Source organism: Melopsittacus undulatus, chromosome 2, assembly GCF_012275295.1.
Source record: "Melopsittacus undulatus isolate bMelUnd1 chromosome 2, bMelUnd1.mat.Z, whole genome shotgun sequence".
In the NCBI taxonomy this organism is placed as follows: Eukaryota; Metazoa; Chordata; class Aves; order Psittaciformes; family Psittaculidae; genus Melopsittacus; species Melopsittacus undulatus.
The window spans coordinates 85,560,666-85,704,844 of NC_047528.1; the positions used below are offsets into that span (position 1 = coordinate 85,560,666).

General features: G+C 43.6%; 1 protein-coding gene and 1 long non-coding RNA gene across 2 annotated transcripts; one reads left to right on the forward strand and one right to left on the reverse strand.

Annotated features, from left to right (window-relative positions):
- The first annotated feature begins 18,972 nt into the window (after positions 1-18,972).
- Positions 18,973-114,743, forward strand: TSPAN7 (tetraspanin 7). The gene is made up of 8 exons (XM_005144567.3): positions 18,973-19,101; positions 98,145-98,333; positions 100,487-100,561; positions 102,124-102,219; positions 103,773-103,928; positions 108,338-108,421; positions 113,206-113,278; positions 113,609-114,743. Exons 1-7 carry the CDS (start codon positions 19,021-19,023, stop codon positions 113,272-113,274), a joined length of 750 nt encoding a protein of 249 aa, XP_005144624.2. The 5' UTR covers positions 18,973-19,020; the 3' UTR covers positions 113,275-113,278; positions 113,609-114,743.
- A 19,442-nt stretch (positions 114,744-134,185) lies between these two features.
- On the reverse strand, positions 134,186-138,768 carry LOC117435891 (uncharacterized). Its single transcript, XR_004549423.1, has 3 exons — positions 138,543-138,768; positions 135,999-136,241; positions 134,186-135,012 (listed from the first exon to the last, which is right to left on the reverse strand). It is a non-coding gene; the product is annotated as an uncharacterized lncRNA (long non-coding RNA).
- Positions 138,769-144,179: the final 5,411 nt, after the last annotated feature.

Consider the following 144,179-nt stretch of genomic DNA (forward strand, 5'->3'; position numbering starts at 1 on the left):
GTTAGGATTGGAAAGAACCTGAAGATCATCTAGTTCCAACCCCCCTGCCATGGGCAGGGAAACCTCACACTAAACCATATCATCCAAGGCTTCATCCAACTAAATCATATCATCCAAGGCTTCATCCAACTAAACCATATCATCCAAGGCTTCATCCAACCTGGTCTTGAACACTGCCAGGGATGGAGCATTCACAACCTCCCTGGGCAACCCATTCCAGTACCTCACCACCCTAACAGTAAAGAATTTCTTCCTTATATCCAGTCTAAACCTCTGCTGTTTCAGTTTCAACCCGTTACCCCTTGTCCTATCACTACAGTCTCTAATGAATAGTCCCTCCTCAGCATCCCTGTAGGCCCCCTTCAGATACTGGAAGGCTGCTATGAGGTCTCCATGCAGTGGGGAGGGTACAGTAGAGCCCTGGGACCTGTTTTGTTAGACACTTCAACACACAAAGAATCTCCCTGCTTATCCTCACTCCTCTCTGGATGGAAGATGAGGGTGCTGGAGCCAGAAGCAGAAAAGGCTAGAGGAAAATGGCACCAGCTGGCCTTCAAGAAGGGGAAGTCAGTGTCTTGTCATAAAAAAGAAATGGATTCTATTCGGTGAGCACTTGTTTTATTACTGGCATATTGCAAGGAGCAGAGCTTCCTGCCACTTCCCAGATGAGACTTGCTCTCTTCCTGAGTACCACAAGGTTTAGAAGCTAAGCCTCATTAATGATTGCAAGTGGGGTACACTGTCAACAGGAGAGACTCCCTCCATGCTGAGGTTGGCATACTGTCATAACAGACAAAACTAGATCTTAGGCTGAGGAAAGCAGTGGGACAAGGCCACTCTCAAGGCACATTTCCCATGCTTTGGTTTTATTACATAGTGAGATGACAGGGAGAGGCAGATGAAAAAGATGTGCTCCTGCCACTGCCTTTTCTTTAAAAAGCTGCTGATCATCCTCAGAAAAGCAGTGCCTCCTGGTGGAATGAGTCATCCAGCATTTCCTACTCATTTCAATTATCGATGGAGAGAGAGATAGGCTCATAGACTCTGAATTTATATATGGAAGTTTCTAGGGATACCTCTTTACCCTGTCCTAATGATACACAGAATTTGATTTAGGATGTTGGGCATAAATGCTTCTACACCATGGGTTAGATACCTAAAAAACAGGCTTGTGCTGACCTAAACTAGATACTTCTGGGTGCTTGTTTACGCTTGAACAGCACTAACTCAGGAATCACTCCGTAGAACATCTATGGTGCTCCAGCCACTGACAGGACCTCAGCTCATGTGACAAGTCCAGAGCCAGATTCAAGTAAAAACCATGTAATTTGTGTAGTTAGGATGACAGATCTTTGGTGTCAGAAGACCACCCTTCAGCCAAGGTCTGCCTCTGCTGTTTCTCCTCAATGGCTGATGTGAACACAGCTTAAGCCAGCAGTGCTGCAGCTGCGGTGGCATTTACCAGGCAGCATGCTCCCTTCTGTTGTAGCTCATCCTGCAGCTTTCTCTCTCCTCTTTTATCAAGGTTTTCCTGCTCGCTCTTCTCTCTTGCTCCTTGACTTCCAAGGACACCTTTGCCCTCTAGGTCAGAACTGCTTTACTTATTAGTGTTTGAGGAGTTCCCTCCCTGCCTCCTAGGTCTGCCTGCAATGACTAGAATCACATATCTGTAAAATATCTGCATCTCCAATCTAATGACACAAACTAGATTTCAAGGGTATTATACTAACAGGGTATCTTAGCAACAAATATTTATTTTTACAACAGTATTCCCAGCCATGTTAAACAAGCACCTACTGCAACAGTCAGAATGCCCTAGATCATCTTATTTTGTCCCATGACACATTTTCTGTTGGCTCATCCCTACTTCAAAAAAGTTCCTGGAGTCAATGCCATTGTCCCAGAGAGGTTTCCTTCAGTGTCCTTCCAACGTTTTAGAACAATATCAGGAAAGAAGCCAGGCACCATGCTCCTGCAGCCACCTATACAGACATGATCTGCTCAGAGGAGTGATGTTGAGCTGCTTTTTTGCCTTGCTTTTTCCTGCATATCCAGAGACTGCAACACTCCAGCTACTTCCCTAACAGTGACAACCAAGATAATGCCTTCTCTCTTCAGAGCCAATGATACCCTCTCCCTGGTGCTGTCCAGAAGCACCAAGTGACATATCATCTATCTTCCCTGCTGCCTTTTGTTCATGCTGCTCACCCAACTCACCATGAGATTCACCATCCAATTCCTCTGGCCCTTATTAGAATTCTGGGAAGCATTTTTCTTGAAAGGAAACCTTCCTCTTGAAAATCATATAGTGGAAACATTCACACGTCAGGAATAATTGCTAACATAACCAGATTTGCTGTTTTATTGTCATTGTACATTTTGCAATTATCTTTTTCTCTCCTCTACTAGCCAAACCATGAGACAGCATGTGACATCAAAACATAATTTCTATGGTCGCCATCATAAATTTGTGAAAGCAAATAATAGTTTGCCTTATGGAAGAAAATAACACAGCATGAAATTATAATAGCTTATCTTCATATTCCTTGGGCAGCATATTGTTACTCTCTGATGGGTTAAAAACTCTTTTTTTTGATGAAGCCCACTACTATCTGCCTTTTAACTCTCCTAGTGAGATATTTTACTGAGAGAAATATCCAGAAACTTTTTCCCAGCATATCTCTATACAGGATAAATCCCTTCTTATCCCCAGCACTCAATAGGGTTCAGCTTTGTTTCAGGAAGGAATATTACAGCTACCAGAAAGCACAGCATCTCCTAGTGCATATTTTCCTGGTGTTTGCTGAGCAGTATATTCTCAATCTCTCCCTACTTTTCCCCATATTGACTCCTATTAATCTGTGTGTCACCTGCAATAATCAGGTGGTGCCTGAGCAGCTCTGCCCTAGAGACCCAGCACAGTTGAGCCCAGAACATGCTCCTGCACATGATTCAGCCCAGGCCAGCAGGCACCTGCCCAGCTCCCAAGCATAGCTTCTGGCTCCTCACTGAATTGCTCTTCTGGCAGCTTGACTCAGTCCAAACATTTTCTCTCTTCCTCCCTCCCACTACCCTCCTCACCCAGTTACAAATGAGCATTCATGTACAGCTCAGGGAGAAACACCTTTTGCAGCTTCATAAAAATAGATGTCAGCCTGCTGCTGAATTAGCAAGTTCTGATGAGGTTGAAAGCTGTTGAAAAGCTGCCATCATACAGTATTTATTAATCCTGCCTGTGTCAAGATCTGCTACCCTACAAACTGTGTGCACGGGCAGGGGAATTGGTAATGACACCCATCACCCTGAAACTGCCACAAGACTCTAAGAAATACTGTGGCAAGACATGCTGTTTAAATCTGTATAGCTGCACACAACTAATGCTAAAAGGAGAATATCACTCAGCTTTGTCATTCTTGCTTGGTAAGGGTCTAAGTCCAGATCAAACACATAGTGGGACCTGTGCTGCTCCCCAGCCAAATGAGTGTTTTGGGTAGGATGCCACATACTTTTGGTCTGAAAGCAAATAACTCTTCTTATTCACTCAGCACAACTTCATTAGTGATGAGGACTGAGAGTGCAAGTGACAACCTCATAATTTGATTTGATTGCTTATTGTGTTAATTTGGTATGGAAGCACTTTGAAGCCTATTAATCTATTGACTCATTCTTACTTGAGAACATAATTTAATTATTGTGGGTTTTTGCATTTTTATTAGTTTTGTAAATAAACTAAGCAGTACGCTTGCTCCAATTCATTTTTGCTCTATTATTCCTTTTGATAAAAGCTATTAAAATGGCCACTGAGCTAGTTAGGTTAGACCTCACCAAGGACCACATTTCTAATATGGCAAAGGCAAGCCTAGCCATGTGGGTCTTTTTCCACAACATCTATACACAGCATACACAGCTGTACTCCCTGTCCAGCAGCGCTACTCACTCCCCCAGTGTACCCTATTCATAAAGCACAGTTGACTTATCCAAATGCATCATAGTCTTTTTTTGATTTATGAGCCACATTGCTTGCAGCTGCATTAACCAATCTCAGCCACTCTCCCCCTAAGCCTGTAACAGCCCCAAAATACGCTGTGTTTTTTCTAGCTGGAGCTCTTCTTCCCATTCACACATACATATGTACACACACATTCAGCCATATAAACTAGGACAACCTGAATTCATACAAGCAGGCAAGCTGTTGGTGTTATTGTCTGTTTTTAGCACTGCTGCACAGCTAAAGAAGTCCTTAAATTGATACAGGCTAGCCATTTAATTTCCTGCTCTCCAAACACAAAGCAGTTTCACCATTGCCAAGATAATAATTTCCAAATTCTAAAAGAATCTGATACCAGTTGTAAGACAACATTTCTTGGTATAAATTTGGTCTTTATGAGTCTCAAAAGAGGAGCTGCTATGTAAGCTATAGAGTTCAGTGCTGCTTCATAAACTGGCCTAAATTTAAGTTTCTTTATTTACAGCTAGATCAGCAATGCGTTTCAAAGCACTGGTCAGGTTGTACCTAGGAAATGAATGATGAAAGATTTAACCTTTAATATGACCTCTTTGTATAACCAAAGTACAGCCACCTTTTCTTTCTCCCTGTTATGAAGGCCGACCTTCACCCATCTGGCTTTGCAGCATTGTCACCTTCAGTTTTGCCCAAGAGAATGAAGTATACTTTTCTCTGGAGCCCATTGGTATTTTTTGATCATAGACACTGAGAGTGAGTGATCAATTAGGTCAGCAGTTAAGTAAATAGCTGGAAATTAGCTCAGAAAACGGTGGAGAAAGGTCCCCTCAATATTCTGTCTCAGCAGACAGAGATCCTGCTCAGCCAGGCTTGCAGCCCTTTCCTTTGTTTTTCAGCAAACATTTGAATTGACACTGTTTAAGGGGTTATTTGGAGGGAGGCTGTAGTTCATCAGTATTTGTACACAGGCAAACACACACCGCAGGAACTAGTACCAGCCAGTTACTTACAACCCTTACTGTGAAGGTGGGGGTGTTTGGGACAACATGAGGAAGCACAGGGAGACCAATGAACAAAGCAACCAAGACTTTAGCTCAGACCCACATGACTGATGGCTGGTGGCAGTGTGGAAGAGGAGGAATCCTCAAGGTGTGCTGAAGTCCTTGATCACAGACGAGGTGTTTGTGGTCCATCCCAGGAGAACAGAATTAGGTGTCTGAGCAGCAGCTGGGCAGAAGGGTAAAGCTAAAGACTCCTTATGTGAGTGTATGGACATATGCAGCTAAAGACAAATCCTTATATGCACATACCCACTTCCAGCTCTGTCCTGAAAGAGAACTGAAATGGACTTGTTTGGGTGGAAGCGGAAGACACTGATAACTGTTTAGTATGTGGTTCAAAACCTGACTGTTCAGTGAACGAAATGGACAGCTACCAGCTTTGCTGTCCAGAGATAAGCATGGAAAGAGAATTGGGCATCTTGACAAGATTTCTGCTGGAGCTGAATTCAAACAGCAAACTAATACATAATTCACAAACTCTTCAATCCTTATTACCCTCTTTGCTCTGTTGAATCAAGGTCCTCTGTTCTCTGGAGTTCTGTTCTTTTAACTGAGACATTTTATCTGAAGAGCTGCTCTCCAATTTTGGAGGAGGCAACAAATTAATAAAAAGATTGGTATATATCATCACCCATGTTTGGAATAGCTCTGCAATCATTTGGGTCTGTAAAGCTTAGCTAATGTTTCTAATGTAATCTTCTGCCATGAGATTTAATTTACCTTGTACAAGCCATTTGGTAATCTAAACACAGATGTAGTACCAACAAATGTCTATTAAAACAGTATGTCCAGGTCTGATTATGTTGATTTGTCCAATGCTAGATATTATGGCAATAATATACAGATTATTTTGGATAGATAGCCTCAGCTCTAAACTCCACTTAATTACAAGTTTGCTGTTCTCTTACTGTATTTTTTTCCATTGAGCCATGTGTACTGTGAGCTCTCACATGAGCTTTCTGGTTACAAACAACTAATTTACATTAAGTGGTTTTGTTAGTCATCTGTCTATTATGCTGCTATCCAAACACAGTGCCACACCAAGGACTGGACCTTCTTCCGTGGATTTGGACTGGCTGTCATCAATCTGAGAGCTTATGACTGATGTATAAGAAAGAATACTACTGAGGTTACAAAAATAATAGTAACATGTAGCCACAATTACCATTCAGTTATTTTAATTAAATTGTCCACCACACTCCCAGCATCCCTCCATGTGCTGTCCTTTGTGTGTGTTAGAAATTATATTGGACTTTTCATAAGTTAATAGCAAATAACAGTGTCACACTTGTCAGTTACTTTCAGCAGGATTATCTCTTAGGTAAGCTTAGTTTTCTTCTCAAGACTTGAATTACTGTGATATCTCTCTTGGTCACATGGTCCTTGACTATAAAACTGATTAAAACTGGTTTCAGCCCAAAGTAACTTGCCATAAAAAATATTTTTCAGTGAAAAGCAATGGGAAAGCACCCAGTGGTTGAAGAGGAGAATGTAAATGGAATTGAAATGCAAAAGCTAAGACAGGAGGGTATTCAGCCAAGCCATGACATTTCTGTACCTGCTCTGTGATTTTCTTTCTTCTCCACCTTTCTCCAGATAGATAGGAAAAAATGATACACCTGCCTGTTACCCAGGGAGATGAAATTATTCAATATGAAAATGAAATGCAAGGCTTTATGCTTTCAGAACTAAGTATCATTATTTAAATTCAAACTCTCATCTTCAAGAAAAATATCATGCAGTATTTCATCTACAGATTTCTGATTCCCGTGTTTTGAATTAATATTAACTACGATCAACTTTACTTTTGGAAGAAAAGAGTGAATACTAGTGTTGCAGAGCCAACTCCTGGGTGTCTTCAGGTTCTGGAAGAGACCATGAGCGCTTCAATTCCTTGTTTTACTGTGCCTAACTAGAGGAAACTCCTAAATGCCCAAACAAGCCTGGCACTGTATGGCCCTAAACTCTTGTTATCATTTGCCCCTAAAATTTAATTTCTTTCTGCCCTCCCTTTACTGCACTTTAAAATAAAGCAGGTATAAATAACTTATTTTTAATAAGTGTTGGTTACAAAATGCCCTGGTCCCATCCTGCTTAGATTGTGTGAATAGCTTACTGCTAGACTGTTCTGAACTTGACCCTCATTCTGCATCCAAATTCAATGATACAGACATTCATCAGCTTGATTTTGGCACTGTTATACATGCCCTCTGAAACATTATTTTTGGCAGGCTCTCAAAGCACGAGTGACTTGCAGCATACAAATCTCACTGACTTGCTGTATAGTCTCCTTTGTGATCCTTGATCAGCATGAGCTCAAGACCTGGGCTGACTAGCATAAAACCAAAAATAGTGTGTTGACAAAGCAAGGCTGAATAACAATTAAAATGCAACCTCAGTGGTAACAGTTCTCATGTGCATCAGCTGTGACTGTTTTTCTCAGTCTCTGTTCAGGTGAACTGCTCAGTTGGAAGAAGGTGCACAAGAGGGACTTGCAGCTGGTCCCTCAGTGAAGCAAATATTGCTGTAAGTTGACTCCTCCCACCAAGAACTGTCTGGAGACGGTAACTGCAAAGAGCAAGTACCTGATTCAAGGCCTTTTTGGTTAGAGAGAAGTAGTAAGGACTCTGCATATTTTTTTGAGCTTTGGAAAATTTTAGAAGCATTTCTATTCTTTTCAACCGTCTATAGTTGAATGTTAGTTAGCCCTGGGCTACCAACAGGGAAATGGCAGCACAGGACAGGACAGCAGCTGACCCTGACACTCAAATTCAATACTTGAGAATCAGCTATCAGGCTTTTTCTAAGATTGCAGTATGTCACTTCTTTAAGTTCTTAAAGCCTCTAGAGAGAAGTGCAAGGTGCCCTGGGATCCTTGTATGCGATGCATGAGTGTCCCTGCAGCAGTTTCTTGCAAAAGTGGGAGGAAGTATTTGATTCTGCAGTGCTTCATATAATCCAGTAACTGAATATCCATATGCAAAGGCATCTAGTCCACCCACAACTACAGAAGTGTTGTGGGGATCCGCTCAACTCCACTAAGACGTAATTGACACCATGGCACCCCAACCACCCTGCTTTGGAAACCCCTGCAGGAAAAAAAAACAAACCTGGAGGAGCAACCTGCACCCTGGCCTCATCCCTCATTCCCTCAGAGGGAAACCTTGGGACCAGAAGTGATTCAGCAGAAGATGATGCAGTGCAGAATTTACTTCCTTGGCAGCAACCCCACTGCAGGTCCACTAACGTTGCTCTACAACACCTCTTTCATTGATAATGAATAAAGCCAAAACCTTTACTCTCATGGAAAGGAGATACTAAACATGATTTTCAGTCTAAACAGAAGGAGATACTAAACAAAAATCTTCAGTCAGTTTAGCATTCTTTTCTGAAGATAACATCCTAACATAGCAAGTAAGAATCATCCTTCATAAGAGGAACACACACCTTCATTCTTTCAGCCACGCTAACCAGTCTTCATATTTCTCATGGTCTGAGAGTTGAATCCAACCCTCACCAGGCCAGGTCTTTGTGCCCTTTTCATGAAGAAGAGACAAGCTCTCAGACTGCAAGTCTGATTCCTCAGTCAGTTGTACATATTTCATGCCACTAAATAACTGTAGTGAAATCTTTGTTGTAAGCCAGTAAAAGTTATTTTGTGATAATGAGACATCAGGCTTTGTAAAACATATCCAGAAATTAAACAAGTATAGCAGAGCAAATAGCTCTGGCCTATCAAGGTAATTTATATCCTGTTAACCAGGAAAAACAACCATACACAAGAGACATCTGGAAGTGAAAATTAACTAAAACCAGCCTAATGACATAAACAAGAGAAAAACACAGCCTCCAGATCTGTGTAGCTGAGCCTGATGGATATCACAAGCTAGACTGCTAAGAGGGTTTATTTATAAAAGAACATAACAAATCAGGGAGAACATTTTCCATTTAAAGCTGTAATTACTAGATTCAGAGATTTGTGAGGGCATAAAAGACACAAGTACAAAGGAAAAAAATGTCATCTGACAAAAGCTCTAGATGCACATTGGTCCCAGACCTAACTAAATAACAATAATTTGAGAATCGCTTTTGTTGTCAAGATTCACAACTACTATTATTTACTATCCGGTTTATCACCACCACCTGCAGATCTAACTGAATTTAAAAAATACATACTCACATAGACACACATACATAGTCTGGAACAACTACTTGGAAAAAAAAATGAGTGTAGAATAAGCATTTTAAAATGCCAATTAAACAAGTGAATTCTTCCCCTGTTGCAATATAGTCTTGCACCAAGGGCATTTGCTCCTGTGTAGTGAAGAAATTTCTGGGTTTGGTGCATTTCCTTTAAACGTGTGAGAAAGGCTGCGCATGCTCCTAAATGAAGAAAACCCGGCCACAGTTTTCACCTCATTGCTGACCTTGAAACCACTTTACTATTCTCTTGCATATCTAGCTATGAAATCTTCACCCAAACTGCACTGGGCTCTGCCATCTGTTTGATTCCCCTGCAGATCTGGCCAGAGCAGTTGTATGATCTGCCTTCATGTCTATATTAGAGAATATTTTTATAAAGGTGACAAATGCTACTGCCTAAAAAACTGGGGGGATGTTTGTTTATTTTTTATTTTCAATGCTGGCAAAAATATCTTTATAGAGCTTTTATTTGCTCATATCACCTCCAAAACCCACCAAAGCAAACATTTCCTAAAATAATGGTAAGCTAAGCAAAGCAGAAAGGATCAGGTTTTAGATTATATACCATTACCTCTTATGCATCAGCAATATTGCTTGCCAAATTCAGAATCCACAACATTTCTAAGCACAAATGTAATTTTCAAATCCGAGGCTCGGTTTGCAGTGCTGACAGATGGAAATGCTCTCTTTCTTTACTTAGAAGTTGACCAAATTTGACAGAAAAATCTTCAAGAGAAAATAAATGTAGAACTCTTGATTTTATTTGATACTATTTTACTGACTACAGCAGTGCTCTGAATGTCAGTAGTGTTGTTGAGGTGTTATCCATGTGGCTTAGTAGTTTCCAGGAGGATCTGCTGCTCCATGATCTCACTGGGCACTGTGGTGAGACTGACAGGTCTGTAGTTACCCAGATCTTCCTTTTTCCTCTTTTTAGAAATGGGGGTTGTTTTTCCCCTTTTCCAGTCAGTGGTAACTTCATCAGATTTCACAACTTCTCAAATATGATAGATAGTGGTTTAGCCACTTCATCTGCCAGTTCCCTTAGGACTGCAGGTCCCATGGACTTGTACACCTTCATGCTCCTAAGATGGTCTCAAACCTTTCTTCTTCACTGAGCAGGTCTTCATTCTCCAAGTCCCTGCCTTTGCTTTCTGCTACCTGTGTGTTGTGGCTGGAGCTCTTGCCAGTGAAGACAGAGGCAAAAATGTTCGGAATCTCAGCCCTCTCCATGTCCTGAGTAATCAGGTCTCCTAGAGAGGGCCCACATTTTCCCTTGTCTTCCTTTTATCACCAGCCTTCTTTAACATCTCTGGACAGATTTAATTCATCAGAGCTTTAGCTTTCCTAACTTGATTCCTCGGCTGCTCAGACAATTTCTCTGTATTCCTCACAGGCTACCTGTCCTTGCTTCCACCCTTTGTAGACTTCCTTTTTGTGTCTGAGTTTGTCCAGGAGTTCCTTTTTCATCCACTCAGGCCTTCATGACCCATCGTCAGCTACTCATACATCCCTAGGTAGAGCTCCATGTATTCCAGATGATCACTGACATAAAGGGCATCACCCCTTCCTTGTCTCCCCTGCCTATCCTTCCCAAAACACCTATATTCTTCTATTCCAACACTCCAGTAACAATAGCTATCTGTTGGTTTTGGCTGAGATAGAGTTCACCTTCTTCATAGTAGTTGGTATGGGGCTGTGTTTTGGATTTATGCTGAGAACACTACTGATAATAAAAAGATGCTTTCATTATTGCTGAGTAGCACTTAAAACAGAGCCAAGGCCTTTTCTGTTTCTCACCCCATTCCACCAGTGAGCAGGCTGGGGGGTGCACAAGATGTTGGGAGGTGACACAGCCAGGAGAGCTGACTCAACTCACACAAAGAATATCCTATCCCATACAGGGCCATGTTCAGAATATGAAGCTGGGGGGAGAAGAATAAAATGAGGGATGTTCAGAATGATGGTGTTTGTCTTCCCAAGTAGTCCTTATAGATGACGGAGCCCTGCTTTCCTGGCTGTTGAGTACTTAGCTGCTGACTGGATCTAATTGACAATACCATCCCACCACATCTATGTGATGCCAATAAGTTCATAGCCCTCTAACCCATCATTTTTATCCCTCATGTAACGTATATTTGCATAGAGGCATTTAAGTTGGGCCCCCAGTGAAGCTGACTCAGTGGCTGGAGTGGCTGAAATTTCTTTGTGCTGCTCTTCAGGTGCTCTCCTGCTGACCTGCAATCCCTCTCCAGGCTCCGGGTGCTGGCATCAAACTGGTAGGAGTGCGATGGATTGAGGTTTCCCTCAGCCGGCAACTTTAGTTTAAAGCCTTCTTCAACAGCTTGGCAAGCTTATGATTAACTGCTACAAAACATTATCAGCCTCGACTATAGATATTTTAAAAGGAAAGCCCTAGCACATCCTGTGTTAATTAAAAGGTCCTGTTGCAGCAGGCCCAGTGTGATGGGCCAGTGATGCAGGTAACCTCTATGCCTTATGCGTCAGTGACAGTGGCACTAGGGCTTGCCTGCCGTGTTCTGAGCTGGGGACAATGGCACACATGGAGTTCTTGCTTTCCTTGCCTAAATGCTTCTTATTGCTACTGCTGTTGGTTCCACCTGCAGAGTGGGCTGAGCAGGCAGCTAACACAGCAAGGCCACAGGAGAGACCATAAAGCAAAGACGAGTGGGGGTGACGATGTCCAAAAGTAAGAGAGAGGGGAAATTGCCTATAAGCAGTAGCCGCCTTGGGGGCAGGATAACAGAAGGTGAAGTGGAAGAGGAACTCTCTCGGACCTGACAGGAAAGGAAGTAGCTGTGCATTATCCAGCAGTGCCCCCTAAGGAGGAAGGGGGAGCATGAAGCAAGACATCTTTGTGTCTTCCCTGTACACCTCCTTGCTCTTCTGCTCTCAACTCCCTTTTCCTGGAGCTTGTCCCTTTGCTCCTGCTGCTTGAGCATATGGTGCTTTCTTTCCAGTGCCAGGGAGACTTTGTGAGCAAGCTGCGTATTCTTCTTGCATCTCTTGACCTGAGTCCATCTAGGTTGGATCATCTTGGAGCACAAGCATGGGCATGGCTGCAACATAGCTGTGGAGTAGCTTAGTCAGGGAGCATGGGTAGAGAGCCCAGCTTAAAAGCACCTTCTGACAGGAGGGCAGATATTCCCATCAAGGCTTCTCAAACACCTCTTTGACTCAAGACATGATGCCTGCACCCGTTACCTAAGGTGACCCTGAGCCCAAGCAGCCAAGGCCCTGGGAAGGGTAGAAAGGCTTGCTAGGGGCCTGGCAGGCAGTGCTTGTTATGGCTGGGAAGACTGACATGGATTGAGTCTCTGACTGTTTGCTGCTCCTTCATTTAGAGGAACAGACCTCCTCACACAATGGCTTAGGAAATTGCAAGAAGGCGTTCTTAAAAATCAAGACTTCTGCCTAGACTGGCAGTGAGGTAGGCACAAGATTCACTTTAAGTATCAGTCATGTTTCTTTCATTGTTTTAAGATTTGTTGTCATTATACTTTACCTGTAATTAATTATCTTTAAATGTCATTACTTTATACAGCTTAACTCTATTTGCCAAAATATGCTATTAAATTTTGTTAAAATGGTAAAATTGTTGTTAAAATATGTTGTTAAATTGTTGTTAAAATATGTTGTTAAATTGTTGTTAAATTGTAGTAAAATTGTAAAACTGTCATTAAAATAGGTATTAAATTTCTATCACCAGCATGCTGTTTTAAAATATGTGGCTACTTTAAAAATAAGTCCTCTTGTATTTTGAAAGCATGAAGAGGAATCATTATTTAAAGGAGGAGAAGGAAACATAGGCACTACAATCAAGAGAAAATACTGGCTCAAAATTTATGCAGTGTACCTCAAAGTTCCTTTCAATTGTATACATGATTTCACTTTGCTCCTTGAGCAATGCTACTGATGAAAGACCTCTTGGGCTGACCGTGGCCTCTCTGAGCTCCTCATATCATCTCTTGCGCTCCTCTGCACTGTATAAAGAAAGGGTTGTTCTGAGTTCTAAAGGTATCTTCTTTCATCCTCCCACTGGGAATTGGGTCCTGCCAGCTGCACCCTGCAGTTAGCGACAGAATTAGCAGCTCCCTGATGTGACCCTCTTCCTACAGTGCTTCACCTTCTCCTATGCTGTTGTGTTACAGTAATGCAGTATCACTTTCCATTGCAGTGAAAGCTCCCCATGTTGACTTCCCTCAGCAACAATTATGTTGGTCATAGTCCACCAAGTGTCTCACACTTGAGCTCTTCCCACACCTCTTTCCAGAAGATGAGGATATTCAGGATTCCCTTTCTGCTTAGATAGCTACACAAGGCATAGGTTAAGGTCTCTCTTCTTCTGGAAGTAGGCCTGAGATGAATGTAAGGAAAAGCAGTCCTCTGGGAAATTGAGGGTTTCCAAAACTGGGGGGAAAACTATTGCAAATCCAAGCAGTTATAACTGTTCGGAGTGGTATCTGCTCCAAACAAAGAATGTAAACACTGTTGCTCAAGGGCTCTTATAGCTGACACATATAATCCAGTGTCTGCAGCTGGGGCAACAGACTAGGAGCACCCCAGGCTACAGGTCTGGTTAGGGTCCTCCCCCAGGTACCTATTAGTACAAGGTACAGGGACATGCAGACCCTTGCAAGTGGCCAGGGTGACTGGTCTCTTACCCTGGTGTTTTGATGGGCAGAAAATAATGCAGGCACTTCCATGTCAGTCAGGAAACTGCATCTGTCACATAAGGGGATAGCTCTACCTGCTTAACAGAAAAACTGGAATTTGCTTGCTTGCCCCTACTTTTTATATGAACACTTAACAAACCTCTGATGACAACAGGTGTCTTCTGCCAGTGCTAAGGAATAGGCCAGGATCCCCACCTCTGCCTGCATTTGCTTCAGGGCAGACTTAGGAGAAATGTAATGGAAACAAATTGTGGCAAAATCAAGAAAGAAAAAGGTGGAAAAGGCAAACAGTATTGAGAGCTGTGGTGGTCAAATTTTAAGGTGCAGCTCCACCATGCTTCTTGGCAGAAGCTAAATAACAGAAAACCATGGACAAGGCTGACCTCACAGATGCTTCTTAACCCCTCACATTGATCTTTCCAGAAGAAGAAATTATCAAATTCCTCCCAAAGTAATTGTAAATTACCTACTGACCTTAAGAAAATATCCAGGTACTCCAGCAGCATCAGAACAGAATCTGGCACTGGTATTCAGGGCTACAAAGAAAGAAAACGAGAGGCAGCAATGCTTCTCCTGAAATAATATAGATATGTTCTTTGTGTATTTTTCTGCTTTCTGACCTCTTTTTCCACTCTTTTTCCACTTCCTCACCCCTTTCTCTTTAATTGCTGGTGATCTTAATTTGTCCTGTTCTGGTAGTTATACTTAGTCAGAAATGCATTTCTGTTCTAGTCCCTTCAGAGAGGACACATTGCATAGGTTTGGAGTAATCAGGAAAGTCATCACAAGCCATCAGAAATGTCTACCTACAAAACAGCTAGGAACTTCCCCTTTAAATCAAGGTATTTCCTGAGAAATAGAAAAAGTTATGAAAAGTATGTTTGTATTGATATTACTGATAAAAGACAGATATTAAATGCCTACTCTGAAAGGAAACAGGATGAAGAATATCACACACTCCCTCCTGCCTCCACGTGGTTGATTGGCTTTTGGGACAGAATGAATCTAGAACTTAATTGTCCCCATGGCAAGGAACAATCCAGGGGTAAAAGAGGATCACAGCATGGCAGAGCCCTTTCATTATAATCTAATGATTATTATAAAGTAGCACTAAAACAAATATGGCAAGTGGATATATCTAGTTGCCATCTGGCTTCTGGGAGGACTGAGTGTAACCTTTACCTCAGTTTTGCTAATCTATGGACCAGTTTTGATCTTGTATCTGGTTAGTTTGTGTTGTTAGAGGTGTAAAGCTCACTACTTTTACCACTTTTTTCTCCTAAACCTTCTTCTTCTGGTTCTTATTCCCTTGACATCTCTTTTTGGCCTAACAGAAGAACATACATATACTGAGCATAATTCATAAAGCATGCTGTGCTTTCCTATAAAGCATCCTAAGTCTTAAAAGGTCTAAGATATTTTCCCAGTATTACTACTTCTTCCTTTGTAAACACGTATTGCTTCCTTATCAGTTTAAGGTGGCATTATTCTCAATACTACAGAGTCATCCCACAAGCCCTTTTTCCTGAACTGCTGCTGAATATGTGTTTCATCCTAACTCATATCTGTTGCTGAACTACTGAAACTGGTGCCTATATTTGCTCCCTTATGTCTGTGCTGTAGGAGACTGCGTCTTCTTCATTGGTTGTTGTAAATGGTCATATCTCAGTTGACTTTATCAGCACTACATCTGTTTCCTTACAGGGTTCCTTCTGACAAATCACTATCTCCCATTGGCTGTGTACTCTCTGTGGCTCTCCTGTACAAAGCCTGACGCTTCCTTAGAAGACATACACTGGGAGACAGAAGTGGGTGTAGATTAATAAGCCTGAATGCCCAATAAAGGTCAGCAGAGGTTTCAGCCTTTTCCTTTAATAGGACCACAGGGAATCCGTGGAAGGACAGAGTGGGCATGAAGAGAAGAAAGCACCACATTTCATTACACCTGCTATATAGAAGGATATGAGGCCTTATCACATCTTTACACCCCTTTCCCCAGAAAGTTCCCATTTAACCATCAAATAACCAATGCCAGCTTCAGGTAAGGATGGAAGTCATCATTTTCACTCCCTGTAATATGATGATCTCCTGCTGTGGGATAAAGGAGCTCTTTCTAGACTAATGCTCTCCAAACAGACTTAATAAGGAAGAGGGTATTTCCTGTGCATTATGAAGAAAAAGGAGCTCGCTGGCACTGATTGTGAGAAGAATCCCCTGCAAACTGCTGGTGTTTTAAGGAAATATTTTTCAAATAACACAGCCAGGCAGAAATACCCTGTTTTGAGTAACTACAAGAATGTTCTCTCTGCAGGGAGATGTGAAGAGCAATTATGTTCCAAACTTTGCAAACATGGATTACAGAACTGAAAATGTATTTTGCTTCAGAGAGACTTGCTTTGATTCTGTTCAAGAAATACTTGAAAATCTGCACTCCTAAATCTGCAAAAATATGATGATTTCTAAAGGTAAATGTGTTTCCAATGCACACATGAAGGTTAGCAATTGCTCTGCATTTTAAGCCTAAAATGTTTGATGGCTTGGTGCTCTTGTCATATTTTAATGGTATTTGCTGTAACCAGGCAAGATTTATATCCAGCTCCCTTCAGATATTCACATTTTTAATCCAAACTTTACACCTACCTCCAATGGAGTATACATGCTTGACTGTATGTAAAAAAGCAACTCAGTGTTCCTCAGCAGGAGACTGTACGTTTGAGTGGAGATAACATCGAGTCTCTGTTTTCCAGTTCTCAAGACATCATCCCTTCTAGGCACTGACATTACTGGAGGAACTGTATTTCCTAATGTGAACTTCTTTTCTTGCACCTCTGTTTTCTCTTTGGTTCCCTGGTGCAAGTTCCCTGATGCAAAACCCTCTGAGATTTAACATTGTAAAGGGAGGCTTTGTAGGTGTATATACAGTTTAAATCCCCAGCACACCCTTGTGAGAAGACTCAGGGGCTGTATCTCAAATTGGGCACTACAAGATGGAGTTACCTCAAATCACATGCTAATGGCAAAAAAGTGAGTCTTTGGGAAAATCAGTATCTACCAGAATAGCCACACATGCTTCCTGTTGGTTAGATATTTAAATTCTGGTTGATACTACATTTTGTTTCATATTTTATTAAAAACACCTGAAGGGGAGGGGAAGTAAAACCATTGCTCCTGAAATAAATGGTTACTGGCCTGTTACTGGCCTGTGACAGCAGCATTTCTCTTTTCTACAGCTCTTACGTGAGGGGCAGGAACGGAAGGCTCTCCTGCTCTTGCCTAGCTATTTTCTGTCAAATTCCTACTGTAACTTTTGTACAGTAGATATTTATAACTGCTGTTATGCCAACATAATTTTTTGCAGTTACTGCACTTATTTACATTTTAATGGCCAAGTCAATAAAGATTTATGTACCTGCCATCTGAATTTTCCACAAAAGTGGTGAATGCTTAAAAAACCCAGTACCTCCTACAGAATACTCTTCCTCCAAGCATCCTTTAAATGTCTTTATCGTTTTGGGAAACAGTGGGCTATCCATTCAAATAACCAATTCTTACAGTTGTAAGTCAAACCCAGCAGAACCTTGCGGCAATCTTCATGACAAAACTTTTGCATATTACAAAAGCACTTGCTCAGGGGCCATTTTTTCTCTTTGTGTTATTAAATGCTGTCCCTTGAATGGAAAAGCCTGGTTTATCACTTTGATGTGCCTCAGCTGCACAAACTACATTGTTTCTGTAGCTTGAGGAGATAATTAATTGACCTTGTTTCAATTTTAATGCAGTAAAAGGTATAGTTGGGAGCACTATATTATATAGGAGTGGTGGTGCAGGGAGGGACGCGCTGTGCTCCAATGTTTGTTCCTATGCACACATACCTTCCTCCAAAACATGAGCTACAGAAAGGAAACCCTGATGGCACTCCCTCCATGCCTGCCCGTGGCCTTGGCACAGCAGTTCAGACTGCCAAAGTACATGCACACGCTCATTCTGGCCATGCTTTCCCTGAAGACGGCCACCCCACAAGCCTCTTACCCCACTGTGAGGAGGCTGGTGAGACCCACCGCTCTGCTGCCAGGGCTCCACGGGATCAGCTCCCTTTCTATTCCAAGACTAATACGGTTATTTCCCTGCTGTCCATCCCTCGATGGATTATGAGGTGGGCTGGTAGATGCAGTGGTAATAACAAGGAGCAGGCTGTCTCTGGAGCTCTGTGCTCTTGCGGAGGTGTGCTGCCATCAAGACCAATGAAGGCCTGACAGAGAACAGCCAGGTCTGTTCCAGATGAAGCTCAGGGATCTCAAAGTCATACAGAAGTACAAGGTTGCTGATAACTTTAGGCTGGAGTTCAGTGCCCAGATTAGTTTTAGGATGGAGCTCAGATCTGAGGCTGAGGTGAAGCCAAGGTTAGGAACCAGGCTCCAGCAGCATCCCAGCTTTGTGACCTGCTCCTCTAAGGTAACATCCATAAATCCTCGTGCCTCAACGCAATCAGTAGGGCTGCTGAAGGGAGGCATGGCAGAGATGTGAAAGGGGAGCCTGGGTCTCCCAAATGGATTCGGTGCAGAGCTGTGGCTCTTAGACACAGCCTGGCTCACACATATGATCTGGCTGCAATCAAAGCACTGTTAAACCTGCATTTCCTGCACTTGCCACAGTCTCCACAGCCTTGCAGCTTCAACACAAACACAGATTTTCACCATGACACTGAACGACGTTTCCCCCCATACTGGCAATTACCCATGCAGTTCCCACTCTCTGAGCAGGCCAAGGAACGCCTGCGAGCAGCTCCCCAAGGAAACGGGGCTGCTGGTGGGGGTGTATTTCAGTGCACCCCTCAGAACCTCAAGCTCCTCCCCACCCCTTGAACCACCCCAGCAAACCTCGGCCGCCCAACCTCCGCACCCCTCACAGCTCCCCCCCACATCCCCTCAGTGGCGCCCCGCGGGCAGCGCCCCCTGGCGGCGGGAGGCGCAGCGGGCCGAGGCGAGCCCAGCGCTGAGCTCACCGCCCTCCTCCCGCCTCCCCCCCGCCCCTCCTCCCTGTTCCCTCCCTCCTCCTCCTCCTCCCGCGCCCAGCCCGCAGCCGGGATCTCAGTATTATGGCATCGAGGAGAATGGAGACCAAACCCGTGATAACGTGTCTGAAAACCCTCCTCATCATCTACTCCTTCGTCTTCTGGGTGAGTGCGGCGCTGCGCGGCGCGGACACACATCCACCCACCGACCCACCGGCAGGGCCCGGCACCCCCGGGGCGGGCTGCGGGGGCTCCGCCGCTGTGTCACCGGTGTACTGTACGGGGACGTAGCTCTGATAAGGCCGGAATATGTATGTGTATACACACACATATATATACGCACATACACACATATGTATAGAAATCAATTTTTCTGCCTCTTCTGGGGACGAGCAAATACTCCCAGCGGGGGAAAGTTGCGGGGGTCTCCCCGGCTGCCGCCGTGATCGCCCTCCTCCCTGCCTCCTCCCAGGCCGGCTGGACCGGCAGCGCAGGTCCCCCGCATCCCCGTCCCGCCGCGGGGCCTCCCTCCCGGTCCCCCGAGGCTCGGCCCGCTCTCACCTGGGTGCTGCCTGCCGCCCGCTGTGTCCGCCGCGCTGCGTTTCGTAACCCGGCTCAGGCTCCCGTAACCCATGTTTATGACCCAGATGCATTAATTGAGTTGCAGCACTTGATGGAGGGGGAGCCGGGGGATTTCAGGAGACCCCCGAGTCTGGGGGGTTCCGCAAAGACACGGTTCCTCAGCAGATCCCGGGTATGAGCAGCGTCTGGTGGCGGCGGTCTGCAGCCTGGAGAGCTTGTCGTGTACATGGTGACAGCAGCCGATAATGGCCCCACCGTGTACTGATAGAGACCGTCATCTGCACATCATCGATAAAATGCGCTGGAGCGGATTTGGCACTTCCTAGCAAGCGATGCTGATTATGCGTTACTGTTTTGATAGCTTGCCGTGAAAAGTGTCTGTGAAAGGGAGTTAACTCACATTTTCATCACTCTGCTTAAAAATGCATTCTGAACACAGAATTGCTTATTCATGGCAATAATGTTTTGCATCTTAACAGCGAGCCCAGGACTTTAACTGTTTCAACTGTAACTTCCTAAGCTTTTTCTTTTTAAAGCAGCATAACCAAAAGTAATTTTGCTAATCCAGACTTACGGCAGTACCTCTGCATTATCAATCCTCCCAACATTGAACATATCCCCCCTTCTTTTTTAACAATTTTGGTGGTAACTGCAGCAGATGTGTCTGATGACTGAAATGAATACGAAGCTGGAATCATCTGCTGGGGTTTTTTGCTAGATCCTTTACGCTAGTCTCGAGGTAGGCTGCTAGGTTTGTACACTTACCACAATTCCAATATTTACCCTTTCCAGCCCTCTGTGCTCAACGGATCTATAAGAAACCCCTCTTCTTCCTGTGATTGATGAGCAACTGCAGGAGCTCTGGTGAATTCATGCAATCTTTTCAAATGGCGTCTTTTTAGAAAGTGACCGCTGTATCCTCTGCAGCCTGACTAAACAGAGGACTTAAATCAGCATGCTTGTGGAGCTAGCACATTGCACGAACACTAATCTCATTAAAAAAGAGAGAATTGTATATGGAGCCAAGCAGCTGGCTAAGGGCATCTGCGCTGTAGGTTGTCATGATGCCAGGCCAGGTTGACAGCTGGGACCTCGTAGGGTAAATAACACAGCTGAGCTCTAGTCTGGGCGACAGTGATACATCTGTGCTGCCTGGATGCTCAACTGCAAATTCTTTTCCTCTGAACTGTCTGTCAGGTTTCCCTGCGTCCCAGTCTTCTCCAAGGGCATGGCCCACTTAATGTGGCCCTTCTGGTTACTTAACACCCAACACCAGTTAGGGTGTTTGTGCTCTTCACTGAGCCTGGAAAAGGAGGAAGAAATAAATGTTTGGAGACAGAATCCTGTGACCATGAGCAAAAGAGAAAAATCTCTTTTAAATCATTCTTGCTGTTGCATTTGGCTTCCCAAGGCGCCAACCTAGGGAAACCTAGGCAGATCTCATTAGGAGAACACAAGAGAGAGCTTGGTAAAGGTCCAGAGTAGTGGAGAGCAGACCCTACATCTTCATCAGTGGGTCTTCCTTTCAGCACAGAAGAACAGAATCTCTTTTCCATTTTCAGTCCCTTTTGGGCTTTGAATCAACCCATTTCATATAAATTGGAGCAAGCTGCCCTGAGCAGAGTAGAAACACGGTGTGCCCTGGCCATATCCTCGTTTTCTTTATACAGGCAAGTTTGAGAGCTGAGGGATGCACAGAGCTGTCTCTTACTTCCTTACCCCCCCCTTCCTCTCATTATTTTCTGGGGTACTCTTTGTACTCTCACAAGCTGCTGGCTCTGGATTCACAGTAATTCAGATTGGGTCCCCATGAATCCTCAGAGCTGAAAATATGGGAAGGATTCAATAGGAGGAACTGTTTAAAAAATCTATTACATGCACCCATCTGAATGCCAGCAGGAAACCATGCCAGTGCCACAGCTGGCTGGTTTGTAGAATTTTATTCTGATGGCTTCCCCATGTGTTTTGGAGAGGATGTAAGCTAATTTCTGAAGGAGAAAACCCTGCATTGCTCAGCTGCAGTTTGTACGGGGTTTTTTTCTAGCTGAGGGGAAGGAGTTGCGGTATAACACATGGAGGAATGACATCCTGTGACAAGGAGGCATGTGGTAGAAACCCTTCAGATACATCTGGCCAGGTGGTTATGGATTGTGATGTGAAGGGACAGGGGGAGAAGATGCTACTTTGAATCCAGTGGGCTGTTTTGAAACGTCCAGAAGGACTTCTCTGTGTTTACACTGTTTATTAAAGAGACAAAAGAAGACAATACAGACTGATTCTGTAATCACTCTATAATGAGTGATTATTTGTCAGGGTTAAATATTGCATTTGTATCAATGAGTGAGATGTATGTAGATAAAGGCTTTTAGTAGAAGCATTAAATGAGGCTCCACTGACTACATGGGAGCTGCAGGGTGGTAATGAAGAGACATGGTTCATTCAAATTTCATACTGCGTAGCTTGTTCTTTCCAAATAGGTTTTATTTAACGGTATTTGTTATTTTGATAGCTTCCTCTCCTCCCCTTCACCATACTTCCTGACTTCTTTCCGTAAATGTATCAACATGGTAAAAAAATTCCATAAACTGAGATAACAAGCTTTTTATGTGCTCATATGTATTGTTATTAATAGTACACATTAAATGCCTAGGGTTACCACTTTTGGTCCTTAAGGGACATAGTAATAAAAATTCAACAGCCATTTTTTTCCAAATCAGAATTCTGTACTGAATGCATCTGGTTTGTAACTGCTAGATTAAAAAAGGCAATAAAAAGCACTGCTTGGCTGTTAGGTATTTTCATTTTTTTCCTTTTGGGCATCATAAATTGCTTGCATAGAAACTCAAGATATAATCTGTCTTGCTTTTAAGGGAAGATGAATTTTGGATTAGAATTCAAAGTGAATTTTTTTTGTAGAGGACTAAAACCTTTAAGCACCTCTCAGTATCTTACATTTACCTACTTAAGTGAACTTATGTCTTAAAATGTATGTATACTTAACATTTCATTGTAGGCTTTAGAATATATTTTGTTATCACATTAACAGCCTATCTCAATGTGTTTTGGAGGGGAGCTTTAAGGATGCATTCAGTGGTCCTTAGAGTTATAGGGTTGCAGAAAGTGTGTTTCAACTTCCATGTGAAGCTTGTTGCCCCAAATAGGCACTGTAGCAAAGTGAGTAGCTTCTGATTGTAGGCACTGTGAGACACTTGGCTCTCAAATAAATGCTTTGTGTGTGCTGTCCTGCTTTTATGGGGGTTTCTTGCTGTTAATTAATGTAATAAAAGCATATGAGTAGAGTTTCCATTCAGATGTATTTCAAAAGTGGGTTACTGATCTGAAGAATATCAATATTTTGGATACTGAATTAGGTTCTTGTAACTTGGCTTAGTTTTTTCTATGTGATATAAATAGAACTATGATACCTATTTGCAAGAGTAATAATTTAGTTTTCCAAGGTCTCATTGCTTGGAAAATGGACCTTTGCATCCTGGTATGACCCCATGGAGATGAGCAGGTGGCAGGAGAGCCATGGACTGTAGTGCAGTGGAAGCACCACTTGGTTGTGAGGCTTCAGCCAGCACAGTTTTAAAACAGATTGAAACTGCATGTTTCCGTAGCACTGTTCTTCTTTCAGCTGTTTTCTCTGGTGGCTCTATGAATGTGGCTGCATGGAGGGCCAGGTGGTCAGAAGATGGTCCCATGAAGCACGATGGGCTCAGGCCCCTCTCTGGTCAGTAGGCACGGGCCGAGCTGGCCTCTGTTTTGGAGGAGCATCTCCCCCACGTCCCTCTTCTCTCAGACTTCCTCAAGCAGGACATCACTGCTGGGGGGCAGGCAGCTGCATTGCTCAAGCTGCAGCCGTACAGCAGAGGTGGCATTCACCCACCATTTCAGGAGCTCACAAAGCCATTTTCTGGGGAATGCCTGAGACAAAGAGCAGCCGCAGTGGCCTGCTCTGTAACAGAAATTTATGGCTGAACTGCTGACCCATCTTCACATGCAGCCATTTGAGCCGTGCATTTTAATATGGGATTCAATTTGCTTGTCCCTTTGAGTTACTGGTGGCATTAGTCATCTTCATTATGGATGTCCAGCTGGGTTGCTGAAATTACTGTTTTTCTCCCGAGAACTTCTTTCCAGTGCTTCTGCACTGGTTTCAGCGTGTATCTGGTCTTTTTAATACCTTTTGCCATGCTTATGTTTTTTCTGTTATTTTTCTTAAATATCTGATAGCAGATGGTTTTAAAGGAAGTATTTTGGAAACGGTTTACATCTCCCGTGTGGCTTAGATTGCTTCATATTTTGGTAGTTCCATTGACTGCAAAGTCATCATTGCTATATTTTTAGAAATACGTTTCACCATTTGCACATAGTTACCTGGAATCCAGAAATATTACACTCTCAAAAATGCACAATATCCTCATTATGCTGGATTTGGAGTGCTCTGTTGTTTAGGCACAAACTTCATGCAGTTGCCTCCTTAAGTCGGTTGTTTTCTGTTCTGTTTTTCATAATGACATACAAGGAAGATTAAAGATAACTGTGTTTTCTTGTGAGTGTAGCCCCAGGTGAATTTTGTTGGGTAATAAATAACTGGATTAAAAGGGAAAAAAAACCCCCAAAAAACTAGATGGTGTTTAAAAACACAGCTCCAGATTAAACTTTCGCTGTTGGGGTAGTTTCCCAACTTGGCTTACTTTTGTGGGTTTTTTTATCTCAGCTGTGGTATAAACCCGTTTAGTGACAGTCCTGATAGCAGAGAGCCATGCCTAAGTGCAAGTAAAGGAAGAAGGTAAAGCTGTGGTTTTCCTATACTGTGAAAAATCTCCACTATGAGGGTGCTGGGGCACTGGCACAGGTTGCCCAGAGAAGCTGTGGCTACCCCATCCCTGGCAGTGTTCAAGGCCAGGTTGGATGGGGCTTTAAGCAACCTGGTCTAGTGGAAGATGTCCCCACCTATGGCAGGGGTTGGAACTAGGTGAGCTTGAAGGTCCCTTCCAAACCAAACCGTTCTATGATTTTGTGATATAAAGCAGTAATTGACTTTGCTGTTGCTCTTTCTTTTCTTGCTGTTCATGTAAGTATGCTTACATCTTGACAAGGTACCTGCTACACCTTGACCTTTGAATTTGTGTCTAGACAGTTCTCTAGTTTGAGGATGGAAACTTTTTGCTTTAACAGATCAATTTGGACTGGTGAAGAGGGATAGTAGATGACTTGAAGTTATGTTTGGGAAGATGTAGGATGCATTCGTAAACAAGCAGTGGCAGAAGTCCTTGCTTTTTCATGAGTGATGGGATAGGGCTGTGGAGTAGTACTGAGGTATGCACAGGAAACACTTTTGCTGTTCAGCATTCACTCCTGCTCTAAGACACCGGTTGTGCGGCCTAAACAGTGTAGCTACAAATTCTAGGGAAGGGTTAGTACTTTTTCCATGGAAAAGGCAGTAAAGCCCTTTTTCTTAGGTGCTGGTTCATGCCAGCCTTGCTTGTCAAGAAAATGGAGGCAATTATTGTTGGTAAACCAAGGGAATTCAAAGTGGCTCCAAGAATCTGATTTTATCTCTGATTATGTGACTATTTATCAATTCCCTTTGCTGTCAAGGTGGTAAATTAGGCTGGCTGGTACCAATAGTTGTCTCCATCCCTGGATTTTTCTCATAGTTTCTTTGGTTGTTGCAACTGTCCTACAAATTTATGTGCCAGTGAGTTAATAGATGAATATCCAGCAAAGTTCTTTGTGCATGTGAGCTTGCAGAAACATCTTCAATCTTTCTCATCCTTTTAAAGTGCAGTGATACTTGTTACAGAGATGCTAGCTTTAAACTGTAATACCGAGTCTGTTCTATATCCATCAACTTTGTGGATGAAAATCCTTTTGACCTCAGTGCCTTCCAAACCTAGGTGACTGAATCTTCAAAATAAAATACAAGACTCCAGAGGTGACTACAGGGAGGAGATGACAGTTACTCTAATGCCGGTTTTATTTGTGTGATGTTATTCCTTTAAGCTCATCGCTGTTAATTAGCATTTAATCATCTATCAGAGAATAGATCCTTCACATCAGTAGAGCAGGTCTCTTTCAATCTTAGATCTCTTTCACTGTGGTGGGCAGATGGCTTAGGTGTTCTGTCTTTATAACAGTTCTGGGTTATGAGAGGGAAGCATTTAAATTTCTCTTGTACTAAAGGGACTCTGAAGCATGGCATGCTCATGTCTTACAGGATTAACGTTATTTCATAGCTGAGCTGGTTCTTTGAGCTCTGGGAGTTAGCCACAGGATTTTTAAGAGTGTAATAAAAGAATGAAAGCGATGCTCTTAATTTTGCTGCAATTTCCATGTGGTGCTTTACAAGATGTTTTCCAGATGTTCCTTTTTCATCTATAAGATTCTGGGGACAGGGCTAAAATCCTTCAAAGAAGGAGACAGCTCCCCTCCTCCATTTCTCACTTTTCCCATCTCTGGGATATGCCATGCCAAGTTCAGGTGGTGGCTGGTTACTTTGCAGTGCTCAAGGAGACCCCTTTCTGGAGACCAGGCTGGATGCACCAGAAGGCAGCAGGACCCTGCAGAGCTTCCTGGGCCGGGCAGAAGGCTGAAATTGTGTCTTGTGAATGTTTATTTCTCAGAGTTTTTTGCTGTGAACTTTGAGAAAAGGTTGGGTTTGGTTTGGGCTGAATGAGGATTTGGATGGATCAGGTTGAAATATTCTTTTTAAGGTTTTTAGCAGTTTTTCAAAGAGTTTATTTGCTAGGATAACATGATGGTGTTAATAATGAGGTAGCAGACTTAATCTGCAAGTCTTGAGGCTAGGTCTTGAGGCTAGACCTAAGGAAAAGGTTGACATGCTTATATAGTGCAGCAGGAGAAGATGGAGAGAAGAGAAAATGATTAAACCCTGTAAATATCATAGGAACAAGAGCACTTACATATCCCCAAAACTGGGAAGTGATAGAAGCCCTGCTGTATGGTCATTACAACCACTGAGTGCCTTAATGCCTTCAGACAGAAATGAGTGGCTCAGGTCTGCAGATACCACAGAACTGAAATTATCAATGAAGCCAACAAGATCTTCAGAGTCTTGTTCCTGACCAGGTTACAGGTACTGCTTCAGAGAATACAGTATATGGGAACAAAAAATTACACTGACCACCACCAGCAAAGTACATTTACAACTCACCCACAAGAAATTTTTAGCCCACATGAAATTATTAGTATTGCAAGGGCCTAAGTACATTCCCTTCAACTGAAGTTTCAGCTAGACCAGCCTGGTTTAATCCTTTGGTAAGTTTTAAAAACATTTATCTTTAGAATGGAGTTTCCAATGGGTTGGCCTCCGTCTGGAAACAACTTTGAAGTGTTTAAAATAAATTACTTAGCATTTTTGGCAACAGAATGTGAAAAAGTGCTCATTTTGTATGTTTCTAAAAATAAATAGGAGCTATATCAAAATCTGAAGTTTTAGTAGTTTTCTTAGGGATGGAAACTGTCAGTGATTTGGGAAATCCTAAAAAAATGAAGTTTTTGAAGAAACAAGAATTTCCTGAATATGCCAGGTAACATCAACATTCTTTTTTGTAGGTAGACTTGAAACTTAGGCCAGTTTGTGGCATCACGGGTTGTGTCATGGCATATGTTGAATCAGTCTAATTAGGCAGAACCAAGGCTTGCCCTTCTGGAGATCTATGAAGTGTGTTGGCTTTAAAGTCATATCTTAGGCTTGTGGTCCAACCAGAGTTGGAAGCCTGTAACAGAGGTGGGGAACCTTGGGTCTGGGGCCCATGCAGTCTGCAAGGATGTATGCCTGGACTGGGCTTTTTATCCATGTTATAAGATAATGCAAAGGTGAGTGACTGCCTGGGGCTCTCCAAATGCTCTGCTCTGACCTCAGCAAAGAAAATGTGAAGGACATTGTATACAGTTTATAGAAATGCGTGCAGATTAATTCCAAAAGCTATCTGAGGTGGAGGGTTGCTGCAAATTTCCTCTGGTGAAGGGAATGGGGAAAGATAACATTATTTCTATTGTGCTCCCTAATAGTCTTCTGGCCAAAGAATTTTCATTACAGCTTGCAGTTGCCACCACTGTGTCAAAAGACAATCAAAACACCAGAAATCTATCAGGAAAGTTGTGGCTTTTGTTCATGTAAGAGTAGGTTAAGATAAAGGAGAAGACACTTCCCAGGTATGTATTAAGAGAAGAAAGGATGGAAACTCAATGCTCCACTATACGGTATACTTCAATAGTGCTTAACATCTGACTGGCTTTAATAAGGCTGGTAATGATAACATAATGAAGTGCATGTCACTTCTGTTTCCCCTTGAAAACAAAGAGGAAACAAAAATACACATAAGTTGGTTACCCACAGTGCTTCAATACTGATGGCTGCATCTCATCATTGGGATCATTTTTACTGCTGCAGCTCCCCTGTGCTGGATGTAGGATATGCACACTGATTGCAGGCAGAGCGTGATTCAAATTGCCTGCAAAATAATGTTTTATAGGAAACCAGCAGCTGATATTATTGCATGTTTAGTGATTTTATTTTTTTTAACTTCCTCTTGGTTTCCAGGTCATTGGTACTGTGTTAGAAAATATTTTTTGTACAGCTGCATCTTTGTGTCAGTTGAAGCAGGCCCAGATTGCAGTTGCTAGTTAATACTGAGATCAGTGTGTGCATTGTCTGGGACCCAGTTTCTCTTTCCAGTAGACTGCTGAGTTAAATTATACAGGTCAAATGACTTAAATTAATTTCTCTTGTCCTAGAGCAACTTGCAGGCCATCTATGCATCACCTGTGGACTTTAGGGGTCTTTTTGTATTCAAGCACAGTTTAAAAGGTCCTGAAGAAAGAACCAGGACCTCAAGATGTCAAGGAGGTGGCTGTCAGGAGTATTTCAGTGTTCCTTCCTGGAACACACGAGTCATGCCCTAGTGTATTCCTTGCCGTCTATTTTCATAAAACAGGGGATGGGGTTAGGACTTACTAATGGGAGGTCACACCTTTCAGACATCAAAGAAAAAGTAGTTCATGAGGATGAGGTTATGGGTTTATTTTTGTCATGGCAGTAGGATTGGAGAAACATACAGCCTTTCTAGGAGGCAGCAAGACCTTGCTGTATTTACTGTGTGCAGGATCTTTGTGCAGCTTTCAGAGTGCTGGTGCAGAACTGTCACTGTCAGGATGGGGCAACTTTTGTCTTTGTTCATAACCTTTTAGACAACTACTTTCTTTCTTAATTTATGGAAAATTACTCTTTTTTTTAGATTTTTCTGCTTTGGTCTCCCTGCTTCAAAAGAGTGTTTTTGCTGAGCATCGTTTCAGTATAGAGAAATTGGATGCGGCTTTGAGATACCTGGTCTAATGGAAGGTGTTCCTGCCCATGGCAGGGGGGTTTGAACTAGATGACCTTTAAGCTTCCTTACAACCCAACCCATTGTATGGTTCTATGAAAGAACCTTCTATGGACAGTGCCTTCTGTCCACTCACAGTCCTGAGCTCACCTACTCTTAGCCATGTTTACCAGCATACTCACTGGAAAGGCATGCCAGACAGGACCACTGGTTCTTGCTCCATCTGAGGTGGACCCTGCAATAGCCAGGGATCAGCCCTGGGGCAGCTGTGGGGTGAGTTGTCCCATGGAGCTCCCCAGCCCATGAAATTACAAGCTGCAGGAGATGTGCTGGGCCAAGCGGTGTGGTAAATAAACCACGTGCTTCATCCAGCAATTGCATTATTTTCAACTGAAACCAGAAACAAAAATAAAACCTCCCACTTCCAGGAGGGTTGTGTTTTGTAAGCAACACTTAGTTGCTTTCTGATGTGAAAGATGGTTGTACTTAAAATAGGTACCTCTGTGGGAGAGAGAATTTTCAGCTAGTGAAATTGTTCAGAACAATATGGAAAAGTTGCCTCAGTTTCTGTGAGCTGGCAAGACACACATGGGATACTTATACAGAGAAACACAAAACAAACCTGGTCCCTGTACGGAAACCTGAGCATGCTGCACCATGGCTATTTTTTAACAGAAGTATCAGATTTAAAGTGTTCCCTCCCCCCTCACTTGCTGGCCTCAGAGTGCCAGGGGACCAGACAGGATTAATCCCTGTACCCTGAAGAATATCCAGTATTGAAAGCAAGGAGCTGGGCTGTTTAGTACAGCAGAGCAATCTCTGCAAGATGAAGGATATAACTGAGCCCTAACAACTTAGTTGATTTATTCTTTTAATTTCGTGAGGTGCTTGGGTTTGCAGTTTCATGTTGGTATTAGACCAAAATGACTTCCTACTTTTTCCAGCACCATCAAATATGTAAAGTAAGATGGCAGACCTCTAAATCTGAAGGATATCAAGACGAATTTCATGGAGTCTTAGGCAATCAATCATGTATAATGTTATAAAAATGAGACCCACCTCATCAGTGAGAAACATTTAACCAGTTTTTCTTCTAGTAACATTCACCAGCTGATCAGTGGTGCACCCAAGTCCAAGTCTATGTGACAGTAATATTAGCCTTTGGAAAGCATATTTTCTTTATATCATATGTTAGTGCTATACTGGTAAGCAAAATGATATGATATAAAAAGACGTTTTAAGATTAATTACATCATCTGAGGTTGATGAGTACATATGGGTGGACTGAGTTTGCTCTGCTTAAAATCAGTGAGAATCATAGATGACCAGACTGTTTTATGCAGTCAGCTCATTGGTTTTTAAACTCACCTGTGCTTAATATTCAGGTTCAGTGAAACAGAAGGTTGATCTAGTTTGGCACCCACAGAATTCCCATAGAGTTGTGATTGAGAGGGTCTGTCACTCATTCTTGTGCTGGATGTCTTGGAAGGACAAAACTTTTTTCCCTTCCTCTGTCAAGACAGAGAACTTGTTAAGTTTCTGCCTCCTATCTCTGTACCTACTTTGGTTGTCCTGATTTTGCAGCACAACATCATTTCACAAGAAGACGGCTGCTCCTCCATGGTGGTGTTTCCACTACCCCAAAAGAGGTAGAATTACCTTTAAAACTTTGCAGCTTCTATGGACACAAAGCCTAAACTAAAGAACATGAGAGCAAAAGACCCGCTCTATAGATGTGTTTATGAGGTAGTGTGCTGTGGGATCACACGTGAGTCAGCTGGTGGATGAATGAATGCTGAGTATTATGGCCAGAATCAGAAGGCATGGCAGAGTGCACGTTGCTTGGATTAAATTCAGGAAAAAATGGGGCCTGGCTGTTCCCTGTATGTTAATATGGTGGGGTTTTACAACATCGAGAGTTGTGTGTTGTGTTTTCTCTGTTCTTTAAATGCTGTTGTCCTTATGAAGCATTGTGTAAATACTCATGGGAAAACAAAATGTTTGGATTTATTTAACAGTGATAGACCTTCAAAAGTAATAGTTGTCATGCCCATTTTATAGACAGACACCAGTGTAAGTCAAGCAATATGTCTAAGGAACAGCTGGGTCAAATTTGGCACAGTTGTCAATCAGTTATTTTAAGTCCCTGACTGTAATAATTACTACATCATAACACTCACATTGACATCTTACTTCAGTTGCAGAAAGAGCAAGCTGAAATAAAAATTGCATTTTACCTGCTGTTAAGGTGGCTTGTAGAGTATGGGAGTATTTCTGTGAAGTCTAATGAATACTGCTGTTGGAAGGAGCAGCTGGCTTTATCTGAACCATGAAATTAGTAGACCATCATGTTCTTTATTCTGGAGTTGCATGCACAATGCAGTGGGAAAAGCATTTCAGGTTGCCCAATATCTTGCAAGAAGGATCAGAGGTACCAGTGCATAACAGCAGGCCCCCAGGTGAGTGGGCTTCCACAGCTGGGAATGATCCAGGCAACTTTCCTGACTTCATAGATCAGGCAAGCCCTTTTGTGCAGGAAAACAAACCCCAAATCCCCTCATACAGAGTATAAGAGGGGATAGGTTTCCTTCAAGGAAGTAAATGCACATTTCTGTAGGTGGATATTCACCTCCGTTTTGAAAGATCATTTGGCTTGGGGGCAAGCATGTTAGCCCCAAAGGAAGGAAGCTTGATGTGCCTGCTTAAGGATGTCCTCCTCATCCTCTTCGTGCTGTCAGTGATTTGTTATCTCCATAGTATGCACCAAATGTGGCAGGCAAGATCGAGTTTAAATGCTGACCTCCGGAACAAGCTAGTTTTCTTACTTTTACTGTGCTTTGTCATATGGAGAAGGATTTTGCTAACATGGAGCTCTGTTTAAAGACTAGTATGCAGAATTTTGTGATTAGTGGATTCTGCCACATTTTCTAAGTGAGTTTGTCAAGTGATCCTAGCAATTAGACTGACCTCTTAGCTAAAGAAGGATTTATCTCTAATTTATTCGTGCAGTGGATGCTATGACAGCTGCAAAGAGTTATTAGCAGTTTCCTTTGCTAAATTTTAATTGGACAACTACAAAGTACAGTCTATGTAGGGATGGCAGCTCTCAGAAGTCTGCTTTAGCACAGGAAAAGTACACTAACATCTACCAGGGTGAGGTTAAGTTGTGCTGGAAAGAACAGAGTGGGCTTCCCAAGCTGCCATTTAAGGCTAGAACAAGTTGTGAGGGTTTCAAGTCACTTAATAGAGTTAGCATCTAGTTTGGGGACTTCTTCAAGAAGAAGGAGGTTTGTTCATGCTGAGAGCCTATACTGTGTAGGTCTTTGCTTTCTATACACACCCCAGTGAGGCCCTTCTGGAAGAAGTTAATGCTGGCTGCCCTTGGTTTCGTGGCAGTTAAATTAAGGGTTTTTACTAGCCGTAGATTAAGCTGGGGACATAGATTAAGGTGGGGACAGCTCATGGGGAAAGAAGTGACCATTCACCAGCATCTTGAGTCTGAGTGGCTTTAGGTGAATGGCAGACTGTTTTTTTTCTGATGCTCCCTGTGCAGTTTTATCCTAACATCTCTTGCAGTGGCTATTACTCAGCTGATCAGGCTGTGAGCAGAGCAGAGTAATTTAGAGCAGTTACTGTTTTGTTCTTATCCTCTTGTATGGTCTGATGAAAAAGAGGGGAAAGGGCTCATCATGGACTCAGCAAAATGTCATTAATTTCTCTGCCATTCCTGGACCTTGCTACCTCAAGAAAAGAGATTTTTCAGGTAAGCTACAGCATGATTTCTGTTTCCCACTTCTCCTTCTCCATATGTGGTACCATGCAGAGACAGAGACCTGCCTGTGGGGCCCAGCTCATGTTTTGGTATCTTTTATCAGCTTATGTGGCACCATTTAAATTACACTTTTGAAATGGTAAATTACAAGTTCCTTAGGAAAGACTCCTCAATGCCGTTTTTGCTGGCAGTTCATTTCATCCTTTTAGTGTAAGTAGTGTCAATCTAGTAGCTAGTGGGGTTGCCTGCTAAGAACTAACAGATGGCCCATGCTAGCTAGGACAGGAAGGATCATAGGGGTGGGAGCTAGTGTTATCTACGTATGTGTTTTGGATTGCATTGTGAGTATTTCCCAAGAGGGAGCACAGCTGGCACTGGAATTGTGGAAACCTGATTTTTGGCATTCTTTAATTCAAGTCTTGGCATACTTGAAAATTAACATGTGGTTCATGTTGGGATATATCAATGATATTGAAATTATACGTCTTCTTGGATAAAATAGCTGTGCTTGCTGGTTTTCTCCCCTTTTCTGACTTACCCTGTAATCAAAAGTGCTGTGTGAGAAAGTACACAGAAGACAGCAGCCTGTTTCATGATGTAATCTTGCTCCCATTTACACATTACCACAGGATAGCTTTAAAATGTATTAACTAATGCAAAACTGAAGAAGGCAAACCAGAATTAGTTGTAGACATTTCAGACCAGTTTTTACCTAGCTTTTCTCCTGCACTAAAATGTTTAGGTACCTTGATGAGCAGAAGGCTGAAGAGAATAGTATACATCAGAAAATGACTGCTTTGCAGAGTTCCTCCTCTGGAGCCATCTCTTATTAATGCTGGGCTGGCAGCATCCTCTATACTCTGCCTTGGTGTTCATCTGTAGCAGTAGGCACATCTCTAAGAGGGAGGGAAAAAGCATGGATGAAGAAAGCTGTGATCTTAGACATAGTCTGTGGAGGTAAATCTTTGATTCTGGTAGGGTGGCTAAAGCTTAGGCATAACCACTGAAGTTAGAGCTTGCTTTGTGTACTACATTATGTTGGTTGGTTGTCAAGGCGGCAGCAGGCAAAGGCCAAGAGATCCTAGATGTAGCTGTGTGATTGTGATTTGGTAGATCAGGCCTTTCAGAGGGCTCTTAATATATAATGATCTGTCTTCTCTTTGCGCTAAGAAAACATGTATCTGGGAGGCAGGAAAACGTCCCTTTATACATTAATAAAAATGTGGAACTTCAAATTCCCTGTCAGACATGGGGAAATCTTTGTGTTGTGGTTTGTTGGGTTTTTTTATTTGTTTGGGGTTAGTTTGGTTTTTGTTGTGGTTTGTTTTTTTAATTTTGTTTTGTTGGGTTTTTTGGTATTTTTTGTGTATGTTTTGTTTGTTTGTTTGTTTTTCTGTTGTTGTCCTAGGAGCATGCAGTTTAGAAGATAACATTTCATTCAGTTTTCTCCATGGCACAGTTTGAACTTAAATCCTTTACGTTCCCCCTGGATGGACAGACACTAAGCTGTCCTTGGTTCATGTAAGGTAACTAGAGCTTATGTGAACCATGGGACAATGTAATGTTTTGACTTCTTTTCTCAACAGTAGGATAATAACCTGTAGTAGTTAAACACATTACAAGTGCACAGAGAATGACGTGGAAAATTAACTAAGGTGTCTTGTTGGACTGAGACTTTAACTTTGAGCAGCTGAGCAAGGGGAAAATACTTTCTCCTCAGCCTGACCTGGAAGCATTTGTCTCACAACTTGGCTTATTAAAGTTGCACTTTCCTAGTGCTGCATCACTGCTGTGACAGTAGTTTCTGCTATCTTAACATCTGTCTTTTGAGCATAAGCAGAAAAAGTGGCAATGCATTATGAAAAGATCCATGAGGACTGCCTCTGAATTGCTCTGGGAGAGAAGAGGAAATCAAGTAAGGCAGTGGAAACTCCTCCTCTCCCCTTGCTCCACATACACAGACACTTGAATCTAGGATAAAGCCAAATTCTGCATGGGCTTACTTAGAAGCCTTTCTGGTCATACAAGAAATAGAAGTAAACATCTCTTGCCAAATTGACATGGGACTTCTTATTTTGGAAACTGCCTTCCCTACATTTAAAGCATCTATTGCCTCATTTGTTATTAAAGTAAAATCGTTGTTCCATTATGTGTTTGTGAACTCATTTTCTTCTGTAGAAGGTAATCTTCCTTGAAGCAGTCACTTCAGCTTAGAGAACTGAATACCTTTCAGGACTCTGGTGACCATACTGTCTTCTGCTGAGTTTCCAAGGAACAGCTGAGATACTTCAGAAATTTCTCTTCCTTTTGTATCTCCCCTCTTTCAGTTTAAAGCCATTACCTTGTCCTGTCACTACCTCCCATTTTAAAAAAGCCCCTCTTCATATTTCTTGTAGGACTGCTTTAGGTACGGGAAGGCTGCTATAACATGTCCCCAGAGCCTTCTCTTCTCCAGGCTGAACAAGCCCAACTTTCTCAGCCTGAATTCATAGGAGAGGTGCTCCAGCACTATATATATATATATATATATATATTGATATACTTATTTGTTATCCTCAGGAGCAAATTATTCTGTAATTTAACTAATAAATCTGAGGATTTTAAAAGCTTTTATGGGTTTTTGGTTTGGTTGAGTTTTTTTCCCCAGTTTGTTCAAAACCCCTCAACTGGTGTTTGACTGCAGAGTTCTTACTGGAAGTTTGATTTTCCTTTTGAATTGACCAGGTTTAAAACTTATATGAGTTTGTTCCACCTGTGGGAGCTGGAATTGATGCAGAATATTTTTAGAGCATTGAACTTAGATGATCGCTCCAGTCCCATGCCCTGCTTTTCACCAGTGGTCTCATTTGTGGAGACACGACTAGAAATGCATTTTTGGTCTTTCAGGGGAAGAAAAGTTTGAGTTTATCTCCTTTTTCTCCAGAAGGCACAGAATACATGGCTGTGTAAAATGGTGAAATGCACTTAAACAGACATGCTGTCCATCTGGCAGCTGTTTTTTTCTGGCTCTCCTGTTCTCTGTTATCTCTGTGATAGAGTGCTGTGGCATACTTTATGGAGAATGACAAAGGAGGTACTCCCTGTTTTTGTACCTAAGCTGTTGAAGGGATCAGAGTATTTAATGTTAACTCTCCCTTGCATTTCCCTCCTTAAGCTCTGCTCTTAAGAAATAGCTCATTAATTTGTTAGAGGCTTGGTGAGGAAGGAGGAGGTGGAAAGCCACCAGCAAATGAATTTGTTCCGGGTCAGGTCTTCCCATAGCAGTCAGGAGCCTGTTCTGAGCCTGCTCTTTCCCTCCTTGTTCTGTTGGGGAGATTAGGAGCTGGATGATGAGGAAATAGCTTCACTGTTGTATAATATACTGGCTTGGGGGCTGCTCACACACTGGCTGCTATATATAAAATCTCATCTTGATAGACATGAGAAATTACCTAAGAAATTATGGTAAGGGCTGTATAGCTTACATAGATTCCAAATTTAACGACCTCCTTCTTCCTAAAACTTCACACCAGAGTTGAAATGTAGTTCCTTTCTTTCTTTCCTTTTCAAAGATCTGTGGATAGATCACAAGTTGACAGACAAAAAAGATCTTTATTATAATACTTTGACCTCATAATTCAGCCTTGCTGCTAGATAGTAATTGGCCGGTTCCTTTTGTGTGGACTTGGCAGCACTGCTAGAGGAAAAGACATTTCATTACCTGCTTAGGAAGGAGAATATTGGTGTCATAACACTATCCATTGCTGGCCTTTTCTCTGGCTCACTTGTGAGGGCTCTTACAATGAACCATGAACTTTTTATGACTTTGAAACTGGCAAGAAAATCACAGGATGACTGTGAAGTGTAAAGGTTTGCATTTGGTTCCTGCGGTAAGAAGGGACTGTGGATTTTTATGTTACTGATGCATATTTCAAATTGGCAGAGGAAGTGAGGATGAGCCTTTGAGGCTTCCAGCTTCAGGAATAGAAAGACAAATGGTGAACAGTTTGTCCTGAAATGCCTAATGATAAAATGGTATTTGTATGGAAACCTAACCTAAGCAGTAATAACAATAATAAACATCCTGGAAGTAATCCTGAAGTTCAAACTTTCCTCTGCTTCTGATGCTTTTAACTTATGTTCTAGTAGGATAAAGAAGCAAAACATATATCCCATTCTTAATACTTCTTTATGGCTAACTAGAAGGTTCTCTCTGTACCATCAGGTAGTCCCTTCCCAAACAGCTGCCATGAAGCTTGCCCAGGACTCAGCCCTGGTGTCAGTGAGACACAGGAGATGGACCTGTAGCATTTGTCTTTTGATGTAAAGATAGCCACAAAGGTTCATGCGTCAGACTGCTCCTTTATGGTGGCAGCTTACTTTGGTTTTTTCTGATGCCTCCTCTGGCAGTTACTATTTGCCCTGTACTTCTAGATGTATATGTTTAAAAAATCTTGCCACATCCCACAAATGTATCACCTTTGCAGCTGCTTGTTCTCTTTAGTTTTCTTTCATACTGGCTCCCATGCTTTGTGATCCTTCTTTTGGAGAATGGCAGTGGATTTCTTTGGCTTTTGTAATGACCATTTCTACTTTTGGTCATCACATGGCTAAGGCAGTGCTATTTCCCCACTGATATAATCCAGTTTCTCTTTCCTAGGTAATATGTAGCTTGTCTTTAAAGAGTCCCTGTTACTATTTCCCTTTAACCAAGTTCCTCATGCAGGTAGTGTGTTGGCATCCTCATTTAAAACCAAACCATCCTCCCCCAGTTTAGTCATCACGTGTTTTAGACTTCCACCATCTTATGTACAAGTATATATATTTGTTCTAGTTCCCTATTTTCCCTTATCTTTTTTAAATAGGGCAATTCATTCAGACTTCTCAGTTTTATTCCCTCTGCATTTTGCCAGCACCTGTACTGTCCGCAGCTTGAGGCTGCAGAGATTTTATGACTTGGTCCACAGGGAATGCATCATCCATGCTTTTGTGCTTCCCTGTTACCTTTCATTTAAAAACTCCTGGTGAAATCATATTCCTCTCTCTCATTTTATTATTTCTCCCCCCACCCAGTTTAAAGGTTTAATGTATGTTTTTGGTTTGGTTTAGATGAACCTGCCTTCCTCTCTCTGGACTCCCTCTATCTGAAACTCTACCCAGCTTGTCAGTAGTCCAAATGCTGCTGGGGCTTTTGGGCTGTGGTACAGTCTGGAAGTCTCAGCACTCGCTGCAGGCTGTTTTCCCTGTGATTTTACCCTTGTTCAGCAGTTTTGGAGAGTTATGTGTTTGGGGGGGATCTGCCTCTTTGGTGCTGCTGATACATGAAGGGGGGCAACTGCACTACAGTGCCAGGAGTTGCAGCCATGGGGCAAGAGGGAGTTTATGCCAGTGCTGAATAGTATAACCGCACTAAATCTGTCCTGTACCAGCTGTGTCTTGGATTTACAATGCTTTCCCAGTGAGGCTGTGGTTATTTACTGTGTATGCTCAGTACAGCCGCCTGCCCTGCCCTTGGCATCTGCACCGAGTGGCATCACTTGCCATCTCACTCAGGTCCTCTTCTGCCCTTGAGATGCATTGGTTTGGGTATTTTTCCTATATTCAGCAGCATACAGGGGAACAAAAAAAGGCTGCACTGCATTAAAAAAGGGAAGGGAGGAGTGAGGTGAGGTGAAAAAATGGAGAATAAAAGTGTGAAGGGGACTGCAAAAGCATAAGCTTTGGTGCAGTGTGTGCTGACGCACTGCATAGCATCAGATGAGGCACTGGCATGCGCAGAGGTGTCAGGAGTGCAAACTGGGCTGCAAGCCCTACAGAGGTTTCTTGTCATCTCATTCACATCTAACCCTCCTGGACAGTATGGTCTCCAAACGAATAGGTGAATCCTCACTTGCTATGTGGCTGTCGGCAGCACCATCCAGGTATTCCCCAGAGGTGGTGTTGCGGGCAGGCTGCCTGTGGTGTTTGCAGTGACCAAGTGTCTCCCCCCATGCCCAGGCAAGTCAAAGCTCGTTTTGAAAACAAATAAGTCAAGCCCAGTGCTGCATTGTGTTGTGCTCATGCAGTATCCTCCAGTGGCAGGCAGGACTGCTGCAGGTCTCAGGGTGCCAGGTGGCTGCCCTTTGCTTACCCTTCCATATGGGGTGGGAGCAAGGAGACAGGATGCACTGGGGGTCCCTGCCCCTCACTGTTTAAGGCCGTGATAACATGGGGCAGGGGTTGCTCTTTCTTTCCTCTGGGCTTTTCTTCCTTCACACAGCTTCCTCCGCCCACAAGAAATGAGTGTGGTTGTTAGTGCTGCTGGCTGCCTGTTTCTAGCTGTGTGAAATGTGGACACCAACGACTGACAGAATTTGGTGTGCAGGCAAAGATATAAAAGCAGAAATGGTGGGTTGATGGAAAGAAAGGAGGGGACATGTGGAGGAGGAAGGTAAAAGTTAATGGAGAAGAGCAAAGGGAAACTGATGCTTGAGGCAACCAGCCAGTCAATTGATGGCCGGTAATATAAGTGAATGGCTAGGTAGAATAAATCAGGCAGATGGAAGAGGAGATGAGGCTGGTAGGGCATGCTGTTTTATTTCCCCCTGCATTTGCTTTCTGGTACATTTCACTTTTGCAAAAGTTGCCTGCATCAGTAGCAGTGTGCCTATGTGTGTGCAATGATGGGTGGTATATTGACACGATGGGAGTAGAGCTGTTCTGCGTGTATGAGACACCAGGTAACTCTAAAAAGCTGTAGGATTTGTTTTGCAGCCTTCATTGTGGAGCCAATTCATGCTCCTCTCTGCTCTCCCTTCAGTTCCCCATCCCTTGGGATGAGGAGATTCTGCCCAGCTGCCCCCACTAATTTTTCGGGGCGGGGGGGAGGAGGAGAGAAAGGGGATTGGGGGCAGGCTGATCTGTGGGATCAATGGGTCTCAGAGCGATGTATTGGGATAGAAGCAGCCCTGGGAATAAGCGGGGAAGACATCACTGTGCTGCTTTGCATCATGCCATCATGATATAAAACCCCTTTGTCTGCCTGTGCAGCAGAATCATAGAATCATAGAATAGTTAAGGTTGGAAAGGACCTTAAGATCATCTAGTTCCAACCCCCCTACCATGGGCAGGGACACCTCATGCTAAACCATGTCATCCAAGGCTTCATCCAACCTGGCCTTGAACACCGCCAGGGATGGAGCATTCACAACTTCCTTGGGTAACCCATTCCAGTGCCTCACCACCCTTACAGTAAAGAGCTTCCTCCATATATCCAATCAAAACTTCCCCTGTTTAAGTTTTAACCCGTTACCCCTTGTCCTGTCACTACGGTCCCTAGTGAAGAGTCCCTCCCCAGCATCCTTATAGGCCCCCTTCAGATACTGGAAGGCTGCTATGAGGTCTCCACACAGCCTTCTCTTCTCCAGGCTGAACAGCCCCAACTTTCTCAGCCTGTCTTCATACAGGAGGTGCTCCAGTCCCCTGATCATCCTCATGGCCTCCTCTGGACTTGTTCAAACAGTTCCATGTCCTTTTTATGTTGAGGACACCAGAACTGCACACAATACTCCAAGTGAGGTCTCACGAGAGCAGAGCAGAGGGGCAGGATCACCTCCTTTGACCTCCTGGTCACGCTCCTTTTGATACAGCCCAGGATACAGTTGGCTTTCTGGGCTGCGAGCGCACACTGAAGCCGCCTCATGTTCACTTTCTCATCAACCAACACCCCCAAGTCCTTCTCCAAAGGGCTGCTCTGAATCTCTTCTCTGCCCAACCTGTAGCTGTGCCTGGGATTGCTCCCACCCAGGTGTAGGACCTTGCACTTGGCATGGTTAAACTTCATGAGGTTGGCATCAGCCCACCTCACAAGCATGTCAAGGTCCCTCTGGATGGCATTCCTTCCCTCTAGCCTATCAACGGAACCACACAGCTTGGTGTCATCGGCAAACTTGCTGAGGGCACACTCAATCCCACTGTCCATGTCACCGACAAAAGGTGTTGAACAAGATCGGTTCTAACACCGATCCCTGAGGGACACCACTCGTTACTGGTCTCCATCTGGACATTGAGCCATTGACCACAACTCTTTGCATGTGGCCATCCAGCCCAGTACTTTATCCACTGAGTGGTCCACCTATCAAATTGATGTCTCTCCAATTCAGGGACAAGGATGTCACGTAGGGCAGTGTCGAAATTGGTCCGGCAGGATTTCCCCTTAGTGAAGCCATGCTGGCTGTCACCAAGCACCTTGTTGTTTTTCATGTGCCTTAGCATGCCTTCCAGGAGAATCTGCTGCAAGATTTTGCCAGGCACAGAGGTGAGACTGACTGGTCTGTAGATCCCTGGGGCATCCATTTTCTCCTTCTTGAAAATGGGGGTTATATTGCCATTCTTCCAGTCCTCAGGAAAAATCAGGGAAGAATCAGGGAGCTGATGGGGAGGGAGGAGAGGCAGCAAGCTGTGGAGGGGTGGGTAGAGAAACCTCTGGTCAGGTTGTCACAAAACTCTGGTCAGTGCCTTTCCTGAATAGCTTTGTAGTGTTGTGGCTCTTGGTGGCATCAAGATTCATGGTGCTTCAACCAAAAGCTAAGGTGCCAATAGCATTGGCCAGTAGCAATGTAAATATGCAGGCAGAGCCCACTACAAGGGCACCTGTGCTTGGAATCAAGCCCTGTACCTTTGGACTGTATTTTAAAGCTGCATTTTGTATCTTGGCTGTTAGGGAAAGGGAGCACATATCAAGGATACTGAGAAAACATCTCCGGCTGCAAAGACTTGTGTCACCTTCTGGGGGTCTTGTCACAATGCCAGCTACAGCAACATCTTTGTCTGTCAGTCATGTTGCTGTAAGTCTAAACACTGAAACCCCAAGTGTGCCAGGAGACACATTTAATATGCTTCTGCTAAAGGTGGTTGGGCTGTAGGAGTCGGACTTTCACTGTAATCCTAAAACCACAGGACCCCCACGTTCAGTTAGCTGTGCAGCTGAGCAGGCTCCAAGGTCTTACTTTCCACCCCATTCCTATTATAATGCCATTTTCTCCCACTTCCTTTTCTTCTGTTGAGCTAGAAAGCCAGTATCACTAACAATCCTATTCTTAAAAATGGAAATTCATGAGCAACATGGGGGGGGAGGGAGGGGGAGACACACGACAGTGTCTCTTGTTTACAGGAGCAAATCATTAGATCTTTGCCAGACCATGCCCATTGCAGAGTTGCTTAAAGAGATGTTTCTGGTGACAGTAAGGGGCAGAATATGTTGAGGATGCCCAATAATAGTGGAGCTGTGCTTATGGTGGGCCAGCCTGTGCTGACAGCAGAGGACTGCTTCAGAACATTTGTACTAATAAACTTTCTTTGTGCTCTGCTTGTTTATCTGCTTTGTTCCCTTAAATGATGCCGCATTTGTGGATAATTTCCTCCGCTGGTAAGCTACCCCCATCAAGTTGAAAGTTGTCTATTTTTAAAATGCCAGCTGCCTCTTGCATAAAAAAGCCACTTTTGATGTACCGTTGCTTGCAATGCATTATTCAGTCCTTTTTAGACTCTCTCAAATAAAGAGCTTCATTAATATTTCAGCAGTCACTGTGATTCTCTCCAAGGGGGCTCTATTCCTTTTCTCACTTGACACCCCTGTATTTCTGTGTGTAGCCGGGATGCTTGGATTTTGAGTTACCTTTGGTAGAGTGAGCTCATCATTTTCTGGAGGAAGTGGATCTTGAAAGAAAATTTGACCTTGAGATTGGTGCTAAGCAGATACCTGGAATACCCATCCTCTTACACAGCCCTGGCAAACTGGAGCGGTTTGGGCTGGAGGGGCTGCTTTTGTCCAGTGAATGTCAACTGTTGTGCTCTGTCCATCACATGGACTGATCTTTCAGTTTGGATCTGCTAGCTTAGAGGGGAAACAAGAAAGGCGATTGGAAAAGGAGAATCAGAACAGGTTGGATTTTTTTTCTATAAGTAAAGATTTACTTAATAAGGTTTTCTTATTTAAATATTAACTGCATTTGCATTGATTTCCAAACCACGCTGAGGGCTGTTTTCTTCCTTCTCTCTGTCAGGTACAAAATCTGTGATAAGGCTGGGTTTGTGCAAATATGCATAGTGATTTCCTCACTTGGGGTGCTGGTGGAAAATCAGTACCAGGCAGTTATGGAAAAATTGCTTTTAGCTCTAAAGAAGAAAGGCTGAGACAAGAAGTACCAACCATTCTGCACTCACTGCATAAGAGCAGTTTTCTCAATTCATAGGGATTCTACTCCTTTCCATGTGATGCCACGATAAAAGATTCCATTGGATTGATTGTGCATGACGGGTTTTGATGCTGGGAGATGGAGATCTAGTGATAGAGAGCTACATAATAATTTTAAAAGGTAGTTTCTCAATACATCAAGCAATTAAGTGTTTGAAGGGAAGACAAGCGTTCAAAGCTGCTGCTCAGCCATGAAACGAGAGCAAGAGTGATAATGCTTGCTAAAAATCAGTGCTGCAGTCCCCCGGGTGCACGAGAGCTGTGGGCTGGAGTCTCCCCTGCAAATGGAGGCAGCACAGGGAGGGATGATGAAGAGATTGATCTAAGTAGAGTAGGGACCTGCAGTTGGTAAATAAATAAAGCAACCACAAGCATCAAGGGGATTCAGGCAGTGGGTAACTGGACACTGTGTTGCCTGCCCATGGCGTGCCTGGTTTGCATGTGGGCCAGTTCTTGCCCTGTAAGGCCTCCCACTGGGACAGAGTGCAAGTGGAAGTCTGTGGCTTTGCTTGCAAAATACTGGAAGTGCTGTGAGCTGCAGTGGTTGAGCACCCAGCAACATGAATTCTGCTTTGCTGTTGAAGAAAATGGTTCTGACCAGACTTGTTAAGGATGGTTTAATATTTCTCTCCTAAGTCAGCAGTAAAGTGATATTCTGGGCAAGAAATAAGTTTTGGGTTTTGAGGGTTTTGGTGGTTTTCTTTCTGTCACTGCTGCTGTGCTTTAAACCATGGTTCATATTTAGTTATTTTATTGAGGGTGAAATTAAATTAACCTTTAGTTTTGTGAGGTAAATAATATTTTTTAAAAGTCCTGAACCTGCTCTCCCAAAATGTCCAGGGGGGTTTATTCCTTCAGGAGGGAAATAACAGCTGCTGCTCTCAGAAAATGAAGATTTCCTCCTCACCACCACCTTCACTGTAATCATTCGTGACTTTCTCAGTGTAATTTGTTTAACATACGAAAAAGGAGCCTAGCTTACAAGCTGTTCAGAAGGTGCAGGAGAGAATGCTGCAAGGTGCTGGGGAGATGGAGCGGATACCAAAGCAACTCTGACCATAATACTGTGTCTTGGTGGGGAAGGTGGTGGGGTTGGCAGCAGACAAGTCCATCAGCCTGTGTAAGTCATGCAGATCCTGTGGGCTTGTGTTGCACAGTTGAGCGCCTGAGCTGCAGGATGCTGGGTGGAGGGTGTAAGCTTCAGCACTGATGTGTTGTTAATGGCAGGTGACTTGCAGGGTGCACCCTGGCAGGCAGCACCTGAAGAGCAACCCCAGCGAGCAGGAGGTGCACAGAGGCTGGCTGGCACAGCAGCTATCTGCGGGTACAGAGCTGGAGCAGGATGTGTGCCGCCTCTCCATCACAGCCCCTTTGGCGCCTGCAGGAGATTATCATGTCACGCGCTTACAGGCTGACCTTAATCTTCCTAATACGGGATCGCCCTCCCTGAGAGGGACAATAAACAGCCCAGATTTTCCTGCTGATGGTAATGCAGTAAGCAAATGCATAGCTCCAGGGAGGAAGTGTTCACAGGGTGCTGAGATGGTGCTGAGATGTGGAGGATGGAAAGAGTGCCCTGGGAAAAACAGAGGAGAGATGGGACTGTTTCCTGCTTTCCCTGCTGAGTGTCCATCAGGGCATTTGGGGTTAGCAATGTCTGATGAGGAGTTCCTCCTTCTCAGGTTGCTTTTCCTGGCCAAGAAACCTTTTCCCTATTACTAGGACTCCCCAAGGCACTTCAGCTGGCCGTCGCTTGCTTTTCAAAATCACTGGAGTTTTCTGCTTTTTGTTCCATATCCCAGGAGAGAGAGAAAGTGCTTCCTTCCTTTGTGTTCTGGCCTTGCTACCACTGCCTTTCCTTCGGCAAATTCGTAATTACAATTAAATGCCTGTTATCAGTTCCTGCTGTAAGTGTGCAATAAGTGGCTTGCTTTTGCAATGGCTACAGAAGGGTCCCAGCCCAAGGGATCTGTCTGACCAGTGTCTGGAGCTGTTGTTCCCATCTGCAGTTAACATTCATTATTTTACCTGACTAGTGGCTGCTGGAGAAATTGGGGCCATTGTGTCTGAGGACCAGCCGGTGTAAGAGCAGATGCTCAAATGAAAATAGATGGGTGCTTGGGTCCATCTGATCTTGCAAATGGCTTAGCTTGGAAAACATGAGTGAAATTTGTTGTAAAAGCACTTAAAATTTGCTATTAGTAAGTCTTTTTTTTCAACAGGAGGCAAGGGCTGTGTGCAAGAGAGGGGGGAAAAACACTGACCAAAAAGCAGAACATGAGTTCAAAGCATCTGGAAAGATGTTTAATCCAGTGCCTTAATGGATCAGGTTAGCACATTAACAAGCCCTTTTGTAGCTCTAGCCACTTCTCAAAGTTGTGTGTTTTCTGGAAATGTCCCTCAACAGTCAGTATTGACACCAGTTAACTCCACACACAGCCCCAGATTTGGAAGTTTTAGATTTCTATAAAGGGACAAAGTTGTAAGACCCTTGTGATGAGGTACATGGATCTCTTTATTCCTGTCCTTTCCTCCTTCCAAGTTAGTTCTGAAGAAATTCTCCAAAACTCTGTTGCTCAGTCCCTCTCACAATGGGAGGAAGACTTTCTGCAAGCCTCCCAACTCTTATTTGCTCAGAAAAGGACCAGGAGTTGTACAGAAAAGCCAGTTTGGTTGGTGGACAGCCAACAGACACACAAACTGGTGCTACTGATAGAGTGAGCCACTGCTAGGAGTGACTCAGAGGAACTGGCTGATGCATCCTGCAGCCACAAAGAAGCATACAGAGCAAAATGTTGTTGTCAGCAGAGCATCTGATGGTGCGGTAGGTAAACTTGTTTTTAATGGAAACTGGGAAGTGAGGCTTGGAAAAATGTCAGGCATAGCCTTCTAGGTAGAAATTGAATGCAGTATTCTTGGACTCTTGTAAGACTGTAATGCTTATTTAAGAGAGTAGAAAGTTAATTTGTTAATTAAATGTTCTGTCAGCTTGCTTCTCAGTGCCAGCTTGTCTGAGTCACCACTTATCAGCCCAGCCCTCCTTCCTACAAGTGTCACAAGCTTAAATTTTTACCACAGCCTGATCTACATGTACTGGAAACTGAACTCTGCTCATTTAAACCTATGCAAATGTAAATGCTGCCTGTAGCATACCCAGTGTGGTTAAAATTACCTCTTTTGTGGGAAGCATGTCAGAATTGTTGAGCTTGCTTGGATTTTCTTCTGGGAACAAACATTGTACTGCTGATGGTAGTGCATAAATGCTGTTGGGTTGTATCAGTGGACAGGCAGATAAGGAGAATATCATAGAATCATAGAATAGTTAGGGTTGAAAAGGACCTTAAGATCATCAAGTTCCAACCCCCCTGCCATGGGCAGGGACACCTCACACGAGACTGCCCAAGGCTCTGTTCAACCTGGCCTTGAACACTGCCAAGGATGGAGCGTTTATCACTTATTTGGGCAACCTGTTCCAGTGCCTCACCACACTCACAGTAAAGAACTTCTTCATTATATCTAACCTCAGCTTCCCCTGTTTAAGTTTAAACCCATTGCCCCTTGTCCTGTCACTGCAGACCCTGATGAAGTGTTCCTCTTCAGCATCCCTATAGGCCCCCTTCAGATACTGGAAGGCTGCTATGAGGTGTCTACACAGCCTTCTCTTCTCTGGACTGAACACCATGGTTTGGCATGTCTGTAGGAGCACTAAGGAACTGAACTACTGCTGTGCAAAGTGGAGAGATAACACACTGCAAGTGTCTATAGCGTAGTGTCTACATTTGCTGCTGGGTTATTGTGTCCTTGCCCTGGAGCCGGAGGTTTTGTCAGACATCAGTGCAGTTCAGTGCAGCTGCAGTCTCTTCACAGCCAAGTGTTTGGTGGAGGTTCCAGCAGGGCGGGCTCAAGGGAAACTCAGGAATGTACTTTAGAGCAATGAGAAAAACCATGAAGCACCTGTTGTGCTTCCTTCTGCCTGGACAAATGTCTGCTCTTAAACCTATCTCTTTGGAAGGCTGCCACTTTGGATCTGAGCTCTCCTATCTCCAGGGTACTTGTGGGAGGGAGCTCTTGCTCACAGTGCTGCCATTGCTCCTAGCTTGTGCAGGGGATAAAGAAGGAGGTCTTTTGCTTCTGAAGCTGCACAAGATGAGAGACTTTTGCAGAAGAATGCTGAGAAAACCCTTTCCTTCTGCTGCGCATCCTGGTGGGAACTGGGAGGCTTAGCGCCATCCAGAGGTGTCAGCACTGCTCTTGCCACCTCTTGGATTCTTGCAGAAGCAAAGCCCTGCTCATTTGCCTTTTTTGATAGTAGGTGAGGTGCTAGACAAGTATGTGCACTGCTGATTTACTGCCCTTACAAGAGCATCTGCAAAAGACTGCACATAATTTTGCTAAGCTTTTCATAGTTGCCTCAATAAAAGAGTCAACTGTTGCAAGGTTCTTCAAAACAAGAAAGTAAGGCTTTCCAGCTGGCTTTTCAGCAGTGCCTTAAAGGGCACATTTCACCAGTACAGCACAAAATGGCTCTTTCTGGCTAAGTACAGTGACAGTGCTATTACTACATAGTAAATTAGGTCTTGGGCCTGAAATTAGGCTATTTGGGCTCTTTAGCACTATTAATAGGAGAGGTTCAAAGGCTCCTTTCCCCTTCTTCTGTATTTTTCCTCCCTCACTCTCCCTTTCTTGCTTTTAGATCTGAAATGATTTAAAATTGCCCCAGATGGACATTCTGGGCAGAATTATCTGAAACTGCCTAAACCTGGCCAGCATAAAGAATATCTCCTTGTGCTTCTGTTCATTTGTCTAGTGGGAGTGAAGAGTGAAACTCTTGGCCAAGCTTTGCCAGCGTTCTGCTGTGTCTGTTTATTTTGTGTCTTGTGGAATCTTCACCATCTACACGTGCCTTGTGCTCGTGAGGGGACAGCTCACCATCCTGGCTGAGCTGAGGTCTCGTACTGAGACAGGTTGGGAAAGCCACTTCACCTGTCACTATACCAAGTACTCTGCAAGCTGGCCTGCTGTGAAGAGATCTTGAATGAGCTGCATTATACCTTCTGTTAGCTGCACCTCTCAGCCCACAATGGCCAGAAAGAGCCGGCTGTGACACTGTGCAGGGCAAGGCTCATTTTCCGTGGCTGTATCAGATGTTGGGTTTTATGGTCTTTTTTTGGCTCCTGCCCTCCTCTGGATGCACAACTGAGAGTAGTGTTTGCTTGGGGACATGTTCTGTATCTGTTTCTCACCTTCTTCTATAACAAATTGCTTCATTTTGCAAATGATGTGTTGCTTGGTAGCAATTCCAGTTAACCTAGAGAGCCTCGGACACTGATTGTGCAACTGCTGATGTCTCTGTGTTTTGCTGGTTCTCTGGAGAACCACTAATTGCAGTGGATGATTTTCTCAAGGCATTGAGCTCATCTGCTGAGATGACGGCAGCGCCACTGTACAGGCGCCTGCCTACAGCACTTTGCATCACATGCCTTTTGGAAAATGTGGTTCCTTGATTGTGGTGGTAGGGGACTGACTGCCTTCGAAAGCTGCGTGAATGTCTAGCTGGAAAGTACAATTTACCCTCAGTGCTCCTTTCTGCAAAACCATGCTCCCTAGCATAATTTGTCCTCATATGACTAGTGCCATTAACTTTAATGTCTTGCATAATCAAGCTGTCACATTATCCTGCCCCTCACTGTATTTTACTTTGCTTCTTGTTCTCATCCAAGCCTCAAAGGAACAGTTTGTGCTGTTTTGGCTGAGGACAAACCCATGTGGGTTGACACTGAAATGCACAGGCACCACTTCTCGTGGCCATTTGGCCACCTAAGAAGCAAAGATAGTGGGTTTATTAATTTGCCCTAAGCAACCTCTGGAAGCATGTTTTACATTATAAATAATGTCAGAGTTTGTATTTCTGTTTTCAGGCACTGTCAGTGCCAGTAAGACATAAGGATTGAGACCAGTAAAGGATTTGCAATGTGCACCCAGCACTGGGGAATAACGTGAGCGCTGGCCTTAGTCCAGGAGAAATGTGACCCAGTAAACTTCTTAAAAGACTGTTCAATTGCTCTCTTTATTATGCAGGAGAATGCAGGCTGTATACAGGATGAACAGCGTTTTCTCAACTGCTGCCAAAGGAAACATTTTCTGTGCTGTGTATAGTTATTTTCTCCACTTTGGTGTCTTGGCTGGCAGCAGAAGAGAGCTGCTTCTCACCTTTTCACGGAGGTTATTTGTAATGGTGCAGCTTAACTGAGTTGAGGCACAGAGGACCCTTCAGAAACAGTTTGCTTCCTTCAAACCTAAGCACAACTCAATTGGTCCATATCTTTGCTGAGGAATCCACCACCTTGCTGTTGCCATATAGATCAGGACCAAAATAATATAGGAGAAAGTTATTCTGGAAGAAAAACACCATAGACAGTGGGTAGCTGGATGGGAACATCAGAGTGGTTGCTTGGCTGTGGGTGAGGTGAGATGCCCTGGCACCCGGGGGCTGTGGTCTCCTCTTGTAGCTGGGGGCTGTAGCATACAACTCCTGCAGGCTCCCTTGCCAAGGCTCCTTGGCTCCTGCCACCCCCTGGATGCCGGGGGCAGCACTCAGACACCCCTGATGCACACTTTACCTCCACTTGTGACTTACCCACCCTTGCCATACCCTTCCAGCAGGCAGCAGCAGGAGGAGGAGGAGGAGAAGACCTTCTTCTGTTTCCCCAGACACTCAGGCTGCTTACAGAAGGATGTGAGGCTCCCTCCTCCACAGCAGCACTGTGGTGAACAAACACTGGCCATGAGCTGCTGGACATGAGCAGCCTGCAGCGAGTCAAGCCATTGCACTGGGCTGTAGGATGTGTGGGGTGGTGTTCCCCACTCTGCACAGGCACACTCATTAGGTAATTCCTTTCACCCCCTTTCATTGCAGTTGCTCTGCAGCAGATGATCCAGCGTTGGCTGCTATGTGTGAAAAGTGCTGTCTCTGAGAATCAGTGTTACTGTTTGACACCTGCAATGATAAAGCAACCAAACAAAAATCCTCAGTAACGTCAGGAATAGCACAGTGTCTCCAGGTGTTTTTTTTTTTAATGCCTCTAGGCTTTTCGCTAGCTTTTGCCCTTCCCGGTGGTTTATTACTTTCCCAAAATAGGTTTCCTAGGAAAAAAATTTTCCATTAGATTCATTCTGAAGCCAGAGTGACGGGCTGTTTATTTATTTAATTGGTTTTATGTTCCAACCAATACATTAATCTTCTCTGTGTTTGATTTTTGAGCAAGCGAAGCTAAGAGAAGAGGGAATGAATACCAGAGATGTGGGGGTTTCTCTTTCATGTTTTATCAGTGCTTTCTTTAAATGAAAACCATAATTAAGCATACCTTTCTCATTGCAGCCTCTATAAATGTGGTGCCTAAAGAACCTGAATTGGGCTTGAGCGTAGTTTACTGTTCCTGTGCAGCCCATCATTTGCTTTACAAAAATAATTCTCACGTATACTAATTTTTTATCTCAATATATTTATCTTTTGCAACTTAACACATTGACTCTTAGAGATTTTCCTGGCATTCTGACAGCCTGAGCTTCCCCAGTAGTTGAACTATATTTTTCTGCAAAGCTTCTAAAACTGCATTAGAGTAGATTTTTTTCCTTACTTTTTAAATCTAAATCTATTTTTTATGCTTCATAGGCCACAGTGTTCACAGTTGTGAGTACACCCCATCTGCACACAAAACGAGAATGAAATATGCAGGGTTCATTAGTCAGATGTGGTGAATGGCTTGAAATGTTTAATTAAAGAAAAAACACAAAGGGCTCAGTGAATCAGATATGCACAGAGTAATAGAGGTGGGGGGAAAAACTTTATGAATAGTAATGCTGTTTGAAATGTGGGCTCCCTTTTTTGCTCACAGTTAGTTCCCACTCACGTCTTTCTGTAAGGATGATCAGACAATAAAACACGCAACATCCCCAACTTTTTATTTCTCATGGAAATTGTGCTGTGTTGATTCTCTTGCCTTGATGGTAAACTTTTGGTCCTCGATCTGTTTTTATAGAGTCCAGGCATTTCTGGACTCTACAATGTAGCTTTGTGTAAGAGTGAAATGTCCAAATCTTTCTCACCAATGGCAAGGTCCTTTTGTTTTAGAACCGAAGCTTTGTAAAGTCTACTCTCTCTTAGGAAAAGTCTATTCCCACTTAGTTTTTATGAACTAGCTTGCATAGCCAAACTTGTGATACTCTTGCTAATCAGCAGTTGCAAGATCAAAATAAGTACAGAGATAGAAAGTGCTTTATTTCCCTTGCTGTTGCTGTAAAATGTTGGTGTATTTTTAAACCTTTCCTGACGATTCATGCTTCTTGTGAGCTTCTCATCAGTAAAGAAGCTGAACAGAATAGAGGTTATTTCAGCTAATTACAGGGTGACATTATAGCTTGAAATGGAGGATAAGGAATGAACAAGCACTTTTTAGTGCTCTGCCCATATTCCATTTTGTGCAGGCATGCTAATAGCTGTATCTGTTAGTACATTTTTAAGGCTGTGTTCAGTCTTAATAGGGTGATGTTTGTCTGTGGGCCTCCCTCTTATTCTGTTTGCAACCAGTGTATTTCTGACAATGCCTGCACTGTCTCTGTGCCGTGAGTCGAATAGACGACTTGTAAAGGGAACCGAGATGTTATACTGGCTTGTCACTGATGCTCTTCATTTGTATGCTGCTCAGGGGGCCAAGCCACTGAGGAAGAGACGTACCAGAATGCTTTCCTTACAGGAGTCTCTGCCCTCTTTAATTTTCCCTTGCACTACTTAACCTCATGAACCATTTTTTTTCCAAGGTGCAGCTATTTCTGCAGCACAGAGCTTGGCTTTAGATGATGAAATAGATAGGATGCACAGTACCTGTAAACAGGTCAGTTCTTTTGAGCTGTTTTATTTTTTTACTGTGAAACGCAGCAATAGGAAACAGAAAGCTGAATTGAGAGCATCTGGTGCCTGCCCTCTTCCTGGCTGCGCAGGGGGATTAATGTGTGCAGAGAAATGAGAAGTATAATGTGGGTGCGTGGCCTGTGAAGAGCTGCTTCTGAGCAGCTTCAACTTTTCAGGGAATGGCACATGCTTTTGGAAACCCATGAATGAAAAGGTCCTAAACTGCTGTTCGTTTATATTAAAAGAGTTAGTTTTGCTCTGAATCCAAGTGGCTGCATATTTGAGACTTGTCTTGCTAGTACAGTGTTTCTCCTAAAATGATGCAGTGACACATCCTCAGTGATGATGAGGTAATGTGTAGACCAAGTGTGGAGTCCTCGCCTGGTTAGCTGCTTGAGATAGTGGCAGCCTGCAGGGCAAAGGAAAGACATTTTAACAATATGATGTAGTTTTGCTCTCTTTTAAATTCTTGAGTACCTACTTGTGAAAAGTCTTCTGGCTTTGTTCTGTGGTTTCCTGAAGAGTGAAGGGTACTGCTTTTACATGCTGTCATCCTAGCTTTAATTGCAGCAGCTTCTAAGTCTGTTATGTGATGGTATCGTTTTGGGGACTGCTGATGTAGTATACAGCCATTGTGGGAGAGACTAGCCACTCTTAGGTGATATCTTTGTGGGGCATGGTCCAAGCAACCACACTGGCAGGGGCCAGGCAACTGCTGCTGATCTGCCAGCAGCTAGTGATTGATGTAAAGTTCAATGACACCAACTTTCTGCAATTCAAGTCATTCCCACCGGTGAGAGAAAGGTCCAACTGTTTCAGTTTTAGCTCCAGCCTGTGCTGCTGTCCACATGCTGGTGTGATTTTTCTCTCCTCCATCCTTCCTGCAGCTCCCTTTGTGCCCCCTGCCCTTGAAGACTCCTGTGTAAAAGCCATATCAAACAAACACCCTGGAAGGAAAATGCAGAGCAGAGGAAAGGCAATTTTGGTGAGGGCTGCAGGTCATATGTCAGGTTAAATCAGTCCCCAGTGGAGACAGCAAAAAAAAAATGTAACGTTGCAAAAGTAAATGCAGTTTGCTGAGGCAAGGTCTGTGGCTGGTTTTGGTTGCTTCTGGGTCATCTGCATAGCTACCTGAAAACCCTCTCTGCACTTAAACGCATCTGGTGCCAAACTCTTTCAAGTGAGGAGAATGAAGATTAGGAGCAGTTTGCTGGACATTGGCCAGAGCAGTGCCTGAATGTTTGTGTGAGCCACGTTAGGAACAGTACAAAGTTGTTCCTACCTTCGTATCCCAGGGAGTGCCATGACAAGAATGAAGATGCCCATTTTTTGTACTGTACTGGGAACAGGTTGCCCAGGGAGGTTGTGGAGTCTCCTACGTTGGAGATATTCAAGGCCCGCCTGGACAAGTTCCTGTGTGATGTACTCTAGGTTACCCTGCTCTTGCAGGGGTTTGGACTAGATGATCTTTCGAGGTCCCTTCCAACCCTTGGGATTCTGTGATTCTGTGATGCAAGGAAGGAAACTCAAAGGAAGCCACATCAGTGCAGGTGGGCAAGGTAAAAATAGTGGGTGTGTTTGGTCCCTGATTCATTTGGAACTGAGTATCAGAAAGAGATATCACAGCATCCTCAAAGCAGAGTAGGTTGATCTGCTGAGGTCCCAGAGCAGTTGTTTCCATGCATTATAGATTTATTCTTGTACTGACAATCACTGCGTCAGTGGAATTTTCTTACATAGTTAGGAGGAAGATCATCACCTTCAACCCTGAGAGAAAATTAATTTCTTCAGCAGCAATTCCCATTTTTGTGTGCACTGCACATCAAGGGGAAGAGGAATGCTCATGGATTTTATGTGCCTGAGCAGAACACAGTCTGCAACTGGAAATGTCACTTCTTGTAAAGTAATTTTATGTGCTGGTGGCTCGATGTTTTTCATTATAAATTTTCATTTGAAATTAAATTCTTCTTGGCCCCTCTGCTTATTGGGATTTGGGTTGATGGGCAATTTCTTGCAAATCTGTGCATCGTCTCTGTTACGGGTCTTCCTTTTGTGCTTCTCCCAGCATGCAAATTAATGGTGAGAAGAGAGCATGACTCAAATTGTTATTTGTTAGGCCTTCTGGTTTTCTGTCATAGGAATTTTGCTATTTCAAAGCTAATCTTTCAACCACAACTAAGCATGTGCAAAACTGATAAACAGATAAAGCAATCACTCCACTTCACAAGTCCCAGTAATAAGCCAACAGATGTGGTCTGTGGTAGTGGCTAATCAAAGTCTGTGAATCAACTACATTTCGGTCAAGGGAAGCATAGCTTGGGGTTGCTCTGAGACAAATGTTTCAGTAAAGGATCATCTCTGTTCCACATTTTCAGCAGGCTTGGAAGACATGTTGGAACTAAATAGGCAACTTTGCCCAGAATGCTCTCCTGAACTGCAAGTTTTCAAAATCCTTAAGGATGATCTCACTGCTTCTTTCTAGTACTTCGACTTCTGACTAGACCGAGCCTCTGATGCAGATGTCAGCATGTTCACAATTACTATGGCAATGTCCTTGAGTGCAGCCATCTCCAGTCAGATAAATCTGTACAGTTGAATACAGCAAAGTGCCGTTTCAACCCTACTATGGGTTTCTTCCAGCTGATTTAGCATTTGTTCCCAAAGTCAGTTCCAGTACAATTTTTTTTCCCCTTTTTTCTTCTCTTTTTTGTCCTTTCTCTATTCCTCTCTCCTGAAGCCATTTCAGGGAAGAGAAGTCACATAAATAGTGTTAGTATCTGAAAGACACAGCTGAATATTCATTTGGTTATTTTCGGTTGATATTCTGTGCCATTTTTGGCAGAAATCTTTTCCACAGCCTCATCTATGGCAGGAGAGGGGATATCTGAATTCACTTTGTTGGGATGTTTACATTTAAAAGTTTGCCTTTCTTCCCCTCTAGAGCTAGCTGAGCTGCCTGCCTGGCTGTGGAAATCCTGCTGTAATATATCTGTTGGCATTATCACACCTAAAACCAGGAAAGTGTCTTTGTGTTTTTGTGATAATGTTCTTCTGTTATGAAGAAATTTTGCCAGAGTCAACCCATCTTCTATTGCCATATGAAGTTTCCAGAATAATAACATCTGCTGACTTCCAAATATTTGGACTTCTCTAAGTAGGAATTATCTCTGTGCTCCACAGTAGGGGGACTGTGTATAGCTTCTTCACCCTCCTGGCCCTAAGGGGGCTGGAATGAATGCTACGGTATAAGAAAGCAACTGCTGATCTCTTGTACCATGTGAAAGACGCATGAGCTATGGGACTGCACTGCCCTGGCTTTGTAATGTTTTCCAGAGAGGCCATGACCCACCAGGAGAAAATGCAGTGAAAATGGGCAGACCCCAAACCTGAAACGTAATCTGAAGCTATGTTTTTCTTACTCTCAAGAAGCTAGGCTGATGTTTCAGTGAGGATGTAGCATGAACTGTAACTCCTCCGCTTTTACCCTAAGTTGTGTTTTGGGGGCTGGGGGAAAGGCTCTAGAGCTAGGGCTAAAAGTGTAACTCTAAAAATATGCTGACATCCCATACGGACTAACTGCAGTAATAATTCCGAAGCATGTTGTGATGCTGTGCTCTCTTGTGTAGTAAAGGGTGTAGCCAAAATCTTCTGTGAAGGCTAAAATCCATCTAAGACCTCATGTCCCGGTGCAGTAAAGCATCTTCTCTTTGTGGCTGGCTGCATTTATCAGGGAATAACTAGTATAAGCATGGGTTTCTGGGTGAGGTGCAGTGTGCACAAGTAGATATTGTGGTGCATACATACAGTTCTTACTGCATTATTTGCACAATAAATCTGGTGATTCCAGCCAGGCCCTGAGCTAGCCTTGTGCCCAGCGAGCATGGAGCACATGCCTGTCACAGTCTGCCTCATCCCAAAGTAGACTCTGACCACAAGTATTTCTTTCCATTGACTCTACTGGGAGATGAGAGTGCTATGTGACTGAAATTTCTCTTGCTCTGCTAAACATCTGTCAGTTGAATCCTGTCCTTAGTAAAAGGCATTTCCCTCTCATGATGTTGACTAGACAGCACAGACCATTTGGGTTTTTTTCCTTAATTTTTGGTATACATGAGGTACTTGATGCATGTAAACTTTACTGGGGTTTGTTGTAGCTTTTAACGGTTATAATTTTATTGCACTAGCTTACAGTTGTAAAGCTAAGATTCATGGAAAACTAGGAAAAAATGGGTTGGAGGGGGAATGCCAGGATGTTATCAAGTTCTTATCCCTGCTCCTGGGTATGATCAGCAATACTTCAGTCATTCATCACTGGCATTAATCTACCCTGTGTTTGAAGAACTGCACAAAAGCTATTACTGTGCTTTATTGTCTGTATATTTAGTTTTTATAATGTTTGAACTGAGTCATTGCTCCAGTTTCAGCCCATTATTCCTTATCTGCTGTGGTTATTGAGAACAGATTATTCTATTTACTTTAGTAAAATGTTTCTATGTACATAGAAATCCATTATCACCCTGCCCATAGCGTTCTCTTCTCTAGATGAAGACAACAGTTTTCTTTAACTTCTCCTGACAAGTCATATTTTCTAGGTATCTTTCTTGTTCTTTGACCTCTCTTCCTCTGGTCCCCATATGTGTTTTTTTAAATCACTTGGTGCAGGAGATAGTACTGGGGCATTATGAAGCGGAGCAGTACAGAAGGATGACCGACATTGTAGGTGATGTGTGCTCCTGTTTATACATCCCAGTGTGTTCAGGTTTTATAACAGTATGACTTCACAGAGTCACACTCAACTTACAGTCTGCTTTGTCCCAAATCTTCCTCTGAAGAGCTGTTGTCAGAACACTTTTCCCCAACCTCTATATATACAGTTGGTTGTTTCTGGGTATGTAAAATAATGGTACTCTTAGCCCTGTTGAATTTCAAAGTCTTCAAATGAGGAAATAATCTCATATAATCTTGTCTTCAGATATAATTGCTTTCCCTCCAGACTTGTGTGCTGCGAATTTTAATAATCATGTCCTTTACTTACTCCTCTCCTTCACTAATGTCAGTGTGGACTAGAACCAAGAGCAGGAGAAAAGGGGTAACTTGACATGTCTTTTTGATTTTACAGTGGCCCATTAATGACACTTGTATGAGTCCTCCATTTGTTGCATCAAGACTGTTCTTCCTTGATTGCTTACAAGAACGTCTGTGGATGCAGCATCCAAAGATGTGTGGCTTTAGGAGTAGAAAAAAATGCAAAAATATTTGTATACAGAGGGATTTGGAGCTTTCCTGTGGAAGTGAAAACTCATGGGATGCTGATGTACTAGCTTTCCCTTCACTTTGACTACAGTCAAGTTGCAGCGGTGAATGACCGAAAAATGATGTTGATGTAAGTACAGGCTCCTCACTTGAAAACCTTTATTTCACATAAAAATCGTGCAGTGGAACATAAATTAATCATAAATGTTAGCATTTTGGAAGCTGCTAAATAGCACATACTGGTATGGCTACGATCCTGGCTCTGAATGTTCACGAACATGCAACTAGGTGCTGACATATGGGAACATTTTTCAGCCAGGTTGGATGGGGCTTTGAGCAACCTGGTCTAGTGAAAGGTGGGGCCCCCCCGTGGCAGGGAGCTGGAACTAGATGATCTTTAAGGTCCCTTCCAACCATAACCATTCTGCAATTGTATGGTTCAATGAACACTTGCATGTTAAATGTCCCCATGTTAAATGTCCCCATAGACTTGAAAACTGATACATTGCATAGACTGAAGGTACATGTAGGTCCAAGTATTATATATCTCCAAATCCCTTGCCAATGCGTGGGGTTTACAGTAAGTACTTTTTGTAGTAGTTTTGCACTTCTTTATGCATGTCTTAGATGTGACAGCTGGTGAGAATGGAGATAGTGTGTGTGGCACTGACAAATGCTCAAACTGAAATAATCCTGAAAAAGAGAGTCCTTGTGCCACTTTGTCTTTGGGTTTCTGATGATAATAGCAGATGTCTGCAGGGATGGAAGATGCAGGCTCCTGCTGTGAAAGACTGTAATAATGAGAAGCATTTGATGAGCTCACTCTGTTTCATTCATACTGATGAGTTGATACTTTAAGGATACAAGTAATTACAGCAACTTTGATCAGATTTAGTTTAGGTGCAACTGGAACTGATTCTGAGAGAGAGGCAGCTTGCGTGGACTGAAAAGTAACTAAGATGTGATACAGCTGGGTGCATAATCTTCCTGTCTTTATTTCTCATTCCTTCTCCATCTCTGTTTCCCCATCTTGTTAGCGCTGATTTTATGTGAAGCATCTCCTTAGAATTTACTTGTTCTGCAGTCTTTAAATTTTAAGGTTGTATGGAATCGTTTTGGTTGCATGATTATCAGAAGTATAGGGAAAGCAGTTTGGTTGTCATGTATGAGTCTCACAGTATTGTTCTGGCAGAGTCAAACTGAAAAACCACCTGCTTATTGCTGCAATCTGTGTGTGCCTAATTGCCTGTTTCTGACTGCTTTAGAAGAAACATGGGGTGTCCTGTACAGGATGAGAAATGCAGTGGCTGGGGCTATCGCTGCCCTTCACAGCAGTCATTTGGAGCTGGTGGACTGGAACAATTCCAGGGAAAGGGTACTGATACCAAAGTATCTTCACACATCGCTGCTAATCATGGGAAGGAAAGTGCCTGAGGGAAGGACAAAACTGTGTAAACAACTCTGAGATGGAAAGACATACAGCAGCCCTTTTGGTTGCTTTGACCAAGGGTACACCAGCAGGAGGTCTGTAGCAGTTGCTTCCTCCAGGTCAAAGAAAACATTTTAGGAGCGAACTCCCCTTGCTTTATTTTGCTTTTCATTCTTGTGACACACTGGGGGTTGAAGAATAAAATGGGCAGCAGTTATTTTTTCATAGCCAGTGCCCCTGGGAAGTGGGTGCAACCTGGTAGCTGTGCTTCTTGCCTTCCTATGGAAACTGCAGGCAGGGAATGCTGCAGGCAGGAGGTGCCCTGCCATCTTCAACAGCTCTGGCTCCACTTTCTATGAATGATCCCCCACATCTGTAGTGAATTGACATAAACAACCCTTTCCCCTGCTGTAAGATCTTGCCATGAGTTCTGTTCATCAAGAAGGACCGGGTATCGCTGTCAGCCAAGCATGACTGCTGGGACAGGAGGCTGGAGGGGCAGAAATGGGCCACAGCTCGGGGAGGGCAGACTGCTCCTTGCATGCCAGTCAGCAATTAAACGGTGGCTGTGAAATGGAGGCAGGCAGGAGCGGGTCATTTTTGGACAGCTGCTGGTGAATGTGTCAGGGAGCTGTGTACCTTCACACTGCCCCGGCAGCAGCAGCGGCCCTGGCGTGAGACCGGTGCTATAATTAGCTGGTGGCAATCAGCAGCAGCTTGCTTCTGTCACAGGGGTTCAGACCATCTGAAGCAGTAAATAGGCAGAGCTGTGGGGATTTTCCTTTAATGACTGTAAGTATTTTCCCAGTACCAAAACCAGCTGGCTTTATTTACCTGGAGTTCAGACTAGTTTGTGGCTTCATTTTTGTAATTCAGCAGTAGATTGGTCTTTGCTTTCCTTGCGTAAATTGCAGATGTGTTGAAGCATTAAGAGGCCTTATTGACGTTTCTGTGCAGCCCCTTCAATTTATGGTAATCTTTCAGCTAATTAAAAGACTTCACTGATTGGAATATATGCAGATCCCTTTCTGAAGATGGTCTCAGTGCATTCCTTTAACCCGTACCTTACCATGCTAGTCTGCTCTGCTTGAACTACTTGGGAATCATAGAATGGTTTGGGTTGGAAGGAACCTTCAAGCTCACCTAGTTCCAACTGCCCTGCCATGGACAGGGACACCTTCTGCTAGACCAGGTTGCTCAAGCCCCATCCAACCTGGCCTTCTACACTGCCAGGGATGGGGCAGCCACAGCTTCTCTGTGCCAGCCCTTCAGCACCCTCATAGTGAAGAATTTTTTCCTAGTATAGGAACCCGTATGAGGCTGGAAGCTCCTTTTTCACTGAAGGCATTTTCTTTATGTAATAAGATCCTGAGTCATTTTGAGCTAAGATTTCTTTCAGCACTGATGGATGGGCAAAACTATGTACCCCCCAACTCTTTGACTTGCACCATTTATCTGAGCCTGTTTTCTGGAGAAGAGATCACGGCAGTGTACGCCACCAAATGTTTTTGCAGGAGCTAACGCTAGGGGAGGAGTATACTGCATCCTGTGCACTCTTTATTTACAACATGGCAGGCCAGTACATCAGAATTTGCACCCCAAAGACATGGGTCTTTGTGGGTGCAGTTAACTTGAATGGTTTGGTACCTGCCTGTCATGGTTTAACCTCAGCCAGCAGCTATTTACCGCACAGGCAGTCTCTGACTCCTTCCTGGAGGAGAATCAGAAAAAAGTAAAATACAGGGATTGAGATAAGAACAGTTTAGTTAAATTATAACAATAACGATGAAAGGAAAAAGAGAACAATAAAGCCCAATAAGCACAAGTGACACACTTTTTTGCTCATCACCCACTGACTGATGCCCAGCCCATCCCTGGGGCAGCTCCCTGACAAGGCCTCCCAGTTTCTATAATGCATGTGACATTCTATGGTATGGAGTATCCCTTTGGCTAGTTTGGATCAGCTCTCCTGGCTGTGCATCCTCCCAGCTTCTTGTGCCTCTCCTCACTGGCAGAGCATGGGACACTAAGAAGTCCTTAATTTAGAGTAAGAACTACTTACCAACACCTAAAACACTGTTGTGTTATCAACATTATTCTCAGACTAAATCCGTAACCAGTTACTAGGAAGAAAATTAACTATCCCAGCTGAAACTAGGACACTGCCTCATCTGACATGTTATCCATTTCCATTATTTTGTCCTGTGGTGGTAGGAAATCTGCTTCCTCTCTCTGGAAATGCTCATCGCACTTAACTGTTGTGGGTTTTTTGTTGCTGGCATGTCATCCATGTCATCCTACAGCTCTAGCACTTCTCTGGCAGTTTTAAACAACATGACTCTGGAAAGAGAAAGAGGTCTCACATCTTCTTGGTGAGCAGGGTAGGATCCAGAAGTCTGCATCATATCAGATGAAGCAAGACTGATTTTGACCCAATTCTATCAAACTCAAATGCTGACTGCAAGAGCTTGAAACATGAACTCCTTTTGCAGTCTGCAGTTGCAGGGTGTGATTGGCTTGCCCTGCATTTGGTTATAGAGCTGGACAAAGAGCATCTGGAGGTATACTGGGTACTAATGGACTTTGGGGGCTTTTATTTCAAGGTGAGTTTTTTCAGTCTGTCAAAGTGTTCAGGGTTGCTTTTCACCAAATTTGGGTTGTGCCCCGGTGGCCCTCCTTTGCAGCTGTCACCAGCCCTTAGTGCACAGCTGTCCAGGCTTTGCCTTTAATTCCATGGAGTTTAATTGCATGGAGTTTCATCTAATGGCTGTGTGTTTCGTACAGCCTCTAACTTTCTTACACAAGGATAAGGCCTTTTATATGAAAAAGCACAGAGAGGGCTCAGCAGGCCAGTGCCTGGATCTCTGTGGTGGGACTCTGAACCATTAATCTCTCCTGTGGTTGCTGATGTGTGTTTGGAAGCCTGAAATGGCATCATGAGGCTTCAAAGCCGATGCTGTCAGATAACTTACCAGTCTTATCTTTCGAAGTCAAATGTTTTTTCTTCAAATCCTTACATGTGTTATAATCCTGAACACCCTGTTTGTTCCCATCTCTTCCCTTTTTCTGCCCTTTTTCATGAATTATTCACGGTTCATAAATAAATAAGGGTACAAGAACATTTTGGTAGATTTTGCAAGTGCTGTTTAGAGAATAAATCTGTTCAGTACAAAAAATAGCTCTAAAAAGCATTTGTCATCAGATAACAACACTGTAATCCTAAGCACCTGCATCACACCCAGGTTGCTGTAACCCAAAGGAATTTTTAGAAGGAAGTACTGCTTGCTGTGTATAATACTAGAAGTGTCTGCTGCCTGGCATATTGTGGAACTAAATGTACAACCTTAGTGGCTGTATTTATAGCATGCAACAGCCAGATACACCACAACAAGCAGAACTGCTCTTTAGTGTCATGGGAATTCCCTAGTGTTATGGCTCAACAGAAGGATAGAGCCGTCTTCTCACTGAGACATTTGGTACTTAAACTCTCTGAAGCAATTTTCATTAGAGTGTACCATGTGCCTTGTGTAAGAAGTGTTTTATGCTGAGGCTGGCACAAACCAATTTGTTGATGCTCTGTTTATCATGTACTCCATACCATGCTGTGTTCAGATAGCAAAGGAAAGCATTGCTGCTCTCATCACCTGGGAGGGGGATTAGGAGGGGAAGCAGAGCATCCCCTGTAGCTGGAACTGTTGCCCATATATCTGCTGCTCACATAACCAATAATCTCCTAGGTTCAGTACTAAGCATCTGGAACAAAGTGTTACCCATACTGTTCCCCTGCTGACATCCAGCATTCCAGTTTCTATCTGCTCACAGGTTTCTAGGGCATTAGCCGTGTACCCAGCTGCTGGTCCTCTCATGTATGTTTCAGGTCCAGGGATGGGCTTCATAAGGAGTTGCCCAGTATCTCCATCCTAAGGGCTGGCAAATGACCCTTTCAAAATGCAGCTTCTTAGATTTTTGCACATGGATGCAGATGTGTGTTCATAGTAGATTCATCTCATGCAATGTATAAAATGATACATGTGGAATTTCTAGAAAAATAAATATTTTGCTTTTCCAGGCTTCTGTCTCCTCCGCTGATGTGCACTCCCAGACCTGTTTCAGTCCTTGAATGTCTTCAAGTGTTAGACATGTTTTTCAGTCATTCAACCTGCCATAGAATTTTTCTCTCTTCTGGGCTTCCAAATTTCTCTGCTTGAAGCCAGTCAAAGGTGCCATTTAAACAGCCACAGCTTTAATCACATTCTTAGGCTGCTCCTGAACAAGGTTTGCAGGCAAGAGAAGAGGGAATTTTCCTTTCCCCTGGGACTTGTAGCACTTCCAGCTTAACTTGGAAAGGACACAAGGTAGACATTTTTAACATTCTTATTTTCTCTTTACAAGAAAGTGCAAGTATTTTACATCCTGTAAGAGACTTCAACATCCCCCAAGCCTTGTAACCATCATATTGAAAGGATTAAAAAAAAGTCGTAGTAGGACTTGGAAAGCCATCTGATGTGTTTCTAGCAAGGTGACATATGGAGTATGCAGGGCAGTGGAGTGTAAGGTAGCTTATTTTTAGCATTTCTGCCTTGCCAATCAAACCCAATTGCGGCTTTACCACCTGTCTGCAGTCCATGGTTTCAGACTCATACCGCAATTACCTTGTATGCCCTCCTTCCCCATCACATATTGCAGTTCATATCCTCAGACTCTGCTACAGAGTGACTTAAAGGCAATCTTCAAATTTGGCAGGAAGAATGTGACTGCTATAACAGCCTCTAATGCATCCTTCTGTATTTTATTCATCACTGACAGGGGATTGGAGAGGGTGGGGATCTGAATAAAGTGTGTAAAATTTGCTGCCAACAGCATCATAATTAAAAGAGAGGAGGTAACAGTATATGTAATAATATTGTTACATGTGCACAAAGCAGGGCTGATCTTAATGTTGGAAGTTGGATATTTCTAACTGTGTGTCTTTAAGACCTACATAAAGCTGTTACATTACCTTAGGGTTTTTCTTTTGAATTTCCAGCTTCAGAAAACCCAAGCTTGCTTTTTTTTTTTCCTTTCCCTTCCCTTCCTTCCAGACAGCACTCTCAAAACCTGGGGGTGTTTATTTGAAAGAAGACTCAGTGCATATAAGATATGACGCTGTGATAAGACATGCTGCAGTAAATAGGGGCAGAATCATGTGGACACCACTGTCACAGAGATGGCACGGTTGAGCTGACTGTTACCTCCTCCTTGTAGTGCCAGGTTTTTTATTTAGGACAGTTACAACTAGTTTTTCTCTATTGGTCTCTGACATCTGGTGGCAGCACCAGGTAATGCAGTTAATTTGCTTAAAATCCTGCCAAGAGGGTAGCTCAGACATTAGATTTTGAAGCTTAAGTAACTTTACTGGAAAAGAAACTAACTTGGCTCTTGGTAATGTATTTTGGCGTGCTTTTAACCTGGGTAGGAATTGCTTAAGTCCAGGGATGGGCTTCATGAGGAGCTGTCCAGTAGAAGCAGTCTTCTGAAAGATGGGATTTGAGCAGTCCAGACACTCCCAATAAATTGTGTTAATATGTCAATTATAGAATAGTTTGGGTTGGAAGGGATCTTAAATGTCGCCTAATTCCAAACTCTACCACGGGCAGGGATGCCTTCCATTAGACCAGGTTGCTCAAAGCCCCATCCAACCTGGCCTTGAATACTGCCAGAGATAGGGCAGCCACAGCTTCTGTGGGCAACCTGTGTCAGTGTCTCATCACCCTCATAATGAAGAATTTATTCCTCATGTCTAATCTAAAGCTACCCTCTTTCAGCTTAAAGCCATTCACCCTTTTCCTGTCCCTACCTGCCTGTAAAAAGTCCCTCTCCATCTTTCTCGTAGGCCCTTTCAGGTACTGGCAGCTGCTGCAACATCTCCCCTGAGCCTTCTCTTTTCCAGGATGAATTAACCCCAACTTTCTCAGCCTGTCTTCGTAGGAGAAGTGCTCCATACATATATATATATATAATTTTAAATTAAATGGTAAGCTTCCATTAACATAATACATTTTGATTTAAAATGTTGCCAGTAGAACTCCACTAAGAACTGTTTTGATACTTAGAGAGCATAAGGTTGATGATGCCAGTACTGCAAAAGAGGTGAAAGTCACTGTCTGGCTCATTGGTATTTTCTTGCTCCAATAATTAATTTCCCAAATGAGTTTGAGTTTGCTGGTTAGCTCCGAGAAAATAGCCAAGTCTAGATACAATATTATACTGTCATTCTCAGCTAGAAAGTAGCATATTTTTGCTTTTGCTAGAAATGACTGAGTCCTCCCCTTCTTTCCCTTTCCCTCTACTCTTCTCTACCACTTCCTTCTTTCCCCTTTTCCCAGTTTCCCCTTTCTCCCTTTCCCCCTTTGTCTTTCTTTTTCCTTTTCTCTTTTCCTTTCCTCCCCTTCTTAGGTGCTGAGTAGAGACAGAAATTAAGATAAAACCAGCCAAATGGGCAGTAGATGCACATACGTGTGTGGCAGGTTCTGCAATATACAATCTCACTGCAGTTCCAGCACAGGGACTTGAGGTTTGTGTGTGGCTGCCAAGAGGGTGTCAGTGAACCTCTCCCTGATACTTGCATGCTGTGTCACTAACAAATAATGTGGTTTCAGTGTGAAGAATAGCTGCTGGAATAGGTGGATAAAAAGTTGTTAATAGGAAGGGCAGCTTGCTTAGGAACGCTTTGTTTTCTCTTACCAGCTTCCCCTTTTAATACTTGTTTCTTCCTTCTTGCCGGGTGAGAATAGTGTGACCTCTCGGTGGGGATGGTGCCTCTAGACTAAGCATCTCATCCTGAATGGCAGCTGCATGTTGCCTCTCTTGCTCTGGCTGATGGAGCCAGGCTGTGACCAGAAGGACTGAGAGCTCCAGAGAAAGATGTCAGGGTATAAAAAGCAAGTAAAATCAGGATACCTTGAGCTTATCATCCCCATCCTTTGTGGTTATCTTTGAAAAGTTTTCACAGGAATTACACCATAGGAAGGTGCTCAAATTAGTACTTCTCTTCCTGCTTTGTCCTGTCACTTATGAATTTAATCCGTTATTTTAGAAGTATTTCACACAGGAACTTTGGTGATAACATCCATAGAGCCTTTTTTCTAGCTAGATTGTTACAGAGATATTTCATCCTTGTTCATAGTGTCAGTATGCTGTCTCATGTTGCAGGAAAAAAAGCCCCTAAAAATTAAAACCTGCATTTTACAAGGATGCTTAGTAGGCTGAATTACACCCAAGTCCATTATAGCTTATTTGGTAAATTATCTACCATATGTGTTTTCCCATTCTGAAAGACAGCTAGACCTTGATTAGATGTTTAAATGCTCAGATGTTTTGAATGAGGAATCGAGGAGAAGCTCCTGGTTGGCAGCAGAGGCAGCAAAAAGGACAATATGAGCCTGTGAACTTCCGCTAAACCTCCCCAGCAATAAACTGCAGTCTGCAATCTCTTGCATTCAAGGTGACTTAATCTTAACCTACATAGCAGTAATTTCCTGCTCATCAGTAAGTGATCATATGAAAGTCTTTGTGGGGAAGGAGCACGTGCATAGATTTTGGGGTTTCAGACACCCCAAGGGAGTCTTGGCCTACCTCCTGCCTTGGAGAGTGGTGTCCCCTTCATATCAGCTACCATCTCCTCTATGTAGCAAACAGTAGTTTCTGCTCTCCTTCCTGTCAGCTGGAATTTGTGTGAATGTGAAATAAACTTTGTGTGCTGAAATTTGGGTTTCATGCAGTGCGGTGGCTCAAAATTCTTCTGCAATGAAGCCTGCACCTGAGCAGGGGGGTTGTTTCAGGGAACTTCAGTGTTGTGTAGCACCCCTGCAGTGTTTACACCTCTCATTTCTATACAAAAAAATGATGGTTTCTTGTACTTTAGCTACCTTTGCTGCATTTTAGCAATAGGGTCTAAGTAGTGATGGGACAGCTCCCTGTTTGCTGGCATACACGGCATATGAGTTGGGAGCCAGTAGCATGGCCTATTTGTAAAAACGTTCCAGCTTGCTTTTAGCATCTCTCTGGGGAAAATGAGCTCAGAAGCCTGCCACCTCTGAGCCAGGAGGGCTTCCTTTTGTAGAGAAAATTCCTCTTTATTGGAAGAGAAAATTTTGATTTAAAACATTCATTTAACATTTGGGAAAGATTTTCTCCTGCTGAATTATAATTGTTAAAATAGGTTAAGGTTGAGATCCAGATGATCATGAATCACTTCCCCTTTAAAGGCAAATATTTTCCTACATGGCCTGAGGGACTGAAATCAAGTCTGACAAGGTGCACAGACCTGCATTTTATTCTTGGCTTTTCCACACTGCCTCTGTCACACTGTTCTCCACCTGGAGAGCAGCGTTTACCTCGCACTGCGGTTGTGGGGATTAATTAATCCATTTGCACAGGGTTCCGAACATGCCCAAACAAAATGCTGCTGCTTTCATTGCCTGAAGGCTCTGTGCAGCTTCCTGTGACAACAGGGCCTGGGAGCCCAATGGATGGGCAGAGAGAGGTCCCTCTACCTGACAAGCAGCCAGGGCCACCCGGCATAGTTCCTCCTGAGGTCTGCCTTCCTCAGCTCCCAGCCACCCCAAAGGGAGGGAAGCACCATCCCTGCTACAGGAGACACCCACACAGGCTTACCAGGGCTTGTTGGTACTTCTGGTACAGCTGGTACAGCCCTAGGTACTTCTGGGCTGTTTTCTGTGCCCTGTGGCTGGAGCAGACTGATGGAGGAGCTGCCTGCTCTGGTGATGGGGCTGCTGTGAGAAAGTCTCCTTCAACAAGACTGGCTTGCAGGTTGCTATGCATCTAGCACTGACTGCTTGAAATTTGAATCTTAATTTAAGAGCCAAATGGTTGTATTATCTCTTGGTGTTTGGAAGACAAGGGGGGATTTGGCCTTTGCTTAGAACATATCAGACCACCACAGGATGATATCCTACATCATATGCAAATGTCTGAGGACAGAATGGTCACTTAACCATCTTAAAGGTGGATTATTAACTTCATCTGTAATCCTCTAGGCATTTAAGGCCATAAACCAAATAAGTGGTGCTGTCTTTAGAGGGCAACAGAGTTTCTGTATATTTTGGGCGAAGGGCTGTCTTATGTCCTTGACATATAGCCAAGCTCACCAAGACTGTGAGCCACTGGCTTTGAGCAACATGGTCTAGTGGAAGGTGTCTATGTCCATATCCAACCCAAGGGGGTTGGAACTGGATGATCTTACAACCCAAACCTTGAATTTTCTTTGTTAAATAGCTGACTGTATTGTTTTAGAGGGTAGTGTTGGTTCTCAGTAGAACAGGGGCCAGTTAAAGGTACAAGGATATGAACCAGTTGTAGTTACAGAAATAAGCAGTGATTGATTTTCTTCATTTCTCTTCCAAAATAGATGCACTAGTAAAACATATAGGGTTTCACAGATGGGCTGTAAAGTATCAATAGAAACATTGTGGTGGTGTTGCTGTTTCATTTCCTTCCATCTCTTAATTTGCTGCCTTACTTTATTGCTCCTCATTTTTTGTCTTCTCAGTTTCTATTTCCTCTGTTTCTTGTTGGCAAAGTTATTTCCAAGTGGAACTGGCTGCCAGCATGGTGGTGCTTATGCAGTATAGAATCATAGAATGGTTTGGGTTGCAAAGGGCCTTAAAGATCATCTAGTTCCAGCCCCCTTGGGTTGGACATGGACATGGACACCTTCCACTAGACCAGATTGTTCAAAGCCAGTTGCCCACAGTCTTGGTGAACTTGGCTATATGGGAGCTGCGGAAAATGCAGTATACCAAATGGACAAGGGATGGTAAGCCAGAAGACAGAGTTTAGTTTGCTGTCGTCATGGCAGTGGATCCTTTTCCAGGGGATATATTCGGGACACTTGGATGCCACTGGGAGGAAGCAGAATATAAGAGAACACAGAGAGGGAAAGGCCTCCAGAAAAACATTTGAGTTACTGATAATGTGTCAGGAATGGATGACAATGCTGCATGGACAGTGGTGGCTGTGGTCAACCTGTGGGGACCTGCTGGAGGCTTTCCCTTGCAAGGAGGAGGAGGACTATGAAAAGGGCATTTCTGAAGTTATCTAAGCTGAAAAGCTGTTGCAGAGGTGTAGCTTTGAGAAAATTCAGCTCAGGCATGAGAAAGAAGCTGTGGGAAAGGTTTGAATTGCTCCTAAGAAGAAAAGCAACACATGATGAGAGCTATAATAATCCATCCAGGAACACCACATTGCACTGGCATGTTTCTGGTGTGAATGCCAGTCTGCTCTCGAACATGCTTACTACACATTCTCTGAAAAGATTTTGATCTTATCAGAACTGCATCTCACACATCTTTATTTTGTCAAGTGTATGTTGTATTAAGTGTTCCTGGTAAATGGAGGATTTATTGGTGACTTACAGCCATGGGAACTGTGGTGTGAGACCGGTATGTTTACTGGAAAATCAGTGCTTGGAGCTGACAGACTCGACCCAAATCTCACGTTGGAGAGATGTCAGTATGGTGTGAGGTACAGATTACTGTCATTTCCATCTTTCTCCACGTGCTTTGTCATAATGTAAAAGGCTGATAGATACCATTTGATAAAAAGAAGCATATGTAAGAGGGTGAAGGATAATGACTGATTAGCAGCACAACTAACTGCCTATGTATGTGTCACTTCAACATATACCAACCTGCTGCCTTAATTTAAAGCTTTTTGCCCTTTGCTTTCCTCCTGCCATGGGCTACGTTGCACAGAATAACCCAAAGCCTTCCTGAGGGCACTCCCTTAGTCATCAGGTTGCTCTTGGCCATCCCTGGAGCTATATTATACCTTCTTGACAGCATCCCTCATGCTAGTTAACTCTGGCGTGAGCTCCTCCTCCATAAAAAACTGAACACAATTACCTTGGGTTGTGTTCATTCTGCTAATATGCTTTGCTGCAATACGAAGAATGATTGTCACTTGAGATAGCTGGAAAAGGAAATGAGGAATTTATTCATTTATTCAGCAGAGTAAAAATCATGTTGCTTTCTCTTCCAGGGAGCCAGCAGGTACTAGTTGTTGGTGTGAGGCTAAGGATTGCATGGTTTCAGAGACATGGCTGTGATCCACACCACATGCATGCTGTGCCCTCATCATTCACTGCATGCTCCTGCCTTCCTCTTTCTCCCAAAAGTGAGAAAATAAAGGCTGTTGTTTCTTGTTTGGCTGATGGAAGAACAGCCTTAACACTCCTCTTCCTATGCATTGTGTCCTCACTGGTAAAAACTGATGTAGGGCCTTTCTTCTTCCCTAATCCTCTAACCCTCTGTGGACAGTGGGTTACCTTTCCTCTGGCTTTCTCTTTAACATGCGGCTTTTCCTTGGCTTCTTTGGCATATCTGCCCATGAACTTTGTGTTGTGGGAGCAATGCTCAGCCAATCGGTGGTGGCATGGAATCCTTGCCATGGAACACAGAGTTCTCTGTGACCCAAGCAAGGCTGCAACCCCAGCTTCCTGCCTTCAGTACCTATGGATTTTATCATGTGCTTGCTCGACCGACCAAGGCCTGATTTAAGTCCCTAGTTTCCAGGATGCGAGGCCTTGGTCAGATCTGTTCGGCCTGGGGACCATATGTGACCTGAAGAAGGCAACTCCTTGCAGGGGAAGCAGCCCAAACTGCAGCTCCACAAGGTCTGGCATAGTGGCCCTGGATGTTTTGGCCCTCACCTGGGTCTTGTTTCTCTGTGCTTTGTTTTGTTCCTGGTGGCCATCAGTGTTGGAGATGATGAGATGTGCTGGAGCAGTAGGTACGCACTCTCATAGGTGTTGCCTGGCATAGTTGCAACCTCTCTCCTGCTGCCCTATTTCTGCCTGCCTCCTCATTGTCAAACAAGACAGACTGTCAAGAAACAAGGCTTGTGCTGTTAGAAAACGTGCTGGTTTTGTCTTGCTTTCTTCTTCCTAGGAGGGCAGGAGGGAGAGGAGAGGGAAGAGGCAGAGAGTGGAGAAAGCAAACTGATGGGCTATCTGTGGTGCTGCCAGCAGCATGGGCGATTTTTGGTGGGAACATTTTCTCCTGCTTCCCCTGTGCCACCCAGAGGTGCTTGTGGGGAAAACACACAATTCCCTTAGAAGCTGGCCTGGGAACAGAGGATGGGAAACCTACCTTGTTTACAGACCAAGGTCCAGAACCAAGGCAGGACCTTAAGCCACTTGAATAGACTCATCTGGGGTTTCATAGGATACAAAGCATTTCAGCAAAATGCACGAGGTTTAGTATGGGGTGAAGGGAGTGTCTTCGTGCTTAGTTTTGATCAAAGTATTTTTAGAAGCAGGTACTCATTTACATAGAGTATCCCTGAGTGTTCATTGCCCTGCTACGTGACTCCAGTCAGTCATTAGAAATGTTTGATTTTTGTTGTCTTTCACCTCTAAATCAAAATAAAGAAAATAAATTTCATCAGAACTTCCACTCAACATTTACTGCTCTCTCTCGGGACCTCTAAAACTCTTACAGTTAATTCAGAACTGAGTATTAATAATTGCATTGTGTTGATTTATTTTTAACTTGACTCTAAGCCTGAAAGCAGCCAAGCATAAAAAGGATTTAATAACCGAGAAACTTAGAGGAGCAGAACACGTAGCCCAGTGATGTTAACATCCTTTAGCAAAAAAGATTAAGTGCTGCTGTCGTCATTTAAGCTTGAGGTGGGGGAGAGAGTAGGAGGGAACAGGAGAAGGAAAAGGGGAGATGTCTGATCCACTTAATGCATCGTATAAATTGATGTCATTTTAATATTTTTCTCATAAGATTTACCACTTTACATGTAAATACTAGGCAGCAATGTGGCTATGTTGGATTTCCTATTCATATGGAGAATGTGTTCATCTACTGGAACGTAACTGATCACACCGAGTTAAAGGGAGGATAATAAAAAGCTATGGAGTGAATAATGGAAGGATTTAAAAATGAGGCATGGGAGGCAGAAGACAGAATACATCGTAATTTTGGAGGTAAAACTACAGTTGAGATTAACTGTATTTCTGGACATCTGGCTGATCTAAAGTCTGTCTGACGATTATCTTGTAATTGTTAAACCTGCCACCTTTATGTATGGGATTAGGCCTGTCAAAATATGTATGCAAAAAGCAGAATGGTTTTTGTTTCTGTGCAGCATAATTTGTGTGGGTCTCTGTTCAGAGTCAAATGGGTTATATTTCTACTTTAGTTCACAGGGTTTTGGTCCTTGGTCTGCTTTTTCTCAAAAATAATGTCAAAAGAGAGCATCTGTGAGAAGCTTGGTGATAGGAAAGAGTTTAAGATTAAAATGTTACCATTTTTAGAGGAACTGATTTGGAAGGGAAAAATGGATGACTTATTAGTTACTAAAAATACATCTTCCAAGCAATTGTATGAAAATTAGCATCTAATAATGCTGCATCTGTATTTAGTCCTTTTCACTATTACAGATTTTTAATTACAGACCCTTTTGTCTTCATGCCAATTAATTTGCAATCCTAATCTCTATTCTTAAAAATGGTTTGCAGGAGCATTGCTGACATCTTCAGTACTATTTGTAAAGAAAGAAAACTGCCAGGGAAAACACATAAATATCAGCTCCCATAGAAACACTCAAGCATTTCATTAACAGTTGTAAGCTGGAGAGACAATAGGGAAGGCATTATTAGGCAAGAGGTGGTAAATGGAAAATTGGCAGCAGAAAATCAAAGGTTAATCATGAATAGCCCCTCACAACTGCGACATCATTGTGTTGTTCATGTGTTTGCATTTCCATCATGCCCTGATCACAAGTGTAGAATGACACATAATAAATAAATAAATCAATCAACCTTCAGGAGCAAGAATCATAGAATCATAGAATAGTTAGGATTGGAAAGGACCTCAAGATCATCTAGTTCCAACCCCCCTCCAAACAATACAATGGCTCCACACCAGCAAAAAATGTTCTGTAGCCATCTGCTCAGCATCAGCCCAGCACCAGCCAGTGGACTGTGAGTGGGAAGTACAGCTCATTCCTCAAGGCTTGATGGTCAAAATGTCACGGATTTTATGTTCTTTGCAGAGTATACTTAATGTGAGCTTTTCCTTACAGGAACTGTCTCTTCTGGTGTTTCTAGTTACACATCTATATTTAAAATCCACTCTAAATATATTGTGTCTGTATGAAAAGGCTGAAGGTAGGGAACTGAATACTGAATATTTTAGCATGTTATTCTAAGATGGAGTAAATGAAAAAAAGGAACATATGTCAAGGGATGTAGGAAAAGAGACAAATTAATGCAGGCAAGAGAGTGGTCCGAAAATGTGATGTTTGCATAAAGACAGGTTTCTAACAGTGTTTAGGTACATAAAGGTGCAGATGAGTTCTGGAATTTTCAGATGGTCTGGTTGCTGGACTTCTGTGCAATCTGGATATTAGGTGCCTATTTTCTACTGCATTATCCCTTGCAAATATTTTAGTGTGTGTGAAAAAGTCCCTATTTACATGCTGGGCTTCTTACATCTTCTGGTAATCTGGTTTATAGTAGCTGTGAAAGCTGCTGTCTCTGTATTTTATCCTATGTCCTGTGATGATGCCCATTCTAAGGTGCAGTCTTCATGGTTTAGCAGTGTTGACAGCCAAGTGTCAACACTGGGGTTTTGGACTGAGAGATTGATGAAGGCAGTAGAGGATGTGGGAACCCATGTTCTATGATAGCTCTGGTTTAGTGCATAGTTACTTAAAATCTGTTAAAGTGGCCTATAGTCTACCAAGTGCCTCTGTGGATGGAGACTTCTGAGCCTTTGTTTCAGTGTTTCTGCAGTATCACCCAGGCATTATTTTGTAGGTGTGGGTGTACTTGTACTTGGAGCAGCTAAACACTTGCTTAGATGTAAAAAAGGAAAAGTGAGATCTGAAAACTCTGTTGAAGTATCATAGAATCATAGAACGCTCTGGATTGGAGGGGACCTTAAACATCATAGAGTTCCAACTTCCCTGCCACAGGGAGGATCACCTTCCACTAGACCAGGTTGCCCCATCCAACCTGGCATTGAACACTTCCAGGGATGGAAGTAATGCTGGATGGATTTAGAGGGAACACAGATGCTTGATGCTTCAGAGCAGGGGGCTGAAATTTTAGCAAGCATTATTAAGTTAGAAGATAAAGAGTGTAAACCAGAATGAGATCTTTCCCACAAAATCACCTATGCTTTTCATTCCAGCCAACTCTAATGTGAACTGGCAATTTAACCAGTTTTATGCATGATCCACATAGTTACATGGGTCATGTATGCTCGCAAGAAAGAGTTAAGAGCATGACTGGAGACTCTCTTGTACTCGCACTGTTGTGAGTGTGACTCATGCTGCTGCTGGGAGAAACCCATGGGACAGCTGGGGAAACTGCGGTTTTCTGCAGCAGTCATGATGTTTGTGGAGGCTCCCTGCAGGCACCAGTGATGCTGCTGTGGAGTCACATGCTGGAGTTAGAGAAGCTTCAGTATCCTGATTAAGATGTTAAAGAAAAAATATGAAGACTTTGCTTTTTCACACCACCTTTGTTCCTTTTCTGGGTTTTGTTGCCAGGAAATGCAAGAGTTAGACTTGTTGTCCAAGGAGTGTTGTGGGCATTCACTGCCATCCATCTTGAAAACAGGATTACCAGGGGCTCCTAAGCAGCACAGACCACTTCAAGTTTTAGTCCACTTCTCAGCTGAGGTTCTTCTTTGTGCTGAGTGCAGGTCAGCCAGAGCAGAAATCTCTTGCAGAGAGATGGGATTTGGAGGCAGCTGGCCAGGTTAAAAGATTGATTACTGGTATGTTTGAACACTGAAAAAGATCTAACATGAATATGGATTCTGTGGTATATAGGTATTTTTGTAACTGTAGAAATGTGGGATGGAAAGCACCTCCTGAAGGAAAGAACCTGACTCCCTGCTACCAGTAGAGGCTACATTGTCTGATGCCTTTGTGTATTAACAAACTAAACTCTCAGACCTAACTGTCTGCTGTCTTCAAAAGTCCTTTTGAAAGTTTATTCAGAAACTCATTTTAGGAAGGGTTAAACACCTCATTTTATACTTAGACAATATGGATGTGCTTTCTTACCCATGCAGTTCCCTGGGAGAAAAAGGGAAGCAAGCTGAGCCCAAAGACAGTAGGACTTCTTCTCAGGTATTGCTGCGTTCAGCAGAGTAAATCACATTATTTTGTTCTTTCGTCATGCAGTAGGCTTATCAGAGGTAGAAGAACTGGGCATTTGTTCTCTAGATCTTCCATGTTATCATTATGTCATAGTTGAACAGGGAGAGCCAGAAACACACTCTACTCCAGAGGAGATTTCATCAATACTTTGTTCTGTAGCACCGTATTTCCATGTGCCTACTGGAAGCACCTCATTTGCACAACCATTTTTCACACCTGCATTACACTTGTGGCTTCTGAGCAGTTGGTACAGGTCTGTCATCTGTAATTCCCGATGACTCAGACCTGCATATGGCAGAGAGTCCTATTCATATGCTGAGGATATTACAAATGGAATCGTGTTACTTCTGTTTTGGTGTGAAATGTCTTCGTTTCCTCCAGTGTCCTCTGTGTGACAGTGTTGGTCAGTTTCATCACCAATAAACTTTCCTTAGGATATCTCTAATTTTTTGTGACACTTAAGTCAGCTCCAACGCTTCCAGAATTTCTCTAATAACTCCTATTGGCAAAGGCTATGGCAGTTTCTCCTGTGTTGCCATCTCCTTTATCATCAGACTGTTTCTGTACAGCTTTTTTTGAGTTTTCTGCAGCAGTGCTCTGGCAGCAGGTTTGCTGAAGGGAACTTAGATGGTGCCAGCAGTATTGTTGTTGCATAAAAAGCGAGTCAGCTTTTCGGAAGGATTTATTTGGGTTCATTTACAATAACTAAAGTTACTGTAACATCAGTAACTTCAGTGAGACATACTGCATGGCTTTATCCCACTTACCTCTGTGTCTTCATTTGATAAAGCAAGTGAGGCAAGACAGGAAAAAAAAGTTAGAAAAGGGCATCTGTTTAAATTAATAAACCTTTTCTTTTCCTCATTTAGCAGCAGTAGAGCAGGGAGTGCTGCTGAAGATGCACACTGGTGATACTGATTGGAAAATTAATGCCGGGTTTAAGTTTTGAAAGGAACATTTTTGTAATGTTGTTGTATTTTAATGGGGCATTAGGAGTCGAGACAACACCTTGCTGATGGCTTGCTACCAGGTGCCAGCCATTTCGAAAGGAGAAGGCAATGGCTCACACGCAGTGGTATGTCTGATCATAGATGCTTCAAGAATTTGTTCTTTTTTTGTGAGGCTTGGGTTTCCATATCTGTAGGCACTTGGACAGTGAAAACAATAATTAGCATTTTCTAATAGATTTTATTTCTTCTTACATTTGCTTTCTTAAAGAGTGCAATTCCTGTAATGATGCAGCAGGGTCATATTTACTTGTGCTGATCTTAAAATATCCATTTGAATGAGAAAATGTTTTCTTCAACATATCTTCACCATGTAAATGTGTTCAATGTGTAAATATCTGTAAATGTATTTCAGAGGCCCTTTAAAGATCTGACTTTATCAGCAAATTTGATCCAAGGATGTTTTGCTTACTTTGTCAGTTTAGCAGGAAGGGGAATTTGGCTGTGTTTGAGTAGTCGCGTTGGGGGAGAGGGCAAAGTATAGAGAAAGGCTGTTTTTTCATTGTAGTTTAAGCATTGCTTTGCTTTGAGGAATACTTTCAAGTATTCTTTATATGGTCTAAGAGAGTAAGTAAAAGAGTGCAGTGGAAAAGAGCCATTCTATTCTACTGTTCTGTACCCAGCAGTTCACCAGTGCCTTTTGAATGCCCCTTCATGGAGGGAGCAGATCCAGAGGCACTAAAAGATCTGGCAGCTTCCCCCTGTTTTTTGTTGGCTTCCCTTTGTGTTGGGCTGGCTTTTAGAAGAGGGCAAGCCTACTTCTGGTCTGCAAAGCCCAAGTGCCTGGCAGCCATGCCTAGAAGGGGATGTCCAGGCACCTATGAGGAGTATGAAACACAGACACAGAGCAAAATAGCAGACAAAGATGGAAAAGGATGAGAGAAAGATGGCAGATCCTCCTTAAAACAGTTTTATTTTTCACTGATGGATGTGGATGAAGGTATATACCAAAGCTGCTCCTGCCAGATAACAAACTTCGTCTAATTTTCATCATTTTTGCTTTTAAAGATTTTCTTTATTTGCACTTACTTATGCTTTTTTCTTTATTTATGTTTTGCTGTATTTATTTACCTTTCTGTTCTTGCTCTCTCAGTAACAGTGTTCTGTTCTGCTGTCAGTTGTAGCAGAAAATAGCTAAGATGAAACTTCTCCCAAGCATTAAGTACTTTAGAATCAGGATTTGAATTGTGCTGGCAATAATATTTACTTAAAACAGAGGCACGCTACTTGTACCGTGGCAACATTCTTACCTGACGTCCCAATCTACATGGGCTATTTCAGTGAAAGGAAAACCTAACTTCTGAGAACTTAGCATCCTTTTATTAAATGCATGGTGTATCCAGTGAGCAGCTACCCAGAACAGACCAAGTATAACTATTCCAATAGTTCCTTCAGGTTTGTTTTCAGCCTCATCTAGGATGTGCTGAAGAGCTTTTCCTAGTGAGGGCCAAAGGGATGCCCGTGCAGCCACATCAAACTCCCTGTCCTGCCCTGTGTGAGTAATGCAGCAAGTGTTGCATGGTGCCTACTTGTTCTGGCTCCCCTCAGCCAGTCCTCACCAATTTTGCAGAGTTGTAACCCTTGCACTGTGTCAGAAAAACTAGTTCTCTGACTAAAGGGGAGGCATCCTTTGGGGTATGCACTTGCTAAGCTTTTTTTGTAGGCAGCTTCATCTTTCAGTGTCATCGTTTAACCAATATGAAGTATTCTTTGTGTCTTAGTATCCAGCCATAGCTTTTTGTCTTTACGAATGTCATGCATTTTAATGTTTAAATAAGTCTGGGTCATGTTACTTCTAACCAAAGTGTGCTCCTCTCCCCAAGCCACAGAGAGCATCCAGAGCTCCCAGTCATCTGTCTTCTGTTGCTGGCTACTAAACAGTACTACACTGCTCTTGGGGGAGATTCTTCAATTCCCTGTCCAATATCTAGGACATGAAAACATTTGTTTCTCCTGTAATTTCTCTAGTAAGGCATAAATTGGGAACCTGGATCCTGGAGTCCAGGAACCTAGTGGCCTGAGAGACAAATCTAGTTACCTGCTCTGCTGGGATGGTATAATGGTGGAAGAGTTTAGTTGTAAGTGATTTGCATTGTGCAAAGAACTCTTAAGGGTGTTTTTCTTTCTTGTTATATTACAGAATGCTACTATTTTTTTCATTGACAAGGCATTCGTTTGCTATTTCATTCATGTCACACATGGTGTTTGGGTAACCTACAGGTCGGTGAGTTTCAGCCCTTCTGTGCTTAACTGAAAGTGTATCTGAAGTATCTTCATTAAATTCTTACCCTTTCGGCACAAACAAAAAAAAATCATGCTTGTTAATTCTGGATTTTCCTGTTTATTGGTGTGGCCTGTTTTGGGATGCTTGCTACAGATAATGAAGGCATCTCTTCAGCAAAATGCTCTGCAACATACATCAAGTCTTGGCAGTGTAGAAACTTGTCACTGAAGTACCAAGACCAATGTAGGTGAAGTACGAAGTACGTGTGAAACTTCCAAAAGGAACAACAGAACAGGGGTAAAAGGAATAGCATGTTTTCCTATGGAGCACCCTTTGTGTGGGTTCAATCAAGGAACCAAATGGCAAGAAAAGAAAGAATAACCTGACCATAAGCGGGATATGGCAAGAACAAGACTGGAGCCATAAGATGCCCTGATAAAGAAAACAAAAGAACGGTGACATTCAGGAAATTTTGCTTAAGACTTATCAGAGGAGTTAAACAAAATAGTGAGACAGAAGTTTTTTAACAATATTCACTGCTAAATTAGTATGGAAGATGAAACCCATGCAGTTTTCTGTATCCCATTAGAAGAAGCCAGGAGACATTGTGAGGACTGGGCAGCTAGCATCTCCTGACCCCTGTGGTGTATGCATGCAGGTGATCCTGGCCAGACTTAATTTCATAGAATGAAATCACCATACACTTCCAAGTCTTGCACTTGGTACATCAATCTACACGGGTAGGCAGAGACTTGAAGTCCAAGAAAGGCTTCCAGGCTGAGGAAGTCAACAATGATGTAGAGAAGTTCATGTCATTTGTTGGGCTGTGTCTTCTTCTCCAGAGGTTTGTCTCGGAGTGCTCCCTGTTGGTAACACTGAGATGGAAGTAAATTTCCTGTTTCTGAGCAAGCAGAACATACAGGAGCTGATCATCAGGGCTGTCACAGCTGGAAGCAGCCTCTGTTGTACATTTTCTCCCTGTGAATCCTAGGAAGGTACATAATTCCCCTGTTTATCCTCAGCAATGTTCAAGCAGGATAGCTTCCCAATAGCCCAGCATGCTTGGATGCCACAAGGTCCATAGGTTAATGTAATTCGTATTAAAATGCAGGTCTTTATATTTTTATGTTGATTAAGTAGGAGTATGTTTTCCTTTTGTATATGCCTGGAGTCTGGAAGTGAAAGCACTGTGTGTTAGCAGAGTGGTTTGCAACATGAAATAGAAAAGGTATGTCTGGTCTTTTCCCATAGTTTTGTGTCAAGGTGTTTTGGTTTTTTTTGCTTTTTCATTATATATGGGTGAGTATAGCAGCTTTATTTGCTGTAGCCTTCTAGGACACTTGTTGATGCTGCTACTGTTTCATTCCTGGGCTGCCAGGCTCTGATACCTTAAGCTTAGTATTGCCCATTTGGTAAGCCTCCGTGTTGGCAGTGCGTCATCCTAGATAAAGAGTGAGCATCAGCTACAGCCACATAGGATGGCAAATTTGGGAGCTACATCCCTGTCTGCAGCCAGTCACAGTATGACCCTACTGACAGCTGCTGGCAGTGCGTAGTAAGAGCTGGTGATGTAAAATAGGAAAGCCTGGTACATACATGTGAGAGAGTAATCAACAAGGAATTTGTATGGCTCATGCTCAGCCTTTTAATGCCTTCTATTTTCTCTCGTTAGTAGGTGGCTTCCCAAACTGGAACCTTTAAAGTTCATAGATGAGGCTTGTAGAAGACTGACGGGCAACAATGCAAACATGAATTTCACAACAACCAGTCAAATGAAATAAAACAGAATTATGTGTATAATGATGGTAGCATTAGCTTGCCTTACTGCTATTACGAATGCTAGTAAGATAAATATTGAATATCTGTAAATAAACTATTATTATACTAGCATGAAACCTCCCTTCAAATTGTAATTCTTTTTGAGGAAGAGGCGATGGTTTTCTTTAATCTTTTTACATGCTCTCTACACTGAACCATTTCCTTTAATTGCTGTTCTAAAATATGTAACAGGGGTTTTTATGCCAACTTTTTTATATTTATCTTTTTACTTTCCATTAATTGCAGCAATTCCATTCAAGCTTGAAAATTAAATTGCTTTCTCAACATATTTCTTCTCTGCTGTATGTAAACATGGGCTTTTTTTATTAGCCTTGTTTCCAGAGAAGCTGAAACTGCACGACCACTCGATGCATGGAGAGGCTTTTGCCAGTTGCAGATGCTTTAAAGGAAACGCAAAGGAGCTACCAGACAGAACAAAGCTCATCTCTTTTACTTGCTCTGGGGAATTTATCTCATGTTTGGGGAACTGAAGAGCAGCACCAAGAGCCAGTGGGATACCTGCTCACCTTTGCCTTTCCAGTAACTGCTCTGAGCAGCACAGCAAGGCTTGGCAAGTCAGAGTCTGAAACTGTGTGTGCCAGTGCTAGAGATCATGATAAAGTCTTCCTCTCTCATTTAAACAACCCATCTACTCCATTTATCTGCTTTGATTGTAGATTCAGTTAGTAAGTATGTTAATGGTATTTCAAAACCTGATTAGAGCTGATGAGATGAATAAGAACAAAGAAGTGTTAAAGTATTTTAAAATTAATCATCTTTCATAGCAATAAGATATGCAAAGCCCCATCTGTCATATAGGACATCTCTGTAGTTGTTCCAAGAAAAGAAAACTTGAAGGAGAAAGGAGCAAGTGAGCCACATGTATTATATGTAGAAATCTGTTTGATTAAATAAATAATAAGGATCCATACCTTCTGCAAATCTCACACTGCATCTCAAATAATAGGAGCTATTTTTGATACTTATATCAGAAGCTTTTAGATGTTTTACTGTTTTTGACAACAGGCACTTTACAGGCCAGATGGAGGTACGTCAGTGGGTGCCTGCTCTGCAGATGGACTCTGCAGTGGTTGCCTCTTGAGATTCTTCTGAAGGGCCTCACTGCAGCTCAGCCACGGGTCACAAGGGCATTAGTCCCTGAGCTCCCACAGGAGCTGTGGTGAAGCTTCAGGGTGCAATGAGGGAATCCTGCATGTGCCCTATGGCTTCTGGATCCACACCAGAGTGTAAGATGAGTTTAAGCAGTGGGAGAGCTTTCCTGGTGGCCTGACTGTCCTGATGGGGAATAGAGTTGTAGCTTAGTTTGTGTCTCAAAGGACCCTTAAAGTACCAGCAGCATAGTCACAAGTATGTTATTGGCAATCTGTTGGTGTCACTTGCTATTACGATTATCTGGTATTTTCTACAGTCTTTTGCAAAATAATAAAATAAGAAAAAATAAATAACACCACAGAACTTCACAACTTCAAACATCTGGGTTTAAATTTTTAAAGTTTTGTTCCTGCCCTTGCTGACTTCTTTTGGTTTTGTTTCAGCTGGAATTTAGCAGTTTGAGTGCAAGGCTAGATAAAACCACTTTTTTTTACATGAAAACACACAGTCATACACACACTCCAAAAGTGTCAGTATTTTCAACAAGCAACTCTAAAGTGTAGCAAAAAACAACTTATATGTGAGGGGATATGCTTCTATTTTCAGACACATATGCAAGTGCAATACCCACAAACAGGCACACCTGTATCTTGACCATTGAAACAACAGTATGTATGTATGTGTAGAAATACAGACCACAATTCAGTTGTTTCTTCTGATGTAACCTAGGGACTTTTGATGAACAGTTACAGGTCATAAACTATTTTGAAATAATATCTATAAGCTCTGGTGTGTCAAATGTGAGTGGTGATCGTATTGAGTTTTGATTCTTGAAACTGTATCTTTTTAAGATGGTGTACTACAAAGCCAGCTCACTGATGCCTTGTGCTAAATGGTAGGAGCATGGCAGGGAATTGTAGCCTCTCTTCTGCAGACCATCAAAGCTGCCATGTTGTCACTTCCTCCTTTCTATCAGACTGGCTTGTGAAGCAATCATCTTTTTTTCTGCTGAGAGTAAGGATACTCTGATCATATAGCTTCACACGCACAGTGGGGCATCACCTCCTTGAACATCCAACTTGCTTGTGGATAAAGATGTTGTATCCCTGCTAACGCTGCAAAGAAGGGAGTCTGTGGTCACTGTAGCTGGCAGTTGGTCTCACACAGAGGGCCCCTGACATCCACATGGTTGTTTCAGGGGTGCATGGGACTGATTTATCTGTAGGCAGGTGCTGATTCTAAGGATTGTATATTCTAAAAAAGCAACTTAACACGTTTCCAAAACCTTGTAGAAGTTATGAGCTGGCTGCACATGGTGCCTGTCTGCTGTGTGGGCCCTGGAGGAACTGACAAATTTGAATTTCATCTGCCTTCTTCCTCCTCCTTTTAGCTGTTAGGAAGATAAGACTTGAGAGAACAGCCTTGGTTATTAAATCCATCTCCCAGCAATGTAGGAGAGTGAGCAGAGCATCTGCACACCATGGTCCGTGGGAATGCCTTCCTGGTAGGATTTGGGGCAGAAATTTCCTTTCTCTCTCTAAAAAAGCATGTGAGTATTTAAAGTGACTTCTGGCTTTGATTTTGGTTTCTTTAGTAGGAGCAGCACATGAAAAAACAGAGCCATACACGAATGAAAAACAGAGCAGTATGGAAAACTGTGGTGCAGACACAGAGCCAGAGTGCTGGACCTTGAGTGGCACAAAACTATGTTATTTTTGGCTGGAATACACCATACTTTTGCTCTCCTTAGCATTGCTTTGTTACCTTTTTCGCTTCCTTGGCTGTATTCCTACCTGTGTTTGTGAGGAGGGGCAGTAGCCAAGGTGTGGGTGAGAGGAAATACAGATGGTTATAGAGAACATCACTGGTTTTGAAGGACTGACTTGGGTATGCTGAAATGAGAACATTTGCTTCCTCATGATGGCCCATGTGAGCTGTATAGCAGCATAGTGAGGATCCACCATATGTGCACTGGTTGCTGAAGGCAGGCCTGTATCCACAGGAGAAGTTCACTGCAACACAGTGCCTGGAAGATCTGGAGAGGAATACATGGCTTATGCAAAAGGAGAAAAGGAAAGAACCAAAAATCTCAATTATGAAAGAAACAGCAGTCACACAGTAGAAATAGCAGCTCTCAGCTCATTCCGAGTATCATTAGGAGAACGTAAATAACCAGTGATTTTCCGTAAAATGGGCTCAGCACATTAGGGGTTTAGTTGCAGTGATAAAATCCTTTTTAAACTTTAAACAAAGCCCTTATCAGATCATTACACGTTCTCCCAAGATGATTTTTACACAAATTGAACTGAAATGAATGCTGCAGCTGGCAGCCTTCTTGTCAGCAGTGGACTGGCATTGCAGTAGTGGAGGCTGCAGGCTCCCCAGACCCCCGCTTCCCCTTCACAGGCTCCAGCCAGGTAGGGATTTTAACATGGACCCTCTCCTGCAGGTGAAGGGATGAAAGCTGCCCATCTGTCACCTGTTGCAGGCAGTGGTTGTGTTGCCAGCTTCACCTCCTTCCCTCCTATCTCCCTCTTCCAAGAGGAAGAGGCTGCTCTCAACCTCTTTACTCTCATTTTGATATCCTTGTCTCTAAGCTGGGGAGACATTAATTTGATAGGTGGACCACTCGGTGGATAAAGAACTGGCAGGATGGCCACATGCAAAGAGTTGTGGTCAACGGTTCAATGTCCAGCTGGAAGACAGTAACAAGTGGTGTCCCTCAGGGATCGGTGTTGGGAGCAGTCTTGTTCAACATCTTTGTCAGTGACATGGACAGTGGGATTGAGTGTGCCCTCAGCAAGTTTGCTGATGACACCAAGCTGTGTGGTTCTGTTGATACACTGGAGGGAAGGAATGCCATTCAGAGGGACCTTGGCACACTTGTGAGGTGGGCTGATGCCAACCTCATGAAGTTTAACCATGCCGAGTGCAAGGTCCTGCACCTGGGTCAGGGCAATCCCAGGCACAGGTACAGGTTGGGCAGAGAAGAGATTCAGAGCAGCCCTGAGGAGAAGGACTTGGGGGTGTTGGTTGATGAGAAAATGAACACGAGCCAGCTTCAGTGTGCACTTACAGCCGAGAAAGCCAACCGTATCCTGAGCTGCATCAAAAGGAGCGTGACCAGGAGGTCAAAGGAGGTGATCCTGCCCCTTTACTCTGCTCTTGTGAGACCTCACTTGGAGTATTGTGTGCAGTTCTGGTGTCCTCAACATAAAAAGGACATGGAACTGTTGGAACAAGTGCAGAGGAGGGCCACGAGGATGATCAGGGGACTGGAGCACCTGCCATATGAAGACAGGCTGAGAAAGTTGGGGCTGTTCAGGCTGGAGAAGAGAAGGCTGTGTGGAGACCTCATAGCAGCCTTCCAGTGTCTGAAGGGGGCCTACAGGGATGCTGGGGAGGGACTATTCATTAGGGACTGTAGTGATAGGACAAGGGGTAACGGGTTGAAACTTAAACAGCAGAGGTTTAGATTGGATATAAGGAAGAAATTCTTTACTGTTAGGGTGGTGAGGTACTGGAATGGGTTGCCCAGGGAGGTTGTGAATGCTCCATCCCTGGTAGTGTTCAAGGCCAGGTTGGATGAAGCCTTGGATGACATGGTTTAGCATGAGGTGTCCCTGCCCATGGCAGGGGGGCTGGAACTAGATGATCTTAAGGTCCTTTCCCACCCTAACTATTCTATGATTCTATGATTTCCACCCCAAACATATTTGTGGCCAGCATGTGCACACTTGGTTCCCAGTGCAATTTTCCTGTGGCTACTTAAGCTCTCTCTTGTCCTTGCTGTGTAATCTCCTTACAGGCAGGTTCATACCCCCTTACCCCCCTTTATCCGCTTCATGCGAGTCTTTGAAAGCCACGTGTCTCACCTCCTGCCAGAGAGACTCTCCATTGCTTTGTTATCCTGGGAGTCTGTCTTTGAACCTGTTGCAGTATCACCTCACCTGCCCTGAATGGGAATAACCAGATTTACACCTGTGGCAGATTGCATTTCAGCACTGCAGATGGATCTCACAGGTGCCTTGTGCAGTGGCAGCCCATGTGCAGCCTCTTCTGAAAGTAATTTGCCTTTGAAGATACACCACTGGGTTGCATGTGCCTTTTTCTCTATGTATGTGCCATGAGTGATTCCTCATAGACACCGCGGTCAGCTAGGATTCAGAAATGCTTTTCCTTCCTTCACTATTATTTGCAACGTTAGGAGCTTGAAACTTCTGGCAGCCCTTCTGAAACCTCCCAGCAGCACAACCTTGTATTTGGTACTATTGAATTTCATTGCATATCTATTATTGCACATTTCAAAGCTGTATTCTGCTATTTCTGAAGGTTATTTGGAACATAGACACTTGAATACAAAGTGGTTTCAAGAGTGTTTTACACCACTGGTGTTATGTGCAGTGACTAATGAGTTTGTAAATATTTTTTTCATTCTTTTCAAGTTTTCTTACTGCTAAATCTTGACTTTGTAAGACCAGCAGATAAACAAACTGATAGCTCTGCTTTTCTTCCAGTTCCCACAGCCAGCAAAATGAGAAATCGCTCTGGGTCTTGTGCTGCTGTGGATTGCATTACTGCATCTCACTGTGTTCAGAAGGAAGCTATGTAAGATCAGCAAAGTCATAAGTACAGAAATATAATAGCCATGTGGACAGGGGCACAATGGTGCCCAGTTAAGGATGGGATTGCACTCACATGGCTCTGCGTCTGCCCAAGAGTTTGTGTGTGCCTAATAGGCCTGGTTGCTACCTTTGATAATCAGGTAGCTACACTGCTGATAATGGTACAGTGGAAGATCCTTTTTGTACATGCTGACTATGTGTGTCTGTTGGATGTGAAAATTCTCTGGAGAGTTTCCTCTCCTAAACTGCATTGCGGCAACTGCCCTTTAGAGTTGTTCTTACAACTTTTATGGTGTCTGCTGTCATCCAACACTTGTGCTACTGCAAAAAAAAAGTATGTTTTTTTCTGTACATCTGACTCAGGATGCATGCACTGTATTTTCTTCCTCTCCAGAGCTGGATGAACTGCACCACATGGTCACTGTGTTCTCACTGCATGTTCTGTTTTGTGTTTTACGCCTGTTGAGAGATGAAGTTCTGATGATACACTTGGGTTTAAGGTGGTCTAGTACAATGCTGTAGTGTGTTTCTACATGTCAGAAGACTGTTACACATGGAGGTAGGAATTCCTGCACTGACTGAGTTGCTGGCGCTACCAAAACACCTTCATCAAAGACTCACTCTAAAGTGTTTTCTACCCTGGTCAATTCTAAGGTACAAATGTACTGAACTCTAGATTATTCTTGTGCCAGCATGTGCTTTGAATGTAGTGTTAGTCTGATGGCTGTGTATAGCACTAGAGGATGTTTTTCAGGGTGTTTAATTTTCTTCCTTTACTTTCTTCACACAGAGATTATAGAAGTTCAGGTTTTGCATGGATTTATTAGGAGGCAAGCAATCAACAAGAACATGGAAGAGACAATAAAGGATTTAAATAGGGGATACTCCTGTTTCAAAACATCTAGTCTTGATTATCTTGCATTTTTGATCTTTTGCAATCTTATATCTCAGTAAAGTTGGAGAACTGTTTTAATATTTGAGGCCAAACTATATTATACCGTGTAAACAACATTTCTGTCATCTTTGTGTATTGCTACTTCACAAATTTGCAAGTGTGAGAATGAGGGATAGCTGCTGCAGTTAAGCTTCCAAAAACTTTCATGTGTCACAGGTAAATATTCTCTGGCTATATCAGTTTGCTGATGATCAGTTAGTTCCTTCTATTCTGCTAAATATAGTTATATATATATGTAACTATATATAGTAGACAGTTCCTTCTATTCTGCTATATATAGTACTATATACAGTAGCTATATATAGTAGACTTTCAAAACAGCCACTATTTCTGTGGTTAGGAGTGTGCTTTCTCATTGATAGTGAACTGAATGGACACATGTTTAAGGTTATTCTTGTTGAAGACTTGGCAATTTTTGGTACTATGTTAGTCACTCCAAAATAGATTTGACATTTTTAAAAGCATGGAAGTTCAGTGAGGAAGGAAAGATATCTCTAAAAGAGAGGGACATCTGGAATAAAGTAAGCTTAGCCTGCAAAAAGTATTTGTTAAACAAGCAAGTAAACAGAAAAAAAGGCCACATGGTGGCCACAGATTACCGATGTGAAAAGAGACTCATGACTGTGACAAGGACCTGCTGATTTGCTTAACCAAGCAAAAGTGAAGGTTTAAATTACCTGAAGGGGTAGAGATTGGTCTGTATCCACCTTGACAAGCTGTTGACTTGTGGTGCTGCACCACCAGTGCCATTCTGTATGCTCACAGGCAGGGCAGGGCAAGGCCCCATCAGCTCCTAGTCAGAGCTTTTGTCATGTACAGGAACACCATCTCTGCTTTCCCATTCATTAGCCTTTTGCTGACATCCAGTTTCAGTGTAGTGAACACTCCTTGAACACTGTGAGTTTGGTTGTCATAGGATCATAGAACAGTTTGTGTTGGAAGGGACCTTCAGAGATCATCTAGAACAACCCCCCTGCCATGAGCAGGGACATCTTGAACTAAACATTCACGGATAACCCATATCCAGACTTTGGATAACAAAGGTACATCTTCGGCCAAATATCAGACAGACTAGGCCTTCTTCAGGGCAAATACATGATAGAGGAAGAAATATATTCTGAATAAAAACTGAGGAAAGAGCAGCTTAGCTGCAGATGAGGTCTCAGCAGTGCAGATGCAGCATTTACAGAGCACCTGGGAGGTGTGTTGACCAGATGCCTGCTGCAAAGATGCTGCCTCACTGCTGCATCAAGTCTGTGTGATTAGCCTCTGCTGTCATCATGTGCCTCTTGGAAGGGGATGGAGACAGGGAATGTGAAACATCCATTGGTGCAATGTCAAGCTTGAGCAGTGTTCTCAATCCTGGCTTTGTGCCTTAGATCTTGCACAGCCACTGGTCCTTGAAAACTGAGCTCTATGAGCCCAGTTCATGACAATGGAGGCTATGGTGCCTGCCATCTCTAATCACAGGTCAACAGAGGAGGTGTGGGTGAGGGAAGGTGAGGCACGGTACCACTTCCATCATGGATTGGACACACGAGTGACCTACAGCACCACCCACCAGAGGTTCCTGGTCCATGTTGCAGCTCTGCAGAGGCTCTGGCTTCCAAGCAGGTCAAAGCTGAAGCAGTCCAGCTGCTCTCTGTAAACAGTCCATGTCTCAGCAAGCTCGATCCAAAGCAGTCTTGCCCCCAACCCTAGTTTTGGTTCTGGTGGCCAGGGACCACTGTGCAATTTTTCACAAGTGACCTCAACTGACATACACAGGAGCCATGGCAAAGCAGATAACCCGTACTGGGGAAGTGTGAATGGCCACAGGACTCTAAGGCATGCTCTACAAGGTAACAATGGATGCTGAAGGCACCTCTTTTCTCTAATCACGCACCTTAGCTTGCAGAGATGCCGCTTTTGATGTCTCCAGACTGTAAGTTCTTTTCTCCTTAGATGTTCAGTCATGCATATTTAAAGCTATGTTTCAAGAAATTAGGTCTGAAAATTCCCAGCAGAGATGCATTTTTGCATTCTGGTTTTATCCAAAAATGACCACATTTTTGTCTGCAGCTGACTTGAAAGATTCATGAGTTAATAGAGCCACTGGTGATTAAACTGTAAAACCAGAATATTTTTTCTCATTTAATGATGTGTCTTACATAAAAATAAGCATAAGCCTTATGATGAAGAATTGAACTGTATTAAGATTCCCAGGTATTTTTCTGTAAGTGCAAGGTGTAATAAAGCTGATTTTTCACCATACGAATATAACCTTTTACTATTACCATTCATTATGTGTATGGTCATCATATGGAGATCAGGTCCCAGACGTTATTATTGTTCCTGAATCTTCCTACAAGAGGCATGTAGTTAATTATTCTCTCATAGGAAAAATCTATAATAGGTATTAGCAAGAAATTATTAGTTTTGCGCAATACTGCAAGGGTATTTCCAGCCCTTGTGTTGTGTCCCCACACACACTGCAGTATTTGTTAGTGCTTTTAGGACTTCTTGGGCCATATCCAATTCTTCATCCTGCAGCAAACAAGATGACTCTAATATTTTCTTCCCTGCTGTTCATTAAAGGATCACTGACCTCTTCTGGTTTCAAGGAGAAGGTTGCAGTCACCTATCTGATTTTTAACCTGGTTTCCCTACAGAATCAGTTACACAGCCCTGCTTGTCATTTCTGCTCTAGCCTGCATGAAAAGCATTATTAAACCTTGCTGTATCATTAGTGCATGGATGGGTGGGAGTGCTGGGAAAAACCTGGGTTGTATATAAAATGTTTAGTTCCTGTCAGAGGTCATTTAACTTTACTTTCTTGTAGTTGATACAGACACTGTTAAGGCTAAATGTACACATTGTTTTCTTCAGAGTTGGTGATGAGTAGCCAAATTAGCTCCATGATAGCTTCATAATCACCTCAGCATCTATCTGTCAGTATTTTACTTTCTTTCCATAATTTTCTTTTACCAACACTACAGCTTGACCTCTGAAGACATTGATCTGGTGACAAATCACTCAGGACAACTGTTCATGTACTTGTAATAGTGTCTCAGAAAGAAAAAGCAATGAACCTTCAAAATCGTTTTGAGAAGAAAATAGAATAGTCCACTTAGAAGTAGCTGTGCAAGAGCAGGTTGTTAAGCTTGACATCAGTGTGTCTAATGAAAATCTCCTCCACTGTGTTTCAGGGCAAATCTAACAGCTGTCCCCTAACACAGGTGCAGTAGATACTCAGCTCTGACCTGGCATTGACATGAGAGCAGAGGCAGCATCCCCATTGCCATGGTTTGCATGTGCTGGTATCCCTGATGACAGTTCCTGCAGGGAAAGCATAGGCCAGTAGTTTTGATACATAGGAATTGCAGTTTTGGATGGAAACACAAGAGCTAGGGTGGATAATCAATCTTGTAACAGCAGCTAGTACTAGATAGATGCTGAGCAGCAGGGATCATAACTCAAATAGATTGCTTGGGTGAAGGGACACAGCAAGACCAGTGGACATCCTGCACATGCAACAGGAAGAGACAACCGTGATCCCAAAGAGTTGCAGCCTACCCATGTGAGACAGGCAATGGTCATGGAGAGGAATGTAATCTAACAAATTAATCATACGGATTTTTTTCTTTTTCTAACTGGATTCTCTTAGGAAGAATTTATTTAGATGGGAAGCTCTGGCCAGAAAAGAGAGGAAGAGGAAGGGAGGGCCTGAATTAGCATAGCAGGGTGACAATTGTCGTGTCAGGTACTAGGGGATGTATTAAGAAATGGTGAAGTCAGGGACTGCAAAGTGCTAGAGCAGTTATGTACCAGAGTGGCCATTAGAAGGTGTCTTCTCCTAACACAGTGACCTTTCCAGACTGTCTTTCCATTGGCAAATGGTGCAGAAATGGCTATTAATTGCCTTGCAATTTTTTCTTGAGTCTTCACTGGCGAGAGTATAATTATAACGGATTTAAAAAATAGACATGGAAGTTTTGCCATAAACATCAGATTTTCTTTTTAAGCATCTTAATTTTGAATGGAAATGCTAGCAGCGCTGTTGGTGACAGCACTTTTGGTGATGGTTTTATGTTCGACTTTTTTCCATCAAGGGGCTTATTTTTTTCCAAAAGGGAGATAAGGACACGAGAGGGTTGCTGTCTTCCGAAGGTACAGCTCTTGGCATCTTCATTTCTCATTAGCTCCAGCAGAGGTCGATCCTGTGCAGAAGGTAACCCAAGCTGGTTTTGAAGGTGTAGCCAGGATCGCCAGCTGTGAGCACAGAGAATTCAGCTGTGTTGCTGGCTTACATGCATCTCCTTGTTGCATCATATCTTTTCTTATTACTTTTCTCCTGCCTGTGAAGAACTGACATGGAAGCTCAAAGGAGGATTTATGTTTGATTCAGTCGCCTGCCTGCCTGATGAGAGCCCAGCGGCTGAGGCAGGAGAAGATTCAAAGCCAGCCACTCCCTTTGCTTGGCAGGCTGTAAAGCAAGAACATTTTGAATGTGATCCCTTGCCTATTTTGGGAAAGTTATAAAATTTTCAGAGGTAGGCCAGTTATTTTTAAGCTGCTCTGGACATGCTTTTAATGTAGGGGTCATTCTGGATGCTGTCAAGGTCGACCGTTTTCTTAGTGAGAAAGCTTACCTCCATTGGGGAAATGTCTGGTACATCTACTTAGCTGTGTGCCTGGGTCCTCTCTCATTTCCTCACAGCCCGTTAAACCTATCGCTAGACCTGTCAGCTTCAGCCAGGATGAATTGCCTTAGTTCTTGTCTGCCCTGCCTTGGCTTCATCCATTTTATGTACAGACTCTTTCTCTAGCTGTTTGAAGAGAAGATTGCAGTATAGCTGTGCAGAGACAGTGTGCCTCCACCAAAATGCAGAGAGGCTGGCATTTGAAAAAGGAAGTGTTGAAACCAAAAAGCTGAAAATACCAGCAACACGGGCATTTGCTTTGCTTCTGACTCTTTGCTGCCACTTTGGATCAATTTTTAAATTGCACACATTTTACATTCATTTAGCAAGGTTGCAAACACGAAATGGAATAGAAAAGTGACTGCTAAAATGAGATCTTGATTAATGAATCTGCCCTCCTGCATCTCAGTACTGTGGATAAAGAACCAGTCCAGGTAAACGCTGAGCTCTTCCCACTGCTTTTGGAAGCAGTAGGGATCGCTGTGTGCTCTGTATCAATCAGGACTGGGTTCCAAGTTTTATTTTGTCAGAGCTTAGGAATCAAAACAGTGGACATCTGTAATGAAGAGGAGGACATGAATTATGTAGACAGATAAACTATCTATTACTGCTGCACAATTATGTTCACCTCTGTAACTGATAAACTTTAAGTGTAAGTGTTCCATATGGAAGTCCTGTGTATATAGGAGTTCCTCTGCATATGGGCCTCTTGAATCTCTGTGGATGTGAGATGTAGGAGCCTTCATATCTCCTATCTCAGTTTAAGGCAGCAACAGCCTTTATACCATGCTCTCAGTGCCCTGTGAGATGTGGGGTGTGGAGAAAACAGACTCAATTAGGATGTAGTAAGCATTCAGTTTAAAGAAGTATATAGAGATTTCCTGCCTAATTCCAACAGTATTAAGGAGAGTGCACTTTCAAAGTTATTCTCTGAATCCTCTTATTTTGCTCAGAAGGAGGGGCTGTTCATCATTTAATCTTTGTCATGACACTATTAAAAGAAGTAATTCTTAGACATTTTTCTGTTGCTCTTTTTTCAAAACTGCCTGTGTTTAGCATTAGTTCTGATTTCAGCAATGCCCAGTATTTTCAGACTATCACTCTCCCTGCCTTGTATAAAGCTGCAGCACATACACTTGTGTTAAGACTGTTGGCCATATCTTTGTCTGTGTGTCTCTTAAAAGCATATGGTTTATTGGACAAGTGAAGTTAGACCTAGCATTCAGTTCAGTCATATTTCTGCCTGCCTGTGCCATGTTAACTTCTTCACTACATCCAGTCAGCTCCAGAACTGGGGGCAATACTGCAGATAAGATTGGAAACATCTGTACTACTGCTGAAGGAAGGCAAAAGAGGTAGAAAGTCTGCCTTTGACCAAAGGAACAAGGCATGGAGAGATGCTTTGCTGGGCCATTCACAGACTTGCTGTCCTACTGACAAGCCCCAGTTCCTTCAGTAGTGAGAGTAAATGAGTGATTGGGGTGAGCTGACCCTGGCTAGGCACCATGTACTCACAGAAAGCTGCTCTATCACTGCCTTCCTTAACTGGACAGGAGAGAGAAAACAGAACAAAAGGCTGGTGGATCGTGGTAGTGTCAGGAAGAGATCACTCAGCAATTACCATCAAGGATAAAACAGGATGCACTTTTGGAAATTAGTTTATTATCCACCAATTCAGAGTTTGATACACAGTGATACACAGAGTAAATGTGAGATACAGAGATGTTAGCAGGGTAGAAGCAGGGGACCGTAACAGTGCTTGGGAAGCCAGTGAGGTCTGGGCACGATGCACATGGCCAGGGCAAGGGGTAGAGGTGGTTGCAAGGGGAAGAGGTCTCAAATATGTATTTTTTGATGTCTGAACATGCCAGTTCATCCAGATTAAAGCACTACATGGGAACACGTTGATGGAGTTTTTCTTAGAGAATCACCAGATGGCATACCTGCTTTATTTCCTGCCATCTCATCAGTCCAGGGTTTCTGGGGTGTGTTTGCCGAGCCTGAGTTCAGATGCAATGAAATGTGAGACCAGCTAGCACTGTGGAGTCTTTACAATCCTCGCCCTACTTGGATATCTGCTATGTTGTTTTGGTTTTTTAACCTTTAAAAAGTTTGACCTGAATGAAGGGCAGACCTAATAATGTTTTATTGAATGCTGTATCTTGGGTTTCCTGATTGAGGAAATGTGATACGAGGGGCTTCCAGCTCAGTGAATGTTTGTAAGGAAGACATGATCTACCTTTGATGAAATCCAGGATGAAATAGCTTTCTAATAATGTTGAAAACTGGAGAAAGAGCACAGAAAAAGAAACAGAAATTGCAGGTGGGCTGGTTTGTTTTTCTTTTACTTTTCTGGTCCCAAAAAGAAACAATGGTTCAAGATTGATGGTCTTGCAAGGTCAGCACAGTGACAGTCTGTCAAAGGGTGTCTTACTTTACTCATCTTCCCTAACTTTGGCATGTCTCAGCCCATGGGCCTGGAGCAGGCACCAGCAACTTGCAAACCTTTGCTCTGCTGAGACTGACAGCGGCTTCTCACACCCAGGGGCAAGCAGAAGATGTCTGTGCTGCCCAGTCTGGTGCATGCTGTGCTGGCAGGGGACAGGAGCAGCCTGGGGGTCTCAGCCTGTGTCCCCCATGTCGAGAAGGGCTGCCCTGGTGTTGGAGCAGCATTTCAGCAATGCTGGCAGTCACCAAAGCAAAGCAAGAACAACGTTGGTGGTGGCTGGGGTGTGGGGATGGGGAGTGTTTCAGGCAGGCATGAGACTTTCATGACCAGGATGTTTCCCTGCTGGATGGACTCCAAGGCCTGGGGCTGTCCCGTCAGCAGCCACATGCAAGACTGAAAGGAGAGCACCATACATCAGGAGGTGAAATGAAGTGTTTTGGCTTGGAAACGTGTGCAGAAAGGGAGCATTCATCACAACAGTGTGAGAGGCAGGACAGTCTGCAAGCATTAAAAACAGCCACAACAAATCACTTGAGAGCCTGTTCATGGACACAAACCCCATCTGAGTTTCTGGGGTTTGTATGGCAGTAGGAACTGGCACTAAGCATGGATAAACCAGGACTGCCCTGGCTGCTGTCATGCATCTCTCTCTAATGGTGTTATCTGTTCTGGAATGGATGCATGCTTTGACTGTTTTATACAGGTGTGGGCTGTTACTACTTGAACCAAGGTTCGTATAAAGTACAAGCAAAAATTCAGAGCCCTTTTCTGAATCAAAGCATTGGGTATGTTTGTGACAGGACTTAAAACCTGACAGTTCAGGTTTTTTTACTCATTAGCTTTCTCTTAACCACACTAGAGGACAGGACAGCACAAAAAGCTGGATAACCTCATTGTGTGATAATCACAGCCCCTGGTTTTCCCTCCATTCTGTGAGTTTTACATCTGTGAGCACTGAGAAGGCTTTTCACCTACCTGGCTCTGACTATGTGAGGTGTGGGTGGCTTCGCCTTGGGCTCCCCCATCTGTGGGATCCAAGGCTGTGATCAAGGGGGTGGTCAGAGGTCTTGTCTGCTTTAAGAGGGCAAGATCTCCATGTCAGGGGTCCCAGTAATGACAGTGAGTGAAAGAAGCAGAAATAGACTTTTCATTAGCCTCTGGGCAAGGGGATGGTGTGGTACATGACAGCTGGTAAATACAGGAAAAGGCTGAGGTGTCTGGGCAGCCCTTCCCTGTGCATCCTTCCTTTGATCAGCTGCCTTTCCACATATCAGAGCTTGAAACTGTTAAGAGCACAGCAACCCACAAAGCCAGAGGTGCTTGAGGGAGGGGGCAAAAGCCAGGCTTGGCTTCAGCTCATTGTGGTTGATGCAGCTGGTGTTGCATAAAATGGAGCCAAGGCTCAGAGAGGTGGCCCTGATGCTTCAGCCCTACAGGAGCTGTGGGGAGAAGAGGGTCCTAGCCCTCCAAAGAGAAGCTACCGATGGTTCTCCCACAGTTCCTTACGTTTGGGCATGATCTTTCCTGTAGTCACTTTTTAGAAGCAAAACTTGTCTTTCCTTTTCTTCCTTTGCTAATGCTTGTTTTTCTGTACCACTCCAGATGTCTCATATGGGGCATCATAGGCTCTGCGGTTGCCAGTTCTTTTCTCCTGTGTCTGCTGAGGATCTTGAGTGGGGCTGTGCCTCCCTTCCAGCACAGGTTGTAGTTGTCGTACCATTTCCAAGACAAATCTTCATTTCTGGAGTGGCTGCAAGAAGAGCAAGCTTTGCTGTAGAAGTCTGCCAGTGGAGCGGGACTGTTGCTCTCTTGCTCCATCAGTGCTGACTGTTGCAGATAAATAAAGCTGCTCTGGAAGGTGAATCTTGGCTCAGGGGTCTTTAAGAGTCAAAAGGCTTGTGGTCACTCTCCTCTGACTGCCAGGATTATTTTGTATGTGTCCAGGAGCAGATGTATTGACCACATCCATCTATCTATCTGACAGTGTTTATCTTGATGGTTTCCTTATGGAAAATAAGGAAATCCTCATGGTCTGAATGGAAACATTACAGTGGAAAGGCAGCAGGGATGACTGGGGAGAGACTGTGGATTGCAAGAGGTACTCTGGATTTCCTTAGACCTTTCAGATGCAGATGGACTCACATCACCTAGCTCTCGCACCTATTGGACCTGACCCACAGGTCACTCTGGACACAGAATTAGGCTGGAGTGATGGTTTTAGGAATTGCTTGGTTAATCACATAGATCTATACAGAGCTCATTTTCACAGCCTGTTGGGGCAAGAGATAGAGTAGAAGACGGATGTAATGATGGTGAGTGGCAGGAGCAGTAGGTATTCCTGCTGCCTTGTTTTTAGGCCAGCACTATCTTGGTCTGCTGTCTGCCCTTATCCCTCCTGCTTGTAAAGAAAACAAACCTAAACCCCAAACCAAACCAGAGACCAAACAAGATTGTTCCTTTGATTGTGTGAGGGAATAGAGAGAGATGGAGAAAAAACGTGTCTTGAAAATAAAGAATCGAGGTGTGCCCTTGGGTGGAGGTGAGCATTAGTCACACCACAGCGTGCACTCTGCTAAACAAAGGTCATGGAAAGAGTCTTCTGGTTTTTCCTCTTCACAAGCAGAATCCCAGCTGGCACTGCTGCAACCTGAGGTGCATCTGCAGTGTGTCTTTGTGGGAATGTTCCATCCCTCTGCACAGTGCCAAGCTTGCTGGGGGTTTAGACCTCCCCACTGAACTGAGGGATTTCCATAAATCCATGTAAATCAGAGCTCTATTAAGAAGCAGAAGGGGAATAAACTGCCAAGAGGCTTTGTTCCTCTTTTTCAAAGTCTGTGTGCACCATAAATTGGATAGGCCCCCCTGAGATGGGAGGAAACTAAACTCTTAAAACACATAGTAAAGGGTTAGTAATTGTTTCAAACAGCCGACTAAAAATGCTTTTTATTGCCATGCTTGAGTTCTCTTTCAGATGTGAAGCTGCTTGCTCGCTTTGGCAGCGAAGGCTGCTTTTACACCTCCCTGGGGACAGTGGTAAAACTTTCAGCAGCTCAGGCACAGAAACCAGCCCTTTGTCAAACTGGAGGCAAGAAACCAGAAGTTGTTCTGCGGGTTTCCGAGTCCCCCACAGCTCACTTTCAGACTTTGCTGGCTAATGTGCACCCTCTGAAAAGGCTTTTGTCAGGGAGAAGAGGGACAGAGGTGAAGATAGTGTGGTGTGGGGATGGGACCAGACTCAGCGGAGGTGTTTCATGCCTGTGGGTAGGTAAGCTACTGCTGATATTTTTGATGTTCAAGAGCAAGGAATCAGCACTTTTCATTCAGTTGCGTTGCAAGATGGACAGGAGCTGGGTTTATTCCTATTGCCACCGTGGGCAGGAGAGCAGAAATATCTACAAATCCTGTCCCAGAGGTGTGACAGAAATGATGATGCCTGCCATGGGTGGTCAGGGGAAGAAGCGAAGGCTTAGGGATGGAGACAGAAGGATATGATGGGTTTCCCAGGTAGTGCTACACTCTGCTGTGCTTGGAGTGGGAGCCAGGTGGGGGCATGTTTTCCCCACAGCTCTGGGAGACATGGGAGAAGGAAGGGAAGAAGGAAGGGAAGTGCTTTTGTCTACCTCTTCCCGTCCCTTTCTGTTTCTCTCTTTATTCTTTCTTTTTTTTTTTTTTTGTTTCTTCTTTTCCCTGCATCTCTCTCACTGTATCTTTCTTCAGAGCACCTAGTTTGTACCCTCCCTCCTCCTGGTATTTTCCCTAGGTGTTTCTGATTACTCAGCAGCTCTTCTGAATGCAGTAGGAAGTTTGGGGGAAATTCAGGAAGCATTTGCAGAGCTGGCACTCAGGGCTGGCCCTTCATGTCTCACCTTTGATCATGCCGTAGGAATGAGTTATGTGTGTACAGTCTTGAAGCAGGCATGTCAGCATTGGGTGATGATCAGCAGACAGTGCAGGCATCACTCCTATTGTGTCCACTGCTTGGTGTCAGTGGTCAGTATGCCATGGCTTTGCCCATGTCCCTGCTGCTGTAGGAGCTTGTGTGTCCTATCTGCCTTGTGGCATGGCAATCTCTGCTTGTGCATCATGGTGCTCTGAGGGCCCACTGGTGTCCTCTCACCCTGTGCAGTCAGAGGGCACTTGTATAGCCTGGGGAAAGCTCACTTGCCAGAGCAATGCACTGCAAGGGATACTGGTATTCCTGAAACTTTGGCATTAAGAAGGATGGGATGTCAAGCAGCAGGATTTTATGGTTCAGGCAGTTTTTGTGACAAAACCCGGGAGGTGTGAGGTGGCAGCAGTTATTGTTGGCTTCGGTAAGAGTGATGGAGTTGGTCTCTTTTCTCAGTGTGCTGTAGGAGCAGAGATCCTGTTCCTGCAGATGGTACACTGCATCCTCCTTTGGCAGTCGTCAGCTTTGCAGTGATTAGTCCTAGATGTGTCCTCCAGTGGCAGTCTTAATGCATCTTCAGTTGCTGGAAATTAATTTTCTCTGTTCTTCCCTCTGGAGTTAGTAAAGATCCTGAGGCTTCCTTCTGCCAACACAACGGCACTGATAAATCTCTTCAGGATCACTGTGTACTGAATTTGAATGCCTTCCCTGTTAGCCCCTGACAGCTTTCTCCTCTTCCTTGCAGATCACAGGTGTTATCCTGCTCGCAGTTGGCGTTTGGGGCAAGCTCACCCTTGGCACGTACATCTCTCTTATTGCTGAGAACTCCACCAATGCCCCCTACGTGCTCATTGGAACGGGTACCACCATCATTGTCTTTGGGCTTTTCGGCTGCTTTGCCACTTGTCGTGGCAGCCCATGGATGCTGAAACTGGTAAGTATGCCAAAGTGCCCTAAGCAAGAGGGGAAGAGGTTTTGTTGATGTAGTGGGATTCCCCCCACTCCCTGCCAGGCTTCAGCAGATGTTAACATGGGGTTTTAGGCACATAAGCTAGATTTTATAGATCTTAATGTTCAACATGTGTGTCTTTTGGACAAAGAAGGGGAAAAAAATCTTTGCCAAAACCAGTCGTTGATTGAGTATGAATGAATTTCGCTACCACAGGGTGTCCAGGCCCATGTGTTGCTGGGAGCAGGGCAAAATGCTGCTGATGAATTACTCTGTGGGTAATTCTACAATCAGTCTGGTTTTCTGTTAGTGAGATAGGTATATTTGCAATCTTTAAAATGTCAAAATCATCATAAATGTGAAATTCATCTAAAGTATATTTTAAAGGATTCATTTTAATACTCTAATGTAAAATCTATGGAAAACTAGTTGGTACCTTCTGAAAGTACACCAGCCTTTCTTTTTTCCTAATATTCACTAGAATAAAAGCCAACCTCATAAAACAAAGCTCTGTATGATATGTTTGTCCTCATCTCAAAAGCAGCATGAATGTTATGTACACCAAGCAGAGGTACAGCAGCTGTCTCTCTGACCAGTTTAACTTCTCTCTAAGTTTCTCTGTTCTGAGTTTTCCAGCCTACATTAAAATGGAAAATAACTAGGGGTTAAACAAACCTATATGGTAAACTGTGATTCTGAGAAGATTCAGGAGCAAAAGCCTACGCATTTAATGATTTGAAGGGTGAAAATACTACTTGTGAAACACTGAGAAAGTGGAAAAGGGCTGGACCGTACAATGCAGCTCCTGGTACAGTATTTTGAGGCTGATTTTCTAAGGAGATGGAACAATTCTCCAATTTAAACTGGATTTTTAGAAAAGGACATCTTAGATAGAGTTCATTTCTTCAACTGATGGCGCAGCAGGGGAGAGGTACAGCTGCAGATATACACTGGTGGTCAGTCAGCATGTCGTAGGTACATTGCTGCTGTCTCTTGCTGTCAGGACACGTGTAGAGGCTTGTCAGAGTTACTGCAGTCCAGATGGGAAAGGGATAAAGGTGAATGATTATATAAATCCATAGGAAATCAGGCTCTGCTAGTTGCTCTCTAAGTGACGTAACTTTTTCAAGGTAGGGCACTAACACTGGCATGTGCTGTTTCAAGCACATAGTTTTATTTTCATTGTATAAATAAGAAATACTTAAATATTTAAAATCTTTCTCTCCTGAGCAGAATGCAGGCAGTAATTTGACAGATGCATTAATTTGAGGAAATTATTTTTCTAGTTCTGCCTTCACTGTTATTCTCCTTTCCCCAGTGACCTTCCATTAGAAAATATCCCTCTTTCCACTAAATCCTGCTAGGACTGAATTTCATTCAAAATGTTTCCTTTTAGATTGGTATTTAGCACATGGAGGAAAAAAAAGGTAATTTTCCTTCCAGAAGATTAAGCCCCAACTTCAAATTTTACCATTCCACCTTGCATTGTTTACTTTACCTTATTCATTTCTGCTTAGACGTATTTTTAATAGTTTGTGAGTGTCTATACTGAAAGCACTTGTTTTCAAGGTTTATTTAGCTCTGGATCCAAATGCTGCTCCTGAAGCCTTGGCCCAGCAAAGTATTTGAGGCTTCTGTCTAATATTATTGTGAGAATATTTCTGGAGAAGTCAGTGGTGCAGTTCATTTATGGGAGAAACTTCAGGAATTGGGCAGCAATGTCTAGCAATGAGACAGATAAACACGAAGCGAAACACCTGGAGAAGCCTATTTACTTTAGCAGAGTGCCATGCAAACATGAAGGGTCTGTTTGTATGCCTTACTGCACCACCAAAACCTGTGTGACTTGGATCCACCTCTGGCGTGAGTGTGTCTTAATTTATCTGAGAATGCTAGGAAATGTGAGAGCAGAACTGTCAGAAAAGCCAGCAATTAAACCCTACATATCATTTGTGAGTTGTATGAACATATATTCAGGCAATAACCTATGTATGGCCTCTAAGAGATCTTTGGTTTCTTAACATCTTTCAAGGGTGTCTGGAGCAGAAATGTAAATTTTATGTGATAACTGAGCAGTACAGCTGTGCTGAGACAAAAGCCTGTCGTGTTCTGACTTCTCCTGCCTCCTTCCTTTTCAGTATGCCATGTTCTTGTCCCTGGTGTTCCTGGCTGAGCTAGTGGCTGGCATTTCAGGGTTTGTGTTTCGCCACGAGGTAGGTGGAAATGTGCTGAGTTGACACATGGCAGCGTCTCCCTGGGCAGGAGCTGCTGAGAAGTTCTCTGAAGCGTGGAGAATGTGTAGGTCGCTGAGCTCGGCAGCTCCATACTCATCTCCAGGGATGCAGCTGTTGTGCAACAATAACATGTACAGCTCTTAAAAACTGATGCGATTCCAAATGAAGGGATTTAGCCAAAGCTCTTGGCCTCAGCTGCCTGATAATTTACTCTGGAGCTATCATTTTCTGTGTGTCCGTCATGTAAGATCTTCTTTACTCCTTTACATATGCTGAGGGCTGCAAAATAGATTAAATACTTTTCTTAAACAGCTTCTTCAGCCAGGCAAGTACTTGTTTATATAAGGCAGAGAGCACTTCTGCATCAGATCAGACTCAGTGTTTTGTAAATCTTCTTCTTTTGTTGAGGGCGGGGAGAGAGTGGGATGGGATTTTGTTTCTATCCTGAGAATAAGGAGAGATTAGAAATAGAGTGAGGTAGGAAACGGGGACAGGAAGAAGCTTTAAAAGAGCATGATGGTCTAGATTTGTAGTACCACTTGTGCTTTATCCACTGTAATCAGGTCTGTCTCTGGATTTAAGTCCATGGGCCTACATGCCATTAGTGCTGAACCAGAACAACCCCAGACACCCTCTTTGTCTCTTGTCTTTGTATTATGTAGTTTTCTGGTCTCTTCACATGAGATTTCTATTGCTATAGGCTTTTCTGATGTCTACCCTTGCAAGTGGTGGATAGATTTTAATTCGGTCCTGAAATACCAGTCCATCTGCTAAGGACTGCAGCTTCATTTGGTGGAACCTGTAGCAACCTCAGTGTCAGGCTGCTGCTCCCCTTTGGAAGAGGCAGTTTCTTGTAAAGGTCATAGCTGCGTGGGTTGCCCAAATCATCTGATACCCAGCTCCTTATCACCCAGTCAAAATGGCTTTCCCAGTGATGTGCCTGACCTTTTCCAGCTGAGAAACCTCTCATTCCTTACCCAAACGCCTTCCATGCTGGGAACAAGGGCTACCATCTACTTAGGGCATTTGTGTCTTCGTTTGGTGCCACTGGCTTTTGTAACCAGAGCATTTGCACAGGCTTCGGCTACTACTAGGCATCCATGAGCAGAAAGCAGCACACAGTCTCCTTCAGACTTAGTGCTGGAACAAAGTGTCTGGGGAAGAAACTTCAAATGATATCTTTCTGATAGGTTAAGTAATTTTCTGGATTTTTTTTTTGTTTAAAATAAAAGTACCCCAGCAAACAGCTACATTAAAAAAAACCCCAAACAAACAAAAAAAACCCCCAGAAAATTACTTAACCTAGAAGAAACTTAACCTGTAAGAACTATGTCCGATAGACCCCACTTGAAAAATAGCATGAATGACCCCTAAGAGTTAAGAGGGAGCTCTGCCAGCTCTGAAAACACACTTAAAAACAAGTGGGAAGGGCTAGTTTGGGTGCCTTGTTAGGTTTGGAAATGCATTTGCTTCTTGTGAAAACTACTTCAGATTTCAGCATTTTGTTGCTCATGTGGACTGTTTTTATCTCATCCTCATAGATCAAGGATACTTTCCTTAGGACATATACCGAAGCAATCCAGAATTACAACAAGAATGATGAGCGGAGCCATGCAGTGGATAACGTACAGGAAAGTGTAAGTCTAAAATTGGATATTAAAAGTTAATAGAGTAAAGCATACATTCAGATTTGATCACAGAACATGAAGTGTGGATAGCTCAATCTGCAAGCTGTATACTGCAAGCAAAATTAGAGGCTGGCAAAACTGATCTAAAGAAAGAGTAGCTCAGCTGGTATGCTTGCCCAAGTTTTAATGAACAAGCTATCTAACAAAGACAGGGCCTGTCCCACTTGCTTGTTGTTGGTCCCTCATCTTGAATTATGTTTAGAGGCCAGTTTTATCCCTTAAGAACACACATTGTTCTTAATGGAATCTGTCAATAGGATTAAGAAATGTAGATTTGTGCTGGATGAGACAGGATTCTATAATTTAGCATCCTGTATCACTGATAAACTGCAGCAGTTCACAAGTACAGTAAGAGGCTAGCAAAGGAGACCTAGTAAGCTAAGGGGAAGAAGAGAGTGTATTTTCTCCAGAGAAAAAGTGGGTGGAAAAATGTGCTGCTGAGGTTGGAGATCCCAACCACAGGGAACCAAGCCCACCACACAGTGTAAATTCCTATTTAAATTCCTGCTGGAAACCATACCATACCAAGAAGCTCACAATACATTCTATGAGCCAATTTGCTTTTCATGTAATTATAGCTTACTGAATGGCTGAACTTGCAAAGTAATTGTACTGATGATTTCTAGATCTTCTTCAGAAATTACATCTATAACATTGGACCCCTCCGTGTGTTTGAAACTGCCCCTAACCTGTCTTCTCTTAGCAGATTACTGCACTGCTCTAAATTGAATGTATTCTGCTGTCAAATTGTTTGTTTGACTAATGTTAACATGTGTTTTGAACTTCTGATCCCTTGGAGTTGGCTAAACTACACAGTTTTGAATAATTGTTGAGTGTTTCTGTCATAGCAAGATGTTAATTTAATTTATTTTTACAGGAACTGTATTTATAAGCCCTTTTCATGCAGAAAATTCAACACATAGTGTGTATCTTTGAGGACTGTCTTCTCTTCTAGCTTAGTATCTAGAGCAGAATATCCTTCCCAACTTAGTTGTTTTCAGCTGATTATGAAATCACTCTGTGAACATATGGTCTCATTCTCTTCATGGCTCTGTGAGTTTTCCTAGAAATTATTTTGGTGAGTTAGAGAGGCTTGCTTCACCTTAACAATTTGTACTAGTTTGTCCCTGCATGTGTTACATGTAATTCTGCATAATGCTTTGAATTTTTTAAGACCACCTTTCTTGACTGCATTGTGAGGCTCTGTCTTGAATTTCCAGGATCATCTTTAATCAAATAAACAAACAAAGGAAACAAAACCAAAGAACAGCTCTGCTCATAAAATACCTTTTTTCCTGGGAGGTTTTCTGATCCAATCTTCTGTAAATGACATTTGTGATGCTTTGGTAATAAATGGGGCAGAGGGTGGGATCTTCTTTCCAAAACTGGAGGCAACACATCTTTCTTTTGATTTTAAAATTATTAGGTGAACAGTGACCAGTCCATCCTAGTTTTAATCCTGGTTTGCTTGTTTGTTTGAATCTGCATCTTATTCCTCTTAGCTGAGCTGCTGTGGCATTCAGAGCTACACCAACTGGAGCACCAGCCCTTACTTCTTCAAATACGGCATCCCTACAAGCTGTTGCATGAACTCCAGTGACTGTAACACTCAGGATCTGCGCAACATGACCATGGCTGCCACTAAAGTAAACCAGAAGGTACCAGTAACATTGTGCTAGAAGCAGTTGTTATGAAACCATCCAGTACACGAGTGGAGCATATGGCTGCTTACAATTGCATTTGTTTTCAAATAGCTGATTGATAACTTGTGTTTTGGGCTGGAATTATGGTAAGGAGCTTTCAATTTCTTTAAGCTGGCCTTACTCAAATGACCAGGTGAGCAATATTTCTGATGAGAAGGGATTTGTTTCCTCACCACAACACCGCACACAGAGGCAGCACAGGCCAGACACAGGACCAGGAGTGCTTTGTGTGCTCAGCTGCCCTTGAGGGTTAGGTTGGTCAGCACTTCTCTGCTCCTCTCTCACTCCTGCTGAATGCTGTGGGGTTTTGCTGAGGACAGATATAGCTGGGTGAAGGGAAGGATGGGTTTTACTCTTGTTTGTGTTCAAACAGTAATTTCAATGCTAGAGAAAAAAAACGTGGATGACTGACAACAGGCGTGGTGGTTGGGTGGTATATTTACAGTGACTTAAAACCTTTGAACATGTACTGCTGCAAGCATAGCACAGCCAAAGTGACCCCCTTCATGGGGTCACCAGAAGGAGCATTTGAGAAAAGGACAGAATAGGATTGAGAAAGCGGGTTTGAGAAAATAGGAAGAAAAAGAATAATTGGAGAATTAAAATACAGAAAACACAAAGAAAGGAAGAAATAAAGAGAAAACAATGCAGCATGTATAATAGACACTGAACTGGACAAATACAACTCAAGTTATTGCTTTTAGTGTTAGTGCATCATAAATTATTTCTTTCTCACCTGAGATTTGCAGGAGGCAACAGTTTGTTGGTAAGGCAATGATGCTGTGGCCAAATCACTGTGCTAAGTTGCAGCATAGCTTAGTAAGACTTTAGGATAATTTTGTTTTCTGTTTTTGTTTTCAGGCTTGAATTTAAAAAAATAAATATAAGTCCTAAGTAGGTAACAGGCAAAGTATGGAAATACCTTTCTGCCTTCTGTTTGTCTTTTTCACCTCAGTCACCTGTGAGTCAGGAGGTTGGAGTGGTAGCTGAGCACAGCCTGAAACATCTTCCTTTGAAAACAAGTGGACAACTTTTTCTAGCATGTATTTAAATAAGATGCCAGAGGATTATATTCCACTAAGTTTTTCTTTTCTTCAATAGTTTAATCAGAGACACTTGTTCCAAGCATGTGGAACATTACTGGTGTCCATCTGTTAAGAAACTCACAGTCACTACCAACAGAGTAATCTTGCTGGATTGCATGAGCATGGAGGATGAGCCACTCCATTCAGTTGCGCCTTATGAACTTGTAGTAACTTTCTGGCTTTATAGAAGTGGGAAGAAGGTGAGAGGCAGGACAATGTGGATCTCGGGGATGTACAGTACAACCAGCATCCATAGCAGGCAAAGTGCCTCCTGGGCTACCCATCCTCATCCCCTGCTTCTGCCCACCTTCCCAGTAGGAACGGCTTTCTAGTGTGACTGGTACTTTACCAGCAGGTCCCAGCTTTTCAGTTTGGGATGTCCATGCACTCTGAACCTTTTCTGTCTGCATAACTGGACAGGTGCCGTTTGTGTCCCCAGACACACACAGAAATCCCTGTCCACTTGTGAGTTCCTCTGGGCAAAATATGCCTGCTGAAATGTGAGAAGCAGCTGAGGGTTGAATGAGCTTATACTAGTCCATGGCTGATAGCTCACTTTCAGCCATGCTTGCTCCTTGCTTTCCTGTCAAATGCACAAGTCCTGATTCCTCAGGAAGCAGTTGGCTTAATTACCTGATTAATTACTACTTAGGGGAAGTTTGGATGTCCTGTGATATTGTGTCCAATTTTCTGAGATAGACAGCCATTTGCAATCAAAGGTGGTAGAGACTTCTGTTTAGCAGTTGTGAGATCTCAGAGTTGACCCGAGCATTTCAACAAGGTGAGATGTTTCTGAAAGGGGCATGAGAATACAAAGGAAGCAGGAGGAAATGTTGCGCGACCCTTTGCTTTGACTTCAAGTTGGAAGCAAATATCATTGCCTCTGATACAAGCCCACTGCTCATCTTGGAGACAGGCACTTTGCTCTCTGTGTGTTGGAGAATAAGGAAAAGATATATTGTCTGTGTTGTGGAAGACACTTGTTACCATTCCTGTGGATGGGTATGTTTGGAATATACATCTTTTTTGGTGAATCTTGCGAAGATGTCAGTAAGACAAATTCTTCATGAGCTAATCAAATTACTAGCTCTTTATGAAGACCAATGATGAATTATCCAGAGGATTAAGCTGATGATCTAATGTCAGGACTAAAAGACAGCATTCTTGGGTTTTTTTGCCAATTCTGCCACAGACTTGCTTAGTGACCTTGAGTAAATCATTTAGTCTGTTTCTTCATCTCAGATGAGACTAATACCTAACTTGAAGGGCTGTCATTAGGATTAGCTAATTAACGTTTGTATAGTGCTTTTAATCTTCAGAGGCCATTACCAACAAACCTCAAGAATTACTGCTCTCTAAAATCTTCATAAAGGAACAGATGCGTGGAGTCAAGAATTATTGGATATTTGCTAAATTGTCACTTCTGTCCTCTGGATCAGCACCCAGATGTGTGCACATGGTACTTCGCATACTTCTGAACTGTATATGCAGCTCTTGGGTGATTCCTGCACTCTCACTCTGTGCACAGAAAGAATGGAGCAATTAAGCCATATTTATGCAGTGTAATTCAGGAAAGAGACTATTGTGATTTGGGAAAACAGTCTTCAAATGAAGAGAGTGATCAAAACTCTCACTTACATGTTTTTTTTTAACAAGATATTCTGTCTCCCTCCAATTACCATCAGACACTGCATCTCTTGAAGGCTGTTGCACAGAACAGATCTCAGAATTGCTGGAGAAACATTAAGCTGTGTCAGACAGACTGAAAGTACTGCTTGAGAAACCTAATCTCATTTCCTAACACACACAAGTATAGTTGTCTGATGTGACAAATAAGCAGGCTTAAATCTGACATACTGTACACTGTTGTAAGATGCAATAAAGGATAAATATGTACACTTTAAACATTTCAGAAATTAATTACATCTCTGCTGGTCCTCAGCTACTATTAGTTTACCACTTCATTACTCTCAGAATTAAATAAAATGTCTTCTTATATTATAAAAGAGGTTAAAGAAATTATACAATTTAGTTCACAAATGGCATGTCTCTAACAAAGGACATTGTCCTTCTCACTGTTATTTTTCACAAGCATTTAATGCTTTGAGGTCATGTAAAGAATTCCTACAGTGTTTGGAAAAGTAAGGGGTGTATGGATTGAAGGACAACATGGAGACACTTCTCTTACAGAACAGGAGTCTAAACTGGAAAAAGGAACTCCCTGTTACTTCTGTTTATTCCAACTTCTGATAAAGTGGATAAAGTTACAGCATTACATAAAATGCCTTGGGACTGGCCTTAAGATGGGAGTGGTGATGGTCATTTGAGGAAGCATGGCAAAAGGGGCTGAGAAGTGGCTTCGGACTGGGTGGGCAGATGGGTTACTAATGAAAGAAAAAACAGATGTCATGTTTCTTCTTTTTCTTCAAGTATTGCATCTCTTGTTTAGATTCATTTAGGCACCACAAATGAGGAAAGCTAATTTCAAATGTTTTTTTTTTGAGGGGCAGAGTAGGTAAAGGGACATATTTGGTACAAATTATCATACTGAGGGGAACATCTCAAAAAGCCTATCCAAGAGAAAGGCAGAAACGTGTATGACTCTTCTGGCCCCAGAGTGGGCTGTGAATTAAGGCACAAGGAAGCAAGTCGGCTGATGGATACAGGGTCTGAACTAGAGAGAGAAAATTGGGTTTGGGGAGCAGGACAAGGAATTTTTTGTCCAAGGGCAAATGAATAAAGAAACTTCCTACAAACCCCTTGGTAACTTTCTTACATGGTTTAAATCATATACTGCTCAATACCTTGCCTGGTGTCCTTTGACAGGTGAAGGCAAGCAGAATGCTTCATTGGATGCCAGAAGCATGCTTGTATTAAATATCTGGAGTATTAAGAAATCTGCATCATTTATTAATTTTTGACACCCTTACTGTATTATAACATTACCCTATGTTGTTACTGGTTTGGTTTCAGGTCAAAGCTATTTTAATGTTTTTTAAAACAGTTTGAACTGATTTTCTTTACTAGGACCTATAAAAATGAATGTAACATCACAATTAGCTTTTAAAAGTACTGAAATACATTTGTTTCTAAAAAAGACTAGTGTTGCCATTACTTTCCATCATTCACTGAGAATTGCTATTAAATAAAAAAGGTGACATTGTTGAAAATTAGAGCAGAAATACTGTCTAGTCCAAGTCAATTTAAAATGAGATATTAGTATGTATGTGTTCGTGGCAGGGGAGGTCGATATAAGGAATGATTATGTTTGTTTTCTAGGGCTGTTATGACTTGGTGACCAGTTTTATGGAGACGAATATGGGAATCATAGCTGGAGTGGCTTTTGGGATTGCATTCTCACAGGTAGGTGCATAAACGCTTCCCTTCCCCCTGTTTTGTCCCTTCTCTTTTTTTCTTTCCCTGGACTTCAAGGAAGGAAGCATTATGGAAAGGGACTGAACTCAGCATGCTCATTAGTCCTGAGGTCATCTGTTCATTGATTTTCTTTTTTTCAACTTAAATGAAGTTTCTCCTTGGGAATATCAGTTACGGTTGAGCTAATGACTAGCTCAAGGAAAACAACTTGTCCCTCCACTGGGTCAAATAGAGGTTAACCCAATAAAACATTGGCTTAAATGGAGCATAAACAGCTAAGAAGACAAATAGCTTATCCATTGTATGGATAGGCTTCTACCTTCTAAGCATTCTTATTTTGTCTTAAAGGAGTCTAGAGTTCAAATAAGAGTGTACCTTCAGGCTTCCCCATCCTGGACCTGGAGCCTAGAGGGAGCACTTGGTTTTGATGACCAGTAGTTTTGTATTTTTTTCCCCTTTTAGCACAGAACACTGAGGTGAGATCTGCCCAAATTAGATTATTAAACCAGTTCCCTGCCTGAACCAAAAGGGGTTTGTCATGGGAGGGACAAGAGAAGGCTAAGAAGGTGTTTGTCTCTCCCTGATATTCAAACTGCCTTTTCTTAGACAGGAGCTGGGGAAGCCACAGGTCTGGTCAGAATCTTCTGGTCAAGAAGGGGAGGGTAAACACCTTTCAATGAGATGCTTGTTTTCTTTAGTCATTTGCATGTGATGGCAAAGACTCGCCTTTGAAGCATGCCAAAAGAGGAGGGAGGGAAACACACCAATGGGCCAATGCAAAAGTGTTTGCGAAATTGGTCAGCAAAACACATGGCAACATCTAAGATGCCTAAATCACTTCTACCTGAGAGGCAATCTGCCTTCTCTCTGCAGAGAGTGCATTGTACAACTGCAAATATTATATTCAAAAGCTATCATGCAACTTATATCTGTTTCATTCACACAATATTAAAAATTTGGGTCCTGAGGCAACACTGAAAATAGTAGTGTGTCTGTGGAATGACTTATGGTTATCCAGTGGTTTGAAAAGATGAGGTGCTAGGAAAAATTATTTGACTTCTTAAACCTCATGAATTCAGTTAGCAAGTGGTAGGTTTACACTGTGCTGTGCTGGAGACAGACGATTTGCCAGTGTTGTTGCTGGTCATAGGCAAATCAAGTAATGGGAGGGCTGCGGTTGCCCTTTTGCTCCTACTGCCCCATGGTGTCAGCCTGTGCTTGGCTGTAAGGTGTTTCAGTTACATCTCCCTGACTTCAATGTTCTCAGCAGTTACAGTGGCCTCCAGGATTTTTCAGAAGAACTGTCCTCAAGCCATATGGAAAATGGACACCACATCCTCTCAGTCAGTGTATGCACAACTTGAAGGAGCCCAAAGTTTTAACTTTGGGTTTGGATGAGCTCACTGCCTTGCCCTGGGGGTATCTGGAAACCTGATGCCTTATAGCCTATATGTTAGATGTAAGAAGCCCATGATTTGGCCTGTCAGCCTGTTTCATGTGGGTGTTCATCATACCACCAGCCACCCAGAGCATTGGTGTCAGGTCTTCAGGATCCAGAAGCAGTGAAACTACCAGTCTGGAGCTGTTGGTACATAGATCAGGGGGAATTTGGGGTTTTGTTTAATAAGCTGTTCTAGTTTTTGTTGAATGGCCATGGTGTCCTGATACTCTCCTCCACTGTGGTTATGACTTGAATACTGCTATAGGACTCTGAGCTGTTATTTCAGTTCAGTTTCTAGACAGCCAAAAGGCTATAAAGCATCTTTTAAAGTGCCTCATGTGGAACTATCCAAAAGAAAAATGGGATGAGTAGAATTTTATAGTTCATATGCTGCTGGGGCAAATGCCTCAGTCAGGACCAATACTACCTGGAAGCCTTTAATCAGTGTATCGTACATGTGCTAGGCAAAGCATCAACTAATTTGCCTGAACGTTGTTTGCAGCTGAGAGGGAGATTGTAGGAAGAGTGCAACTGAAACTATTAGTACTTTGGCATGTGTCTGGATGTTTACTCTAGGTCACTGGCTGATTGTGAGCTCCATGCAGGAAGGTGGGCATAAGGTGGCCCATGCAATGGGAGCCCTTTGCACAAGGCGAGATCAGCATGACAGGCTGCAGGCAGCACACGGGGGAAGGTGCTGCGCTCCTGTGGCTCCAAGCACAAACTGAGGCATGTTCTGAAGTGGTGTTGGCAGCTCTCACTGTCTGATGGCAGCGTGCACCCTGCTGCCAGCTGGGGATATCACTCTCCTGCTTATGCACAGGGTCTGGCATTCCAAGTAGACACCCAGCTGCTTGGGGTGTTTGCATATGTGTAAAAGGGAGAAGAGAGGAGATGCAGGGGAGAAAAGTGCAGATCTCCTGGGCTGTGAAGAATAGGAGGTGGCCAGTTATAATTTACTGCCTAATCTGTTTTGCTGGACGCAATTAGGGGTGGTGTTTACGGATTGATTTCAGGTTAAGGGTAGCTGGCAGTCATGCCAGGCAGCGCTCCAGCTGTAGGCAAGGTTTTGCTGTTCCTACTGAGAATAGATTTAATCTAAATATAAGACAAATTAGATCATGTTGCTCTTCTACAGTAAAGTGTGCTCAAGGGCCTTTCCTTCATGTGATTTGTTAGGTGTTGACTAGCATGGGGAATGTGCTGATTCCCAGAAATAGGGAAAGTTGATGTACTGGCATTGCATATCTTACAGGCCTGGCACACACCTCCCAGTCAGAGTCAGAGCTTTAAAAACCTGCTGTGTTACTGACATTGTCTGCGCTGCTCCTTGGGTTTGAAATAGTAACAATAAAATTCGATTTGGTTGGTTTTGGACTCAGATGCTAATGCTGACTTCCAGCTGGAATAATTTCAGTTTAGCAGGTGCTCTTCAGAGCAGCAAAATGATCGCTGTCTTGTGCCCAACAAAGAATACAATTATGCAAATGGCATAGATGATGAAAAGTTTTGCCTAGATAAAACTGTAGTGCAGGCATTGGCTTAGGGGATGCAAGAGACAGAGTCTGAAAGGGTTTACAGACTGTGGTTGTGGTAAAGACCCTGAGTAGGGGAGTCTCAGTGTAATATTAAGGCCAAATTATTACCTCTTCTAGTAGGACACAAAGCAAGGTGCTCTCCACATGCTCAAAACAGGTTGTGGAGCATGCAAGGTTCCCATCACTCAAAGATATGTTCTCGTGTGGCTATAGTCCCTCTTTACAGTGCAACATCCACCTGCCCTCTTTACTGTCAGCAGTAATGTGAATAGCTCTGCCTGACAGTGGAAGCAGTTCTGGTGCAGACATCACCCACAGTGTCAGCTGCAACTCCTGAGACTTGGCCCGAGCACAGGATTACACCTTTGTCGCCCCTTGCACCAGGGTTAGGAAGCGGAATACATACTGAGATCCAATATGTGACCTGAAATCTAGTATAAGACTGGGTAGCTTCTAAATCAGGGAATTCAGCCTGCTTTTAAAGGTGACTCTGTGCCCTTTTGAGATGCCCAGAATGGTTCTGGTAGATGCTGAAACAGGAGAGGGAGCAAATTTCTGGCAAATGAAGTGTGGCCTGATCAGGAATGTGACATCTTAGAGGCAGGAAACAGTTTATCTGTATTTGAGGTACCCTTGCTTGGTCTTGCTCTGGGCTGATGCCAACCCAAATCAAGCAATTGGCTTGTAGAGAAGATGTATATTTTGATGATGATCATGTTAACAGGGAGCACTGATGGTCTTGGGGAAAGGACACACAATCCCAAGTGTGAACTAGAAGGAGCCAGTTTGGAGGAGCAGCCAGCCAGGCACTATGTATGTTCTGCAGGGTCTGCAGGAGCTCCATTGCTGCCAAACAGTTGTGATCCCCCTTCTCAAGCACTGCTCTCTTGCAATTCACTTTGCCAACAGCAGAATGGGACGGGCAGAGGTGGTGACTTCTGGTCATGGGCAAGACAGCTGGAGCTGCTCTGATAACCCTTTCTTGGAGCTCCAGCTGTGGAAGGCTGATTGGTCTTCAGAGACAGCCCTCTCACCGCACCCCAATTGCCAGGGATGAGCTGTAACAACCTGGATATGCTCATGAGTTAATTAATTGACCAATCCAAATGAGAAAAGCAAGGTTGAATTATTTATAGTATGTTAACGCTGTTGGCATATGCAGGAAAAGCTAACAAACTGCAATAGGCAAAATGTTGAAATGACTGAGTGCTTATTGACGACTGGAAGCCAGGGATCTGTTTTCAATAATCTGAGTGACAGCCAAGGGAATAGTGAAAGACTTTTTATTTATTTATTTTCAGATTGATAGCACTTATTTCTCTGGTGCTGCATCATTTGTAAAGAAAGCATAACCACTCTGGGGCAGTAGGAAGCTTTTTCCCAGCACACTGTTAATAAAGCTAAAGGGGCTGCCAGCTCTCAGTGGTGGCAGGTGACCCAGGTGAAGCCTGCAAGGAAAATGCAGCCAGTAGCATGCTGATACCCTGACAGCTTATCCATCCACAGGCAGTGACAACAGGATGGAAAAGTAGCAAAAAGGCATGCTGCCTATCAAATAAATATCCTCTGATCAAAGTCAAATGGCACATCTGACAAAAGACGGGAGATTTTAATGCTGTTCTTCTGATTAGAGCAGTCCTTGAAACAGGGCATAAATGTGTTGGAGGAGCAGCCAGCCAGGGTCCAGTAATAGCTCCAGAATATGAAATCTTTGCTTACCATGGCCTCTCTTTGCTCTGCATTCATTTAATTTAACTTGTATTCTCTTCTACTTCTGTTCTTGTCCGGAACAGTTGATCGGGATGCTGCTGGCATGCTGTCTGTCCCGGTTTATTACTGCTAACCAGTACGAGATGGTGTAACAAGGTGAGCTTTGCCCACTTTCCATGCAGTACGTATGCTATATACACCCTGGTGTATTAGCATGGTTGTGCTGCTTCTGTTGAAGACAGTGGGCAGGTTTTAGATGCTCAGCATGTCTATTGAGAATTAAGTCTTCCCATGATTTTCTTTGCTTTGGGATTTTCACCCCAATAGTCTGTCTGATGGGGGAAAAAAAAAGAGGGGGAAATGTACTGTTGAAAGTCTTATCATTTAGTTTCCTTCTTGAAAAGAGGGGGCACAATACCTGCCATGAACACTGTTAGCAGCCAAAGAACCTCCTTCTTTATCTTTACTCCCCACCCTGCTCTCTAGTCTTTCAGAAGTGAGAAGTCCAGAGCCTGTCTGAAGACCAGGAGCTGCAGCATTGGAGAAAGACTGAAATGAATGTTATAGCACACACTGTCTCTCGCACGCACGCACACCCACACCCCACGAGCAAGCACGTGCGCGCGCACACTCGTACCCCACTTCCCGAACTCTGTCCCATGCGTAGTGTAACCATTCTGTGAAGTACCGCGGTGCCACCGAGAGCAGCCGGGTCCCCTCGGCCTCCAGACCCAGACCCCATCCCCGCGGCTCGGCGTAGGACGGCACCGTATGTCTGTTCTTGGTCACACAGTAGTTGCATCGTAAGTTAACAAAGGTAATTCATTAACAGCAGTGATCGGGCTGTGCATGTAGTGACTGGAGGGCGTAATGAGCCTTTCACCATGGTTAATAAGTGTTGCACACGTTCATATAAACCGATATATGAAATATATATTCTTTTGGTTTTATCTTAATTTCTTGGTTTGTTTATTGCTTTACTAAGGTTTTCATCCTTTCCCTCTTCCCTGCGCCTGCCCCCCCTCCCCCAAAAACAAAGGAATCAGTAACATAACATAAAGATACTTGAAAATGATGTTAAAAGGTTGTGCTTGAAGGGAACCGTTATTCCTGATGTTCTTCTACATCTTTGATTCTTACTCAGTGTTGTATGCCTAGTGCGTATCCCGGTAGGCTTTGTCTAGTGCATTTTGCCTCTGAACCTGATCCTGTGTAATACTGTTATTAAGCTGTGTTGTTGCTTACTGTGAAGGCAGGAATTTTGCTCCCTTTATTTTTATTAGGTAGTTATGAACTAATTGAACTGTGCTGTACTGCGGCCTTCAGACTTTTTTCCTGTTCTCTCTTTTTCTTTCTTTTTGCATTGAGGTTGCAGCCACCAAATACATCATTGAATCCAATCGAAATAAAAACACACACATGCAAAAACAAAAAAAATCACAAAAAAACCCCACCCAACAGGCATATGAAATATTTTTGGGGGAAAGCAAAAGTTTAAAACCTTTTTAAAAAAAAAAGAAGACTTTTTTAATAATGCCTCTGTCTAGCATGCCAACGAGAATGCATTGATATTGTGAGTATTTGTGATATACGTATTAATAAATGGAACCATTACAGATTTCTAGCTGCTTCCTTTTTGTTCTTTAGTCATAACAAAACTCTTTTGAGGGGGAGTGAACATGAAACACAAATGCACAGCTTGGAGTGACATGTCTTTATGCATATTTTAACAACTAACTTGCTTGTGACAGGAAAACGTTACTACCCTGGGAAAAAGAAAAAAGGGAAAGAGCTGGAATTGTTTCAGAACTCCTAGGAAAACCTTCCACAGCTGGTTTCACCACGTGGCAAATACATACCCTCTGTGTTGCAGGTTTGCTTCTTGTGACTGATAATGATCTGCAGTGTTTAATTATCCCGTCCTTAGAGCTGAGTGTGATTTTGGCCTTGAGCATTTTTCTCTGATTTTGGTGAGGGAGAGAAGAAGAGGGATTTGGGGCTGAGGGGGTGGGTAATGGAAAGCCAGGCACTCACCTCTTTCTCATTTGAATACATGAAGTGTTGAAGATCTCATGGAAAGCCCCTGAAAATTTAAACCTGGAAGTTTTGGGCCAAGCCCTTACATTTGCAACAAAGAAAACTGGAGGAGGGAAGACTGTCATGTTGTTATGACTGCTGTGGAGCTGCTGCACAGTGCCTGTGTCCACACAGCCCATACAGCTGCCTGAGCCCCAGGCCATCCTACATCTGTCTGTCCATCCATTTGTGGCACCCACCCAGTTACTGTAGCCTTCTCCCCCAGGGATGCTGCCCTGTGTTGTGCCTCCCGCATCAGCTCCCGATGAGCCTTTGCGTGCTGCTGGTGTGCTTTCACCCACAACTATAAAAGGGCTTGCACAGGTAAAAACCTTCTGGCATATGCCAAGGTGGCATGTCTTAAAGTCCTTGGTGGCATCTTTGGCTTTATTTGGCCATCTTTAAACACAGGGAACGTCAATACAGGCCCCGCATAAATGTTGGGCAGTCTGTGTGTGCTTTGCTAGGGACAAATCCACTCGGCTCAGGTTGCAGCATTCACATTTACAGTCCCTTCTAAGGGGACAGTCGCAGACACTCAGTTGCTGGGCTACACCATTCTGGAGCGGTGCCCTTCTCCCTCAGGCACAGGAAGTTCACAGGGGATGTTTTTCCACACTAGAAAGAGCTGGTCCACCAGCTGCCCCAGTTTCCCTCCCCTATTCATCCCTGGGCAGGTCTCCCCTACCCCGTGGAAGGGAGAGAGAGGGGTGAGGCTGCCACCCCCTCCCTCCGGAGCCACCAGTGACCTTCCGGAGTGGAAAACCTCCAGCCTCTCCTTCACTTTCTTTCTTTTTTCTTGTCTTTTTCCTGAAAGAAAGCATTGTTTGTGCCAAGACCTCTTTCTTTTGAAGATGCTGATGTTGGCTGACAGGTCAGCAGGCCCCCAAACTGCTCCAGCTCACCCATCCTCATTCACTAAAGCATGTGCTCAGCTTAAGGCATAAGTACTGGATTAAGTCCATTCAGCAAAGCCCTTCAGTGCATGCTCAATTGTTTCTCTGAGCCCAGCAGCACTCTGGCTTCTATGAGGTAGGTGTGTTAATTGGGCTCTTGACAGCTTCTGTAGAGAGGATCAGGCTGGTAAGGGCCTGCCAAGGGCTTCCCCAGTGAAATCCCCCTGGCTTAGGCTGTAGTGGGGTGGGGGAGGGGAGGGGGGGGGGGTTGAGCTACCTGGAACCATGGCATCCCCTGTGCTTGGCACAGCGTTCTCCTGCTTCCTCTCTCTTGGAGCAAGAAGTGAGGCAGTGGGAAGGCAACAAGGCCGGAGCTGTCGCATGTGGGTTACTGTCAGCCAAGCACAGATATACAGGATTTTCCTTCCAGAGGTGAAGCTGCCACAGGATACACCAGGGGTGTGTGCCTCAGGGGCTGCAGTCCACTCTCTGGTGTGAACTGAATCAGTGGGGACCAACTCCTGCTGAGCTGGGCTGGCTCTGGCTGCTGGATCCCTTCCCAAGCAACTTCCATTCACTACAGTCACTGTAGCAGAGCTGGGCAAAAGCAGGGTTGGCAGGTTTGTGAGTCAAAGCAGGTGATGGGGTGACTGGATAAGTCCCAGGAGGGGTGTGAAGAGGGCACAGTTGAGGAGCAAGGAGAGTGGGAGATGGAGCTGGACTGTGGGAGAAGGAAGAATGGGCTCTGAGACCACCTTGTTTTGGTCTCAGTAAGCTGCTAGCTCAGTTTGACTGCAAGGTGGACCAGTGACCTTAGCTGGCATGTGCATCCCATCCTGAGCTGCCTCTCAGGTCTTGCTTTAGCTGAGGAGGACAGTCCTAAGCACTGCTGAGAAGATAATACACTGCTGTGAAGATGGTTGTTCATGGTAGCATCAAAGTGTGGAGCAGTGGGCTATGCTGGAGGGCCTGGCTGGGTGAGCATCACTGGGGAGGAGACTGGCTTTGCAGGACTGCTTCTGGGATTTTGGCCTGTTGCTCCTCAGAAGATCCAGCGCAGAGGCTAAAATGATCTGTCTGCTGTGTCTCTGCCCCTGTACTATAGTGGCTCATTACTCTTTAAGATAACTCTAACTTTAGCAAATCAATTTGCTGCCAGCCAAACACCCTGCATAAAATATTTGGCATCCTGCTGGAGGGGCAGGATTGAGATGTCAGACATCTACCAGGGCTGAGTTAGGGCTGCTTCAGTATGAACTTGTACAATAAAGATAGAAATCTTCATGATTTGATATATGAATGACACTTCTGCTTTTTTTGTAAGTGGAAGTGTTCTGGTCCCCAGACCTATGAAATCCAGTCAACTTCTTGCAAGCTGCTTCCACCATCTTGGCCTAATTCTGAACGAAAAATCTGATGCTTTTGCTTTTTGCCTGTCATTGCACTTGCTCCTTCTGCAGCCAGGGAACATGTTACTCAAAGGATGTCTCCTTTTTGTCTGGCATGACCAGAGATATTTGGTACACGTGAGCATATTAAAAGCAAGCCGTGCTGAGGCAGCAGCTCCTCAAGCCCTAGAGTCTGTTCTGCTCCGTCATAGAATCATAGAATCATAGAATAGTTAAGGTTGGAAAGGACCTTAAGATCATCTAGTTCCAACCCCCCTGCCATGGGCAGGGACACCTCACACTGAACCGCTTCACCCAAGGCTTCATCCAGCCTGGCATAACCACAGTGTGGCTATTTTTGGTCTCTGCTGAAGCTATCTATAGGTGACACCAACTGCTTATTTTAGATCGTGGTCCTTCTGTGTCATCAATAAGTGGGAGGTGTATACACACACACGTGGAAGATCCCTGGTGTGCTATACAGCACATTACAATACAATACATTGTCCTAATGTGACAATGTACATTCCCAATGCAACTACCAAATCACTAGAACGCTGTTTTTCGCTCACCATGCTCAAATAACACTGTGTTTTGGCCAAGATTTCAGAAGCAGTAGATGATGGGCACACCTTCGAGGTATTTCCAAAATACCTTTTGGGAATCCAGCCCTTTCAAACTTCTCAGGGCACTCAGAAGTGAAGTGAATTTTGAAAGCCCTATCTGTTCCTAAAATGGACATTATTCATCCAAATAAAGAAGATTAATCTTTTTGAAATTGCAATTATTTCCAGAGGAGAAGCAAGGACAGCTTTCTGACTTGCATGGCTGAAAACATGGCTTGTGTGCTTTATCTTCTTGGGTAAAGAATCAGAAAACATGATGTGAGAGAAGGCTGATGCCCAGAACTACTGGGGTGGCATAGGGGGTAAAAAAACTGAGCAAAAACCCATATAAACTTTTCTTTTTTTCAGTCGAAAAGGTTTGAAATAGGATGTATTTCAACCTGATTGCGTGTTCAACAAGGTGGTGCAGCACCTCTAGCTCCAAGCTGAGCAGGCTCAGTAGCTCAGGCCTCAGTAAGGGGGTCTGCAGAAGAGTCTGGAGGGGAATGCTGCCTGCCAGGACACCCTTATGTACTCCTGATAGTAAGAGCGGCCTTTTGTGGAAGCCTTTGGGCATCAGACTTATACCATGGTGCATACGCAATGAAATTCATGGGCAGCATCAATCAGTGGCATTACCTGAAGCTTTGCTAGAGTGGACTAACACTGGTAGTTTCCTACTCTAGGCTTACTGTGCTCCTGTGGGATTTACTTTGAATGTTGTGTTTGTAAGTTATTGCTTGTTCAAAGGAATTGGTTCATGCTTATTTTGATTATTTGGTATCTTCAGCCCTGTACCTGTTTGTAATTAAAAGCAAACAAAAAATTGCTCAGAATTCTCTACATCCTGGAGTTCAGTGTGACCTATATGTCAGATGAATGAGCCCTTCTCCCAAGTATAGGAACTAGTACATTAAGCCCATGGGTTATGTGCTGCTCCATCTACCTTCATACCATCCTGGTAGTTACAGGGTCAGGGACTGCCTCCTTCAGTCGAGGTGGAATTCAGCCCTGCAGTGAACCAGCCCTAGCCCTGTCTTCTGCCTCTGCTTCACCAGAACCAACAGCCTGCCAAAATCAATGCTGTGCCTTGGGAGAGTACAGAAAACAAGGCTCCATCTGCTCTGTGGAGGCAGTGTGAAGGATTACACTCAGAAACCCCTGGCCAGCACCACAGCAAGCTGAACTGAGTTTAGACTGGTATAGTCCACCACTCTTTGTAATGGTGGGGTTTCCTCCCAGTGCTTATCTGGATAGCCAAGATGTTCCCTCTTGTTTGGATGATGCATTTTAAATACTACAGTGTGGAAGGGAAATCAAAAAGCCAATCAAAATCGTCTCTATGAGATCCATTCTATAAAAAAGTTATTGGCAATTAGCACAGTTTTTTTTATATAAAAAAAGTAATTAGCCCTCCTGCCCTGAGAATTAATGACTGCTTTTCATTACACCCCAAGGGGTAGCCAACCCAATAACAGTACACTTCAGATGAATGCTGGTCTAAAACGATGTTGTTTGACAATGCAGGCAGCAGGATAGTCATGAACAGGAGGCAGTTCTACTCTGGTGAATGCTGGAGCTGGTTGCTTCAAAATGAAAGGCCATTAATAATTTGCTTGGATTAGTGCAACAGACTCAACTTTTTACTCATTAAGGAGAAGAAGCAAAGCCTGCAGAAAGACCAGTGCCTCATTTGTCCCTGGGTGCAAAGCTTAGGATGCTGCTGGAGATGCACTAGTGCTGGCTACTGCCTTTTGCTGAATGTGTCCAGAGAGCTTGACAGGGTGGAATGTGACTTGGCTGTTGAATGTGTGGCTGTCTGGATGTGGTGCTTTCACTGCCTGAGGGGTGTTTGGCAGCTGAGTGCCAGAGGGTTGTGTCCCACTGTTTCCCCTTCACCTTTACCCATTGGCACCACAGGAGTGATGCCAGGTGACAGCATCCTTTTCCCTGTTGCTCCTATTTGATGGTTGGCATTTTCAGCAAGATATGCATTGATACAGATACAAAAACCACACTGACTTCTAAATTCAGTGGCTGTCCTGCTCTGACAGCCCATCTGACTGGTTCTTCTCCGCATGGGAAACACGGCACATGGTGGTGCTCTCTGTCAGAGAAATACCTTCATGGACTAAGCAGATGGTAAGTTCCCTTCCCTCTGCCCCAGGACCATCCTTGCCAATCCCCTCTGGAGAGGGTCCAAAGGAGGGCCACAAAAATGATAAGTGGGCTGGAGCACCTCTCCCATGAGGACAGGCTGAGAGAACTGGGCTTGTTCACCTGGGAAAAGAGAAGGCTCCAGGGAGGCCTCATTGCAGCCTTCCAGTTCTTGAAATGGGGGTTGGACTAGATGGCTTTTGAAGGTCCTTTCCAACCCACACTATTCCATGATTCTGTGATTCACCGACCCACATGTGGCCCTTGCTCAGCCTGGGCGTATTGGGGGACCCATGCTGCCACTGCTGACTGGTGGGCTGCTGCAATAGCTTCCTGCAGCCAGGCTTTAAAAGCTTCCCCATTACATTTACAGACCTGACGGTTCAAGTGAAAGCTGAATCTTCCCCTTCAAGCTCAGCTGTCAAATCAGGAAGATGCTGTCAGGATGACACTGGGAAGCTTAGCTTGCAGGGATTTCCTATGGAGAGACAGTAGGTAATGGGAGGTCTAATTAAGGAGGCAAGCAGCTAATCTACATGCTGCAAGTAAGAGCTTTCTTGCCTTCTTCTCCCTCTGCCATCTCACACTTGCCAGGGAGCCATTCCTACCCAAAGGCAAAAGGATGTCTCCAGCCTCTTTTCCAGCCCTCCCTGCGCTCTCCTAGGGAGCAGCGCATCTTTCACCCCATGGTGAGGACAAGGACTGCTGGGAGATGGTGTTGCAGCAGGATGGGGCACATGGTATCACTGGAGGCAAGAGTGGCAGCTGGCTATGTAGCCAATGCAAATTTTGATAACCAGCTTTGCCTAATGACTTTGTGGTGGCCACATCTCTGTTGCTACTCTACACTGCATGCAGAGAGACAGAACACTCAGATGAGCAGTAAATGCAATGCCTGTTAAACCTGCATTGTGGTACTGCCTGGAGGCAGTAGTGCGCTATCAGAGCATCATCTCACTGGGTATGTCAAGGAAATACAGTCACGCTGTAGAGCTAAGGCTGTAGGTGTAAGAATAGGAGCAAACAGGGGCAGAAAATAAGGAGAAGAGAATTAGGCATCATGCAGGTTATTGGGATCAGTGCAATGAGCACAGGGCTGCGTTACAGTTCCCTTAGGCAATCTCGATTTTGGCATTTCATACATTATGGATGCCAGATTTCACAGCTGTAAGACGCTTTGAGCACAGATTTGTTCTGATGTAATTACTTAAATTCAGGAAAAAAGTACATGGGGAAAACAGTTTTTTGCTGTGGAACCCTTGCCATCCTTAGCAGGGCTGCAACCCATACATCAGCCCCCTTGCTGAGCACTGGCTGCTCAGTGCTGGCCTGGGCTGAAGAGAGTGGGGATAAAGGGGGTGATCACACAGAGCACCCATCCCCCAGGGAGGCTAATTCCAATGCTGCGTTATGATTTTAGTAAAAAGGGAAAGAAAATGACCCTCAGTTTAATGCTGGATAGAGTTTTATTCCCCCCTTTTTTTTGCTGGAAGGGTTGGCAGAGCTCTGGGGAAAGTTTTACAAAGGGGGGAAAGAATAAATCCAATCTAGATGTTTTCAGAAGTTCAGCTATCCATGATTAGCTTTGAAACATGAATCATTTAACTGCCACATTTAAAATATCTGTGCTCAAGGATTGCATTTTTTTATAATATAATGGTGGTTTAATGTGTTTCTATTTGCAATTTTCATTTGTAGAGAGTTGCCCCTTTTTTTGGCTAATTTTTGCTTTTTTCAGTAAAGAAAATGGATGAAGACTTGGTGTGATCATACTACAGAACCAAGGAAAATCAAGCCTAGGTCTCCTATAGACTCATATGGCCCACTGGATTGTGTATTTTCCATCACTTATTTTCTTTTAATATAAGGAATTTTTTTGCGGGAATAGTTGAAGCTTGGAAAAGAAACTATCCTTTAACATCATTATAACCACAGTGCCACAGAAACATTAGCTGATAGTATCTGCAGCTAAGACAGGTCAGATTCCGAGGCATAAAGGCAGCTACAAGCTCAAAAACAGGTGGAGTTATGGGGTGGGTATGTTTTGGTTGGGTAGGAGCTGTGACCCAATACACAGGTGCACTTACTGAAGTGGGAGATGCTCATAAACCCTGCCAATAAACAACCTGCTCTGAAAAACTCCCATTAGTACAGCACTTAAGGAACCTGTATCCCAGCTAGTCACAGCAAGCATAAAGCCTGAGTGGCTATTACCTACAGGCTGCCCCACAGCGGCCCCTGGGCTGGGTCTGTCAGCCCCTGGCAGCCTGCAGGGTAGTCACTGTCGTTCCCAGGATGATGCCACTGCCACAGGGCAGCACATCCAGCACCTCCTCTTCCTCATGGCACACCAGGTGCTTTCTTTGAGGTTTTGGATGCCAGAGAGGGATTCTTCATCAGAGTCTGTAATGACAGGACAAGGGGCAATGGGTGTAAATTTAAACAGGGGAAGCTGAGGTTAGATATAATGAAGAAGTTCTTTACTGTGAGCATGGTGAGGCACTGGAATGGGTTGCCCAAGTAAGTGATAAACGCTCCATCCCTGGCAGTGTTCAAGGACAGGTTGAACAGAGCCTTGGGCAGTCTCGTGTGAGGTGTCCCTGCCCATGGCAGGGGGGTTGGAATTTGATGATCTTAAGGTCCTTTTCAACCCTAACTATTCTATGATTCTATGATTCCCAGTAGTAGCCGTCCTCTGCTTGTTTTGGACTGCGAGCCAAGGGGATGCTGAGTTTCACAAGCTCTGTGCCTGAACACAGGACTATTGCACCCCTGGGTGCAAGCATGGAGCCATTGGGCAGCAATGTAACACTGCTTCTCCTGCACACCCACACGGGAGATGGGGAGACCTCATTTCAGGCCTGCGAGCTCTGACAGTGCTCCTTTCAGCACTATTGCAGTTACAGCTGTTATACCACTGCTCTTTATCCCCACTTACTGTACTGTGGCACTGGCACTGGTGTTGCAATGACAGCTGACAGAACCCCCGCCTTTGCAGATCCCCTCCTGTCAGGTTGCAGGTGCTTGCTAATCAGATAACACTGCTGTTTTGGTTGCACTCATGTTTGTCTCTGTTAAATGACAAGCAATAACTTGTGCTTTCTCGCGCTCCCCTTTCAAGCTTCACAGTTGTACTTGCCATTTCACCTCCGGAGCACATCAAGGTTGCTCTCAGTGCTTTGTGAGATGGTGGCTGTTCAATCGTGGGGAAGGATGCGTGGTCGCACTCCTGGGCACTCCATGGCCCTCATGAGCCTTTCACAGAGGCAGCTCTGAAACCAGTGAGAAACAAAGGGCAGTCACCTGAAAATGGTCCCAGTTTGGTTTCTGCTGAGCAATCTGCCATGTTCACTGAGGGAAAGCAAGTTACATGGGATGCCAAGTATTTGTGGGTCCACTCCTGCATCCCAGGAGAGCCTTTAGTTAAGAGTCAGGAAGATAAATGCAGGAAGAGAGGAAACCCCCACTCTCCTGCAGTGGTTGTTTCTGTAAATCTACCTCTTACTACTGAGCCCAGGTGTAAAGGAGGTACTGCTGAAACACAGTTAGACACTACAGTCATCAATGGGACTTGACCCAAAGCCAAAACCACAGGTTTCTCATTATACAGTCATGACCACAGACACAAGACTGCAGTTTAACATATTGCTTCTGTTAAACAGGCTTATTCACCAGTGTCTGAAGCCCAGAGCAACTCCAGTCTCTCCCAGGAAGAGCTCTGCCCATCACACCATCCAGCTGCGGCTCCTTAAGGGCTCTTGCTGCAGGACCTGAGCTTTCATGCAGCTCAGGTGCTTGGGAGAAGACTGCCTAATCAAGGAAGCCAACAGCTAATAGATTGCCCTCATGCCTCAGATCAGAGCAACTAATCTTGCCAATAATACAATTTCCCACTTTGTCACAGGTAAAGGATGTCTCATTTAGTGCAAGCTGGAAGAATCTGTGTGGTGTGAGGCTCAGTCTCTGCACACAGAGGTAATCTCCAGTGAAGTGTGAAGCCCAGCAGCAAATCTGGATTGACTGTATTCCCCAGTGGATTATTGTATAGCACCAGTTTTCCAGCTGACTTCCACAGAGCCTTGAGCATGGAGCTGGGAAGCAGATCCAGAATACAGGCAGACTAGAGCATGGAGACTTGGAGGGCTGCTGGCTGTACAAATTAGCTTGGCTTGCTTTAGAAATCTTACTGCAGACCAGCCACCAGGTTTAACAGTTTAAATATAGGGAACTGGAAGGGTACTGTGGAAAACAATTCAGATAAAGGCCCACCTGTTGTTAGGAAAACCAGGAAACAACACAGTCAATGGTACTTTTTGCTTGGTTTTGGTGGTGGTGGGAGCTGTAAGGCTGAGAGTGAGGGTAGAAAGGGAAGAACGTGACTTGAGAGGCGACACATTTACACTAATGATCTACCACAGATCAAAGTTTTGTATAAGAACTCAGAAAGAAGAAAAACGTCCTACATATTTAAAACAGCCTTAAGTAATTAGCCCTGTTAATCTGGCATATGTAAACTCCATAACTCCAAGCTTGCCATCTCACAAGACATCTTTACGTATCACCCTATGGGCATGCAGAATGTCTCCTTGTTGGACTATAGAAATAGAGATACTTGTCATGGGCACACAGATCACACTGGGCAAAAGCCATGTACCCACAACAGAAATGAACAAACACAACTATAACTTGATGTCTAGAAAGTGTCAAAAACGTGTGGCTGGAAATGCCAGAGTAAAGCAGACAAAGGGAAGTACATACAAAATCCAAGGAAAAGGAGGAAAAGACAGATTGGATGCATAGTTGGAAGAGCTTCCAATTAGAAATAATCACAAAAAGTTCACCTTGGGAAAAGCTGGAAGGTGAAGGTAGAGTGTGAAGGGTCTTTACAGGAAAGACAGGAGCAAATTCAAGTGCAGTGAGAAGACAATCTGCCAACTTTTAAGGTAAAAACGTATGGTGGGCATTTCTAGATTGGGTACCTGTCACTGAATCCACTAAAGTCAATGAACTTGACAAAGAGAAGCGGTAGGTCATGAGACTGCATGCACCTGAGCAGTTAGGCCTGAGACCAAAAGGATGCACATCACCAAAAGCTACAGTGGTAACCACCAAAAAGCCTTCCCAGGAGCAAGGGGACTAAGGGTATCCTTACAAAAGGCATAGGGCTGACACGCAGGGACATAAATGTATGTAATGGAAAAGACAAGCCCTGTTCTTGTTACCACTTGCAATGTTTCACGAACCTGAAATTAAGGGATTACAAGAAGCATTGCAGATGCGTAGTGCAGATAGCATAGCTTGTAGCATACGAAACAAGGCTCTGTAACAGTGGAGGAGAGGAAGCAGCATGGGACAAGTACCAGGTCTTACCTTGACCCTTAGGCAAGACCACAGACTGTAAGAAGACACCCAATTCTTCTCCAGTCAGCTATTTGGCAGGGTAATTATCTGGACACTCTAAACCAGAGCTGTGGCTGGTTGTGAAGGTCACAGAATCACAGAATCATAGAACGGTTTGGGTAGAAGGGACCTTAAAGATCATCTAGTTCCAACCCCCTGCCATGGGGAGTGGGCAGGGGAAGATGTCAGCCCTGGAGAGCATGTGGCCCTCCTACCAGGGGACAGGGACCCCTGTGAATTGGTGTAGCCTGATGCAGTCCTCCTGAAGATCCAGCATGCACAACAGGCACCACAGCTGAGTCTGGAAATGACCTTCCGGAGTGCTTTGAGAGCCAGAAACACTTCACAGAATTATTGCAGGCACAAGAGAGTTGCAGGAATGAAAGCACCCATTGATATGTGCCATGCAGGGGCAGGCAGTGCTCAGAATCCCAAATCAAGGAGGATGTCGAGGCAGCCAAGAAGATACAACCCAAATCTCAGCAGAGCCAGGTGTCAATCCCAGACAATTTAATTATATCTGGAGAAGCCAACCGCAAAGGCAGTAAAGCCTGCCGATTATAAGCAACAGTGAACAAGCTGACAATGAAAGGGTAAACAGGGAAATTCGGAAATTGCAAAGGAGGCTGAAGTAGGTCAGTGTTCGCACCCAGCAGTGCAGCTCAAGCCACTTACTAAAGAAACTGCATTGCTTAGGTACAGAATGACAGCTAGAGTGGTGGATATAGAGAAAGGGTGAGAGCAAGGATCTGGAGCTTTTACCAGCATTGCCATTCAGTATTTCCTTCTCCTTTACCCACTACAATCAGGCTCATGCTACAAGCCAAAATATAGCTGTAAATAAATAATAGGACTTTCCCAAGCTATGGCAATGGCTGTAAAATATTCCATGGTCTCTGCTTCCCTTCACAATAGACACTTCGCAAGTGTCTATTTCACTAGGATGGCCATGTTTGTACTCTTAAACTATAATCCATCAAACAGTGTGACATTTGTTGATGTACAGCACAGACTTAACATGCTTAGTGAAGCTGAGATGATGATCAAGTGTCTCTGCTTTTGGAAAGCTGCTAAACTGAAAAAAAAAGAGTCATTGAAAGAGAATATGATGTTCACAGGGAGAGCTCAAGAGAGGCAGTGTGTCACCCCAGAAACACAGGCTTGAGTAGATGTAACCTGTAGTGAGTTTTGCAGGAGGTGCAGCAAAGATGGGGAACCAGTTTGGAAAGACATGCAAGGCCATGTAGGTCACCGCTGGGTTTTGATGGTCGTCCCCTCACTGTGTAGCCTCCTAGTAGAAATTGCTCCTAAACTACTGTATTGCCACAGAAAAGGAGAAGGCAGAGAGTAGCACCCTGGAAAATAACTGTGAGTGTCTTTGGGAGTAGGTTGAAAGTTTGGAAGAAGAATAATGTCAATTCAAAATAGCAGCTAGTGTGCCACCCGGTAATTATCAGTGTGTTCAGCTTGACAAGACACAGTCAAATGGTTTGTAGAAAGCAGAAGCCTCCCACCTGATCATGATAAAGCCTGATGTGCTGTATCTCCATCAAAAACAAGAGTGGGAAAAGAAACTCAGCCAGAGGAAATACTGTAGTCAGTAACAAACCTTCAAAGTAAAAGATGGTGTAGTCAACCTCTCTACATATTCCCAACATGAACATTCAGTCATTTAGGAAGTATTCATGGAAAGTGTGGACACAGTGTTTCCCACAGTGCTGCAAAGGGAAGTGTGCAAAAGCACTTTGTGAAGACTCCACTCACTGAAATGGAAAGAAAACAGCCTGAAGTCCCAGGATGGGCAGTGAGAAGAACCTCTGTGTCTACCCCGAAAGGCAGTCAAGTGGGGGCTCTTCCCCATGAGGCAGATGATTGAGGTCAGATCAGTGGTGTCAAATCCCTGCTGTTCCTCATGGCATCCTGAGTACTCAAGCAATGCTCATGCCCAAGTACCCCAATAGTGCTCCCCAGTAAATAACTCATATTTCAAGCATAGGAGAGCTGTGTTGTTAACTATTTACAGACTTTCAATGTAAAGTTGTGACTCCTGGATACCCACAGCTTTTTTAGGTGTAATCTGCTCCTGATGATCGGTAGCTGGGATTTTATAACAGGCTGAGAATCACCGTCCTTCCCAACTACCAAAATCCGACTTCTGAAAGGGCCTCCATCTGTCTCCCATATTTCTTTAATTTACTAAGTTGTGCCATATCCCCATCTGGCAATTTGCTGGAGTTTGTTTTGTTTTGTTTTGTTTTCTCCCCTTGAGTTATTCAAGGAGACGCAGAGCTGGCTGAGTATATTAGATCATTATATGTCTCTTAAAGTAGTTGCTGGCTTTATTTGAATAGGGATTAGCAAGATTAAGAATGTTTTCTTTAAATGACTGTAGTAGCCTATAATTTTCAGATGGTGATTTTTCCCATTATATTGATTTGTAGCTGAAGGAGTTTGATGGGTTTCCCCACAGTATGCAGAAAGCAGTTAAACATTGTTTCTGTGAAAACCAACAGTTTTAGAATTTTGTTCAAGACTGTGAAAAAACAGCTGCACAAATCCCATTGAAATTCAATGAAAATTGACCTCTTACCCCTGTAAGTTGCTTGAAAAGCTCATTTATAGAACTTCCAGAAGTAGCTTTACACACAACTAGTATTTCCTAACAAACATTCTTCATACAACGTCACATACTGCTATTTTGGGAGACAAAAAAAAAGAAGGAGAAAAGGAAGAACATTCCTAACACAGTGGTACTGATGTAGATAAGTGTTTCAGGCCTTCTGAAAACTGCTTCCACCCTTTTCTTATCTGTATTTGTCTCTCTGACGTCCTACACCTCCGTTCAGCTCTCTGTGGTGCTTGTACCAACAAAGAATGAAACCTGAGTCTAGTTTATCCTTCTATTGTCTCAATTCCACCTCCAGCCTCATCCCTTATTTTATCTTATGCCTTTTCAAAAAGTAACTGAGCTTCTGCAGTTCTTAGGAGCATTAAAGAAGCCATACAAGTTTCCTTTATCAGAGGGGAATGTTTGGATGGAGAGCTGGCTAGTCAGGATCCCACTCACATTGCTCCACATCAGCTTTATGCTCAGCACATCACAGCTGGCATGACACCAGCAGCTGGATATGAGGTTGCCCCAGCATCTCCAAGCTGTCCTTGTGTCTAACTCAGGAGGATGGATATTGGTTATATGATTAACATCCTTTCATATAAACCAAAGGAAAGGTGTGCCACTCCTTTCTCCCTCTAATACTTGTCAAGCTCATCCAGGAGATGACTCCTATACAAGCCCACTACACTTTGCTGTTGATGCCCATCCATCAGGCTTTAGCAGTACTTGGCATTGACCATCTCACAAAGACCAGGTAAGTGAGCAAGCATTGGCTGCGTATGGCCCCTTTCTACACTTGCTGGCGTACCAGTAAGCTAACACAGCCTCTAACACCTTGTTTCTGCAGTGGCATTATCTGTGTGTTTCCAGACAAGGCCTGAGCTGAGCTGTCAGAAAGGAAAACTTAATTATTTGCTGTCTGTCTCCTGCACAAGGTTCTGCATGAAAACCATGGGATTTTATTCTTCTTGCTGGAGGGAACAGGATGGGGGAAAATGAAGTGCTTAGAAACCCTTTTCTTTCCCAATCATGCTGTGTCTGTCCAATTTAGTAATTCTCTGTGTACACTCACTGAGAGAAAAATAGTAACAATAACAACAACAATAATACATTAATGAAATACTGTAAAGAGAAATTAATTAGTAATCATTACAGTACCCTTTCTGTGTGTTCACTAAACTGCAGAGGAAGCACTCATGTCTGTGTGCTCATGGCAGGTGAGTAATGGGAGCTCAGTCTCCTCTCAACATATAACTAACAGCAACTTCAGAATCTGCAAGGAGAAAAATATGAAGCATTCAGTAGGGTTTTTTTCTCTCTGTCTCTTTGTATATGTATCGTCATATATACAGAGACTCCATAGCTAATATTTCTGTAATATTTGTAATACAAATATAACCCACCCTGCCCCAAAAGATAAATTGAATTGCAGCTCAGCAGCAATGCTTTCAAAGGCTTTCTTCTCTGCCTTTGAACACATCTTTGGCACTCAAGTACTTGGAAGAAGGGCTTTCACAAGTTTGGATCTGAGGTTTTATCTGGTGTGTTCTCTATCTTTTAGGATCTGTGTGATTGCATGTCACTGCACTCCTAAAATCATCTCTTCTGTGCTTATGCATTTATTGCACAACTCTGATTCAAACTCAAATTGACAGGAGATTGGCATTGGTGGCATTGGGGTGTCTTATCTACAATAATGCTCACAGTTTGCCTAGTCTATCCAAGAAAACATTGAATAAGACATCTACTGTTTGAGTCCTGGCTTCCTTGCTTCAGTATGAAGAAACCCTGACATTTTATGATAGAGCAAGAATCTATCTTAATGTCTTTATCTAAAATTCCCTCTCCCTCCACTGATGTGCAATGTGTTTCAATCCATTTGATTGCCTTTGTCCTATCTGAGGAGGGACTGGATTTCAGCAATAATGCAAAAACGTAATGCATTTTGAGAGGATTACATTAAAATCAGAAGAACTAAGCTTGAAAAGCACTTTGAGATGTAAGCAATTACATAAAAGGTCGGCCGTTATTGTCACTGCTTTATTAGTCAGTATTGTTGATAATGATGCAAATACTTGCCCAGCTTCAAAAAGGTCATCCTTTCTGCTGCATTTCAATCCCATTTTGAGGACTAAATTTTTTATCCCTCCAACTCTGTGTTGATTAACTTTGAGTCTGCTCAAGAAGCAAGACTAATTCATTCCGTCGGACTTTCAGTCCAGGTAACCTCAACAGTTTTTAAACTCATAGACCAATTTAACCAAATGTGACAGAGGGCCAAAGATGTCCAAGGCAGAAATTTCCCTTGGGCAGGAAGGTGGATGGAAAAGACCTTATTAACGTTCCCAGCTGAGAGAGAGGGTACAGTGTGAGCATAACTGCCATTATGCAATAGAAAGTCCTTTTAGGTGCTCAGCCTTAAGCCATGAATCTGTAGAAAACCAGGTCTCACTGGATCTTGTCTTCAAACGCTTCTTTGTTATTCTCTCTTGATAGCAAACCCAATAACCTCCTAAGTAAAGATTTGAATTGTAAATGACAATACAGCCTGTGCTAGCATGTAAAATTAAACCTTGGTATTATTCATAGCTCACCAAGCCTACAGGGTGTGGTACGGCTTTACTTGGAAGCCGCCAAGTCTTCCTTGTGGTGGTATGTCTGTTGCCCTGTTTTCTTGAGTAGCGATAGAAGTGTTCTGAATACAGATGGTTAGTTTATTAATGTTGTCTTCACTTTTTCTGAGTACCTCACAGTCCTCAGCTCAAATCAGTTTCTTTCTGCTTTGCCCCGTCATCATCTACTGTTTAACATGCTTGGCAAATGGCTTATGTTCTTGCCTATTACCCAAACAATGCCAACTACCCACTATGACAAGTTCTGCCTGTGAAGACATATGTGTTGGATTCAACTGCAGAAGGAAGTTTTACATAACAAAACCAGAAATAATTTCTTAAGCTCCTCTGGAAATTGGTTACCAACAAAGACATTTTTTTTTTCTCTAAAGGTGTAGTATTCAAAGCCCAGATCAGTCCTTTCCCCCCATAACCCTCCCCTCCCTGCTGACTTCAGTTCATGAAGCATGAGATGTTTTAGTTCTGTGTGCTGGGAACTGATTGTGGAGCAGCCAAACTCACTTGTCTCTGCCCTCTCCAATTCAGAGGTGACTAAAATTTGCTGAAATTACACCTAAAACTAAAAGGTTCAGCAAATATTAATTTGTATTTCATAGGAAATTAGGTTGGACTGCATTTTCTCATATCTAGTTATAGTCTTAAAAATGTCACAGCCACGAAGTTTGTAGACACAGCACACTCTAAACATAGAGGGGAGAATGATTTCAGAAAGTAATTTCACACATGTGTGTAACCCCTGTGTGTCTGCACCAAAAGGCTTAGGAAAGTGTTTCTGTGTTTCCAGTCAACCAGCTAAAATCCCTTTGACTCCAGGACTCCCCCAATAAACTGCCTGCACATCCTTTAAGGACACCCTGCATTCACTGAAATTATTCACCAGACAATTTAGAAGAATGAATAAATGTGAGAAAATCATGACCTCCTCATGGACGATTACCAGGGGAGGGGGAGGGCCTGCAGAATTGATCAGACTCATTACTCACTGTCACTGAAAGCAATTCACCTGGCTCTGCTCCCAAGCCTGCCCGTGTAAATCACCTCCCTCCCAACCGAAGGAGCCTCATTTGCCAAACAAGTTGAGCTGCGGCGGCAGCTCTTGGATAATGGCTTCGGCTCTGTCACAGTTTCAGCTCTAAATCAGGACATCTAAATGACACTAAATGTCTACTTTTAGGGGACAGCTAATTGGCAAGGGAAGGGTTTCCCAGAGAGCCACAGTGTAGTCACTGGCAACTGCCATCAGCAACATGAGATACCACCTCTTTGAGCCTAGGGTTATTCAGCCATTGTGGCACATAAACTAATGATGGAAATAAATACATATAAAAAGAAAAAAATAATAAAAATAAGAAAAAAGGCTGAAGTTCATGTAATTCTAACGGGGCTGTAGCACTGGGTTTCTTTGGGAACCTGGCCATGCAGCGATGGGCTCTTGCAATCTGGACCCGCGGCACTAGATGGCAAAACAGCGTCAGTTTTGGCAGCGCAGCCCGGGCTGGTGCTCCGGGTCCGCTCGAGCCCCCAAAACCAGGCCCTTGTGGGTGCAGCCTGCCCTTTGGCATCCTGCAGAAAGTGGCTGCGCATCCCTCTGTCCGTTCTCCTGACCTCCTCCCGCCTTCAGACCACAGCAGTACCCTGCGACCACAGAGATCGTGCCTAGGAGCTTGGGAGCAGCTCTTGGATACCATCAGAGAAGAGACCATAAGGTCTGGTATGGATCTATATAGGTTGCTATTTTTCTTATTGCTGCTGCTGGCATTAGTGGTTTGCTCTGCAGTTGCCCTCAGGAGCTCTAGATCCTGTGCAAGGTGAGCAGTCCTCACTCTGAAAGAGATTACCCAGCAACTGGGTGTAAAATTTTCCCCATCTACTTATTGAACAAAAAGAGATTTACACTTAATAGTCGCAGGAAAAAAAACACATCTCCTTTCAATTTTATGTCAGTCTATGCATTGTCTGGTTTACTATGTGAGAGAAGCTACCACCTATGCAGTCAAGCAGCAAGGTATATTTATCAGGAGTCTGTTCTCCCTTTTCCTTGTATGCAGACAGCATCTATTTATGCTAAAAGATGTTACACAGGGAAAGGTGAAGTCTCCAGGATCCAATTTTGGATCAAATAACTAAAATCTTTGAGGTCTGAGTCAGAAACACTGATCTCTGGGCAGGCTAGTAAGTTTCCTTTATATTTTTTGTAAGGCAGTTAAGGTTATGGTTATGTCAACAAACTCATCCTCACAACTTCAATACTATAGCTTATCCCATTTTAGGGATAACCTCTGTTCCCATACCATATCTACTGTTGGACCCAAAGAATCAATATAAGTTGGAGACTGTAGCTTTTACAGCTTCATCTGAAGGTGGTACCCAAACTGCTCTGCTCTTTGAATGCTTGAGAACGCAAAGAGTTGACAGCAGAAAGCTGTGTCTCTACCCTACAAAAGCAGGTCACTGTGACTTGCTTTTATACACTGAAAGAGAGTGTATAAGGCTCTGGATTCTAATGGTCATGATGACCATTCCCCTTGGAAATGTTTAACGTGTGGTCCCCTTCCTTGGGAACAGGTGAGCCCATATTGCTGAAGCGTGCCTTCCAAAACAGAACTTTCACTCAGAAGGTTTAGCAGAAGCTTTGAGCTATATCCCTCCCTTTAATTTTTCTTCCCTGTTCTTCCAACATTCAATCCCTCTTCCCTGGCTGGTGACAGTCTCAAAATGACCTTCTCCTAGGAAGCTCAGCATAACTGTTCAGCAAACAACAGGGCCCTACTGAGTCCTAAACTTTGCACATGGGGATAAAAAGGCAGCAGTAAGCCTGAGTGGGCAGTGCACACATACTAACTGAAGGGTGTTTTCTCTTCAGAGTTGAAAGAAGCTATGACAGTTGCCAAGTCCAGGTTATTTCTGTCTCTGGGACAGGACAGAGCTAACATGACTAACATAATTCTTGCTTTCTGCTGGTGTGGTCTTTTAGCAAGTAAGATGTATTATGCTTATCCTTGGCTATTTAAATAACACTGCCTCGCTCTGTTCATGAACCAACTTATAATATGAATGAAGAAAAACAAAAAGAATCTATGGATCATGAAGCAAGTGGGAATGGATAATCAATTTTTATCACTGATATGGTGGGTAAGACCAATAACTCTGAATGAGTTACGAAAATCTCTTCTCTGAGCAGATGTGTCTTTCCTTTCCAGTCCCATTTCAGCCCAGAAATAACAGAAAATAGTGTTGAATTAAACATATTAAAACAAAACAAAGACGTGTTTTTATTGTCTATCATATTTATTTTTAAATGTAGGAATGTGAAATTCCCACAGGTGGGCCCGATGCGGGAGGCATGGTAACGATGGATTAGAAAAGCCTTTCAGCTTTACAAACATGGGTTCAAATCAAGCTTAAGTAAGTGACAAGCAAAATGGGGCTATTTGTTTCAATCTAGGTCCGTTTGGCTATAGCAAAAACTCTGCACAATAGCATCTTGGTGCTTAAAGGGAGCCTATAAACTGAAAGATAATGCTTCTGCTGGAGAGCATTTGCAGTGTTATTTATAACAATTGCAATTACTGGACCAGTTGAGATTACTTGTCCTGAAAGACATCAGAGAGTAAATTTACCTCTCCCCATTGTGGGAGGCATGTTTATTTTGCACTTTTGGCAGTGCTTTCTGCCAGACCTGTGCCCCAAATCTCCTTTCCAGTTACATAGACGTGATGCATGTGTGCAGGTCAGGCTGGGAAACATGTTCTCCTTGGGACTGTTTGCCAAAGATTCACATGGAGTCAGAAGCCCTCTGATGACCAGGAACCAACCTGCCATACAAGCAGTAAGGTCTGCCTGATTCTCCTTTCTGCTGGTACACTCATCTGCCCAGCAGCATACCTGGAAATCAGCTGGACAGCTTTGCCTACCAGGCCTGCAGAGGCTGTAGAGGAAGACAGAGTTGCCCCGCAGTAACATTATGTGATGCATGTTCATCTCGGGAGGTTTACAGTGTGAGTGCTGACAAATCTGGGCCTGGGTCAGGAAGCCTGTGGGGGAAGAGATGATCTTTTTCTGCCTTGCTGTGCACGTAATTTCGTGTCATTCGGATCTCACCTTTGGTTAAGGTCTGGTACCTGCAGGAGTGAAAAATCTGGTCTTTGGTTCATAAGAGTCAAGGATAGATTGCACAAGGCACTGAGAAAGAGAGGAGAGCTTTATGCAGAATAAAATACAATTGTTGGGCTGTAAAATCTCCTGAGAGGCCTCACAGACAGCGGTACTCCCTGGAACTCTTCATAACTTCATTTTGAAAAACACAACATATAAAATGGAGAGAGAACACATAAACATAGTGCAGCAGTCCCTGATCTAGTCCCAGGCAAGCTGAGACCCCTGTGCAATGTAGTGCAGTGCCAGGCCAAGACACGAGCTAGCATCCCAAAAGCAGTCAAGCCCTCCCACAGCAGTGGCTCGCACCATAACATCAAGGGTGAAACTCCATGCTGATGCAGCTGTGTTGCTCCCCATTGCAGAGACATGTCAAGTCCAACTAAGGAGGGGTGTCCTTGCGATCTGATCCTGCAAGAAGGCCCCAACAGGTTCTTGATGCAAATGTGGTGGCCAAGGTATGTGTTATCTTGCAGTTGAAAGTAAATAAGGAGTCAGGGCGTGCCTTGCCTGAGGGGTAGTACAAGTACAGCTGTAAGTGGGGCATGCTCACAACTCCACCACGAGCTTGCAAGATCAGACCTTAAGGACCCCATTTCAAAACACCTCAGTGTCCACCATCATGTCGTAAGTCATGTCCAAGGATCTCAGGAACAAGCACGGGGAGCTCTATTTAAAGCCTGGCCTTCACTGCAACTGCCTAATGCCTGAATCTCTGGTGCAAGGTGACTGGCTCAGGACCATAACAGGAGCCAATAAGCCAGGGTTAAAATGCAAGAGCAGAGTTTGTTGCTCCCACATTGCTATTTCATCTTTCTGACCCTCTGCACCTCTCCTCCTGCCATTTAAAGACACGACAGGACTCAGTGGAAAGGGGACTAGTGTCAGAAATTCAGCATCACCAAATGCGAATTTGAATGATTTTGTGGTTCTAGATTAATAAATTGCTTACCATCATAGGAGAACTGAATGATGCATTACTCTGGTTGCTATAGTGGACCTTTTTCATAGCCATCTATGTAAAATGTGCAGTTCAGAATGATTCTCATTAGTCCTACATTTCCAGAGTCACATTTTTAATTAAACAATATTTTTGTCCTTTTGTTTCTTAAATGGGCATGCAGTGTTGTTTAAATCTCAAGGACCTCCATGACTGGAACATCCGAGACTTCACAGCTCCAAAGCTCCACTCATGCTGCAGAGAGGAAAATAAGAGAACATTGAAAGAGCATAACTTAAACCAGGCAAGCTCTCTGCACAATTACATGGAAAAAAACCCATCCATTTGAAGTCTCTCCATAGCGACCTGGCTTCAACATTATCTGAAGATTATGTTCATCCCTAATTTAGTGAGGCTATTTATCAGTTTAGGGGAGGGATGGAGCAAAACCCTGTTCATTGATCCTGGGAGAACTAAGATGAGTATTAAAAAAATGCTGGTGGTACTGTCTCCAGCATAGGATGGAGTAGTAGTATGCACGCAAGGACACTGGATTCCTAATGCTGTTATGAAAATGACCTTAAAGCACATGCAATAATATGTTTTATAGATATATATATTCTGGTAGTTTCCTTGATGTTGTGGAAATACAATACCTAGTGATGGAAAAGACCCCTTTAGGTGCCTCAGGCTGCTGAACGTTGTACATGTCTCCTCTGAACCTACCATTTACCCTAGTTTGAGGCGAGGAACATAGTTCAGGGTCTTTTTTAACTGCCTTTCCTAGGTGCAACACAGGCGCAATAAGTACAGGGAGGCTGTTGAGCTACCTTTCAGTAGTATCCTTCTGCTTGGAAGCTGAAGAGGATCTGGCTTTTGTTCTGAACCCCACCCAGCCCTTCACCACACAGTAGTGATGGGGGAGCATGGCGGCTTGTCTGTCTGCTCCCATTTCTTCCTGCAGGCACCACACTATATATCCCACACAAGCCTGACCACAGCTTTCAGAAACATCCAATAAATCAACAGTTAAAAGGGAAGAGTAGACATGGGGAGCAGGTGCTTATTATCTGTGCATCTCTGGAGAAGAATAACCCACAGTGTATTTCCATGCCCATTTGAAATGGAATACGACCATGACCCTGCAAGTGGCTCTGCTTGAATTGTTCCTGGCATCATGTTTTACTCCTAATATTTTCATTGTCTGCCTCCATCAGTTTTACCTCCCACTGTAGCATTAATTTTGTATGTGAATATGGAGGCTGTGCTTTAAATAATACAGCATATGCTTTCTATTTGCCACATAGAATAATATTTTTTTGGCTGATTTATGTTCCACCTGGACAAAATTATTTTTTATGATGGGTTTATTTCATTTGCTCCCACATCCCCAAATGGGAGGGAAAAAATGAGGAATCTTGTAAAACACCAATAATGATGGACACAGAAATCTGCTTTGAAATGCAATTTTACTGCAAAAACAGATTCTCTCCAGCCACGTAAATGAAAAAATGTTGTTGTAATAATTTCAAGCTTGCAAATGCATGGTACTACTGAAGAGAGTAATCTTCAGGCTCTTGTATCATCCCTTACACAATGCTGGGAGTATGGAGAAATTCACTGACAGCTATAAGCTATTGCAGTAGAACAAAATTACACATATGGCTGGAGCATGGATTTAATTTAGCTCTTTTCAGAACTTCAACAAGAAACAGAGCCAGGACAAAACCCAATGGTCTTTCGATTTGCAGATTTGCCACAGAACATCATAGGCTAAGCTGCCAAATCTACCTCATTTCCAGATCTCCCAAGGCCTGCGGAAGAAGATGTTACTTGCCATTGGAACAAGTTAGTATCAAACAGATAATATGAGTTTCAATATCCATAATAAAAAAGTATGATGTACCTTGTTTTGTGTTTTACAGCCCTGGAAAAGACTGGCAGTATTTTTATGTCAATCTTTCACCTACAGATATTCTCATTATGAACAGATTTATTATTAAAACAAAAAAGCCATATGCAATCCTCAGCGCAACTTCTAATTTTGACTTACAGCTTTTGGTGCTTCAGTAAAGCAACTAAATATTAATCATACAAATCCATAATAGTCATAGCAGTCAGAAAGCTCTCGTTCTATTTTTGGTTGTTATAGCTCATCTTTAACCATGCAACATCTGCCAGCCAAACCCACATTCTAATAGGAATGCATATAATAAGGACACATAATGCCTCCATGTCAACTCTGAACTGCAGAGCTGGGGAAAGTGTGATATTCTTTCAGAGCAACTTCCCTTTTAATACTGAATATAACAAGAAGAGGTAGGACTTCCACGGGAAAACCCTGCTGCTTCTAGTCCCAACCCATAACTCCCCAACAGATGGTAGAAATCAAATCTAATGTCTCCCCTTTGGCACCTTCTGGCAGCAACCAGAAGATTTGTTCCCATGCACGCCCTCTCCTCCCCACAAAAAGCTCTGCTCCAGCCCCTCATCCTACCATGTCCCCAGTTCCTGCTCCACCAGCTAGCATAGAAAGCTCCAGTGAAGGTGGGTCACCTTTGTTCTGCTCCATCTTCTTTTCTTTCTGAGCACTGCAAGCTCAACAGCAAGCTAGGCACTGAAAATCAGGTCACTGGTTTAACACGAGGAAATATAATCTATAGGATGAACGTGTACTGTATTTGTGTCACTATCACGCCAGCCCCAGGCCTTTCAGACAAAACCAGAGCTCCCGTTCTTCCACAAACTCTTCTGGATGAAGGCAGCTCCTGAAGGAATCGTAAGCCTGCAGATCGGGAAGGGAAAGGAAAACAGTATAAAAAAGCTACAGTAGATGGTGCTAGACAGGTGCAGAAGACACGAGCTAGTCATTTGAGGATACCTGCAAGATTTACCCCTAAGCTAAGCGGTTTAGAAAATGTGCAATTTAGATTTATCAGTTCAGAAGGGAGATTCACATAAAAACAGTTGAGCTGGTGAGATTAGTAAATGCAGAACCCCATGCTGAGATGACGTTCACCTTACTACACGTGCTGACAAAGGGGAAATAGAGCATGGGCACCCCCCCAGCTGCACCCCAACAGTCACAGGAAAGCAAGGTGCAGTGGGGCAATGGGAAGAGAAGAAGCGAGTCACAGACAGAGACCTTACTTTACCCAGGAACTTCTCCCAGGAGGCTTAGGTGGCACGCTTCCCACATGTTGGGATAGGGAGCAAAGAAGCAGCAGGAACGCTGCAGATTTTGGTCAGAGTGGGCAGAGCAGGTCAGTATTTCTCGATGTCAGCCCCAGCGTATCAAACCAGTAAGGTCACAGAAAGGTGGTCCTGTGTATTTAATTTTATCAGGCAGAAGAACTCTGATATATGTTGCGTTCAGCTCACTGCTCCTGTGCAGATTTACTCAGCGTTTTAGCATGTGTGCTGCCTCGTTGACAGAGATTAAAGGCTCTCCTCAGAGCCCCAGGTATTATGTTCAAATGTATAAATCAGGGCTTCATATATAATATTTATCCATAAAAATATATCATGGTGGCATTCATTTGGCTATCTGCATATTAAATACGGTTACAGAAAGTCACAAATTTACTGACGATTATTTTGCTATGCCACTAATGTCTTCTGCCATCCTAACAGGTATTATTTTCTACCCCAAAGAGGAAAAGGCAGATTCTGCTAAGGCTGTTCATGACCCCACACGTGCCCCAGCCATGTACTGCTGCGCCAGGAATCTGCTCCCAGACCAGCCCAGGGCTCCGGCTCACCAGCACCGGCCAGGCAGGGCAGGGATCACAGTGGAGATGACACAGTGAAGCCTCTAAAGGAGAAAATTGCATGATGTATCACCACTCAGGAGCACCCACCAGAGAGCTGTTTAGAGTGAGATTACAGTCTCGGAGGAGACACTCATGCCTCTCGGTCACAGGGTTACTACGATGATGCAGTCACAAGCTTGTATGTGGGAAAAAGGAAGGATTTAAATGATGGCCAGAAAGACAAGCTGGATCAAACCTCCACAAACTCTGTGCAGATTAACCCAGATTCCTGAGTCTCCTGTTCTGAGGTACTTGAAATTGGCCAAATTGATTCTTTTCCCTTGAACAAAAGAAGGAAAATGGGAGAGAATGATCTTGGCTACAAGTTTACAAGCACCATTTTAAACCGAAGCAATACAAAGCCCCCCAAAATCAGTTTGTGCAGTCCAAAGGTCTTGATTCTACTCACACCAGTTCTATATTAGCATGGCTATATGGATTTCTCTGCAATTGCTGCTGACTTACAGAGATGCAAGGGAGAGAAAATCGGACTCAGTCACAGTCTCCCCTTCATCCTCTTCATATTCAAAGACTTCCACCCCCACCCCCCCACCCCCCTTGCAAATTCCTATTACTAACACAGGAGAAAAAAAATCCCTGGGATCCCTGGCACATCCTTGGAGTGGCTGCAGCCTCATCGTGGATGACTAGACAACCGCCACTGTGCCACATAATGAGGAGCACACATGCTGCACCGGGAGATACTAATGAGGGAGCTACAGCCCCCTTAGCCCTCTCCAGTAAATCCGTGTCTGCAAGCCATGTTTTATTTATCAGGCTTATTATGGCAGCACTAAGGAGTCATTTGAAAAGGGCTGCTGTTGTCCCAGGCACTGCACAGTGCCTGCTCCAGCCAGCTTCCAGGGGAGACAGATGAGGCTGGCAAAAGGTAGGGGAGAGGGATGCTACACACATACCATGTGAACAACACAGTGGCAGCATTTATCCTATTGGCTCCTACTTGGGTGGGGGATCAGTCTGTTTTGACCTCCTGGTGTTAGCTGAGCACTTCTTGGGAGGGATCCCAGGCCCTGGTGAACAGATTGAAGCTGAACTTGCAATGTTTTCCAGGAATGCTGCTAAGGAAGTGAGGGCTTTGCAGGCCTGGAGAGACTTGAGTGCAACCTGCAGAGCCCAGAGACTCAGAGAGGCTTCACAGGAGCCTCTTGAGACGGTCACCTCCCTGCCCAGCACTGCTCCCTGCTCCCGCTCCCACTCCCAGCAGACCTTCTGCTGGACTCCCATGCTTTCATCATGCACACAAAACACTGCTGCTTTGCACCAAGGCATGCCGCTGCAGCGCTCTGGTTGTACTGCTGCTGGCAGCGTGCGGTCTTGCTCAGATCTGCATGTGTGCTAGAGGAAAAGGGGATTTACGATCCCTGCCCCCTTCTCCAAACATCCTCTTCCTGACCCCTCTGCATGCCTTCCCAGGGGATTCTCTCCACTTTGGAGAATCACCCCTCTCACAGAGGATCAACATAAAGAGGAGTAAAAGGTGGCTAAATGAAAGATAGAAGAGAGATGAGTAAATCTTTGTAAAACATATACTGCAGGTCTCAGCAGGACTCTGACAAATTGGTCTGCATTCCTTTAACATATTAGATTTCCACTTAGCCTGTTCATTAGCAAGTTAAGCTACAAGGGCTGATTACATGAAACTTATGAAGAGGCATCAATTAAGACGATATGTTCACATAACATTCCTTCTGGATGAGAAATGACAGGTTTCCTTGGTTCAGCGTTTGGTACAACTGGACTCCCTTTCAGAAAGAGAAAGAAGTGTTAAATGCATGCATCTGTACTGCCACCCAAAACGATGGAAGTAGTTCACAAGTTTGAAGAAAAATGTATGTCAGATAGGAATAGAAGGAAACAACTCTCAGTTTCCAAGGGTAAACTCTAATCTGCCATGTCACATCGACAACAAATTAAAAGAGGAAGTGAAATTCCCAAGAGATGTTGCTCTTACAAGGCCAGCCCAAATGGTGTTCCCAGGCTGCGGAATGCAACACTAAATATTTGCACATATTTATCACTTTTCGCCCACACAATATCTCATCTTATTTTGCAAACACTGTGCAGCAGAACAACTTTCTAACCGCCAAAGTGTAGCCATCGCTGGTCTGCAATGTGCCAGTGGCACCTATTTTGTGCCAGCATGCGTCCTGGGAAAACTGTTAACAAAGGCGGTTTGTTATCCTGTTGCCACCGAAGAGAGAATTTAGATAGGCCTTGCAGATGGTATGCAAACCCACACGAGCTGACAGAATCATCTGTCTTTTCTTGGAAAATACTCAGCAGCTGCTGATGTCGCAGGAGGAGATGGGCCACCAGCAGTATTGTTCCTACAGTGAGCCTTTGTAGCACCAGCCTTAGTGATACTGCAACTTAATACTGATGTATATCTAAATTAACTAGTTAATACTAGTAATAGCTCTGTAACAGTAGCAGATAAATAGTAATAGCAATAGTTCACCCCTGATACTCTTCAGGAGTCAGCCACAGAAAGAACACCCTCATCCAGAAAGTGCTGAACACCACCAGCCCTCATTCATTTCAGGGAAAATGAAAGGGTTTTAGCTAATATAGTAACATATACGTGACTCCTCCTTTCCTGAGCAGCAGTACCAAATCTATTCAAGTGGAAAGTCATTTTTACCCCCACACTGCTGGGCTCACAGTCAGTAGCACTCCATCCATTGAGGTGCTAGACGAGGACTTCTGTCATTAAGGTTTCCTTATCCACGACCCTGTGCTGGGTGAAGGTGAACGTTTACCCCTTCCTGGCCTGGCAGATAGCAAATATGCAAGCTTCCTTATTGCTCAGGACATGAGATAAGGGCTTTCCAGCTGATTTGACTTCCAGGCACTGCAAGGCCACGATAACCGGGTCATTCTGAAGAGGAAATATTTTAAACAAATGCTGCTTGCACATAAAAGTTTGTGCCTCAAATGGGATCATCTTTTATTAAGAGGAGGGGGAGAAGGAAAAGTGCTGTTTCTTTTTCTCTTGTGCGCACAGCCATTGCAATTACACACCACCCGAGTTCGAAATACATGCTCCTTTATTTCGTTCCAACCAAAAAGCAATCAAACCTACTCAGGCTTGTGTTAATGATATACATTATACGTACCAGAGACATTTACACTGCATATCAAAATCGATCAGAACATAAGGAAGTTAAAAAAAAATAAAAGACGATTGCCTTATGCTGTGAAGTTTGACTCGAGCATGATCTCTCCCAGCCTAATGGCTCAGACACATGCCAGCACAGGCTCCAGTGCTGCATTAGCGCTGCACTGAAATGAGGTAACATTCACAGTCAGAGGTGGGAGCAGACAGTACGAAAGGACATTTTGGGAAGAGGGCAGGTGGGGGTGAAATTACTTTATGCTCAGGTTGTAACTTGTGTAGTAACATCACACTGAAGACACAAACGCTTCCTTATCTGGTGCTTCTGCTACAGCCACATGCTTCCCATGTCTTCAGGCTGCAGCTCCAGGCTGCTTTATTTCTGTCACATTCTTCTCCTCCCCCAACTGTACATTGTAACTACACACAGGTAACGTCTTCAGGTTTCATTTGTTCGGATTTTTTTATTTTCTTTTTTATTTATTTATTTCTTTAATCTGGACAGGAAAATTGGATAGTGAACCAATTCTTCCTGTTCCTCAAGATTTAGCTCTTTTTCGAATTTACTGAATGTTCAGCACACACTGTATTTCAATTAACGGCAGCAAAATTGTTAATGGTGTATTAATGACACACTACGTCTATATAAAGACACAAATATATGTTGTGGCCAATTTTCTGGCCTGGTGAGATGATTATTTTTTTCCCCATAGTTAATTACCTGCGAACAGATGATAATTTTTTACCAGCCCGTATCTCTTGCTACTGCTTCACCACAAGCACTGGCAACCCCCGCGCTGCTCACAGAGTGCTCCCGGCCGCCATCCCCTCGCTCACGCAGCCTGTTTGTACCCCAGCGCTCAGGGAACAGGCCTACTCCTCCCTTCGGCCTGCGGTCTGCCCCCGGGAGGCTGAAGCAGCCGGGGAGCAGACAGGCAGCGGGAGCGCACCGACAGCCATCCCGGGAGGAACAGCAGGCCGCACCTCGGGCACGCAGCGGGGAAGCGCAGGCTGAGAGGGGTGTAAGCAGTGTGGCGAGCAGGCTTCGCCTATCCGCCCAGGCCGTGCCTCGGTGCAGCGCTAACACCGCGGCCAGGCGCCTCCCAGCGCCCTGCAGGCCACGGCCACGGCTGCAGCCTCCCCCGGCGCCGCTCAGGCCCCGGCCCCGGCCCCCGCCTCCGCTGTTGGTTGATCCGTTGCCACGGCAACGCGCTCACTCCCCCCCCTCCCCCCTAGCCGTTCTGC

Bases quoted from the DNA above. Each gene is read 5' to 3' on its own strand.
- TSPAN7 (XM_005144567.3), top strand. From the start codon at position 19,021: ATGGCATCGAGGAGAATGGAGACCAAACCCGTGATAACGTGTCTGAAA. The intron at 19,102-98,144 runs GTGAGTGCGGCG...TCTTCCTTGCAG, and splicing joins TCTACTCCTTCGTCTTCTGG to ATCACAGGTGTTATCCTGCT. The intron at 100,562-102,123 runs GTAGGTGGAAAT...TCATCCTCATAG, and splicing joins GGTTTGTGTTTCGCCACGAG to ATCAAGGATACTTTCCTTAG.